Below are 144,179 nucleotides of genomic sequence, written 5' to 3'. Positions count from 1 at the left end.
AAGCGTATATAAACAACCAGTGAAACTGCCATTTTAAAGCGATACTAGAGAAAGATGCGAACATTCAAATGGTGACTTTCAGTGATTGCTGATTACCGCTAGGGCCCCAGAGTGAACCTTCATTCGTGTCAATGTCCCACCAAGGAGCGAGTCAAAGTGAAACCAAAAACAATCTTCGCCTTTAGTCTTCATATATAACAAAGTCCAACCTATTGGAAGGCGCAACTGTTCCTTTCTGTTCCTTTCGAAGCTACATCTCACCATCTTCTAAAGGAAAATACAGAAAGTAATTGTATGCATAGAAATTCCCCACGAATGGTTTTTGTATTCTTGGACTAATGATGGCTCCTTTCGCAGCAATCTTCAAAGCAATCTGCACTGAGTTTTCACGAAGGCACCTCTCATTGCTGCACAGCTTTGTTTTTTTTACTGTGCTTTATCTGGTGGTTGCTGTGCTTTACCTGGCGATGCAATTTTACATATCAAAGAACGAAGCCTCGGGCCTACGTGCACGAATAAGATAATTGTTCGTACAGATCGCCAGCCACTTGCCTGCCTTGTGTCCCAGGTTGGCTACCTACATTATTAATTCACCAGCTTCGAGGCAGGTGTGCGGAACTGAGCAAGCAGCTTTTAACAAAATGCACGAAGCAATTCACTTGTTAAATTCTGCATATACATTTTCCCCCCACAATCTCGCTTTTCTATCATTGTCTCAACAAAAAAAAGCGGGAGAAGTCCTATTGTAGATGAAAGGGAAAGAAGGGAACAAGAAACAGTTGAGATTGTGAACGTCCTGGGAACTGCGGACACCGATTTATTGCGTTAAGGAATATGACACATTACATCAGAACGAGAATGTTTACGGAGTCTTGTTCCATGTTTAACTAACAGAAAACACGACTCGATTTCCCATGTAGCTGGTCTGCATTCCATAATGCGTGTTCGCCTATTGCTAGAACAACATTCGAGAGTAGCAGGCAGACGGGTTACTCACAATTGGTGCTCTGAACATTCCTGGCATTGCAGTCAAATATTTAGTAGTTCTCGGACTTATCCCCAAATTTATTGTCTGGACTGGAGTGGATATTTATGAACGATCACAGCATCAGCGGTTTAGGAGAGAGGCCTTAAGCACATACCGATTTATTTTTGTCCCAGCCACTTTAAGTTTGCATTGTGCAGTCATTCACAGTGTTTAGAGACCTGATTATACAGTCAGCAAGGAATGCAGGAATTAGCTTTTCCTCTCAGGATTCAATTAGCTTTCACTTCCAATGGTCCTTCAGCTGCAATTGAAGACTGAATGCCATCTTTTATTGTTTCACCCAGGAACCGTTATATATATATATATATATTTATGGGCTTCCACTTGTGGCTACGAGGACGCAGCTACCTGACGACATGAGCATTGCTATAAACAGCACCCCCTGTTTCGGTTGGAACACCGCGAAATAAGCCTTTACTGGGCTTTTTTTGGGGGGTGTACAATTCCGTCTGAATTATAATTCTTCACGCATTCCAGGGTTGCAGGTTTCTGCTTGAATGGAACCCTACAAAGCACAAATCATTGGGTGATTCTTAGTCGAGTGGTGAAAAGAACGAATGAATGAAGCGAAGGCCTTGTGGGAACGTCCGCCCCAGTAACATTTTAAATGTAAAACGTGGGAAATAAATCCCATAAAAAACACAATCACGACAATATTTTTTCCTTACTGTTCGGACAAATGGGACCATGAGAAAAAAATCTCGCTATGAGGTCACTGTTGGTAAAAGCAGTATTTATTTGCCCATTCCTAGTTGCCCTGAAAATTGGTAGTGGACCTTCTTCTTGAAGGTTCTGCAGTCCCTATGGTGAAGGTGGTATTCTTTGTTAAGATTGAAGAGCTAATTAGGAAAGGGTGGTACCAGAGTCAGCTATAGAACAAGCCTGATAAGAATAGCAAGCTTTATGGTCACTTTTTTTTTATTGGTTCATGGGATGTGGGCAGCATTTATTTGCCCATCCCTAATTGCCCTTGTTCGGGGCAGCAGATTTCCTTCCCTGAAGGACATTAGTGAACCAGATGGGTTGTTATGACAATCAGCAATGATTTTGTGGTCAACATCAGAGTTTTATTGATTCAAATTTAACCATTTGCTATGGTGGGATTTGAACCTGGGTTCCCAAAGCATTGCCCTGGGTCTCAAGAATACTAGCCCAGTGACAATACCACTACATCACCACTCCCCCCATTATTAATACCAGTGTTTTTTCCCAAAATCTTGAATTTAAGTTACCAGATTGCCATGTATAATTTGAACCCCTACATTATTAGTCCAGGTCTCTGGATTACCAGTCTACTAGCATAACCACTAACTAGCAAATAACTATCATATAACTTAAGTATGTGTATAATCAATGTTTAGCCACATTTTAACTTCCAATTACAAATAGGACCAAACATTTCAGTTTTGTCAATTTGACATTTTTCTTCATTATTTATAACATTTCAGTTAAAAATTCTGAATAGAATTCAAGTATAACCTTGAATATACTTAAATAAAAGTCTACTGAGCTAACATTATGATCACAAAATAAGGTTTTCATTAATTTTAGCATAGTTTCTCATTTTAAATGATGTTACAACTACAAAGTGACTGAGTTTGAACTTTAGTGTGTCAAAATGCATTAGCCTTATGTCGGGGGTCAGTTACCCAACTATCCAGTTAAACATATGCCCAGACTCAGGGCAACTAGGGATGGGCAAATAAATACTGGTCTTACCAAAAGTGGCCTCATAGGGAGATTTTTTTTCATGGTCCCACGTGAGCATATTAGTCCGAACAGTAAGGAAAAAATATTGTCGTGATTGTGTTTTTTATGGGATTAGCCTTATGAGCATTAGCCTTATGTCAGGGGTCAGTTACCCAATATCCAGTTAAACATCTGCCCAGACTTAAGCTACAGGTTGGGAGAAAAAGATTAAAAATTTACAGTGTAAGCAAGGATTAGAAAATAATGTTTAGAAAGTCAAATCAATGACATGTCAGAGGTTTGATGGAATTGAAAAGGAATGTAGAAACAATTGGTGAAAATCAAATTCGAGGAAAGGGAAAAGATGCATCAGATTGACCATGCATGAAATTGATTAGAGGTATGGAAATCTTCCTTCTGATGCTCACCTGAATTTAGGCCTCAGTTTTAGGTTGGGCTAAGGTAGGTTTGGGTCAATGTAAGCCAAGGGACAGCACTTCATCTTCCAGTTAGGCACTTAACAGCCTTCTGGAGTCAACACTGAGTTTAACAATTTCAGGTCATGCTCTGTGCCCCATTTTGTTTCCTTTTTCTTTGTAGGTTTTGGTTTGACTCCCATTTTTCTCTTGTTTTTGCTTTTGTATGGCAACTGGTCGTCATTCTGCCATTCATACCACCTCGAGAGACTTCTTTTGTTTCTTTAGTAGTCCTATTACCATTCCCTTTGGCTCTGTACTAACTACTCTTGTCATTTAATCTCTCCTGTCTTTCACCCTATCACAGACCTTCCTTTTAGTTCTTTTTCTAGCCTCCCCTCTTTCACTTGCTTAAAATCTTCTAACCTTTAACCTGTAACTTTGAGCTGGATTTAACAGAGGTGACGGGTTCTTGGTCAGAGCCCCACATCACCTCTTTTAGGAAAAGCCCGGTGAATTGATTGCCATTCTGGCACTTAGCTGGACAGCAGTGGGCCTGTCCCGGGATCAAGGATCCCAGGGACGGAAACTGCTGGCCAATCAGAGGCTGGCAGCCAGTATGACAGTACCATCAGTGAGGTGGTGGCTACTTTTGCTATGGCACCCACCCGGGGCCTAGTATCGGCACTGGATCCTGGGCCACAGGGATGGGGAGTCAGCAGCAAGGACAGGGTGTGACTCTCAGTGGGATTCCCCCACCCCAATCGCAGTGCCGCTCCCTTGATCAAGTGCTGAGTGCCTTTGAATGAAGGACACCCTGGGAGCCCACAAGCAGCCCAGCACAGGTTTGCTTGTCGTACTCTTTGCATGGTCAGCTCCTTGCCTGCCATTGGGTTGATACTAGTGGTGGCAGGATGACACTCTCAAGTGGGCATTAATTTTCAGGCAGCGGGGCGAGAGGGCCATCCGTTGGCCTTCCCACCATGAACTTAATCAGTGTGGAGGCAGGAAGGAGACAGGGTTCCCACCTGCCACTCTCCTGCTTGATTGGATGCCCCTTGCCACCAAACCCACCAAGGGGGAGGGCATTAAATTCTGCCCTTTAACTCTATCTCTCTCTTCACAGACACTCTTGGACATGTTGAGTATTTCCAGCATTCTCTTTTTAATTCACATTTCCAGCATCCACAGTATGTAGCTTTTGTTTAGTGTTGGGTGTTGTCTTTCAGATACCAGTGTTGTTCTTATTTTACTGGGTAATTAAAGAGGGCAGGTCACCACTTTTATATCATTAATGCATTTGTGAAACAGGTTTCATGCCATTCCTTGCATCTAAATGTTATAAAAACACTATGACATCACGAAGTAACATTATATTTTAATAATTAAATTCAGGCTGATCGTTTGGTTACTTTTAATCCTGCTATAGATTCTATCAGCAGGCCACTAAATTATAAAGGTGTAATGTTAAGAAGTTTTTTCTCATTATTCTTTCATAGGATGTGCGTGTCGCTGGCAAGGCCAGCATTTGTTGCCCGTCTGTATTTGCCCTTGAACTGAATGGCTTGCTAGGCCATTTCAGAGGGCAGTTAGGAGTCAACCACACTGCTGTGGGTCTGGATTCACATGCAGGTCAGACCTGGTAAGGATGGCAGATTTCTTTCTCTAAAGGACTTTGGTGAACCAGATGAGATTTTACATCAATCGATGATAGTTGTCATGGTCACCATTACTGAGACTAGCTTTCAATTCCAGATTAATTAACTGGAATTAAGTATTAAGCATTGAAAGAACACTGGAGAGCTGTTCAGTGTGCAAGATAAATCAACAACTTTATAATGTTACATCTGCCTCAAGTCTGACTATTGGGGTAGGTAAAGTGGCATCATATGATAAAGAATTAGCAATTCCATGTCGCAACCATCAGATTTCACCACTAAACCTTTTTGATGCCATCAGAGATGTATACATAATAACAAATGAATCATGTACACCAAATACATGTATGGGCTTCCTCAAGCAAAATTTTTGTATCACTTGCGACTATATAGCTGAGTGAGAAGGGGGGGTGGGGGAGCAAACAATGTATTAGGTGCACTGTGATTGGCTAATTTAAAATCAACCCTGTTAATGAAATTCTTTTAGCAAAATTGCTCGCTGCAAACTCAATCTTACCTTTTTAATTCAGGGGATCGTTAAAATTTGTGAAAAGACCGGGAACTAGTAAAAAACTGAACTAATTCTCCTTAGAAAAAAGAAAATCTTGGAGATAGATACGTCTTTTGTGGGATCAGAGAAGGGAGAATCAGGGATCATGTTCACAAGGCAAGCAAGCCATTGATTAAACACAGTTTAGTACTTATTGTAGCTAATTAATGGAGCATTCGATGTCTTGGAATGGTAATTTGGTTGTTATTCTCAGAGAGCAAGTTGATAGATGCATTGGTGGTCATCTTCTGAGGTTCTATAGATTCTGGAACAGTTCCTACAGATTGTAAGGTAGCTAACGTAACCCCACTATTTAAAAAGGGAAGTAGAGAGAAAACAGGCAATTATAGACCAGTCAGCCTGACGTCGGTAGTGGGGAAAGTTCTAGAGTCCATTATAAAAGATTTAATAGCTGAACACTTGGAAAACAATGGCAGAATCAGACAGAGTCGGCATGGATTTTCGAAAGGGAAATCATGCTTGACAAATCTATTGGAATTTTTCGAGAACATAACCAGTAGAGTTGATGAGGGGGAGCCAGTAGATGTGGTTTATCTGGACTTTCAGAAGGTTTTCGACAAAGTCCCACATAAGAGATTAGTGTGTAAAATTAAAGCTCATGGGATTGAGGGTAGTGTATTGAGATGGATAGAAAACTGGTTTGCAGACAGGAAACAAAGAGTAGGAATAAACGGGTCTTTTTCCAAATGGCAGGCAGTGACTAGTGGGGTATCACAGGGATTGGTGCTGGGACCCCAGCTATTCACAATATATATTAATGATTTAGATGAGGAAGCTAAACGTAATATCTCCAAATTTGCAGATGACACAAAGCTGGATGGGAGGGTGAGCTGTGAGGAGGATGCAGAGATGCTTCAGTGTGATTTAGATAAGCTGAGTGAGTGGGCAAATGCATGGCAGATGCAGTATAATGTAGATAAATGTGAGGTTATCCACTTTGGTAGCAAAAAAAGGAAGGCAGATTATTATCTGAATGGCTATAAATTGAGAGAGGGGAATGTGCAATGAGACCTGGGTATCCTCGTACACCAGTCGCTGAAGGTAAGCATGCAGGTGCATCAGGCGGTAAAGAAGGCAAATGTTTTGTTGGCCTTCATAGCGAGAGGATTCGAGTACAGGAGCAGGGATGTCTTGCTGCAATTATACAGGGCTTTGGTGAGACCACACCTGGAATATTGTGTGCAGTTTTGGTCTACTTATCTGAGGAAGGATGTTCTTTCTATAGAGGGAGTGCAGCAAAGGTTTACCAGACTGATTCCTGGGATGGCGGGACTGACATATGAGGAGAGATTGAGTCGGTTAAGATTATATTTGCTGGAGTTCAGAAGAATGAGGGGAGATCTCATAGAAACCTATAAAATTCTAACAGGACTAGACAGGGTAGATGCAGGAAGGATGTTCCCGATGGTGGGAGAGTCCAGAACCGGGGTCACAGTCTGAGGATATGGGGTAGACCATTTAGCACTGAGAGGAGGAGAAATTTCTTCACCCAGAGAGTGGTGAGCCTGTGGAATTCGCTACCACAGAAAGTAGTTGAGGCCAAAACATTGTATGTTTCCAAGAAGGAGTTAGATATAGCTCTTGGGGCAAAAGGGATCAAAGGATATGGGGAGAAAGTGGGAGCAGGCTATTAAGTTGGATAATCAGCCATGATCATAATGAAAGGTGGAGCAGGCTCGAAGGGCTGAATGGCCTACTCCTGCTCCTATTTTCTATGTTTCTATGAATCCAGTTCAACAGGAAGTAGAAGATGCTGAGGCAGAAGAAAGGTAGGAACAGCTTGTGCGACTTTGAATATTGATCTCAACAATGAGTAATTTAGAGTTGATTAATGGCCCCTTCACAGCTTTTATTCTTAATGTAGGTCTGCATGAGTTTATTTATGACTGCGTATTGATGTATGATGCCTAAATATCTGAAAGAACACATGAAATAAGTATAACTGCAAGTTTGATTGATAGAACTGCACTTCAAGACAAAAATCTTTCATTGGCTGTTGAAGTGCTTTGGAATATTTTGAGGATATGAAAGGTGCTACATCTGTATAAGTCTCTATCTTTTTAAAACTTTTAAATTTGTGTACATTCTGAGATTATAGACCAACATTTGGAAGAATCAGTATGTAAATTTACCGTTGGTTCATGCATATGTTATAATCAGTCAGTGATTTTGGCTTTAATTGTTTATTTATTCATTGTCCATTTTTATTCCTATTTCCTTCCAGTCTTGATCTCTATGCTTCCATTTGGGATTTCAGGTTTCAGACATCTGCACAGACACTATCAAACAAATTCAGTACTAACTGAGAGGCAGTGGCCTAGAAATTTGGCTGCACCCATTTTCCAGAGCCATTTTTCGTGTGCCTGAGTGAGGAGGCCAGAGGTGTATGCAATATTGGACTGTGTAGTCCATTCAAGCCAATGTGTGGTAGAGGTGACTGGACAGCTCGCCAGCAAACCATAATAGAAAATTTGACCACGTCAATGCCAACAGTGATCCTCAGGTAACTAGTTAAAGAGGACTGGAAAGTGGGTAACCAAAAATAGGGATAACGAAGAAGGGGGATTGATTGGGATTTACCACCTGTTTCATGAATCGAGACTGCTTCTGTTTATTTGGCCTTTTCCAATTGACAGCACAATTCTGGCCTGAATTGAGATGTTTTGTTAACAGTTCTCAACCACCGAACCTATGGAGAGTTTGCCTCTTACGTTTCAGGGCATAGACCACATCCATGGTGGTAACAGTCTTGTGTTTAGCATGTTTGGTGTAGGTGACAAAGTCTGGGAAGATATTTTCCAAGAAGACCTTAAGAACCCTACGAGTTCCTCACAGATGAGGCTGGAGATGCATTTAACGCCTCCACGTAGAGTGAGGTGGCGAATGGCTGGTTTAGTGATTCCCTGGATATTATCTTGGAGGACTTTCCAGTGCCGTTTGGCACCACCTTTACAGAGACCTTTACTGCCTATGCCTCTACTGGATATCCCACCCAGAGACAAAGTTCTGTAATGATCTTGAATTGAGCATGCACTTTCTACCCGTCATGTTCGAGGATTATGACACCATTTAGTGCTCATAAAACAGATGATGCATGGCCAAATTACTAGACCAGTGTCTCTTTCATGCAATTCAACTCTGTGCCATGTTGTTTTTCCTAACCTCACTAAAATACAATGTTCAGTTGCATTTAGCAGCATGGCTCATAGTTGATAAAATTTGTGGAATGAATAACAAAATTGACCCTGTTTGTCTTTGGCATTCTATTATCTCATTGTTTGAACTACCAATTGACTCAGCTGACACTTTATTTTTGACAATGCACATTCCATGGCTAAATATTGTGTAATGACTCCTGAAGAAACAAGAATGTGGAATGGATCTCTTGAACAATTGGTTCCAGTGATGTACATGGGCTCTAAGGGAGTGGGAGGCCAGTGTTGGTTGAGGCATGAGAGGGTGGTGGAGGCAGTGTGTGAGAAAAACATTTGAATAGTTGCTGGAACCAAAGAAAGTAGAAGGCAATGGAGCTGGAAGCATGTTCAATGGGGAGAACATTTAAAAAGCTGGTACAGCTGTAAAATGTTTGATGGTAGGGTGGAAGGCTAGGGCCATGAGGGATAGCCCTGCTTACCAAAGCAATCTGCGGGAAAAACAATTAAACAGGACTGAGGAAAGTTTAGGACATTGGCGTGGAAGGGGAATAACTTGCATTCATATCGCGTTTTTAAAATAGAGAAACACCCCAAGATAAGTAGAAACATGTCATGACTGCCAGGGCAGTAAGTCGACAAAGATTTTCGAAGAAAACATTACATGGAGGACTGGGAGGGTTGTGTGAGAATAGGCCAGGATAGCAAAAGCAACTACAGGAAAAATTGTAAACGGTTGGTACAGTTTAAGAAAGAGGGAGGCAAGATATCAAAGGACTTGAGTCAGAGAATAAATGGTGGATTGAAAAAGAATGAGCAGCAAGACCGCCAACGTGGTACAAGTTGAATTTGGCTGGTTAAACTGGAAAATGGCAAAAGAAAGGATAAGCAATATTGACATCCTCTTTGAGGTATGGTGGTAAATAAACAGTGGGGAACACTTAAAGAAACAATTCAAAACATTCAACAAAAGTACAGTCCATACAAAAACCCAACTAGGGAGACCCAACTGTGGCTTACGAGGGAAGTTAAGGATAGTATTAGATTTAAAAGGGGGCTTAAAATACTGCAAAAAATAGTAGTAAGCCCAAGGATTGGGAGTATTTTATAAAACCAGCAACAGATGACCAAAAAGTTGATTAAAAAGGGAAAAATATATAATATGACAGTCATCTAGCCAGGAATATAAAAACAGATTGTAAAAGTTTTGCAAGTTTATAAAAAGAAGAGAAACTAAAAGAAACATTGTTCTCTTCAAGGTAGAGACAGGGGAACTTATCATGGGGAATGCAGAAATGCCAGAGACATTGAACAAATATTTTATGTCTGCCTTCACAGCAGAAGACACAAATTACATACTGAAATAGAGGGTAACCAAGGGGCTAGTAAGAGTGAGCATATTAAGGTAATTAATATTAGCAGAGAAACTGTGTTAGAGAAATTTATAGGACCATAATCCAATAAATCCCCAGAATCTAATGGCCTACATCCTAGGGTTCTAAAAAACGGTGGCTACAGAGATAATGGATGAACTGGTTACAATTTTCCAAAATTCCTTAGATTCTAGATCACACCCAATGGATTGGAAGTTTGGCAAATGTTAAACTACCATTCAAGAGAAGAGGGAGGGAAAAAAATAGAGAACTATAGAACAATTAGCCAGACATCAGTTATTGGGAAAATACTAGAATCTATTATTAAGGAAGTCTTAACAAAACACTTAGAAAATCATACTATAATCAGACAAAGTAAATATGGTTTCACAAAAGCGAAGTTGTGTTTGACAAAGTTATTTTGAAGATGTAACTAGTAAAGTAGATGAAGGAGAACCAGTAGATGTAATATACTTGGATTTCTAAGGATCAACACAAAAAGGTTAATCCAGTTCGGGTTGATCATTTAGGACTGAGGTGAAGAGAAATTTCTTCACTCAGAGGGTTATGAGTCTTTGGAATTTTCTATCCTAGAGGGTTGTTGATGTTTCATCATACGAACATATGAACATATGAACTAGGAGCAGGACTAGGCCACTCGGCCCCTCAAGCCTGCTCCGCCATTCAATAATATCATGGCTGATCTGATTTTAACCTCATCTTCCTGCCTACCCCGATAACCTTTTACCCCCTTGCTTATCAAGAATCTATCTACCTCTGCCTTAATGGAATTCAATGACTCTGCCTCAACCACCTTTTGAGGAACAGCATTCCAAAGTCTCACAACCATTTGAGAGAAAAAATTTTTCTCACCTCTGTCCTAAATGGGTGACCCCTTATTTTTAAACAGTGACCCCAAGTTGTACATTCTTCCACAAGTGGAAACATCCTCTCCACATTCAGCCTGTCAAGTTCCCTTAGGATCTTAAATGTTTCAATCAAGTCACCTCTTACTCTTCTAAACTCCAGTGGATACAAGCCTAGCCTGTCCAGCCTTTCCTCATAAGATGACCTGCCCATTCCTGGTATTACTCTAGTAAACATTCTCTGAACTGCTTCTAAAGCATTTACATCTTTCCATAAATGCGGAGAGCAATACTGTACACAGTGCTTCAGATGTGGTCTCACCAATGCCCTTCATCACTGAGCATATTTAAGACCAAGATAGACAGATTGTTGGTGTCTCTGGGAATTAGGGGATATGAATAGTGGACAGGAAAGTGGAGTTGAGGCAGAAGATCAGCCATGATCATATTGAATAGTGGAGCATGCAGAAGCAGCCACGTGGTAAACTCCTGTCCCTAAGTGACAAGAATTTAATTATAATACTAGTAGAGCTCCCATGGCATTGCTCATGGTAAGTCATTAGTTTTGCTGTTTCTTTGTTTCATTTTTATTAATGATGTGAGCATTCTGGTTACCAGATGTCAACAAGTGATAGATTTTAAAATGTAAATCATTCAATTCTAATTGAAAAAGAACAATTAAATGGGTAATAACACTGCACGTGTCTCTCTGTCTGATCACTGTTAGCGGTTATAATGTTCCACCTGTCGACATAAAGGTGATGATCAGGTGAAATAATTCAAAGTTCTTTGATTTAAACTCAATTTTTTTTTGCAAAGAGGAAAGACAGTCTCTGAACTTAAGAACTACAAAGTTTGAAGAACATAGAGAAAGCTACGGGTGTGTGAGCAATAGCTCACTTCCCAAAACACAAACGCACATCGAGACTCTCAGGTCAAAAAGAACAATATATATTCAACCCATCTTTTTATCTTCTATACTTTTTTTAAACGTTTAAAAAAAATTTTTTGAACAAGAACTGATTGAAGCAAAATATTCCACAGCTGAATGGTATGAATGCATCTTGGGACATTAAGTACACTACATGCTTAGACTATACAATTCAAATTTAATTAAAGAGTCAGAGCTGTGAAAAATATTATCAAATCCAAGTCCAGGATTTGGGAAAGGCTGAGGCCTTCAAGTAGAAACTTAAAGGCCTCAAGCCAAACACAGGACAACTTAATAGATGAATTTAATCCTATTGTTTGGAAATATACATTTTTAAGTGTTATTTAAACCTTTATTTTGGACACTAGAAATTTCAGCAACTGGGAAAAACATAGCAGTGATAATTTTCAGAAAGTGTTTTGAGTGATTTTATGTGAATTTAGTGGCTGGATTTTGCAATGACATTGGCACGTTTACATAATCAAGTACATAATCAGTATTTGAGGGAGAATGGAGTAGATAGTGACGATGGTAGATTCAGATGAGAAAGATAGGAGGAAGATCAAGTGAGCATAAACACTGGCATGGACTGGTTGGGCTGAGTGGCCTGTTTCTGTGCCATATATTCAATGTAACCCTATGATAATTAAGGGCGGACATAGAAATTTATAATGTGAAAATGTTGACTCAAAACATGTGACAAAAACATTACAACAGGAAGTTGAATCGTGCAATCAGGAAGTGCATGCAGATGTAAGATATGAATAGATAATATTTTACACTTCTAAAAGTATTAATAATACCCAGTTTATTCATATCATAGGAGTTAAATAGTTCTAGCTATTATATCTTAATGTTAGCTTTTTTAAGCGCATCCTAATAATTACATTTTTTTGTTTTATTAGCTAATGCAATATTAAATCAGAATACTGTATACCTGTACTTTTATTGCTGTTTTCATTTTAGCCAGTTAATGTACAACACAGTATTCAATGTCAAGGTGGAAAGTTGCACTGTAATCTATAGCACTACTAAAGATGGTTAAAATACTGCAGAATTGCATGAGTAAGGAATGCTTCCTATTAAAAAAGTCTTCCACTATCTTGCACCTGCAAAAGCACCTACTGTATTGATACCTTTTAGAAGAATCACAATTATCTATTGTGTTGACTATATTGGGAAATTAGAATGGACCTTTGTGACTGTTGTATTGTAGTACCATTCACATTCGATTTTAAAGCAGGATAAAACCAACATGTCCGATTAAATTAAACAATGCACAAGTGTTTCCTTTTTTAAAATTCTGAGTTAATATTTTATGGAAATTGACTAGAGCAGATATCTATTTATGTAAGAGCAGAAGAGCATCTTCTCTAATATAACTTACTGTGCTAGTTATATTTTGCAGTAATGTAGACTCCATAAAGATTCCACATGTATGCCTTTTATGCATTTGTGTTGTGCATTGTACCACTCTTTTAAGGCATTCTACTGTATGAATAAGTCTGTTGTTTAATCAAAAATATAGTGCAATAACTGATGTACTACACTGAACTGTACAGAGCACTGATTAAAAATAAACTGTTCTTCTACCTTTTTGTTTCTAAATTTGGAGTCTACACAAATTTTGTTCTGCCTTTTAGCATGATAAATGTATTGAGTTACTGAATGCTGACTCAGTGCCCTTATGCAAAAGCATTCAGTGTGAAAACAGTGGCTAAATCAGATAAGGATTTGCTATGTGTAACTGCACAACATAAGGACAAAGCAAAAATGGTGATTTGTTTTTATTAAGAATGTTCTTACCTGACACATTTTGTTCCTCCTTTAAAGACATGTCAGACAAATGATAAATGAGATGCTTCATCCTAATAGCAATTTCAGAATGCAGTAGCCATCTTTACCAATGGTGTCATTGTTTATTTAACTTTCAGTTCTACAATCATTTTAATACAGAATGAAAATTGGAGATGTGTACTATCAGTGTCAGTAGTATAGCAGGAGAGAAAGGTTTATTTGTAGTATATAAGCAATCTAAAAATCAGGGATCTTTGGGACAGTAAACGTTTGATTAAGAATCACATTCATTCACATTTCATTTCCTATCCTTATGATCATTTCATTAAACAAAATCTATGAATAGAAGAGCCACTGAAGAAAATCATAATTTACTGCAAAACCTAGATCTTACATTTTCTTGTTTATTTTCTATAAGTTGCTCACCTGTGTTTAGGAATTTTATATATAAACTGTTTCTGAAGACGTGACTTACACGGCATATTTTTATGGTTTTGGTTCACTTTTTAAAAACTGCTTGTTACCCTTCTTCTCACGCAAGCTCGTTGCCTTCACACACTTTTTCTATGGTCTGGGTGCACACATGAATCAGGCAAAAGGTGCTGGACAGTAGCTTTCCTCCATGTAATGATGTTTAATAGTTCAGTACAGAATATAGAGTATTCATTAAGTGATTTGAACTTATCTCCTGACACGATTCAAGCACCTAGCTGTTATGTTACTGAGTTAGCTTAAAGGTTCAACCCTTTTTAAATATAGTAGTTAAGCTCTAACTTAAAATATGTTTATACATGTATGCATATTTTTAAACCATAAGTCCCTTTATCCTTGCTTTCTACATTGCTTATATATTAACAAAGACAAATTGATAAAAATAATGTTACACTTTGACATTTCCTGTTGTTGTATTCTGTTAAGTGTGAGAGTTTCTTCCTGTGCAAAATACACATTATAGAAGAATTGACCTTAATCATTGAATTCTGCTTAAGTGGCTTTCTCAAGATTCAATCAAGATCAATCTTCTGTTCTGCTCCACAACTCCCCCATCACTGAATGGAAAAAATGTATATTCCACACCTGCCCACACAGGGATGTATGTTTTCCTTTTTCGCTTTTTTAAAAATTAAGCAAGGCCGTTGTTAATTTTTTATTGCTCATATTGTTACATTAATGGAAATTCGATCTATTTTTGCTGTGAGAATGTTTTATCCCGAAACCATTGGTATTTCAATATTGTGTGGCTCACTAGATCGCATCAGAAATTGTTTATTGGATGTAAAAGAGTTAACATTGTTTCAGATTCATTCTTGGGGTATTCCATTTTTACTTTTCAAGACAAGCTGTACTTAGAAAATACATTTTAGAGTCTGCCACCAATGTAACTATTTAAGTACTGAATACATGGAGGGTATCTGGTGACTGTTTTGAAAAAAATCATCTTTGATATAAAGTTGCCTGACAGCCACAGATACATCTGTCCATGACAGTATTGGTAGGAGTGACCACCGCACAGTCGTTGTGGAGACGAAGACCCGCCTTCACATTGAGGATACCCTCCATTGTGTTGTGTGGCACTACCACCGTGCTAAATGGGATAGATTTTGAACAGATCTAGCAACTCAAGACTGGGCATCCATGAGGCACTGTGGGACATCAGCAGCAGCAGAGTTGTATTCAACACAATCTGTAGCCTCATGGGCAGGCATATCCCCAACTCCACCATTACCATCAAGCCAGGGGATCAACCCTAGTTCAATGAAGAGTGTAAGGAGGCATGCCAGGACCTGCACCAGGCACACCTAAAAAGGTGTCAGCCTGGTGAAATTATAACAGGTCTACTTGCATGCAAACAGCATAAGCAGCAAGTGACAGACAGGGCTAAGCGATCCCACAACCAACGGATCAGATCTTAGCTCTGCAGTCCTTCCACATTCAGTCGTGAATGGTGGTGGGCAATTAAACAATTCACTAGAGGATGAGGGTCCACAAATATCCACATTCACAATGATGGAGGAGCCCAGCATATCAGTGCTAAAGATAAGGCTGAAACCTTTGCTACAATCTTCATCCAGTAGTGCCGAGTGGATGATCCATCTCGGCCTCCTCCAGAGGTCCCCAGCATCACAGATGCCAGTCTTCAATCAATTTGATTCACTCTACGTGATATCAAGAAATGGCTGAAGACAGTGGATACTGCAAAGACTATGGGCTCTGACAATATTCCGGCAATAATACTGAAGACTTGTGCTCCAGAACTTGCCACGCCCCTAACCAAACTGTTCCAGTACAGCTACAACACTGGCAACTACCCAGCTATGTGGAAAATTGCCCTGGTATGCCCTGTACACAAAAAGCAGGACAAATCCAACCCGGCCAATTACCACCCATCAGTCTACTCTCGATCATCAGTAAAGTAATGGAAGGGGTCATCAACAGTGCTATCAAGTGGCACTTGCTTAGCAATAACCTGCTCATTGACGCCCAGTTTGGGTTCCGCCAGGGCCACTCAGCTCCTGACCTCATTACAGCCTTGGTTCAAACATGGACTAAAGAGCTGAACTCCCGAGGTGAGGTGAGAGTGACTGCCTTTGGCATCAAGGCAGCATTTGACCAACTGTGGCATCAAGGACCTTGGCAAAACTGGAGTCAATGGGAAGCAGGGGGAAAACTCTCTGCTGATTGGAGTCATACCTAACACAAAGGAAGATGGTTGTGGTTGATGGAGGTCAGTCATCTCAGCTCCAGGACATCATGCGAGTCCCTCAGGGTAGTGTCCTCAGCCCAATTATCTTCAGCTGCTTCAGCAACGACCTTCCTTCCATCATCCAAGGTCAGAAGTGGGGATGTTCGCTGATGATTGTGTAATGTTCAGCACCATTCGCAACTCCTCAGGTAGTGAAGCAGTCCATGTTCAAATGCAGGAAGACCTGGACAATATCCAGGCTTGGGCTGACAAGTGGCAAGTAACATTCATGCCACACAAGTGCCAGGCAATGACCATCTCCAACAAGAGAGAATCCAACCATCACCCCTTGATGTTCAATGGCATTACCATTGCTGAATCCCCACTATCAACATCCTGGGGGTTATCATTGGGCAGAAAATGAACTGGACTAGCCATATAAATACTGTGGCTACAAGAGCGGGTCAGAGGCTAGAAATCGTGCGATGGAATACTCCCAACTTGCCTGGGTGAGTGCAGCTCCCACAACACTCAAGAAGCTTGACACCATCCAGGACAAAGCAGCCCGCTTGATTGGCACCACAACCACAAACATTCACTCCCTCCACCGCTGACGCACAGAAGTAGCAGTGTGTACCATCTACAAGATGCATTGCAGGAATTCATCAAGGCTCCTTTGAGAGCACCTTCCAAACCTACGACCACTACCATCTAGCAGGACAAGAGCAGCAGATAGATGGGAACACCACACCTGGAAGTTCCCCTCCAAATCACTCACCATCCTGACTTGGGTTCCTTCACTGTCGCTGGGTCAAAGTCCTGGATCTCCTTTTCTCACAGCACTGTGGGTGTACCTACACCCCATGGACTGCAGCATTTCAAGAAGGCAGCTCACCACCTCCTTCTCGAGGGCAACTATGGATGGGCAAAAAATGCTGGCCTAGCCAGCGGAACCCACATCCCATGAATGAGTAAAAAAAAGTTACTAAATTCAAAAATGATTTCTGAATCTTTAAAATAAATCGGTTACCTCATCGTGCTAAGATAAGGTCTGATAACACAATAATATTATAACCCTTTTCTTGCCCAACACTGAGCAAGATCTACTGGCTTGCTTAGGATTAAAATACAGATTGCTCACCACACATATTATACTCTTTGGATTGAAGTTCTCCTCCGTGTGTTGTACAGCTCAGCTCATGAAAAATGTGAGTATTTTCTTTGTGTGTTCTAGATGATAAAACGAAAGGTGCTGCTGGAGACAAATTTACTGAGGAAGCATATTCTCAAATTGCAGCCTGCTGGCTTTTGGAAGCAAAGAAAGGCTTGTTGAAATTGAGCTTGGTTGTTAATGGTACAGCTGCAGCAGTTCCTGTTCCTCTAGTACGTACGTGGAAGGTTAGGCTTAAATATGCTCCAATTATAATCTGATAGATGACTAAAAGCCTGGAAGCATCTTTTTAAAGTTGTACATGGGTGACTGTAACATGACCTAGGCCATCCTCAACTGGTTCACTCACATGGCCTTGAACATTGATTGTGGTGGGAACTGGATCACCACCATAACATTAAGATAAAAGCAAAATACTGCAGATGCTGGAAATCTGAAACCAAAACAAGAATTGCTGGAAAAACTCAGCAGGTCAGACAGCACCTGTGGAGAGAAAGACAGAATTAACGTTTCGAGTCCTTATGACTCTTCTTCAGAACCAAAAAGAAGTAAAAATGTGGTGAAATATATACTGTTTAAGGGGGCTGGGACAGGTGAAGCTAGATATAAGGCCAGGGATAGGTGCAGGCAAAGGAGATATTGCAAAAGATGTCATAAACATAAGGTCAAAGGGGTGTTGATGGTGGTGATACTGGCTAAAGGAGGGGCTAATGGTGACATTCAGAGTAGAAAGCAGGATGAGCAAGTGATAGATGGCCCTAGTTGGGGTGGGGTGGGAGGATAGGACGGTGTGGGAGAAAAGATCGAAATAGGCTAAAAGGTGGGGATAAAACAATGAATGCAAATAAATTTTAAAAATAATAATAATAGAAATAGGTGGGAAAAAATATGTATAAAAATTTTAAAATATTTGAAAAAAGGGGATCAAAAAGGGGTGAGGATGGAGGAGAGAGTTCATGATCTGAAGCTGTTTAACTCAATGTTAAGTCAAGAAGGCTGTAAAGTGCCTAATCGGAAGATGAGGTGCTGTTCCTCCAGTTTGTGTTGAGCTTCACTGGAACATTGCAGCAGGCCAAGGATGGACACGTGGGCATGAGAGCAGGGTGGTGTGTTGAAATGGCAAGCGACAGGAAGACCTGGGTCATGCTTGTGGACAGACCAAAGGTGTTCCGCAAAGCGGTCACCCAGTCTGCGTTTGGTCTCTCCAATGTAGGGGAGACTGCATTGGGAGCAGCGAATGTAGTAGACCAAATTGAGGGAAATGCAAGTGAAGCGCTGCTTCACCTGAGCCCTTGGGTGGTGAGGAGGGGGGAAGTAAAGGGGCAGGTGTTGCACCTTCTAAGATTGCATGGGAAGGTGCCGTGGGAAGGCGTTGAGGTGTTGGGGGTGATGGAGGAGTGGATCAGGGTGTCCCGGAGGGAACGGTCCCTATGGAATGCCAACAGTGGGGTGGTGAAGGGAAGATGTGTTTGGTGGTGGCATCATGCTGGAGTTGGCGGAAATGGTGGAGGATGGTCCTTTGAATGCAAAGGCTGGTGGGGTGAAAAGTGAGGACAAGGGGAGCCCTATCATGGTTCTGGGAGTGGAGAGGAAGGTGTGAGGGCGGATGCGTGGGAGATGGGCTGGACATGGTTGAGGGCCCTGTCAACCACCATGGATGGGTGGGAAACCTCGGTTAACATTGCCTGGCTTTGTCCCTGCTTCTGCTCATGTGCTGCTGAAAGTTTCATCCATGTGTTTGTTACCTCTAGACTTCAGTATTCCAATGCATTCCTAGCCGGCCTCCTTCTGTAAGCCTGAGGCCATCCAAAACTCTGCTGTCTGTGTCCTGATTCACACCATCCCATACACGTGTCAGCACTGTGTTCAATGGCCTATACTAGCTCCCAGTTAAGCAATGCCTATATTTTAAAACTCCCGTCCTCGTTTTCAATTCCTTCCATGGCCTTGTCCTAAATATTTCAGTAACCTCCTCAAGCCCTGTAACCTGCCAAGATGTCTGCGCTCCTTCAATTTTGACCCATTATGCATGCTCATTTTTAATCTCTCCACCACTGGTGGCCAAGCCTTCAGCTGCCCAACCCTAATCTCTGGGATTCCCTGCCTAAACCTCTCCCCCTCTCTACCTGTCTTTCCTCCTTTAAGCCCTCCTTAAAACCCATCCCTTTGACCAAACATTTGGACCCCTGCTCTGATTTCCCCTGATGTAGCTTAGTATTTGTTAACGCTCCTGTGAGATGCCTTGGAGGTTTTAATATGTTAAGAGTGCTATACAAATACAAGTTGTGTTTGTTGCTGCTATGCCCGTTTTCTGTGGTCCAAGGATGTCTGAAAGACCACCAACCTGATTTTGGTCAGGCCATTTTTCATGTGCCTGTGTTAGGTCCATTAACCGTGTAAACGAGAGGCCTAACTTCTGCTTTGGGTTGCTCTCCCGAACTGAGTTGCAAGGAGTGGAGTGGGTTGCAAGGAGTGGAGTGGGTTGCAAGGAGTGGAGTGGGTTGCTTTGATCAGGATTTTTCAGTGGCTGTTGAGATCCAAAGAGTGATCACCATCAAAGGGCAAATTTGTTTATTTTTAATACCTGCCTGCGGAACCAGTGACCCCAGCCACCTGATGATTGCAATCCTCCTGTTCTTCTCCCACCAATTAGGGTTGTTGCCAACGATGTCGGTAGACCAAAAGTCAGGTGGGCTGCCTTAATGGTGCCACAAGTCCCAGCAGCTCACCCAGGTTAAACAATGAGTTTCAGTAGGGCCACACTCTGTTATACATGTGAAAATGAAGGTTACAGCACAGAAACAGGCCCATCGTGTATCCACTGGATAAGTTCTCTACATGAATCATCTGATCATATTCCCCTCTTTAATACTGCTCTGGCACACTGGTCTGCTCCCAAAGCTGTCCAGTGTGCTTCCAACCTGGGTCGGGACAGTTGTTGAAACATTACTTCATGACAGATGATTCAGGGTCCACCTTGGGCAAGGGAGAAGTGCATGGAGAAGACAGGCCAACGGATTACCACAATGCTCAGTGAATTCCAAACCCTGTTCAATGCATATACAAATAACCCGTCAACAACCGTGTCCCGCAAGTTCATCTATGTTGATGACATCTGTTGTGCCACCCAAGCTCCATCCTTCTGCACTCTGGACCAGATCCTTAATGAAGATGTTACAATATTGATGGGCTACTGCAGCCCATCGTGACTTACATTGAATTCCGCTAAAACTATATGTAGGATCTGATCCAGAGTGCAGAAGAAAGCAGCACCCAAAATCAAAACCAGAAACAACCTACTAACCAAACTTGCTGGATCTACATTGGGCGCAGCTGCCACAACACTCTGGATCTCGGCACTTGCCCTATCATACCCCCCAGCAGAGTATTGTGCACCTGCCTGGCAAGGTCATCACACACAGATCTTGTTGAAACTCAGTTGAACGCAACAATGTGATTCATAACTGGAACTCTCCACACAACACCCCTTCCCCGGCTTCCCATCGTCGCAAACATCACTCACCCACACATTCAAACCAACTGATGAAAACGCACAAGCTGATTGAAACCATCTGTGTTGCGCCTCACTCACTACTCCATGTTGACCTGTTCAATCCATCTATCTCCTGCCTTCCATTTCGGTGCCCCATATGGAGAACCTTGCTGAGCAACATCGACCAGCAAATGTGCTTTGGATCAAACAATGGGAAACGTGGGAAGTCACCCTTGTCATAAACCCCATCTGTCGAATGGCAGGCTTTGAACTACCGCAGCGATAGTGGTCCTTGCTAAACAGGTTCAGGGCAGGCCAAGGCCTTTGTGCAGCCAACCTCCACCTCAGGGGCCTTATTGCAAACCCCTCATGCACTTGTGGAAAGACACAAACAATGCTGCACATTAGCGATGAGTGTCCCTTCTACAGACTAAGTGCTGGACTAATCACCTTAAACTCAGCAAATGCTGAGGCTAACGCTTGGCTTCGGGAATTTGCATTCACTGAATAAATAAAAATGCTCTTCTAATAAGAAAATATCTAAAGCTATTTAAAAAGAATTCATGTGCAACAACAGTTTGTATAAAATATCTTGTTCCAACTTTCCTTTTTTGTTGTCGTTCTTTAAATTTGTGTCCTCATGTAATTGTAATGGGTTTTGCTGGCAGGTTGACATAATGGCTAAAATACTCCATCACATGGCAGATATAAGCTTTTACACTACTGATGTTGCCAATGGTAACAAGGGTGGTGGTTTCTTGAATACTCCCAGTTTTTCAATCAGCTTTTCCATTCCGTTTTCATTACTTCGCTTCAGTGTGAATCAAATGCAATTATCCCCAAACAAGAAGCTGAATGTTTGTAACTGAGGAGAGCCTTAATAATTAGAAAAGGCAAAGATGGACGGGCAATGTAATAGTCAATCTTTTCAAAGGTGTTATTGCTTTGTGCTTCTCAGTGGTGAACAACAGAAGCTAATTTGGCAGGATTGCTAATTATTGTAGTTATTGACCAACATGATGAGTCTCTCTCCATTGACACATGGATTTTGCAGGATGAGTCCATCTGCTTTGTAATATATATTTGGCACTGAATTTCTTTATTTTTACCCCAGTTTAACACTATTTTTATTTGTTATTTTTGGTCATGCAATGTAAACAAACTTTCTGCTCAGCCTTTTACTTGCTAGTCTTTCACTTCACATTTAACTGTCTTCTTTAGACACTAACAGTGTATGGTCAGTATGCCAAGTTTTATTGTGTTCTGTGTTAAGGGACTAAAGAGCTGATTAATTTGTACAGGAGTCCATATCCCAGAATAAAACACAATAGAATGTTCCTTGTCACTAGAAATACAACAGAACTAGTATTTGTTTAGCATCTTTAACGTAGTAAAATAACATAATGCTCAATTTGACACTAAGCCACAAGAAAATGTAGACATCCAAAAGCTTGGCCAAGAGAGAGATTTTAAGATGCAGTTAATGGTTAATAGTTAATTTCTAAATAAAGTGAAAGATTCAACTAATTGTATACTCCATGATGACCAGTCCAGTACTTTTTCGATGTAAATGAAGCAGATTATACCCATTATACATGGGATCCCAGTTTCAATTCTTGCAATTATAAGTATTTTATAATTTGGCAGTTTAAACGTATAACAATACAATCAAGACCTTTTTCTGCAGGCTATAAATTTGACAGAAATGTGTTACAATAAATTGATTCAGAAATAAGGCATGGATGTAGAATTTGGATCTTGTCAGAATTGAGTATGGGAATTTGACACCCCCGCATCCCCACCCCCAAAGTGGGCACCTTTTTTGCCCAGGAAACAGGGACAATGAGGTTCAAATCCATCTCAAGATCTTTAAGAACTAAAAACAGATTCTTAAAATTAACAAATTTTAAATGCTTTATTTAATAATGCAACGTTAACAGTATACTAGACGATTTCAGCAAATATATTAATATTACTAAATGTTCTCTAGTTAGAATACTGTGTTTATTCCTCATGAACTGATACAAGGTCACCAAAATTGCAAGCCAATATGCTTTGTTCTTAATGCTAATAGGACCAGTAGAACTCAGTAATATATCTATTAATAGTGCAATTAGGGAATATTAAAAATGTATGAGTTGTTTTAAGACTTTAACATTTCTTAGGATTCAGATGCCATTGACACAATTTATGTTGTGATCTGAACTCCTCAATGTCTTCCTGCATTATATATGAGGCTTACATGTAAAATGTCATTGTATGAACAGCTCGCTGTAGGTTAATTTATGTAATTTTCAAACTATTATACCAGAATAGCAAGATTCTTTATAAATATTTGTGTACAGTTAAAGGTTTGTATTGGCATTGCCCATGTCCATAGTGTTCTGAAAATATTTGACATATCTTCCAGACTTGAAGCACATCGATTCAAATTTAGATTCACTACAGTGCAAGTGCTTAAAAAATGCATCACCTTTTACAAATTCACAAATAGAAATGAGAAAGAAAGAATTCGGGAGACATGGTTGACAGGCTTGAAAAGCATGAAAGAAAGAAAGGGCAGGAAAAATGGAGAGACATATAATACTGAAAGCACAGAGTTAAAACTGAATAAATTGGAGAAGAAGCCAGTTCGCTAGGGAGCCATATACAAGGTTGCTTTTCTAGCGCCTCTTTGATTAACACTCAAAACTAATTTTCATCGATAGCAAAGTGAAAAGGCCAGTATAACTTCAGTATCAGATTTCGATCTCACCTTACTTGTTCTGACACCAGATGGAAAGTAACACCAATCCACAACTATAGTTTCTGTCATAAATATCCATCTTCTTGAACATTTCTCAAGTTTTCCTCTTCCTAATAGGTTGTGCCTTTTTTTTTCCTTCTCAATGATTAAGATTCCAAGGATCACCTCAGGAAGAACTGACAATGCCTAAGTCAAGGTAACAGCAGTGTTGCTCCAGAGCAGTGACAGGACGTCAAGAGTGTGGCCATGTTAAAAATTGGAAACCACCACCAGATGCTGGATTTCTTCTGAGAAACACCCAGCGAGACCATTGAGTAAAAGCTTTGTTTTCATATTTTAACATTTGTTTTTGTCTTGTAATCATTTCCACCTGCACAGCACAGAAGTTAGACATTTCAATCAAATGGAAATGAAGCAGGTGCGCTCAGCTGGTGTCTGGCAGGAATGCAAATCCTCATAGATCAACCCTATAATCATGCATCAGTTTTTACATTGGCGAGTAATGGACATCCTGTGTGGTGTTAGCAGACAGGTTGTTTCACTTCTGCTTGATTGAGACAGCTATCTTCTGAGTTCAACTGGAAAGCTCTTCAATTAAGACTTCTTTCAAAAAGAAAAAAAATGTTGTTAAAAGCAGTGGCATGGAATGGGTAAGCGGAAGTGGGGTGAAGGAACACTGAAAGCACTTTTCCCAGTGGACCACTTCTACTTTAGCTGGCAGGCTAACAATATTCAGTTGTCTGGGTATGTAATGTACAAACTATTTGAGGAAATGTTATGCTTGCATCAGAATGATGAGTAAGCAAATCAGAAGTGACTTTGAAGATTGATATTTTACCGTGAGACTAAATAGAGTACACTCTAGTAAAATACAATGAGAAGTCATATTTTGGTATTTGCGTATGTATAACTCATCACTCTAACAATGTACTGTGAACAAGAATCTGTAAGGTGGGTATTGCTCCAAGATACCTTTTCAAATTCTGTGCACCAATTTAAAGCACAGGCACTCTTAGGGATTGTGACAAATATTCTGCCGAAGGGTCATGAAGACTCGAAACGTTGACTGATTTCTTCTCCACCGATGCTGCCAGACCTGCTGAGTTTTTCCAGGTAATTCTGTTTTTATTCTAAAACCGTGTTTATTTCTGGCTTTCAGGCTGTAGTGCGATATGTGATTGCAAAACTCACCTTTTCATTGAAAAACTAGATGCACATTTATAGCAACAGTGCTGAATAAGTGCGTATTTTCACTCTCCTGTTACACCTGAGCAGTCAAACATTTAGTGCTCTTGACATCAGAATAAAGCCCACCCATTTCTTCAATGCTTGCACCAATAGACAAATGTTAGCTATCTGCAGATTGCACTAAAATCTGTATCCTGAGTTCTTTGTTGATTTAATATTTCTGATATAAACAGCAATCTATTTTTGAACCCAACCTGGGAAAACTAAAGGAACTTGTAAATTGGTTTGCGTGTTAAAACTAAGTAAGGCAACATGATGGCATGAAAAATCAAAGACCTTTACTATTTATAAGTACATTGTAATATTGCTTAGTAAGAAAGACATTAAAATTCAATATAAAGCCCAGTTTGTATTTTGAAAAATGAATTTCTGAAATAATTAAAACATAGAAATACGAAACGGCTAGCTAAAGGAATGTCAAACCATAAAATCAGGATTAAGCAGTCAATATCATTCATCTAAATCCTCAATTAAATTACAGAATTCAGATCACTCTAAGGTATCGGTTGTTTAGAACATACAGCACTGTAGCTTTCAAGCAATGATGTTGTCCTGGTTCTGTTCAATGCGCTCTATGTGCCTCACCACAGTGACACCAGGGGATTAATAATTGAACATAGGGCAGGGAATTGGGATTAAAAAGACAGAGCCAATGTGGCTAACAAATTGACATGGCTGGTTCAATAGTTGAACGGTCTATTTATGTTCCTGTTACTGAACCATAGGCTTGGAAAAATAAGCTGCAGTCCTTCAATTAAAACTTCTATATCCAGCTTTCATTGTGCTCATTTAATCTCAATGAAATGACAGCGAGGATGGTATAGATCTGTTCGTGAAGATGTTACCTAAAAGCAAAGAACTTGTCAAAAATGTAGATCTGCAGGATTTATTATTGTGTATTTCTCCCAGTGCTCATTATCAAGGCTGCTGAAGTGGTTCTCAAAGGGATCTAGCATTATTTTAGAATATAGAAACATTTCTCAAAGGGTAGGGTAACTTCACGTTGTTCTGAGTCTAAAGCACAAGACCTTTTATTTCTTCTAAGAATTGATAACCTAGAAATTACAGTGTATATTTTTAACATATGAACACTATTGTAAAGGAGGTGTTAACCCATTTAAAAGAGAGTAAAATAATCAAGCTAACACCATCATTAAACAAACAGGCAAATTAATTTCATATAAATGTATTAAGTGTTGGTACATTAATATCACATAACATAATTGCTAGGCTACTTAGTAATTATCTAATGAACTACTTATTATAAACTCAGATTTAGTTGAGTGTGGGTTGCAAAGTAAGACATGACTGATTTGCAGTAAGCCACATTTGGTGGCAAAAACAAATGTTACAATTTTCAAAACTGCATGGGTAACCAGCAGGGATTTATTAGCCATTGAAATTTTATTTAACTAGGCCCCATGCATGATTATGGAGCTTTCTCACTGGCAGCACTGCTTGCCCTTTTGAAATAGACACAGAAGTTTGTGGTTAGCCTGGTCCATTCGAGTAGGCTCCTGACACACAGGTAGCAGTTTTCTCCTAGTTATTTTCGGTTATTGTACTGTTTGATCTAGTTTTCCTATTTGCTTATTTTGTTGCTGTGTCGGCCTGATTCTCTGCAATACAAGATCTGTATTTTCATTTGCATTTCTTAGAACTGTTGTGTTTTCAGCTGCTATTTCACTTGTAGCAACCAAAATAGGCACGATCAGAACCCTCAAAGGAATTATAATGAAAGAGAAAGAGCAATCCTTGAGGGGACAAGAAAGGCAGGTGTGCCTCAACCTCTCCTAAAACCAGGACCTGCATTTACTAGCCATGAAAATGTTTTCTGGGCATATCAAAGAAGATGTGTCTTTGATACATTACTTAAAAGAAACCATCCCATAGCTATGCCATAGTTTGCATTTTGACTAGCAACTAGTTTGCAGCAAAGGTATGGCTCTTCCCTTGGTGTTGAAGAGTACCACACAATAAACTTTGATATGACAAAATCCCTTTGTCCCACCACAGTTTAGAAAGTATTCCAATTTACTTGTGGATCCTCTTACAATTCCCCACATTGAACTCCATTCATTTTCTAAAACATGCATCAAGCAGTTGGCAAAGAAATGCAGTCCTTGCCAGAGACATATCCTTTTCTGCATTGCTCAGGTGCACCTTGTGGCAGGTTGATCAGGATATATAAAGACCAATTTTATAGGCATGTGATACTGTTCGAACTCCAGCTAAGAGTGTCCAAGAATCAACATCCAAATGCAGAGAATTAACTATTTTGCTAGGCTCCGATCTCAACCACTATCTTTCACAGGGAGGCTGTTTCATGAATTGATGGAGTGCTGGCGTGTTCCTCTGATTCTTACAAGGTGGTTTCTTATGCCATTGTGCCTGTTGCCAGTCATCCCTCCCCTTGTAAAACTGCAGGGCTGTGAGTTCTGATGGGGCATTTTGCTTGCTTGACAGGTGTTGTGCAGCCCTGTCTTCTAATAATATTTCCTTCAGGAAGAGAAGGAATCTGGCTTGCTCCCAGCTTTAGGTGTCAACCTCAGTTCAGTGGTGGCACCTTGCATGGGGCTCGAGTCCTACTCCAGAGACTTTAGCGCATAGTAAAGGATATTGCAGTAGTGAGGGGAATGCTGCATCATTGGAGATGCCATTTCTGGTTGAGATGCTAAACCAAAGCTCTGCTTGCCTTCTGATGTGGATGTAAAAAAATTCTATGGCACTATTGAGTTTGGGCGTTACCCCAATGTCCTGTTCAATGTTTACCCCTAAACCAGCATAACTAAAAACAGATTATATAGTCATGTGCGTCATTGTTCATGGGGCCTTGTTATGTGCAAATTGGCTGCCGTAGATCCTATGTTACAAGTGACTATATGTCAAAAATACTTAATTTGGTTGTAAAGTGTATTGGGACATCCTGAAACCGTGAAATGCAATACACACACACACATTTAAAAAAAAATTCTTTCCTATACATTGCTTAATAAAATCATTGGTTTACAGCTGTCTAAACATGAGTATAGATTTAAAAAACTAAAAATATTAGTTTTATAGAAGGCAGAAATTCCGCATTCCTTTCAGGGTGTCAAAAGGCCAAGAACTGTAACCTCAGTCTGTGGGCAAAACAAACATAATATGAATGGGGCCCGTCAACATTGTGTAGGTAGGTTAGTTGTGAGCATTTTTGGACAGGATCCCTATGTAAACAGGAAATATTGTGTATCAGATAGAATGAAGAATAACAATTACCTGGTAAAGATTGAAAATAAAACCAACTCAGTTGGCAAGCACAGCATGTAACTGTGCCAAACAGACCAGAAAGTCATAGATTTAATTACCAGCCTATTCCTTTAGCTAATCTTAGCAGAGTGGTTTTAGGGTTGCTACAAGTGGCTTTAGACCAACTGACAGATGCAAATTGATACATGCTGGAAATGTGTCTCTGTGTGGATGTAAGGTTAACTGAGAATCAGGCTTGGTTGTGATGCTCTTGATGATAAACTGACCTGCTGACACTCCTTATCAAGATTTGCAAATTAAGAAAGAGCACTTGGGCAAGATACCAAAGGAATCTAGCACCTATGGAACCATATCTCAGCAAGGACTCGACAACCTGCCTCTGATGTATTATTTACCCAACATGCGGGAGCTTTTGTTTCTATATCTCTCCCTCTCCATATTGTTACTGTATCAGCAACATCATCCAAAAAGACATCGGCTGGGATTTTCTATTCCGGGCCTCAGTCCTGTGGTGGATCTGGGAACCGGGAATGTTTCCCGCCGCGGAGGCCAGTGGGAATTTGTGCCGAATCACATGATGCTGGCCTAATTAATTGTGCAGTCAGAGGTTTCCTGACATATTGCGCAGCGGGGTGGGCTGGATGACGTGCCATATTTAAAAGGTGCCCTGACACCAACTTCTTTGTCACATGCCCACCACTGAAGGAGGAGATGGCCCTGAGATCCCAGGGAGCTCCGGCCCCTAGATTCAGCTACGCTTCCCTCCATGTGCTACTCAATGCAATGGAGGCCAGGAGGGGCGTCCTCTACCCCAAGGATGGAAGGAGGAGGCCGAGCCGTGTGACCAATACTGCATTGGAGGAAGTCGCCAGGGTGGTCAGTACCCACGGCCTCCACAGGAGGACTGCCCTGCGATACTGGAAATCGATGGATGACCTCATCAGCGCCGCCAGGGTAAGTAAACCCTCAACTGCTCACACTCACCTCACTGAATGGTAGAGGAGACATGGGCTTCAGTGGCAAGGACACCATCCGTGCAGCCCATACATAAGAGCTACTCAATGTGATAAGGTGATGCCTCATGGCCTCACTGCAGTCCATCTATTCTGCAGGTGTGGGCCCCTGACCTTTTCACACAGAGAGCTCAGATGCTGTGTGGGGGAGGCAGATGGGGAGGGGGAATGGCATTGAGGGCACCAACAAACACTGCTAATGACATGCCTCTGTGAGCTTTATCCTTCTATCTGCATGGGCTCATCGCTCTGGAGGGTGCTGCCCTAGAACCCTTGTGGACAACCTGCAGTGCATCAATCTCATGGCACACAACCCAACGGGTTATTTGGAAGCATGAGGAAGATACATGAAACCCACTTGCAATCAACTCCATCTTCTCTCTTTGTGCAGGAAAAGTTAAGGCACAACAGGAGAGAGAAAGTGAAGACAGGAGGGGGCGGGCCTGACCTGAAGAACCTCACTGAGCTCGAGGAGCGGGTAGCCAAGCTGGCAGGGGAGGAACGGACCGAGCCTGTGCGGTTGGAGAGGTTAGCAGGTGGCCTCCACCAATAAGGATCCACGCAGAATGCAGTCACATAGAAACCTGAGGGCCATGCGTTCCTCCATATTGGAGGCAGCTCATGCAGTCACTCGCTCTCTCTCCTCTCTCACTTACAGGTGCCAGCAGGGAACCCACAGGGAACCAAGGACATTGGGGAGGAGGAAGAATGTGCCCCTGCAGAGCTGTCACAGCATTCACCTGCACCCTCCACCAGCCTGGAGGCACAGACCTTGGTGGGCACTCGATCTAGTTCAGGCAAAGTCTCACATCCTGGTGGTCACCGCACGGACACGTGTCCGCAGCAGGAGGAGGCAGGGTCAGCCACGCACACCAGCACTTGGAGGACTGCAGGGGAAGAGGCATCTGCAAAGCCTGAGTCAGATGATGAGCCTCTGGGATGGGCCCTGCACGAGCTGTTGGAAATGCGGTGATAGGCAGGGGAGCATCAGAGCAAGGTGGTGGAGGCCCTCAACAGGGTGACATGTGAAGCGGAGGTGTCCAACAGCCTGCTGGCTGATGAAGTGGTGCTGACCTGTGCACACATGGAGGTCTCCATGGGGAGGATGGCGAACGCCATGGAGAACCTTGTCCAGCAGAATGACAAGTTTCTATCGGAAATGCGCGCAGACCTGCACCCCATTGCTGTAGCCATGGGTGAGATCTTGCTGTGGCTACGCAAGAGGGAGTGGGGGCACCTTGACCTCCCTCCAGGTGCCCCATCCCCTTGAGTCAAGCATTGGCCCCCTTTAACCCAAAGGGAGGAGGAGCAGTTGTTGGGACCTCCACTCAGGACTCTCTGAGGGTGTCAGGCCCTTCGGAATCCTCCTTGTGTGTGACCCCTTCAGCTTCGTCCTCTGTGACCGCAGAGGGAGCAGCTGCCCCACAGCAGGATAGCTAAAGTTAGCTGGGACCCTCCAGGCCTCAGGTCACCAGAGGATGCCTGCCAAGGTCATCCAAGACAATAGGGCAAGCTGGTCAGCAGGCTACTTCCACCCCTGCTGTGCATATCAAGGGAGCACCTTCAAGAAGTGATAGGGAACGCAAGATAAAGAAGTTATGATTTCACATGTGGGTGCACGGGTGCACTGTGATTGTTAATGTTCTTACACTTATGTAAATAGACTACACTTGCACTTTAATGAAGTCTGATGTGGTTTAATTATGGTTTGTGGTCCTTAAGTCTGTGCACACCCTTCCCTCCACCACCCATCTTGAGGGGGACATGCCAGGCTGAGTGTATGTTGCCCAGTATCATGTGTGTGCAGGGAGGCAAGGATCTTTGCCAGGACCCTTGTGAGCCATGTGCAAGAAGCCTTCCATGCACACTGAGCCTTTGCTCATCACTGCCCACTAGCTGAAATGCCTTAGCATTGTCAGTACTACATACCGGGGCTCTCCTTCGATTGTCCAGTTGAGCTGACCTGCCGCTCAGCCCATCCCCTAAGATCCCAACCCCCATGCAGCATCTCGAGATCTCCACCTTGAGGCTCTGGATAGTTGCAAGCGGCCATAGCGTGTGACTTTTCAAGTTGAGTCCAACGCCTTCCATCATCCCCCCGTGACCCACATCCCCCCCATAACCGTTGCCTCCCCCCACCCCCCCTCCACCCCGGTGTGACCTTTAACCTCCCCATAGTCACCCTGATCAGCCCCTGTCCTGTGCAGGTGAATGTCCACGACTCCTACCTTCCCGAGGAGCCCATCTCCATGACAATAGACATGCCGCCCCCATCCTGCCTATCCCCAGAATCCGATTTTACTTCCATGACTGCTCTAAGCATCCCTTCACCTGTCATCGCAGGACCCTCACCCTCCCACCCTACCGGTTTTCACTGCCCCATTTAACACTCACCATCCCTTCCTTTCAACAATTTCTTCAGTATGTGCCCCCCCCTAGTATTCATTCATTACAGACCCCTCCCTCTGAACCCCTTTTCCCTCTTCCCCAACCCCCCCATGCCTGTTCACACCTGCACACCCTCCCCATGCCTGTTCACACCTGCACACCCCCCATGCCCATTCACACCTGCACACCATCCCCATGCCCATTCACACCTGCACACCCTCCCCATGTCTGTTCACACCTGCACACCCTCCCCATGCCTGTTCACACCTGCACACTCTCCCTTGCCCGTTCATACATGCACACCCTCCTCATGCCCATTCACACCTGCACACCCTCCCCATGCCCGTTCATACCTGCACACCCTCCCATGCCCGTTCATACCTGCACACCCTCCCCATGCCCGTTCATACCTGCACACCCTCCCCATGCCCGTTCATACCTGCACACCCTCCCTATGCCCATTCACACCTGCACACCCTCCCCATGCCCATTCACACCTGCGCACCCTCCCCGTGCCCGTTCATACCTGCACACCCCCCTGCTGGCACTCTCTTCCCACCCTCCCACTCCACAACAGCTCATCCATTCCTTGACTGCACAGCATATCCCTGAGTCCCCTACCACACCCAACCTCCCACCCACACTCCCCCCAGGCCTCCACACCCAACCTCCCGCCCACACTCCCCCCAGGCCTCCACACCCAACCTCCCGCCCACACTCCCCCCAGGCCTCCACACCCAACCTCCCGCCCACACCCCCCCCAGGCCTCCACACCCACCTCACCTCTTCATTCCTCTCTTTCCTGTCAAATTCCACCCCCACCCCCAGCACAGACCAGTGCCGTCCAGCAGCACCTTATGGAGCTGTCCACCTGCAGCAAGAAGATCCACGCGGTTAATGCTCCACCCACCAACTGCTGCACTTGGTGTTCCAGGGTCCATGGTCACTGGAGGTCTCCATCTTCCTGCCTCAGGCCTTCTTCCAGGTGAGTCCCAACATGTCCACTCTACATTGGTCGGGACGTTTTCTGGACCAGCATGATATCCCGCTGGTGGCACAGATAATTGGACAGTGGGGGACAATTCTGGTCGGGTTCATCTGCATCCCATTAATGGGGTGCAAAACGGCTTCATGCCGACCTCTGACGGGAATGGTGACCTGCCATGACGGGTGGGAGTGCACGTTCCCGTTGTCATTTCACGCTGGCAGGAAATCATTTTTCAGCTCCTGCCACATTGTTCCCCCGCCCGCCCACCATTAACCCTGTCGCTGTTGGGAATGGAAAATCCCAGCCACTGGCTTCCACATGGTTCCCTAACTTCCCATTATAGATTTGTTGCTCATGAGAAACACTTTATATTAGTACAATATTAGAAAGATTATTCCCATCTTCAGGCCTTCAATTATTAGGCCCTTGACTTACCATCATCTGGGTCAGACTCACCAGGGCCAATTTTAAGTGCCTCGCCTGTTTTAAGCGAGAGGCATTTTGTGATATGCAAATCTGGGTACTGTTACAAACATAGGATCCCAATTACAATTTTGAGGTACAAATGGATGGAGTATGCGCTGCACACGCATTAAGTATTTAACCATTGATCCTTAAAGGAATTGCTAAAGAAATAAGCATGAGGTCCCTACTTTCTCCCAATTCACTAACAACTGCACTCCCAAAATCCCAACTGTCTAGGCTTTGGCCCTCCATTCACTGACATTTCTGTAGCTATCTGCTCAACCACACCATTACTCCCCCTAGACTCCATCAAAACCATTCATTCCTCTCACCCTGGTCATTTCTCCAATAGTCTCTCATCTTTGCTCCTTTAAGCCCAATGGACACAGACTTGAAAGTATTTGGTGGACAGCTGGTTTAGCCATTTATCACTAAATCTGGCTGGATCACTTAAAAGACTATCTTGTCCTGCTCTGTTAAAACTGTTCACTATTCCAGAATCACCCTGGAGTGCAAAAATAATCCTCCGCTTCTTTCCTCTACTACAAACCAGCTTCATAAACCCTTCTCCCTGCCTCCCCCACCCTCTCCTCCAACAAGAAGTGCAAGGCGCTTATGGATCTCCCTATTACTAAGAATGAGATCATCCAATCAGCTGCCTCTGCTGCTTTCCCGTGACCATCAGGCTAAACTTCCTCAAAGGTTGCCCTCTGCCCTATCCCTGGACACTCATCATTCTCTAGTCTCTCTCCTATTTCCCATCATGCCCTCTCTGAGTTCATCTTGTCCTCAAGACCCACTTCCTGCCCCCTGTACCCTAAACTGTTGACCACCCAACTTCCTTCCTTATTCCCACAATTGCTGATATTGTTAACAATTATCTCTCTTCTGTAGCAGTCATCATCACCCCTCTCCTCAAAAAAACTCCCTGTTCTGGCAAATTACTGTCCCATATGAATCCTCCTTTTCCTCTCCAAAGTCCTTCAATGTGCTGTTCCCTCCCAAAGCAATGGACATCTTTCCCAGAACTTCAGCTGGAATTTTCTAACCCCTCAGACCGGTGGGATCTTCCAGTCCCGCTGATGTGAACGGAGATTTCAATGTCTCGCCAGCCCCACCATGGAGAGGCTGGAAGATTCCGGCCTCCATATTTGAATCCCTCTAAATCAGGTTTCCATCCCGCCAAAGTACTAAAACAACTCTTATCATGACATTGTGTGACTGTGGCCACGGTCACCTATCCCTTCTTGTCCTTTTCGATCTGTCTGCAGCATTTTATGTAGCTGACCACACCATCTTCCTCCAATACCTCACCACTGTCAGCCAGCTGGATGGAACTGCACTCACCTGGTTCCATTTTTACCTATCTAGTAACCATTGAATCAATTGTATTGGTTTCTCTTTCCAGTCTGCAGCATTAAGTTGGATCTATCTTTGGCCCTGCTTCTATTTCTCATCTACATGCCACCCCTCAGCAACATCATCCAAAAACACATTGGCTTCCGCACACACGCTGGCAACACCCAGTTTTGCCTCACCACTAGCTCCCTCCATTGCCTTTAGGTTGTCAGACCGACATCTTCTACTGGATGAGTAGAAATCTACTCCAACAAAATAGTGGGAAAATTGAAGCCATTGTTTTGTCCCACACCACAAATAACATTTCCTAACCACTAACTCCACCCTTTTTCCCTGGCTGAACCAGGGTGTTTGCAACGTCGGTGCCATAGTTGTCCCCGAGATGAGCTTCTGACTATGTACCTGTGTCATCACGAACACTGTCTACTTCCAACTCTGTAACATCAAAAGAACCTGTATTTATTTAAGGCCTTTAATGTGATGAAATGGTGCCTCACAGGAGTGTTATAACAACAAAATTTGACACAGAGCAAGATAAGGAGATATTAGATCAAATTGCCAAAAGCTTGATCAAATTGGAAGGATTTAAAGGGAACGTGAGATGGAGAGGTAAGGGGTTTAAGGGAGGAAATCCCAGAGGTTACAGCCTTGGCAGCTAATGGCAAGGTGAAGCTTTTAAATTTGGAGATATGGAGACCAAAATTAGAATGCACATGCCTCAGAGGGTTGTATTGCTAGAGGACGTTGCAGCAGTGGGGAGGGACGAGGCCATAAAAGGGTTGATAACTAGGTAAGGAATTTTAAAAAGGAGGCATTGCTAAACTAGGAGTCTGCAACCTTCAGGGTGATTAGGTGAATGGGACTTTGCGTGTTAGGACATGAGCAACGGAGTTTTGAATGACTTCAAGCTTACAGAGGGTAGAATATGGATGGATGGCCAGGAGGACATTGGAATAGTCAAGTCTAGAGGTAACAGAGACATAGATGAAGGTTTCAGCAGCAGAAGAGCTAAAGCATAGGGCACAGTCAGGTGCTGACTCATCTGACTCCACCTGAGTTCTCATGAAAGATCATTGACTTGAAATGTTAACAGTTCCTCTCTCCACAGATGTTGCCTGACTTGCTATTTCCAGCAGTTTCTGTTATTATTTCATCCCTCCTCAATAGCAGCACTCCTCTAATTCTGGCCTCTTAGCATCCCCAATTTTAATTGCTCCACCAAGGTTGACCATATCATTGGCTGCTTTGCCCCGAAGCACTGACTTTTCTTCCCTACACCTCTCCACCCTGCTCTCCTCCTTTAAGACACTCCCTAAAACTTCTGCTGAACTGCCCTAATCTCTCCTCGTGTGGCTCAATGTCAAGTGCAATTTTTTCACCATTTTACACAATTTACATTGCTAAAATGCCCAAGCTGATGGTGTATTTTGGATAAGCTTTTTCTTTGTGTTTCCCTGGGACACCAGGCCACAGAGAATTTATATGATGTGCTTTGGTGCTGAGCTTGGAGATGATCAAATTTAGTGGGGGAAGTTGTAACTCAAGATTCACGGTGGGATAGATTACACTCCTGTGAAGTGCCTTGGGACACTTTACTACATTAAATACAAATTATTGTTCTCTTTCATTCACATAAAAAAGGGACCAAACTCCTGTTTTAGGCCCCATGTGGGAAGCTCAATGCTGCCGGCCCTGCTCTACTCTGGATTTTCCAGTGACTGTTGAAGTCACCAACAAAAGAACTTCAAAAAATGTTTAGAAAAAAAAAATAAACTAGGAGGGACAGTGGTAGTGTCCACAGTATCCCAATCACTGCACCCTCCCCTTTCGATCCAGTTAACTCCTCCAATGATTGGGCCGTTGCCGGGCGGGCATTCAGTTTAATGTACATGTTCTTCAAATGGCGGAGTTGACTGTGGAGGAACTCACCCAGTCATTTTTAATGAAGCCAGAAGCCCAATTTCACCCTGACCTTGGGCCTCCTGGTTTAGGTATCATCACCACTTTTGCACCCAAAACTAAGCGCCAACAAATTCCTACCCTATTGTGCACCTCGAGTTGAAACTACCTCCATAAATTTCAAGACAATCTCTAAGCTCAACACCTAAGCACCTCATAAAAATTATCTGTACCCTGGTGTCATGTAGCACCACAAAAATGAAACTTATTCTAAACAGCATCTTTAGCAAATGAGTTTTGGGAATTTAAGCTATGTAATGTAAATTTTGATGGAAAAATTAAATCCTTTGGTTTTTTTTTTAAGGGCAGTTATTCACCTCATGTTTGCTATTTATTCATTCTCAGCCTTGCTGCCTCATAACATGGGTTACGGGCTCAAAGTATGATAGTTTCATAAAGGAAAGGGTGAAAATTACAACTCTTGATTACTGCATCATAACAAGATTTAGAACTCAATGTTTCAGTAGAAGCTTCTGGTTCTAGAGGAAGGGGGAAGGTTTTTGGAAGCATTTGTAGCAGACAATGGCTAATGTTTCAGGTGGATTGAGTATTTTTCTCCCCATAACTTTTATTTATAATTTTATGTAAATTAAAAAATAAATGCACAAGTAAGTTGAAAACAGTTTCATTTCGTAATAATTGCTGGTTTATGAACAGAGGGCTTACTCACTCTAGAAATGCTTAGTGCCTTTTGAGAGGGCGTGCGGTTACAATCACATAAGCTGAACACATACATGGATGGGCTGCTGGATGCTGGGGCTCCAGTAAAAACTGCACCCTGCTAATTTAAGAACAGTATGGGTAACACCTGTGGAGTAAGGCAGCTCAAACAGTCCTGTTCTTTAAAGCAGTGGGAGCTGAATTGCAACTCAATGATTCCTGTAAGGTATGGCGAGGGGGAGAAAAAGTGGATTTTTCACAAGCATTATAGTCGTACAAAATAATGACTTCATTGAGGTTTGAGTTTTTTAAATTTTATTTATCAACTTTCTGCTCCTTTGAGAAAAAACTCGAGTACAAAAACAACTTCACAGTAGCACTTTGATACACATTTTAATTTTATAAAAATTAAGTTAATGCTGAACCTACTGCTGAGAGTTAGCCTAAAGGTTAAATCTACAGCTATTCAAGACCTTATTAATAATAATAATAAAAAAGTTAGTTTCTTACCCCTTATTTTTCTCCTTCCCACCCCCAACCTGTAGAGATTAATTCCTTGCTCACGTATGGTTTCAGGATCACCGAACGCCTTATCCATATGGGCATTTATCTATTAGACAGTGAGCTATTTAATTTTAAAACGACATTTCACAACTTTTAAACCACCAGCAAGGTTATTAATTAGGTTACGAACTTGGCTCATGCAGCTACAAATAATAATCAAAAAGGCTAATGGAAATGTTAGTTTTCATCCCAAGAGGATTGGAAAACAAAGGGGAGAAACTTATGCTTCAGCTGTAGAGACTTGGCCAGACCCCATCGAAAATATTGCATTCAGTTCTGGGCACATGATATTGGTGGAATGCGTGGAGAGACAATAGTGTAGAATCGCCACATTGTAGACGGACCTTTAAATAGTTAAATTATGAAGATATGTTGCATAATTTTGGGCTGTATGCCCTTGCATTTAGGTGATCTAATTGTGAGGTATTTATAATAATAATAATAATAGGGTTCCACAGAGTAAATACAGAAAAGCCATTTCCTTTGCTGGAGGAATTGAGAACAAGGGGGCACAATAGAGTGAGACCGTTCAGGAGTGAAGTCAGAAAGCATTTTTCATGGAAATGTGAAATTTTCTCCTCCAAAAGGCTGTGGATGTTGGATCAATTGAAATTTTTAAGACTGGGATTGACAGGTTAGGCAAGGGGATCAAGTGATATAGATAAACCATAATCTAACTGAATGGCAGAATAAGTAACAACTGTAACCTGTGAGGCTACGGACCCAGGTGCTGGAAAGTGGGATTAAAATGAGCGGCTAGTTTCTTTTTCTGGCCAGCACAGATATGATGGGCTGAATGGCCTCTTTCTGCGCTGTAACTTTTCTATGGTTCTAACAAGCTCAAAGGCTTGAGTACATCTGCTCAGGCGTACTCTGTATCACCAGAGTCATGGGTTCAAGCCCTGGTGGCCAAATCTCAAGCTGGTAGTTTAATCGAGGTTCCACGGTGAATCCAACACCTAGGTAATTAGCCATAGTCCACAAAGGACCACAACCATCTTTCTCCATTAGAGAGAGAATAGTTTATGTATAGCTTGAGAGGCACCACTTCGCAAGAGGAGGCAGGCTGCCACAAACTATTGCTGCCAGTATGAGGACTGAACCTGTGCCATTGGTGTGATTCTGCAGCACTCTCTAGCCATCTAGCCAGCTGCATTAATCAGGTCCCACAGGTTCTTGTGGTTTTTTAAAATGGTTCATTTGAAAGACAGCACCTGCGACAGTCCAACACTGCGAGTGTCATCCTGGCTTATGTGTTCAAGCCTCTGGAGTGAGACTTGAACCCATAAAGTTCTGTCTCAGAGGTGAGGGTGCTACCTGCTGAACAACAGCTGAATTGCCAAATCTAACAGTGTGGGATACCACCAGGCTTGAAAAGAATAAAAAAGGAAGGGGACATAAATAGGAAGTAAAGATTGGCTAGGGTTTAAAAACCTGAAGATTTCAAATAGGATTGTGAGAAATTTGAAAAGATACTTTGATTCCAGCGGGGAGGGATTAAACGCGTGCCCAAAAGATTAGAGGCTAGTATTTTATTCCATCCTATAACCTAGTTCCTAAACTATGCTGCTCAATGAAATGAGCTCAAAATTACATCTCGTCATTTCATATGCTGGTGGCCTCAAGATCATTCTGATTCTAAAACAGAATATCAGCATGGATTAAATCGTGCCTATTAACCAGTTTAATGGGCTCCATTAACCAAAAGAAAAACATACGTACCTTTTGTAGGGTTTTCCTGATCAAATTATTGAACAACACGTTTTTGCCACCTTGGAAGTGTTTCAAGGAGCTTCCATTGTACAAGGATCAGAGTAAAACTGCCCATCTATATTATCCAGTAGCATTAATTTGTTCACTTCCCATATATTGCCCCTGTGGAACATTAATTTTAATCAACTCAACTGAAGCAAACAATTAGTGATGGTGTGAATTTCTGCTTCGGTGTCAACTCTGAACTACCCTGAATTTCCACAGCTTGGTCAATATTGGGTCCTTTCTCTGCTGATAAGGGCATGTACACTTGAGTCTGGGTAGTAACTTTCTTACATTTCCTAACAAAGATAAATCAAAATCAAATTGTTTCAGCAACAAGTTATACTATACCTCCCTGGTCACGTTTCCTTCTAAACTTAGAGTTTCATGCACTGACTAAACACCTAGAATATACCACTAAAACATAACCCTTCATCATGGCTGATCTCCCCAGGCTTTTACTGCTCCTGGCATCAATTCAAATTATTTATTTGTTCATGTTTTTAATTCTTTTACTTTCATTTTATAAAAACGGACAGTCAAATACGGATATTATTTTGCAGGTACTCAGATCAGACTCAGTTTACATAATACATCCTACATACAAAAGAAAGCTTTTACGGGTTGGACTGCTGATTGGCAGAATAAATCTGACAAAAAGAGCCAAGTCAAAGGGGCTACTTTCTATTTAATGCACTCTTTGTTCGAAGTGGAAGAAACTGTAATCTGTGCATCATTGTGAATGGTGCTTATAGCTGTAAAGTACAAAATAACAAGGTCATAAAGGCTAAGATCAAAACTGATTTCCATGGAAAATTAACATTCGGTTACTAGAGTTTGTTTTTCAACTAATAACTCTAATAATGTCGGATGTTGAAAAAGCCCACACTAGTTGGGCTCTCCTTCACTGTCACTGTGACCAAGTTGGCAGTTACATCAGTGACAAACACATGTTCGATCAAACTGCGGGTGGGTTTCCAGTCTTGGTTTGTCTGAATGGAAATGGATGGGTTTGGAATCATGCTCGAAAATGAAGAGTCATGATCAGAGTCTGAACTCATCGTCTCCTCACCTGTGCTCAGTTCTGTTGGCATGTTGCTGCTCTGTTTGGATATCTCAGACGAAACATCCTTTTTGTCACTGTCTCTGGTTTGGTTGTCAGAATGATGGATTGAAGTATTTGTTGTCTCCTTATCTACTTTTATCTGATTCTCCTTCTCAACACCATCTTTTCCGCTGCTCTCACATAACGCCTGGCTATTGACAGTCTGTGAATTTAATACTTTATTAGAAACAACGTGAGAGTTCAGTTCAGTCGAATTCGGTCCTGGAGTCCCAACACTCCTGGAAATCACAAATGACAAATTATTGTTGATATTCTTTGAAGTCAAACCCGATGGACTAGTTACACTTTTTGAACTCAGTCCTATCTTGTTGGTACTCTGCAGATTTAAGGCATGTGAATTTAATCCTGAATTAGTAGTGTTCTGAGAATTTGGTGCTGGTAAATTACGGCCAAGAACACCAGGGCTTTGACTGTTCCCACTCTGGGAATTTGATCCTGAATTAGTTGAACTACAAACGCTGGAATTGGTTTTTATTGGTCCAGTAATATTCAAACCCTTTGAGTCGCAGTCCGATTTGCACAACTCTACCGAGTTTTTAGCATTTCCAGGATTCTTAATTAATCCTACCTTATTTTTCTCATTCATTCCTTGTGGATTTAGCATTGTTGTATTCCCAGGCTGCATTTCAGAGGCAGATTTATTCAGTGCCATTGGACTGGCAGGATGTAAGCTGGATGTGTGCTGGCCTGATCCTGTACGATTTGCTGTTTGCAAGGCTGACCTGGGGTTATTGGATTTTGATGAATTGAAAATGCCCGAATTTAACATCCCACCAGATACGTTCAAAGATTCCAAAGTGCTGTTTTCTGAGCCCACGTTATTCTCACTCAAAGATCCCTCTGGTTTTTCCAGCTTCTCTTTTGACGATTCATCTGTTCCAGAGTCACCACTTGTATCATTTCCAGATGTTTTTAAAGCTTTTCCTGGTTTCACTTTAATGTTCTTTCGAAGTTCGCTGCAGATTACTTTGCTGGTGCGTTTCTTTTTGCCAGTGTCTTTCAGATCTGTTTTAGTTTGGCCAATGTCAGTCTGGATCCGTTTTTGAGGGATGTGATCCGATTCTTCCCGCCGTTCATTGCTCCTGGATGTAGTCTGGGTCTGATCATCACTTTCCTCCTCCTCTTCCTCTTCGTCATCATCATCCTCATCCTCTTCAGAAGAACTGCTCGATTTTGATGAAAGAGGAGCTTCTTGTTCCTAAGCAAAACAAAGAGAACAAAAACTAAGTCTGTCCCTGGAAAATTCTACAACAAACAAAATAAAAAATAAGGAAATTATAGGTGCTGGAAATCTGAAACAAAAGTAGAAAATACTGCAAACACTCAGAACGTCGGACTGCATCTTTGGAAAGTACAGGCAAATTGGGCTTTTCATGAAAACCCAGAACATTCTGATAAAGGATTCATAACTGAAGCATCAACTGGTTTGGTCTTTTCGCTGATGGTGTCTGACCTGCTGAACATTTCCAGCTTTTTTGTTTTGCATCTTTAAAGGGGCGCTTGCTGCAAGAGCAAATGTGATCAATCTATAGAGCTGTCTTATTTGCAGAATCAGTTTATGGTGAAGACAATTCTGGACTGGCAGCCAGGGCATTGCACTGGCTCGGAGCCAGTGAGATGCCCATTTGAGGTGTGCAGCTCACCAGTAGGTTAACAAGGCCAGGTCTTTGAACAGGACTGTCCCTCTTTCCAGAGAGTGGGTAGTCAGCCCATCTACTGAGTAGTCAGCTAACCAACAGCTAAAATCCCTTTTCATGTCTATCCATTTACAATGTATTATGTCATATAGCTGTAAAAAAGAAATGGTCCATGACCACAACTTATAGCACCAGCTCATTTCGTCTGGGTTGTCAGGGAAAAAGAGGAAAAAAATATCAAGTCGCCCAAGATTGCTGTCTAGGAATACCTATATTATTAATTAGTTAGAGAGAGGAATTCGCAGAAGTGAATAAGCAGGTTTCCTGTCTAAGTTACTCAGCTGGAAGACCAGCATGGTGCTGGTAGCAGGGAGAGCAAACACTTAAAATGTAAAAAGAAACTCATTTTAAAACTCTCTTCCCCAAATCACTTTATCCTATGAGCACTTTTGGCTTTCTAATTCAACAACTGAACATTCCCAATTAAGAATCAAGGGATCATGATTACAATGAAAGTGCAACAAAGCAAAAAGTACCAAACCGAGTGAATACTTATCTGTCTCTTTTCCATCATTCTTTGGATGTCGAGGGACAGAACTTTAACATGTAGTCTTATTCACAAAAGGATTCAATTTTCCAGTAAAAACCAAGCAGCTAATGCAATCAGTCATCCAGATTATGCACTGGATGTCGCTGATTCCCTCAAGGTACCAGCTGTGTTAACTCAAGTTCTGTCATAATACAGTGCAATAGGGTTTCTGACAGAATGACCAGGCTTTAAATTCTTGCTGTCACATTCCTGAAATTCAATAATTTTGACATTTCCTTCACAGTTCCAGCTATTTTTTTTTAAACATAGAATGTTTGGAAGTAGCTAACATTACTTGGTGTTAGCAGAACCTGGATATGGCAATTTGTTACTTTTACACATGAAAAATAAATCAGAATTAGCTAGGGGTACTGCGATCATGATCCGTTTGCCATAGCTGCAATAAATAACGCCCATTGCCATCTCCTTTTCTGTATTTCTTTCTCTCAACTTTTTCTTGGAGTTCCTCTGTTCTAGACTGATTAAAGTAGTCTAATCATTTCCAATGATAAAAGCAAAATACTGCAGATGCTGGAAATCTGAAACAAAAGCAGAAAATGCTGGAAAAACTCGGAACAGGTCTAAACAGCATCTGTGGAGAGAAAAACAGTTAACGTTTCGGGTCCGTGTGGCCATGAAGAGTCATACGGACTCGAAACATTAACTTTGTTTCTCTCTCCACAGATGCTGTTAGACCTGCAGAGTTTTTCCAGCATTTTCTGTTTTTGTAATCATTTCCAACACTCATTTTAAAGAGTTTATCTTACTTTACTCTATTTTGAGTTTTCTGTATCATGCAGAGTATAGCTGGACTGGCAAATCTATCTCACAAATAGATATTTGTATAAAGGACTTCCCAATATCATATGCAACTTGTGCTATGATGCAGGTATGTCGCTGTGGGGCAATATTATCAGGATAATTGGAAGCCCAATCCACCAGCAAGAGTTCCCAAGAAACCTTGGCCTGAAATTTGTCCGCAGGTTGGTTGTGTAGAGTCATGCGAATTCCCAGCTCCACAAACCAAACTTCTAAAAACATGTGACCGAACGTCAGCTTTTTGGTCTGAGGGGACGGGCAGGCTATATTAGGAGTGGGGGCGGGTGACCCCTGGAGGTAATGAAGGGTCAGAGGTGGGCCCGGCGCGAGTTGAGGAACTTGGGCGCAGCTAAAAAGTTCCCCAACCCACATGGGGCCCGCCTCTAACTTCTCAGTACTCCCAGGGGTCGCCTGCTCCGACTCCATCATTTGAGAGGTTGGTCATCCGTGGTGAAGTCCATGTGCCTTGGAGGTGACACCATTGGCTTGTCAGTTGAGTGGGAGTTCTGTAAATGTTGCCCAACTGGTAGCTGACCCTGGGACAGAGGGCCCATCATGGGCTTTCCCTAGGAAAGAAAAATGTAATCGTTGCTGCCTATTCACATGTACTGTACTGAAGCACTTAAAGCACCTAAACCATGGAGTGGACTCACAAGACACAGCCATGGAGATGGCATCACCTTGCCATCACTACCTGGTACAGATATTCTGTAGTCATATATTTAGCTGCCAAGACTCAGTGGATGAATAATGAACAGTGCCTTGGTCATTATCCCATCCACTTGCCCTTTTGCCACCCATCAATCATGATGCACCCACACAGTTGACTGGCTCCCTCACATCTGCACACTGGTCATGGCACATCAGTGTGGCTAAGAGGGAGTAAACCAGTGGGGCTGTCAGTGGTTGCGAAAACAACATGCTACCTCGGAGTCACAGCCACAACATACATGGCCCCAAGAATCTGCGCAGAGCCATTTTCTTCACACCTTAACAGTAATCATATGGTGAAAATGGTTAGTACATGTAAGCACACAAAAACGAATGAGAGCATTGTAATCTGAATGGCTCACGATCCTTTTCATCTTACATTTTTATTGGTAGAATATCACACAATAGGACACACAGGGGAAGGGATGAGTCCAGATGCTCCACACTTTTCTGAACAGGATCTTCAAGTTTTTGTGGAAGAGGTTCCAAAGAGGAGACGAGTCCTGTACCCTGCTGGCTGGCGACAGCCAAGATGGGTTGGACTCCAATTGAAGCTGTGGTGAGTGCAGCAGGGGAGCATCAGCGCTCATGGATTCAGCGCAGGAAAAAGGTTCAATGACCTGCTATGTTCCGGCAGGGTGAGTAACTTTGTTCATCCACACAGAGCTCCAAGGGAAGGGTCATATCTGCATGCTGCAGCTAAGGTGAGAGACCTGGCACATATCTCTGCTTCAGCACTGAGGCTTTTACGTGTAAGCTGCTCATGTAAGTGTGCACAGAACACGTGTTGGATGAGCACTGTGATGCACAGACACAGTGAAGAGGAATATTATTGCATGCACTATATATCAGGCTAACAAGAAATCACGTCATTTCAGTCGAAAAGGGTGAAGGACGCTAAAGAGCTGGCCCGGACTGGGGGTGACTCAGCCTGGCTGAGAACAATTCGCTTGGTTAAACAGATGGCCATGGAGATTGCCAGGGTCCCTGGACAGCTGTCTGTTGGTGATGGTGAATTGCCAGTAGCAGGTGATATAGGCGGTGTTCAAATCACCTTGGAACAAGGTGGAGGTCATGATGTCAGCTCACGGAACCCAAGAGGATGTGGCGTAAGAGGCAGTGCGAGGATGAGGTTGCATCACACGGGCAGAGCGAACATGGATAAAGGCAATGGTGTGTTTTCACGATGAGAAGGGCAATACTTCTCCTTTTCAATAACTCCTTTTGTGTCTCAGATCATCCCTCAGGAATCAAGAGGAGGGAGAGATGTCTGAGGAGGCCGTGTCACATCTTATACACTCCGCTAACTCAGATACAAGCACATCGGAGGGATGTAGCACACGTGTAGAGTCAGTGGCAAAGGGTGAAAGTCACCGCCCCAGTGTGCAGGAGGAGTTATCCGAAGTGTACACGGTCTTACTTCATTGCCCACTGGGCAAGAATGTGGAGCCTCAGGATTCAGCTTTTGAGGCACAGTATTTGGATAATCAGCAGCAGGTGTGTGGACATCTGGCGGAGTTTCCTGAGGCAATGGGAGCTCTTGGACTATGAATGGATGAGTCCATCACAGTCATGAGCTCTACATTGTTTCCAAGACCCAGGTGCATGAGCTCTGACCATGAGAAATTGGCCAATCTCGTGGAGACACATATGCAGCAACACTCGGAGTGGATACAAAAGCAGCATCTTGGCCAGGAAAGGGTGCAAGCCTCCCTCAGTCCACTCAGAGAATGGGCAATGACATGCATGGAATACATGAGGAGCTGCCTACCGTGAACAGGTTAGTCACATTGTTGGTTCAGCAGTTGTTGCCAATCCTACCTGAAGGCCAACCCGGGTCACTGAGGAGGGTGACGATACCGAGAGCTCATCAGCCCGCTTATCTTCTTCCACCTCACCAGGCTCTCTGCCACAGCCCTTGTCTGTCCCACATGTGCCAGTGACCATGGCTGCCTATGCAGAGATGCAGAGGCAGCAGTCTGAAGGAGGTCCCCAACAGGGGCCTGCATAATAAGGCCGTCCACCACGCTCCTCATTAGGCTGAGAAGTAAGCAGCAGCCTGCCTCCACCTCCTCCGAGGCAACAAGTGGGGGAGGGGGTGCTTCACAGGAGTGTGCGTGAACACAGGGCACCAGTTTGCTTACAGCACTAATGGGTTCACTTCTCACATTTACATAAACCACATCTGAGCACTTCTTGAATATATTTACATACACTTGTAGATGTCTTGCTGTGTGTTTGTACACTACAGAACTCCAAAGGAATGGTAACATTACGAAGGGAGTTCTTATCAGTAATAATGAAGGCGGCATGCTGAGGTCCATCTTGTGGTGAAGTCATCGGGAGCAAAGGTCTGACCATATTTGTGAGGCTTTGGAAGGCTTCTTCCTTCTCTGGTTTATCTCATAAGAATCCAGAGTTCAAAGCTCAAGCACTGAGATGCTCCTTCCTTCTTGAACGTCTCTTAAAGTTAAGTTTGGATGGACAATGATCAATGAACAGATGCTGGGCAGGTGCATTTCAAGCATGCGTGTTGGGTGCAAGTCACTCATTCGTACAGCAGTGTCACGCACTGGCCTAGGTGCAGGCATCCCAACTTGACACGTCATGTATGCTCCAGGGAATATTGCTCCATTGCTGTCCCCACTACTTTGGCAGCATTTGCCTTCCAGGTGGCAGAGGATGTGCTTTGTGAGGGAAGCAGAAGCTTATGGAAGCCGGGAATGTTGCATATGGCTCCCGCCTCAGAAACTGGACCACTGGCCGGAATGGGTGATGTGCAAGTCTTTCAAAGTGCTGTTGCTGCACAGTTGTGGGCTCATCCTGCACAATACGCCTTATCTGCTCGTTTGCTGGCACATTACACCATCCACATGCTGATGGGATTGTAAGACTCTCAGCATTGTGGACATTGTTTGATTATGGATAAGGTGGTGGCTTTGGCACCTCATTTACAGGCATTGGCATATATGTGAGTGGGCCAAGTTGCAAGGGACTTCTTATCATGTGTGTTTGTAATATGTTGAGGCCCATGGTTATGATGATGAGGGTTTCAGCCATTTTATTGTAACAGAGTCAAACTCACTGATGCTGACTGCCTTCCTTGTGGGAATGGGCATTCTCTTGAGTAATTGCGGCATCAACATAAATGGTTATTTACTTGGAAGTTGCTCTCCAGGGACTGGCTGATTGCATTTGTGAGATCGGAATCTATTTTGCACAAGGACATGTCTGGCGAAGATCCCCTCCTGCACAGAGTCAGCCCTGGCTATATGGCCACGCCTCCCAGCTGATCTGCCATTGGTGGCCTCCTCATCCTCCCATGCCTGGAAATTGTCAGAATGGATAACAGGTTCCTCCTCCTCATATTCCTCATCCACCAACTCCTCAGAGGTTGGAGCTCTGCCCATGGCATTGTTGTCATCAATTTGTATGCCCCTCTGCTTCACCATGTGGTGCATCATGCAGCATGCCACTACTATCCTTGATACCCTTGCTGGGGCATATTACAGGGCTCCACCCGAGCAATTGAGGCACCTGAGGTGCATCTTTAAAATGTCAAAGGCTTACTCGAATGTACTCCTTGTGATGAGATAGCTTCTGTTGTAGCTATGCTCTGCCTCAGTTTGAGGCGTCCTAAAGGAGGTCATTAGCTAGGTTCTCAAGGGGTAGGCCTTTCCCCCTTGAAGCCACTTTGGATCCCAGCAGGAATAGCGGAGGGGGTTGGGAACTCCTTAAATGAAGGAGTCGTGGCAACTGCCAGGGAACTTTACACACACATGACCTTGTTGCGGTCACAGACCACCTCTACACTGATTGGGTGGAAGGACTTTCGGTTGGTGAAGATGACAAATTATGAGATGGAGCCTTTCTGGCAACATTGGTGCAATCACTAAAACCCTGCACCTGAGGGAAGCCTGCTAATTGGGCATAGGCCATGGATCTTCACATCTTAGGGACCAAATCTAAAGGGAAATTAAGGTGATTCCCCACACGAGCAACAGGGCATTAGTTACAGCCTTAATGCAGCTGCTGACTGAGATGTAGCAGAGGGATCTTGTGCTGAGCCCTGGAAAGTGTCTGATGCATAAAAATTGAGAAAGACGGTTACCTTTATAGCCACTGGCAGGTCGTGGGGAGTCAATAGAGTGTGGCTTGAGTTGTTTCTGGACCAGGTGACATACGACTGTCACCTCATGGCTTAACCTCAGTCATCTTGGACATTGTTTTCTCCATCATATTGAGCTGTGATGTCCTAGGTCTGGCACACCCTTCCTACCTGGCTACCCTACTCTCCTCCTCCTTCCTGGTGCACATGGTGCTGCCTCTTTCTCCTGGCCTTCTGCTTTCCCTCTGGCCTCCAGCTGCTCATGACTGGCTTCTATGTATGGCGTCTACGTGTGAAGCTGCCATGCTCATTGCGTATCTTCCTTCACATGAAGTGCAATGCACGCTTCGCAAATACAAAGTTCTTCCTGGCACCTGGGTGCACAAGTCAGTAAGGTCAAAAATAACTGCGCCGTGAGTTCAGCAGACCCGGCCCCTTGGAGTTTTAATAGAGTTGTTGCCAATTCTGAGGCAGTTAAAAAAAAGTTTGAAGCTAATTCCACAGGGGCACCTGCACCTCTCCAAAGGGATACTCCTGGCTGTGCAAAGAAATAAGCAAAGTTCAGATCTGCTCCGACCAGGTCTATTTGCGCACATTGCGTTTCAGAAATTTGTGATGCCCAAACCTGACTCGAGTGGAGGCAGCAGCTGAATTATAGGGGCAGCTGCCTCCACAAAACGCCCAAGTGCAAACCTCGACCAGGCCCCATTCCCAACACCACCCCCCCAGCCCACAAAAATAGTAGGTGCCATGTTCGAGGGTGGGACTTCCTAATACCGGGCGGGTCTGCCATTTTCGCTGCAACTGAGAGGTTCTCCATTGTAGTGAAAGTTCAGGCCCCTGTGTCTAACTTTGTCTTTCAAGTGTTTTAACCACTGAAAAGAGAACAATTTTACAGGCAATCTTCAAACTTCAGATACTCACCGTGTGCACGACCAGAACTGCATTTTCCTGAATCGTGCAGGAGGTAAAGAAACATTTGCAACACTCCCATGAAGACCTATCTATACTTTCCAAACATCCCTGCAGCAATGTAACTCTTTGCCTTTTACATCTCTTGGCTTGCTGCATTGTTCCAGTGAAGCTCAACGCCAACTGGAGGAACAGCACCTCATCTTCCAACTAGGCACTTTACAGCCTTCCGGACTGAATATTGAGTTTAACAATTTTAGATCATGAACTCTCTCCTCCATCCCCACCCCCTTTCCGATCCCCTCCCTTTTTTTTCCCAATAATTTATATAGATTTTTCTTTTCCCACCTATTTCCATTATTTTTAAATGTATTTCCATCCATTGTTTTATCTCTACCTTTTAGCCTATTTCGATCCCTTCACCCCACCCCACCCCCACTAGGGCTATCTGTACCTTGCTTGTCCTGCTTTCTACCCTTAATTAGCACATTCCTTAGATAATATCACCACCTTCAACACCTCTTTGTCCTTTTGTCTATGACATCTTTTGGTTATCTCCACCTATCACTGGCCCTCTATCCAGCTCTACCCCCCCCGCCTTAAACCAGCTTATATTTCACCTCTTTTCTATTTTTACTTAGTTCTGTTGAAGAGTCATACGGACTTGAAACGTTAACTGTGTTCCCCTCTGCAGATGCTGCCAGACCTGCTGAGTTTTTCCAGGTATTTTTATTTTTGTTTTGGATTTCCAGCATCCGCAGTTTTTTGCTTTTAACTCTTTTGCCTTTCTTCATTCAACAGTTGGGACCGTTCTAGAGTTGCTTCTTTTAGTAAAGCAACCATCAGTTTTGTAAAAAGAGAAGTCATATTTTGATCTGCATATCTTAGCATTTCTAACGAACCAACATTTGGCAGCCTCTTAAAACACCACTGTAATTAATAATTCTAACACTTTCATTTAGGCAAGCACTTTTCATATTGAAAGACTGCAAAGCGCTTTATGCAGTAAATTACTTTGCAAAGTGCAGCAGCTGTTATGTAGATAAAATCAGCAGCCATTTTAAACCAACATCCTCACAAAACAAGAGTGAGTCCAAAGTCATATTGATCCGTTGTTAAAAGGAATGTTTTTGGTTGAGGGACAGATCTTGACCAGGACCTTGGAGAACATTCTGCTTGTTTCTTTTTTAAAAAATAAAATAGTGAAACAGGATCTTTTAACTGCACCAGAACAGGGGCTTTTCAGCTGAGGGATGTCAGCTTTGCTAATGCAGCATTTCCTTGGTATTGAAATGGGCCTGCCAGTCTAGATTAGTTGACACAACACTTTCCTAAGCAGACTATTTTCACAAAGCTGATACTGGAAACAGATTGCATTTCACTTAGTAAACAAAGCAGTAACTCTTCAACTTGAAAGCAGCGAGTCAAGGTTTCAATTAGGCTTATTTTAGATGAAGGAGGCAAGAGGTCTGAGTTTTTTTGTTCATTCTTTCATTCATGGGATGTGGGCTTCGCTGGCTGGGCCAGCATTTAATGCCCACCCCTAATTGCCCTTGAGAAGGTGGTGGTGAGCTACCTTCTTGAACCACTGCAGTCCATGTGGTGTAGGTACACCCACAGTGCCGTTAGGGAGGGAGTTCCAGGATTTGTAGTGCACACTGTCTAGATTTGTAGTAAATCCAAAATTCCTACTACACCACACCTTTGGTGACAATTTGCACTCAAATAGCATCTTTGCATAGAAAATCAACCCAAGACACTTCAGAGAAGTGTTATTTGATACCAAACCATATAAACGAGATATTAGGGCAAATAACCAAAAGTTTGGTCAAAGAAGTAGATTCTAAAGAGTGCCTTAAAGGAAGGAAGAGAGACGGAGAGGTTTAGGGATGGAATTCTAGAGCTTGGCAGCTGGAGGCAGGGCCACCAACAGTAAGCGATTAAAATCAGGATTGCCCAAGAGGTCAGAAGTGCAGATATCTCTGAGGATTGTAGGGCTGAAGAATACTAAGATATGGAGAGACAAGGCCATGGAGGGATTTGAAAACAAGGCTGAGAATTTTTAAAATCAAGGCACTGCTTAATTGGGAGCCAATACAGATCAAGGAGCACAGGGGTGATGGAGTGAACTGGATGGTGAGCGTTAGGACACAGCAGCAGATTTCTGGATGATCACAGGCTTATGGAGGGTCGAAAGTGGGGAGCCAGTCAGGAGTGCTTTGGAATGATCAATTCTAGAGATAATAAAGGCTGGTATGAGCTGAACAGAAGTAGGTGTGGAGTCAGGTGATGTTACAGAGCTGGAGCCAGATTGTCTTAGTGATGACGTGGATGTGTGGCCAGAATCTCGTCTCAGGGTCAAATATGACACAAAAGTTGTGAACAGTTTGGGTCAGCATCTGACAGTTGACAGGGAGATGGATGGAGTAGGTGGCTTGGAAATGGAGTTTGTAGCAGGGACTGAAAACAAGAGCTTCAGTCGTCCCTATATTTAGTTGAAGAAATTTCTGTTGACCCAGTACTAGATATTGGACAAGCAATCTGATTTAGAGACAAGGCAGGGGTCAAGCAAGGTGGTGGTGAGATAGACTGGGTGTCGTCAGTGTACACGTGAAGCCAGATACTGTTTCTGGATGAAGTTGCTGAGGGGCAGCATGTAGATGTAAAACAGGAGAGGGCTCAAGGAAGATCCCAAGATGTGGGGAAGAGAAGCCACTGCAAGTGATGCTGTGGCTATGAAGGGATAGGTAAGAACGGAATCAGGCGACTGCAGTCGCACCCTGCTGGATGATGGAGGGAAGGTTTTACTGAGGAGGATGGTGCTGTCAACCGTATCAAAGGCTGCAGGCAGGACGAGGAGAAATTGTTTACCACAGTCACAAATGGCATTCTATGTGACTATGATAAGAGCCATTTTCAGTACTTTCACAGAGGTAGAAATTTGATTGGACAGTTTCAAAAATGGAGTTCCAGGACAGGTGGATGCAGATTTAGGAGGTGAGAGCATATTCAAGGGCTGGAGGAGAGAGGTTGGAGATGGGGCAGTAGTTTGCAAGGACGGAGGTGTTGAGGGTTGTTTTTTTTAGAAGGGTTGATAACAGCAGATTTGAAGAGGAGGAGTAAAGTAAATGAAAGATAATCATTAACAATATTTAGCTAATATGGGAGTCAGGAAGGGAAGTGGGGTGGTCAGCAGTCTATTGGGAACATGGTTGAGGAGCAGGAAGAAAGTCTCAATGACAAGACGAGAGGGAGGTGGAAGAGAAACTAGAGAGAGATGTGAATTCAAGGCTAAGGCGGAGGGAACCTTTGAGAAGTTTGGATCGATGGGCCACGGGAAGGTAGGGAAGGAGCAGGGGCAGCTGATTGGATGGCCTCAATCCTAGTGAAAAAGAAGTCCAAAAGTTGCTCATGCTTTTTAGGGGGGCAAGGTGGAGAAGACGGGGAGAGGAGTTTATGAAGATGGTTTGCAGTAAAGAACCTGGGGGTTATCTTTGCATTTCAGGGTGATTCTGGGCAGAATTTAGCCCTTGGCTGGCGGGCAGGCCCCACCGGCTCGGCGGGCAGCTGAACCCCGCTGCCGAAACAGGGCCCGCCGCCATTTTGAGTGGGCGGGCCTTTTAAGGCTATGCGTTTCCTGTTCCGGGGGGGGGGGGATGCCCAACTGTCAAAGTGTGCTCTTTCGCGCGTGCATGCGAAAGAGCACACTGCTCCCAGAGGCAAAGTCCTGTCTCAGGGAGTTTAGTGAATGGTAAGTAAAGTCAAAAAATAGAGACATTTTAAAATTATTAACATGTCCTCCTCATGTGACAATGTCACATGAGTTAGGACATGTTGATAACAAACTCATAAAATTTTTACAAAACGGTAGTGAAACTTCATCCCGCCAGTGGATGAAGTTTCATTAATAATCTACAGTCCTGGTAAATTTCTTCTGCAAATTCTCCAGGGCCTTGACATCTTTTCCAAAGTGCAGTGCCCAGAATTGGATACAGCACTCCATTTGATGCCTAACCAGTAATTTACAAAAGCTTCCTTGCTTTGGTACTCTATGCCTCTGTTTATAAAGCCAAGGGTCCCATCAGCTGCTTTTAATAAAGATTTTTAAACTTATCCTGCTACCTTGAAACATTTCTGTATGTGAAACCCCAGCTCTCCCGGTTTCTGCACCATGTTAAGAATTGAGTTATATGGTCTCTCTTTATTATTCCTCCCAAAATGCATCACTTCACACTTCTCTGCAATGTGTCTGCCCATTTCACTGCCAAAATAATGGAAATAAGTCAACATGAGTACTTCAAACACATCATGGGGTTTGTTATGGCTGATCAAGCAATCACAATGGATTTGTTCTTCAAACCTACATTATACAATAATAAAGTAATATCTGAACATCAAAGAGTTTTTAACTCGTCCACTAGAAAGGGACACAAATGGAGTTATATTGTCTGCGAAGCAAGAGAACTTGCTTTTTAGATAAATGAGTCATTGTTATTTTCCACATGAAATGATTCCATTGAAGCCCAAAGAGACGTGGCTCACTGCTATCCAAACTAACATGCAACCAACAGCAGGAGGTTCTAGTTATCCGAGAATAAAACTCTGGGGAAATTGTCATTAAATATTTATAATACTCTTTACAAATCAGGACAGGGTGTAAAATTGGTATTGGTTGCTGTTACACATTATTTACCTGACTAACTGATTAAATTAACTGTACAAATTAACTTTATTAAAACAGGTTGCTATTTGAATTTACAACACTGACACTCTGTGGTACTCCAGAAATGGTTTTCTTGTAGTACTAATTCGACTTGAACTAATTTAAGCACAGGAGCAATTGAAAAAAAAAGTACACTTTTGACCATTAGCCTGACATAAAACAACAAAAGAAAAATCAATCATACCACATGTTTTCGTGGCCTGCCCCTGGGCCTCTTGCCTCGTTTTCGATTCTGCAGTTCTCTCTCTTGTTGGCTGCAACAAACAAAAAAAAATGTTTCCATCGTCACTCCCAATAGAACCAAATATCCACGTGGCTGTTAATAACTCAAGCATGTTGCTCAAATGCACAATAAAAAAGGAAAAAGGTGCAAACAAATTCCGACCTGAGCAGCACCAATCGAGGAGCGGGGCAGACTAAGCAGAGGAAAATGGAAATAAATCAAAAATTGGAAGGGGAGTTGAGCTTTTGTGTTTCAAAGTCAACATCAGGATTGGCAGAAGGTACAGGTGACCTGTTCACCCTCTTTTCTGGGGTATAGAACAAGAAAACACAGAGTAAAGGAGGGAGAAGAAGAAAAAAAAAACCATGTGGTATTCAAATATTCTTACCTCCTTTGAAAAGCTAGCAGGAGCCGTGGGTCGAGAATATTTTCTTCTGGCTCCCAGCTATTATGTCTGTCAGAGAAACACAACATAATATCTCAGTAACAAGGTAAAGCAAAATGTAGATGTTGTACTTTATTCTATTGAGATACTGAACTAATCCTCACTAATTCTGTAAATTCAATTGCAGATTTACTGATATTTCTGCCAGTTACCTGTGTATGTATTAAGTGCAGTACACTTTTACTTCAGCCTGCACTGAAAATGTCAAAAATCTGACTGTTGTCAACCAATTAGATCAATTTAGCCAATTAAATCTCCCTGAGATGGAAACGTGAGACCACTTTCTGTGTTAATGGAAAACCTGCTGAATGCACTTTTGAACTAAATCAAACTTGACCAAACCCAAACCTATAAAGCTTTGCTAAATCCACATCACACTATTCTCCTTTTAAACATTCCTTGTTACATTTGTTATTATATTGAATTATTTTTAGGCATACATGTTTCATTTGTTTTATTATTGAATTGACACAATTTGAAGTCTAATTCTGAAACTGAAGAATTACATTGAGCAAAGTGCTACAGCTTTTACATGGCCCACTGACAACAGGTCCAACAAACTAACATTCTACTGTGAACTCAGTTTTGTTAATTAAAACTTAACCAGTACATCAAGGTCAACTAAGGCTTGTATGCACAAGAAAGTTATTATTGAAAATTAACCAAAGCATAATTTTCACACACGGCATTAACAGGTGTTAATGAATTTTTAATGGTTTGTCATTCTAAATGCGACATATTAAACATTTGTACACTAATATTAAAAACTGTAAGTTTATTGAGTTTTTAGGACATTCCTCTATCCAGTGTATCAATTAAGCAATAAGTCCATTTAAAAGTTTAACGCACTTGTTAAAACAGCAACCAGAAGAATGTTGTATCAATGTGTTTAAGCTTTTGTACCTGAATATCACAAGCAGCAATTTTGTGGTAAAAATGTGTGATGCAGTAGAATATTCCTTACATTTATGTTGCTCACCACTTGTGTCAGCCCGTAATAGTCACTAGGACTAACACAAAGTGAAAATATTAGGCAGCAATGAAAGAATCTGAATGGAAACTAATGCAATCACAATTTACAATTAAAAAAAAAATCATTCTTTGGATGTGAGCAATGTCAGTATTTATTATCCATCCCTAAAACTTCTGAAAGGTGCTGGTGAAACATCTTGAATGGCTGCAGTCCATGTGGCGAAGGCACTCCCACAGTGTTGTTGGGACTTTACCCAATGACAATGAAGAAACGGCAACACATGTCCAAGTCAAAATGGTATATGGCATGGTAGTGGTGGCATTCCCATACACTGCTGCCCTTGTTCATGTAGGTGGAGAGTGTGTCTTATGTAGTGCCTTTAGCATATGAAAACATCACCTGGCACTTCACAAAAAGGGGAAAAAAATGACTGCTCAACCAAACAGATAGAGATTATGTAGGGAAACTAAAAGATTGTTCAAAGAGCTTGGTTTTAAGTTGAGCTTTTCTGGAGAGAAGTGGAGAGGCTGAGGGCTTTAGGGAGAGAATGCCAGCGTCTAGGGCATGAGAGCTAAAGGCACAACCACCAATGGTGGGTCAAAGAGTGGGGGGGGTTAAACTCAAAGCTGAAAAATAGAGACCCCTGTGGGGGCTGTAGTACTTGAGGTTTTAGATGGGGTGGGACAGAGCCATGGAATGATTTAAGAACAAGGGTGATCATCTTAAATGTGGAATTGTAGAACTGGAAGCCAATGTATATCAGTAAGGATGGGCAATGGGTAAGCAAGACAGTGGGGGTTATATGATATGCACACCAGTTTTGGGTGATATGAAGGTCGTTTAGGAAGGCATGGAACTGTCAAGTCTGGAAGTGACAGAGGAATGAATGATGGTTTCAGCATCACCTGGATGTGAAGACAGATGATATGACAGAAGGTGCAAGGAAGCAAACTTCACAATGTAGAGATTCTGGAACCAGAGGCTTAACTTGGGATCAAGCATGATAAGGAGGTTGTGAACATCAGTAGTCAGACTTACAGGCTTAAATGAAAGTTTAATATTGGGATTTTCTGGATATTTGCTTATTTACAAATTTTGGCAAAAAAAACCCAATATAAATGTACAAATAATGCAGATTTTAACTAGACTAACTTTAAAAGAAACACACACTTCACACTGAATGACATTCAGTTCTTAGACTGGTAACCTATATACTATTTCAAACATTATAAGCGAAAACGCTTCAAAAGTACTACACTGGCAGTAAAGTGCTTTGGGACACCCTGAGGTTGTAAAGGATGCGATATAAACGCAAGACTTTCTTTCCTTCTGTTGCAAAAAGAATGCAAGATCAGAACAAAACTGGAAAATGTAGAATGCTATGAATATGAAAAATTAAAGATTAACCAACAATAACAGACACAGATGCAACAGGAAAATAAAGACGCCTCAATGTGATTTGCTATTTATATTGTAATGATAAATCTATGAATTATGAATACAGGTTTACTCAGAAAGCACTTATTTACAAATCACTTTAAAATGTCTTTAGATTAAAATAGAATGCACATCAGGCTGCTGCCAGTTCTTTCAAACTACCTGCAGGCACTAGGACCTTGGGGTCATTCTTTGCATCCATTACAATTGCCCAACTGAAACCTCAGGTTTTTCCTGCAGAGCAATACCAGCAACTATTAGAGATGCGGTAAGCCAGACAGGCCTGATGAGGTGACTGTTTAGTGTGTGGGGGAAATATTTATTTTTCTTTCCTGTTTTGCTGGAATGGAATGAAAGGTGAAGAAGGAGGCTTCAGGAGCATGCAGCAAAGTAACCTTCAGCACTGCACCAGTCTGGGTAAGAAAAAAATCAGCAGATTCAAGCTGAAACGAAGGTTCAGTGTAACAGAGTTAGGAAGCAGAAACAAGCATGCCAGAGCAATAGATTAGAAAATAAGGAAGCTAGAACAAAAAAAAAATGAAGAACAACTAGAGCAAAGAAACAAGAAAAGAAAATGGAAGGAAGAATAAAAAAGGTAAAAAATATAAAGAAAAATGATAACTTTTTAAAAAAAAATGTAGATGCACTCATATTTCTCTACTCTCACGTTTATTTTTTTTTAATATATCACACTGTGCACAGTTTACTTTCCCAGGTCTCAGTACTCAAATTATTCCCAGATAGGCACAAGAGAACAGGCTGAGGTGAGCTGCCTATCAATTTTCCTCTGATGGCACAAGCAACGTCGGAACTAGCTGTGAGGAGAATCACAAGCATACAAATGTATGGTGCCACATGGAAGTTTATCATTGTAAAGTTGTTTGTAGCACTTTTCATTTCCCAAAGCACTTCGCAGTCAATCAATTACTTCTGCAGTGTTGTCACTGTTGACAAAGACACCTCATTTTGCACACACGAGGTCTTATAAATAGCACAGTTGATTTGTTTTGAAGGTACTGGTTAAGGGATGAAATACTGGGAGAATTCTACTGTTCTTTTTCAAATAATGGTGTGGGATCTTTTTGCATGCACCTTTACAAGCAGACAGATCCTCTGTTTAATTTCTCATCCAAAAAAAAACTCCTCTGAAAATTCAGTAGTGCACTCAAACCCAAAAAAAAGTGTGTATAAGTCTGTTGTTCTGACTCTTATTCACCTAAAAGAAGTGGAATTCATGTAGGCTGTAGTACCTTTTCATGATGATGTTCAGTTGTCTCCACAAGGGGCCAATATTCTGCACTGCCCTCTATTACACTTTCCCATATCTGGGAATCCCATGCAGACTTACTGTGGTGTCCACTCATATAGAGGACAACATTGTGCACAAGTTTATGACGCTTTTTCAAACCATGGATGCAGTACTCCTTGGAGCTGGCTTGTATTGGGGTTCATAGAATAGCGCTTGGTCCTGAAAGTAGTGAAACTGGTGAACGTAGAAAGATGAAATAAAAACAAGACGCTGGAAACGCTCAGCAGATCTGGCAGCATCTATGGAGAAAGAAACAGAGGCTGGGGTTTTCAGTCCCGCCCTCCTGTCGGAAGTCAACAGACGTTTGGCTGGTCCATCGACTTTTCCATTCCGCTCGTGACAATTCCCGCCGTGGATGGGATCGTAAAATCCCGGCCAGAGTTAACGTTTTAGGTCATGACCTTTCATAACATGGTTCTGATGAATGAACACGACTGAAACATTAACTGTGTTTCTCTCCCCACAGATGCTTACGGACCTGCTGAGTATCTCCAGCATTTTCTGTTTTTATTTCAGGTTTCCAGCAGCTGCAGCATTTTGCTTTTAGAGCAGAGAAATGTGGAAGCGATCAATTGCTAGGAGATCCTACCCTCATACAGTAGAGAATTTAACTAAGGAAAGGAAAATTGTTAAATTTTACAGGAAAAGGTTAGGGCAATCAGACTCTCAGAGTTCCAAAGGTGCATTTGACCTATTGATCTCCTTCTGTGCTGCAAGTTCATTTGATTTCAGGTTACGAATAACCTCATCCTTATAAATATAACCCCATTTTGATGTGCCTTTACATATTTCAATAATAAGGGCAAAGAACACAATGGTCAACAGCCTAGTACACTTATTCCTGCTAGTTGCAAAAAGTGAATAACTTGGCTTAAGTCACAACCTCCCACAATAAGCTTGTGGATTAAAACACCCAAGTGTGAATCTCTCTCTCTCTCCTTCCATGTGGGGTCCTCGTGGTCCATGGGTTGCACAGTTTCTATTTTAAAAATTAAGAGTGCCTAACAATTCTTTCACTATTTTTCTCAAAAGTTTTAGTGCTTCTCTAGAAGATTAAGAAATTCCATATTTGTCATAATCTGAAGTGTATGGTAGACTTTCCCATGACAGGACTAATGCAGACTGGTCTGTAAACTTAAATATCTCTTGACTTATCAGGCACCAATCTGGCAGGGACTCCTCACAATCAAGTCTAAATGTGTCAATCTGCCTTCAGTTCCCTATAATTCTACAACAGCCAAACCAAACACAATAGCAACCACATGCACAGCCTGAACGAAGGAAGTTCTGAGCTGTGGTTTAACTGACATATGCAAGTGGCATAGATCTCCCAGTCACAGGGGCAGTTTTGAAGTAAAATTACAATGCTCTGTTAAAAGCATAAAAACACTTATAAATAGTATCTAAATATCAGTATGTTAATGCATTGCACCCATGCTATTAAGGGTATTGTAATTGAGGAGTGTAAGAAACTAATTTTCATCCTGCCCCTGTAACAAATATATATATATTTGGAAAGCCATGGTAGAGTGGCTCTTTTTAAAATTGCAGTGCATGTCAATGAAAGTTGTTTCAAAATTGCAGTTGTGTACCACTTTTGTGATTTGTTTCTTCAAGTTCCTTTCACAATAAAGTAGTCCTAAAATATTCTGAATTTGGTTGGGGAAGAGGAGAGGAAAGAATAGATATGTTGCATTTTTGTACAAGGCTAAACAAGTTAAAGGTCCATTAGAATCTTGTAAACCAGTTCCTACCTCAAGATGACTAAAAAGTAATAGAATGTATTGCAAATGTGACATTTAATTATAGGTTTTTTGGCTTTTAAATAGTTGTACTGTAAAATCACTCAGCTTCAAAAGAAAGAAACAGCCCCACAGCAAATACCTTAGAAAAACTTTCCACAATGTAGGGTTTTAAGTGACTTTTCATTCACAAAAAAAAATACTACTGATTTGTTAAGCAGAAGCAACTAAGCCTAACAGAAATAAAGTGCCTTTAATGGTTTAGATTTAAAATGATTATTTGAGCGGGAAAGGAATGCAAAAGGCCACAGAGGATTATGCACAGCTAGAAAAAGAGCAGAGAAATATACTACAAGGAATTGAAGATGAGGGGATAATGTTTCTTGCAGATTGTTAAGTGGCTTGTAGAAAGTAGCCCCAGGTTAGTTGGCAAGTGGAATGTTTCAGCCAGGACTCCATGTCTGTTGCATCTTAAAACTGAAAGTTTTGCCCTCTCAACACTGCAACATAAATACAATGGTTTGCACTAACAAAGCTATTATTATTCTGCTTGGGTTAGGTGGTTAAAAAGCACCCTCGTGAGCTGAGTCACAAAAAAATCTGGGCTTCTGTGCTTTCAATGCCACTTCCAACTCCATTTTTGTCTCATCTGACTTGATTTTACTTCTTTGAGTCCCCCAGCCTCACTCCCACAAACATCAAACAAAAAGGATAGCAAACCAAATCTGTTACTGTTTGCAAAAGCTCAGGCCAAATATATTGTATTCTTTCTATTACAACTCAAGAACTCAAGTCCAGTAGCTCAATAAAAACAGAATAAGGATCATATCATGAGTTCACACTTGGTTTAATATAGAAAAACCGATGCACTTTTGTAAGGGGGAGGGATGCACAGATGGAGAGCAAGTAAACTGTGGAACAGCTTGTTAGTGTGAACCCACCTGATTATATCAAAACAAAAGCAGATTAGCATACTATCTACTGTGCCTTTTTAAAAAAACCAAAAGTAATTATGACACCCAAAGGAGGTGTGCATGATCACAATGCATTTTAGAAAACTACAATATTATAACAATTACAGTAACTAAATAAAGGTAAATTTTAAGTTATTAAGATGCAACAAAACACATGATTAATTTTATATGTTAAACAAGCAAAAAAAAACCTCATTTGGACAATAATGAATATTCAGAAACAGTAAACTCACAATCCCTAAATTTTGTAATCTAACACAATTATTGACTGCATTTTGTAAAAAATCACACAATCACAAACATCTTTGTAATGACGCAAAAGCCTTTAAGTGTTTAAAGAAAACATGCTTGGAGAGGCAAACAAAAATAAGGGAAATGTTATAAAATAATAAAGCATCTATACAAATAAAGATATTACCAATTAACAAAAAGTGAAACCAAGTCAGAATTTAAGCAGAAAAACAAATTTAAAAAGTTACAAAACGAAGTTTTAAATACCTGAGCAAGATATAGCAAGAGTAGAAATTATTGGAGTAAAGTAGCTCATTTAAAAAGATTCCAGATATATTAAACAATAGATAACACAAATCAACAATTAAAGATCAAAAGGTGGAAGGAGAACAAATAGAAAGGTATAATTATAGGGTTGTAAAACAAAGTATAGGAAAACAGAACACAGCATGTTTATTTTTAAATGGAAGTGATGAGAAGAAATAAGATGCACGGGAAAAGGGGGGAAACAAAGGAGGAAGCTCTTAGGCCAGCTCGTTGCTGGAGTTGGGAGCACGCTGCTGCTGTTGTTGTATTGTTAAACCTGATGCCACTCACTTGGAAGACCATCCTCTCCACTTCACCAAGTACTCCAGCTTCCCCTGCAAAAATAAACAACAATAAATCAGTCTCCCCACATCACCACGAATGAAACCCTGTGCAATATCGCGAGCCTGATTTACAAACTGCATTTTCCCCCGACCTTTCTCAGTCTTTTCCTTAGAATGCATTCCGCTGCGAAAACTTGCTCTCCCACAGCGCTCAGCTCCTCCATCCCCGCGCCGCTTCGCTCCACTTTGTGCTCCCCCCGTCACTCCGGCCTCGGAGCAGTGACGTCACCCACATCATCAACTGACCAATTGGCTTTCGCCTAGTCTGACCGTTGCTAGGCACGGGTCAGCGGTTGCCAAGAGAATAGAGAACGTTAGGAGTCGAGTCATCGGATTAACCCTCTCGGTGCTGCAAGCTCTGCGATCAATCAAAAGCCAGCAGACAAAGGATAAAAACACTAAACACTATAGCACAACTTCCAAAACAAATAGTTAGGATCGCTTTAAAGACAGGGACAAGCCGTTCTTCAGTGCCATGGATATAAAATACAGTCAAGTGTTTTAATATGGGTGTTTTTCCATAAGTTATTTAACTTATTTAACTTAGCCAAACGAACAAAAACATCCCTTAACAATGACAGCCCGTCAAATCTCTCTCAATTTCAAAGAAGACCAACAGTTTGCTTCATTTAAAATCAAATTTATTCATTAATTTATTATGTTCTTTGAATATGTATGCAACTTGTCTCAATCGTTTTAAAATTTTGGGTTTTGAAAATAAAGTTTGAGTCAGTGTTTTTTTCCCTTAAAAATACAGTAAGCAGTTTTTGACATCTTACTAACTACGGTAAGATGTTTCTCAGTCACCAAGGTTAAATAATATCGTTGTTGCACATGCTTAGTTGCTATTGTAGAAGTTCACTCAACATAATCATGAAAAGGTTATATTGGTAGCAAGCACATTCAGAACAAAGAAATTCTGACATTGCGCTGCCACTTTGTAGCAGGTGGTCGATCCCTTTCATTGGCTATATTCATTGGTAAAGTTGGTCGTAAGTTTATTTTGTTCACACATCATAAAGGATCCAAAAAAATTTAAAGTCTTCAAAGGGAGTCTCACCGAGGTGTGCCACCTAGTCCACACCGATTTGCGGTGACAGTCATCGGACATTCGTTATGGATAGTGAATGTTGCAACCGTCTTCAACATGAATGCCACAGGTGCCTTTCAGGAATCAAAAGGGGACATTCAAGAATCAGATATTTTGTAAATTTGTTTCGCTTTTTGACAATGACTCTATTTTCTGCACAATTATATAATGATAGAAGGCAAAATAAATTCAAGTTGATTTTATTTAGTTAAGAATTGCTGGTTGTGTGTATCTGTAGTGTTTGTAACTCTTGTGCAATACTGAGGGAATGCTGCATTGTTACAGATGTTGTCTTTTGAACGATATATGAAGCAAGATTGCTTCCTTTCACTCCTCCAAGATGGCCTGCCTTCACCTCTCCTCAAACTTCCTGCTATTGAAATTCTTATATATGCCTTTGACACCTCCAAGCTTGATCACTCCAATGTTCTCCTTACTGTTCTCTCATCCTTCATTAATTTCTATTTGCCTAAATCGCTGCTGCACATATTCTCTCTCACAATAAATCACACTTGCCAATGAACCGTCTCCACCCTGGCCTTTCTTACTGATCCGACCTTTGTCATCGCATTAAATTCAAAATTTCTATCCTTCTCTATAAATGGATTGCATCTCCTCCTTAATGCCCTATTCCTCAAACTCTGGGGTTCTGTGTATCTCACCATCCTTGGTATTGGACCCTTTAGCCACCGTGCCCATACTGTATAGAAATCCCTCACTAAACATTTCCATTTCCCATCCTTTGAAAGCCTCCTCAAGCCCGTTCCTTCAACCAAGCTTTTGGTTTCCCCTTCTGGTGTCTCCCTTCCTGGGTCAGCAATTTTGGTTACAACTATTTGTGTTGTGTACTTTTTTTATGTCGACAGATACTATGGAAATTCAGATTCCTATTGTTGTAACCCTGATGGACTGGCAATGGCACCAGGTCTTTCCATTGCTTTGGTTGCTGCGGGTTATTCTTTTAGTGGCAATGGCTATTGCCATTTTTGCACAGAATTGTTGCTGATAAAAGTTGCAACTGACCTCAACTACTTTGTTTCATACTGCCATTGCTGGAGGGGATCTCCTCATGATGCTCACTAATCTGTGTTTGCATATAAATATGGGGATTCCAGGTTTGGGAATCTCTCTGTTTTGGTTATCTATTGCTGTTCCCCAAGCAAGTCGAAGAAGGCCATAATTGCATCTTGGGAATTTAGATCATAAAGATCCAGGAGCAGCAGTGAGAACGTTCATGATAATGAGAAAGGCTTCTTCTGTAGTTTGTGCAAATGAAGTCTTCAATGCAGGTGGCAGGAGTTATGCAACATGCACATTAGCAGATTGCATTGATGATAAACCAGTGTTGCATGACATGACTCATATGGGAGATTGCAAGGTATACCAGGTAGCTAGACTCCTCCCACTAACTAGACACCTTTCAATGTTAAGTACAGAGGTAAGTGCTGCTCCTGCAATAACGTGTTTGAAAATAAATGGCTGGATCTATTTCTCATAAAAACCTTGCTGTGTACCAGGTGGTCCTGAGCAACCATTATCTTTGCTAACTCTTGTTGACTATGGGTAGATGTCTCACTCAATACTTCCTTGTCCTTAATACTATGTACTTCTCCTATAGTATATGTATCTGTGCAGATGGTTGGTTTAAGTGAGGGTGGTAATGGTTGATGCTAAGGTATGTGGTGCTGATTGGGTGTGACTGACATTCCACTGCTTTCTCCTTGTTTTGTGAAGAATGTAGATGGTACATTATAAGGCTATGGATTATCAGTCATTGAACATATTCAAGACAGAGATCAATAGATTTTGGATACTAAGGGAATTAAGGGATGGGGATAATGTGGGATGGTGGAAGTGAGGTAGGGATCAGCCATGATTGTATTGATAGCAGAGCAGACTCGAAGAGCCAAATACCTTACTCTTTGTCTATTTCTTGTGTTCTTATTCTATGTGCGTTAAATTGGAATATGTAAAGTCATTTTTTTGTATCAATATGTGCTTGTGGACTAGCTCCATGGAAATGTAGATCTATCATATGTTAATATGGTAGAAGGCAGTAGTTCTACACTCTCCTCTATTCTCCAAAGTCACAATGTCTTCCAAACTCTCCCTCTTGAATAAATCAGTAATAGGAATTAAGTTTAATATAATGGGAGCTAATCCCTTCCATGCTGTGCTTCCCACTTTCATGTATGAGTTTCACCTTTAAATGTAAAAGCAGTAAGAATTTAGAGAAATTGACCCATAGAAAATCGTAACCGTAATCTTTCCCATCATGGCATCAGCTGTATCTGCATGATTCAACTCTTTTCATTTCATATAGTGCGTTAGATATTATTTTCCGGTGCATTTTTAATAACTGCTGGCTTTCTTCACTTTGATCTATGTACACATATATTTCCCCACTGTAACTTTGGTGGAAGACTGGTGGAAACTCCAGTGTAAACCGAATGTGGAATCAGGAAAACCATGTGGAAATTACTGGCAGTTGTGCTTACAGTAATGTTCACTTATTACCTTTATGTACTTTTTAAATGAGTGCAGTCCTCTGAGTGCTTGAGATCGAGTGCACTTTGTCAGTGACATATTGCCATGCTTGATGTCTCCTTGGCAAACTTGGAGGCTGTCCGCCATTGCTTTAAATATGCTTGAGTTACTCCAGTACAGAAATTAACAGCATTCGCCAGGCTTTGCTGTTAATCAGCCTCTTATCAATGGTAATTTCAGCCTAAAATGAATATGTCATAGCTGGGTTAATATACTTTTTAATATTTATACCTGTTAATTGAAACATTAGCTGCTTGAGAAACATTTTTGTATTATAGAAATGCCATGATTGGCTGTTAGATTTTCATTGCCACTAACAAAATCTCTTAGAAACTGTAGAAACTGTTCTTTCAAGTTCATTCCTACATTCCTACTTTGTTAAATATATTGACACATAAGCTTTTCTCCAATCTTTAATTAGAAGATGAATATCAGACTTTTTGTTTTTAACAATATTGGACTACTGAGCCTTGGCTTATCTGAGATCACAGGCATTTTTAAAATTCCATTTCAGATTTTTGGTTTAAATGTTATTCTGGGCTATATTTATAGGGAAGTTTTTCAGATTACCAAGAATGTTTTGATGCTATATTGTGGCAACATATATAAGTGCCAGTTATAGTAATAATGAATGTTACAACCTGTCTGATACAGAAGGTTATTGACTAATTAAAACCACAGGCAACCAGATGCTTTTTTCATTCCCGTGAAAAATATGGTGTAATAATCACTATTGCCATTAGTAGAATATGGGCATTCAAGAAATGTAGCACATGTAACACAATCATGTCTCACTGTCTCATCTAACTAGATCTGCTAACTGATAATGATAGCATTCTTTATATAAACAAACTATGATCTAAATTTTCATGTCCGGATTTACTTTGGCAGTGGGTAAAGCAGAGTTTGTTCTTATAGAGTATCATATTACAGAATTTGTTCTTATACAATATCATATTGCACAATGTGCTTCAAATTGGTCTCAGATACCCAAATACCAGACTGCATCTTACATTCGAGAACATTAAACCGTGATTTTAACTTGGACCATGACTCAGGTGAGCAGCAAGCCTCCATGATATTTTCGATATGATGCACAGGAAACTTATATTTCTGAGTCACATTTTAATATGAGTTTCCCACCCACATGATGTACACAATTTCCAATGTGAGTTCCAGGGCCTACTTAAAGTGGTGATGCATCTCTTAAAGCAAGGCTGTGTTCCTTTCTTGGATTTTTAATCGGACAATTCTTTGAATACATGTTGCTTTCAGAGATGAGTCGAAGGATTTTGTCTCTTTTCTGCTGCATGCTTGGAGGTTCTAGTGGAGGAAATGAACCAATGAATGAGTAATTATTTCCCAGAAGCCAGAAAAAAGTTCCCAAGATCACAACGAAGCTGGCATGAATATAGATGGCTGAAAGGGTCAATGCCCCAGCATCATCCCCAGGGCCTGAGTTCACTGCAGAAAGGGGTTCATTGATCTATTAAGGGCAACAAGGGTGAGTACAGCTCTTCACCTTTCCACCTTTCTCAACAGTACCTAATAATGCTCCTGTCACCCCTCTCCCCCATCACTCTTAACAATTCCATCCTTCAGCATACAATCACAATCGCACACTGTAACACCTATCTTTATCATTCCAAATGCCCCACCTTTTCCTTAGATCCCTTCAAACCACACACTATCACTGTTCTCTTTTCACATCCTACCACTTGCATATGCACCAATTACTTCCAGTGGTCCTCCCTCAAATACACTCTTCCCTCTTCCTTCTTTACCTCCCCATTCTCATTCCATCTTGCTTCTTCTCTATCTTTCAGCACATGCACCATGCCCACAGGTTTTAAACATCTCTTCTTACATTCTCAACATTTGCTCAATAGTGCTGTAGAGAGGAACACGATGGTGGAGGAGTTGCCATCTTTATTGTCCTCACCCATGCAGAGCAGGACATTGTGGAGTTTTGTGGCCTAGACTGAGCCAGCAACATCAGGAAGCCAGCGACATATCAGAGCATATTACTTGAAACCTTTTATCCACCTCAGAAAATGCACTGCAGCTTCACAGCTTCAAGCTCTATATTCAATTATCAGCTACAAATATTCCACTTGCATCTGACAACTTAGCTCTTGTCCCTTTTCTCTTCTAGGCTCCTGCACAGCAAGAGGAGGAGAATCCTCCTATGGATGCACCGTCACTTGCTTCACCCCCCACTAGTTACCAGCTCAGATACTGGCATTCCATATGGGTTAGATAGTGAGCTAGATGGGTCTGCACAAGGTGAAACGCCAGGCAGCAGTGAGCCACTGCAGTTAATGATGGCAGGGATTTTATCAAGTTCTCTCCCAGGAGAAGGACATAGAGATGAGGACTTCTTGGACCCAGCCATGAAAAGAAAACTGCTGGCCTCACACAAACAGTAATGTGACATGTTGGAAGGCCTGCCAAGGATTGTCAGGACAATGGGTGAGAATATGGAGGAATCCACTTCAAGTCTCTGGTGGCATCATCACACATGGCATCAGCACTCTGCAGTCTAACCACTGGAGATGATGCAACTGGAGTCTGACAACACTAGTCTATGTTTGCATGTTGCAGCTTTGGTGAAAGTTCAGATTATGCTATGCAGGCTCTAGACTCCAGTCCCAGCTTGAAGAGACAGATGTCTCTTGGACAAAGCGGTGGGATGAATGGTTGGGTACTTGGGAGAAGCTCTCTATCTCCTGCAGTCTGAACATCTGCCGATTAGTGGAGGTGATGAGCCGCAGGCTCACTACCACAGTGACAGTGATGTTGTATTTGAGAAAATATTTAGCACAGACTCAAAATTTGTGACATGTTCACAATCTCTCACAGTGGTTCAGTGCTTTTCTAGTGAGTAACTGAGCCATATAGATTTGGAGTGCCCCAGGTTCTCACATTAGTCTGCGCCTAGCTTACTGATCACTATAGATGGGTGCTACTATTGGCTTCAGTGTCCCTATGTTAGGGAGGATAAAATCAGCCAAATTCTCCACTCTCGATCACTTGCAGCTATAAGTGCATTAATTTGGACATTGAGTGACAATATCAGGTACTAATCTCCTCCATCCACCCTATTGCGGTCAAATTGCCTTCTGATATTCACTGTTAATGCTCACATATGCATACTAGCCATTGGGTGACTTACTGGAGGGAAATCAAAATCGACAGCATTGTGTTCTCACAGGAGAGAAGTGGGGAGTGGGATAATTGATGGAAAAAATTGCAAAGAAACAAATACTCATTCGCATGTATTCATTTTGTGTAATTGCTTCATATTAATCTCAGATTTCTACACTTTGGGATTTTCTTATTGTCTATTTATATAATCCTTCCCAAACCTGAGTTCTATTTCACTGTGATGTGTTTTTTGAATAATTGCAAACACATCAGCCTCTCTTCGTAAAGGTACAAAACAACTTACCTTAGGTCTCTGTTGATAAATAGTCTGCTTTGTTTCGTACAGAAATATAAAATGGAATGAATGGCTTTGGATCACCCACATATGGAACTAATATGAACAGGCATAAGATGTTACCATAATCGGGTTTCCTCACATCTTTTCAAGTAGGATGATATTTAGTTTCGGAATACTCCAGCAATTATACTTTTCTCAGTTCCGTGTACATTGAAATGGTGCTAATGTTACATTTCTATCAGGTTTAACCAGTAAGCTATTCCTTTATAAAAATATACAAGTAGTGACACACCATTTCCAGCAATAAATGTTGATATCTCTGATTGTGTTTGAAATCTCCACTGCAAATGGTACAAGGTTACTTATATTGAAAGGGCAGAGCAGTGTTAAACTTTAGATTCATTTACTGAATACAATTGATTGAAAATAAGAAAAACCTACCATTGAATGTCCATGCCTTGAAATATAATCTATTTAAAAATAATTGGTGTGATTAAAGATTTCAGCATGAATTATTGAAAATAAAGAATTGTTGCAAAGCGGGAGGTCACAAGTATGAGTAATCTTTTATAAAAAGAATAAAAACAGTAACAAATTAATTTATCAAAAGAACATTGCAAAATAGTAGGCCTAAAGATGGAGCTACTTCACTATAGGAAGGAATATCACTTAAGGTGAACCTTAGTCTATGAATAGTTGTTTCTATGCATTCAATTCAATAGTAAATTGCTTCAGAAGTGCCTGTGAATAAGTCGGTTGTTTTTTTCAGCTGCCATCTCAGTATTGTAAGGTGAATTTATTTTATGCCCTCACAATATGTGCGCCATTAACCTTTCATTAGTGATAAGTTTTCACATTACAAATGGTTCATTATTCTTGTGCGTGAGGTGACATTCGAATAAAGTTCAGTTAGAGACAACTAAAGGACAGGTGCCTCGGAAAGTTACAAAAGATTTGGAGCAATTGTAGAAGGAATTCAACTTCTCCTCTGGAGCTAAAGAAACTCCAATGGCTTTGTTTCAGCAAATAATTCTATCAATAAGTGGATAGAAGTTTTGTAGATTGCTTGTAGACAGTGAGAGGTAGACTCAATCCTTATTGAGGAGTGTGCTACTTTTAACAACTTTTTTAGCCATTATTACCACTTAGTTGCCCCAGCATAAATCAGATAAAGGGAAAAGAATTCCTCCGGGCATGAGGTATAGCAGAATTGTAACTGCATTTATAAAAAGATGATTTACTGCACTTGGCTCCCAGAGGAAGTCTTCCCAATGATCACCAAAGCAAGGAACTGAATATTTCTAATGTCCAATAAACATTTCAAAAAGGCATGGATTTAATTATGTCACATCAGGTCCATGAAATGCAGGATGTCACAAACTGAGCGTTTGCTGTGAAACCAATTTAGCATTTCAGATCTATTTCCATCCAAATTAATTCCAAATAACACCTTTATAGCTAACGGAAATAAACTTCCTCCCTTCAGTTTAGGCTTGATTTGAACCTTCTCAGCAACAAAAGCTCATGGTAACTCAAACCACCTCCCAATTCCATTGTGAAATTTAACTCTATCTCACATTTTACTAAGAAACTGAAATCCATCACATATCATATAATCCACACATATTTATATCTCCCCATCATGCCATTGCAACACAAACAAGTTTAGATAAAATTTGTGACTTAGATCAAATTAATCATCATGGGCAGAATTTTATGGCCCTGTTGCAAGGTGGGCAAGCGGTTCAAAAGTCCATTGAATTTGGTGGGATTGGAAAACAAGATGTATCAATGCAATTTGTGACAATGGTGGGTAAGTGCAAAAAAAAGGCTTAGCTTAGTGTAACAGATAACTGAATAATGAACTCATTTTAGTGGCATTCCTGATTTGTCATCTTAACAGATATCCTAATTTTCAAAATACCATTCCAGGCACACACTACAAGAGCTGCCATTTCCATTGCTCCCCTTCTTATAACTCTGCTGTATTAAACATTCTACCCACATGGAGATTCTCCAGGTATGTTTGAGTGTATATGTGAAACAATTACTATCTAGAAGCCTAACAATTCTCTTAATGCTAAAACATGTTGTTCTCCAAAATTTCTAAAGTGCTAATGAAATTGCAGGTATATGCAGGTTTCTAACATGCTCCTAATTGGCTAATTTAAAAAAAAATCTTCCACTTTTCAATCATTGTGATTAAATCTTTTCCATATCTATGGGTGTTGCAAGTTTTTTGGTGCAGATTTCCTTTCACCCAGTGTTACAAGTATTTTTGTGATGATTTCCTTTCACCCAGTGCTCCCCTGAAATTTGTATTGTTATGTAAGGAGTAAAGTTTTATTTTACTGCCAATGAGAAAGCAACGTATCATGATGGACCAGCAATAATGATTCTTCAATGTTTCTCCAGCAACTAACTAGCCACTTGATAGGCATAAATGTTGCTAAAGTTCAACAACTCAGCAATAGAGAGTGCAATTGTTGAAAAACATGTTTGAGTGCCAACAGTGAAGAAGGTTAGTTCGGGCACGGGGCCTGCATATGCTGGTAGGCATAATAAAGCAGCAACGTTGTGGTAGAACAATCCATTAACATTCAAAGGGCCAGACTTTGCTATAGCAGGGCATCATATGGCATGCACTGTTAGTTGTTTGCGCACATTTACATTTAAAAAGCTTTTGCCTACAAAGTTGCTGGAAATGTGAACTGATAATGGCGCAGCAAGGGTAACAGGGCATCTGGGATATTGATGAACAACAGGACAGACAGTGTATGTGCTCAACCAATGAGATTTAAGAACTGAGAATTAAGCAGAGGAAGAATGGAAAAGGAGAGTGATTTCAATGGGTAAATTCAATATCATATCTGGCAGAGGAATATATATTATACATATAAGAGAGAGAGAGAAAGAAAGATTGGAGAAAAAAGATGAAAAGCAAATGTAAGAATGATTTTTTCAATTTGACATTTTCAAAATCTCCTGAAACTCTTCACCACCTGAAATAATGAGCCTCCACACTTATTTTTGTTCACTTTCTGGGCAAGAGGGGTTGATCGTAAGTCATTAATAACTACCACATAATTAAAAATATACTTACGCTTTAAATACTTGACTTAACTCTCTCTGGCGAGTTTAGTGGATAATGAATGTGCAGATGCAGCAATTTCAAGAAAACCATCGGGATGTTAAGCACAATATGCCATTTTTGAAAAGCTAATGGAAGAGCCGAATTTGTGGTGATTCAGAATTTACGGGGTATCTGTTCCGTGCTGCAATTGGCTGGCTGATTTGCACATTAATAAGGGCACACGTTGTTCAGCCACCATTGTTTTTTCAGTAAAATCTGCCCCATTCAAAGGCTGGAAGCATGGCAGCAAATCAGCAGAAAAGGCCAAGTCTGTCTAGATCAGTTGGACAACTTGGCAGAATGTTCAGGAATTGGAAACTCAATCCTCTTGGACAGGTTTATGATTTTGTTACTTAGTCGACAGAGGAAGCAATTGTTGATTGGCAATGGGACTGTAGAAATGGGAGTGTGTAATGAACAGCTGCGGTTTACGTACAACTAAATTAGGAACTCCTTTTTTATAAATGGATTTCTGATTTTTGTAATTGCCATTTTCTCACTTTTACTAGCCATTTTAACTCCTGTTGGAATGGCAGGAACATTCTCAGCTGCTCTCAGCTGACATTCAATAACATCTTTTTCAGGTCTACATTTTTGCTAATGTTGTTTCGGCCCTACGTTGATTTTGATCAGAAAATCTAGACCAGTTCATGATGTAGGACAATCAGGGAAATTCAGGAACTATTCTGAACATTGAAAAGTGAACAAGGCAACAGTTGGGAGTTTACTTACTGATGAATATAGTCAATGAAAGAGGTCAAACACTTGCTGAATAGTGGCAGTGTACTTTTGTTTCCATGTGGATAAGCAGCATCATATGTTTTCTGATTATGCCAGCTGAACTTCCGTATTAGTGGAAGCCATGGGGCAGAACTTTGCACCCGTGGGATTTTACAGTCCCGCTGAAATCATTGTGCTTTCGAATGGCTCACTGCCTTTTACAGCCACGCCTCCACCATGACGGGGGCCATAAAATTCCACCCCCTGTGTGAGTAAATAATAAATAGCACCAATTGAGGAGCTCATAAGACACAAGTGCAAATGAATGAATAACCATCTTCTGTGCTATAATTTCACTGATTGTGATTTTAATACTCTGGTGTGATTTGTTTTATAGTAATCTAACCTGACCTGCTGAATTCATTTGAATTATTTTACCCTTTAATCTCTTTTACTATCCAGCTTTAAGTATTACTTTTCAGCTTCCATCCTGGTTTTCATTCATTTGTGCCTTTTGCTTAATCACTTAAGCTTCCAATTACATCAGCTTTTGCTGTTGATCTTATGTTTAATACATTTAACATTCATTTTCCTTTCTTTTATTGCTTATTTTAAAAATAATGTTCCCCCACTTTTCAATCATTGTGTTGAAATCTTTCCTATACTAATGGACGTTATAAGTTTTTTTTTGTGCTGATTTCTTTTCATCCAGTGCTTCCTTGAAATTTGTACTGTTATGTAAGGTACTGAATCCTTAAAATTTAGCCAGAACAGAGTCATTCTGTGGAAAATCTCATCTCCTTTAGTAGGCCCAGGAACAATAACATATTTCTTACATAGTAACCCATTGGGCAAAATAAACTAGAGTTTGAGAATGCACTACTAAAGTCAATATTTAAATATAGTTTCTTTAGGATGGTCTAACTGTTAGGGGGAATTTGGGAAGCCAAGCAGTAATCAATGCAAAGATGGAAGTGTGAAAAGCATAGGATTGCTAAATCCTAAAGCACTTACATTCATTGCTGTAGACCCACTTAGACCAGAAGTTGAAAAGGCATTAGAAAGGACCAAGGGAAGCAAACAGACCATGGATTTCACCATATTTCATTTTTATTAAATTCTGAATGGCAACACAGCTACCCCACAAATACTGACTTTTGGGTGGGATAAATGTGTTTAGGATGTTGCTTGTTAGTTTGTTTTCTTATGTATTCAACTAACGATTTATAAGATCCCTGTCTAGTTTTAAACTCAAGAAAATTTTTTTGCAATGTTACCATATTCTCTTTATGTGTTTAATGAGGGGGCCTACTACTCTAATATCAACTGTAAATGATTTCATAAGTACACAAATTTGTATTCCAATTGCTGACCTCAATGCGCTCTCTCTTCTTCCCGTCTATGTGTGCACATGTGTGTTGTTATAAATGTCTCTATTGAGGATTATATTAAGGGTTTAAAAGTGGATTATATAGAGAGATTGACTGTTCAAATGATTCTCTGTGAGGTCGTTGACTTTGTAGAATTCATTTGTGTACCACAAGTTTGTATTTGAATGTACTATGAAGAGAATATTGGTGCATAACATATATGTAAAGATAAGAATTAAAAGAGATAGCATGATAAAGTACATTATCTGGTTAGTGACTGAAAACACCTCACTTTTAGACTCATTTTCATTTTTTTTGAAGGGGTTGGGATGGAGGGGGGGCGTAATTATACCTGTCTCTATTGTGAATTATATTAAGGATTAAGAATGTACAGTTTTTGGTTTCAGTTTAAGGTGAATTGGGGGTTGTTTACTTTCATTTTGGTTTAGTATGCCTGTGTGTGTTTACAAACCATGTAAACTTTTGACATAGCTGAGAAGCTTTTAGAAGCAAGAAATCCTTGAGGTTGCTATGGATAAAATTGCTGAAGGTGGAGCTATGCTCTGCTCGAAAAGGAAAACTGGTGGGTTTTGTTTTTTTTTAGGAACAAAGCAGGTGTAAGAAAAGATGACCTGGAGGCTGCAGACATCCAATCTGTTGTTGTTAACCAAAGAACTCAGTTCTGTATGTTTACAGAGGAAAATAGGGAGTTCTAGAGAATTGGTAGGACCAAGTAGCTCTGTAATGAGAGCAGAAGTCCAGCTACGGAACAGACACCAAGGGAGTGTCTACGTGTATCTGGCTGGTTGTGGCGTGTAACCATCAGTGATGCCTATACTTGGACCAGGAGATCATATTGGTAGGAAGATACCATAGGCTTAAGCTGTGAAGTGTGCAGCCAGACCCAGAGGTAAAGGAGCTGCCTCCCAGAGTATGTTTAAAAGCCTATCAGAGTGAAAGCCACAGTAAAAAGGCTAAGCTGGGCTAAGTCTGTTGAATTGAGTTTAAGGTAGAAGCTCATATTGTTTAGAATCATTATCTTATTTGCTCCTTGTACCTATTTAGTCATTATTGCTTGTGTTTGTTTTGTTCAAGTTTGTATAGTAAAGATTCTTTTGGTGTTTCAATTTAATCTTGGAGTCTTGCTGCTTATTTCTTTACCCTTGGTTCTTTCACGCATTACATTCTTTAAAATATTATGGTCTATCAAGCCAGATCCTAACAAGTGTCAGGCTTATCCAGTGTTCTCATAGCTGGGGTCATAACAATATCCTTGGCTTTTATTGAATCAGTTTCTTCTTCAATATTTACATATATGGCACACAATAATATGCTACTCAGACCAACCCCTCCATGTTTGTGTGTGTGTGTGTGTGTGCATGTGTGTGTGCATGTGTGTGTGTGTGTGTGTGTGCAGTAAGTGTACATGATTCTGAATTATCACAATAGCCTCTCATGTGTTGGTACTTTGTATTTTGTGTATTGTTTACCTCCATGTGTCTATACTTATATACATTTTTACATGTAATACATATAAAATATATCCATGTGTTATGAAATAATCATCTGTATGCATATACTTCGTACTATTGTGATCCTTGGTCACACTTTTTGTCAACATTTAACATTAAAATGTAAATGCCAATGTAAAACATTTAGAATTAATGTAATTCTATGTTACATTAGATGTTGTAAACATTTGCCTGTAGCAATACAGTTGCAGGTCCTTGCTAGTAGGTGACTCTGTGAAATAAGTTTCTGAAGTCTTCCTCTACCCACAGGCAATTCATTAAAACAACTTGCATTCATATTGGAATATAAAGGTTTGGCATATATAGAGTTAATGTGGGACTGAGAACAGTATCACCCACACAGTGATGTAAGACAGCACATGACACACACCCAGGGTCAGTGTGGTGTTGGACAGAGCAGCGTGCAGACCAAAGTCTGGAGACATCTCCTAGCTTGTACCCTTTTCTGTATATTTGTAAATAGTTCTAGTTGTTAATAGTGATTTCCAGCTAACCTGCTAAAGACTATGAAGACTTCATCAAACCTATCAAGCTGTAACCAATACCCCACAACACACTTAACACTTTTAACATAGAAAAACATCCCAATGTGCTTCACAATGGTGTGGTCAGGAATAAATGGATGTTAAGTCTGCTCAAAAAGGTGAATTCTACAGAGGATCTTAAAGGAAGAGGTTGACAGGGAGACAGAGGGGCGTAGGCAACTAATGTCCACCAGCTGAAGAGTGTAAGAATCAGAGAAACAGAGTGTTTGGGAGTGGGGTTATGAGGTTGCAAGAGATTCCAGACATAGGGAGGGCAAAACCATGGAGGGATTTAAACATGGGGATCAGAATTTAAAATTGGAGGCTGGTCAGCAAGGGCAAAGATGATAAGTGAGCAGCACTTGGTGTGAGATACTTTGGATGACCTGAAATTTACGGAGGGTGAAGGATAGGAACCAGCCAAGAGCACATTGGAGTTTGAAGGGGACAAATGCATGGATGCGAGTTTCAGAAGCAGGTGGCTTGAAGTAAAGGAGGAGGCGAGTAATGTTACAGATGTCCATAATTTATTTGCTGCTCTAGTTGGAGGTGAGGGTGTGGAGACACTTTTTGGAAGTCAGGGATTACTTTTGCTCACCAAAATGGTCTTGAATAGTGGATAGCTTTAGCAGAGGAGAGTGAAGTAACACTCAATGTCGTCCAGCCATATCTGGGATGGTGAGGTAAAACAGTACAGCGTCAGATACACTTAAGTCTGTGACCCTTGGAGTTGCAGAGCAAAGATTGTAGCCATTCCAGGGAAAGGATTTGGATCTGAGAGAGTAAAGGCTTTGGTCAGGACAAAAGGATTAAATCTGATCTGCTTGCACAGAGTCTTTGTAAATGGAGTACATTAGGTGTAAAATTTGGGAATTTGGTGAGAGTGGGAATTCAGTATAGAAGGACAGGAACAGCCTTAGTGATTAGGAATGAAATCACTTTAATAATAAAAGAGGATATAACAAAAAGTAAGCAGCTGGTGGAGAAGCAAGTGGCTTGAATTATTGATAGAATTAAGAAATAGAAACTGATTTAAGACAGTTGTGGGAGCTGTGCATAGGTCACCCAGTAGCGGCTGGGAAGTGGTAGATTATATAAGTGCAGAGATTAGTCAAACAAGTAGTAAAGGCAGAATGATTTTAATGGAGAGTTTTAACTTTCATATTGATTGTGATAAGCAGATTAGCGCAGGTCAAAAAGACAGTGGATTTCTCAAGCGTGTTCAGGATAGTTTTCTGCAACAATATGTCCTAGGACCAACAGGGGGGCATGCCATATTTGATTCAGTAATATGTACCTGTGCTGAAGCAGGTATAGTTAAAAGTCTAGTGGTGTGTGAATATTTATCTAATAGCAATCATAACATGATTGAATTCAACATAGTGTTTGAGAGGGGGAAGCGTGAAACAGCTAGTGAGATTCTAAATTTAAGTAATGTTGACTTCGATGACATGAGACAGAAACTGTCTACAGAAAACTGGCTATTCTGTTTAATGATAAAAAGATCAGTGGGACTTAGTCAAAAATAATTTAATATGATACAGAAACAGTTCATGTCCTTAAGGCACAAGAGCTGTACTTGCCCCAAAAAATGGATGGCTGAAGAGGTAAAAGACAACATAGAACTAAAAGAAAAACATACAAAAATGCGAGAAAAAAAAAGGACCCTGTTGCATGGAAGAGCTATGAAGAATAACAAAGGGTGGCACAATCGACACTAAAACCTATCAAAAGTTTGAAAAGAACCTTGCAAGGGGTATCAAAACCAACATGTTTCTTTAAAATGATATAAGGAAAAAGAGGATGGTCAGGAACACAGAAAACTGAAAATGGTGGTATTGTCAATGAAAGTAAGGAAGTGGTGAGCATTTAAAAAATTATTTCACAGGATGTGGGTGTCGCTGGCTAGGCCAGCATTTGTCACCCATCCTTAATTGCCCTTGAGAAGGTGGTGGTGAGCTGCCCTCTTGAACCACTGCAGTCTCTGTCATGTAGGTACACCCAAAGTGCTGTTAGGGAGGGAGTTCCAGGATTTTGATGCAGCGACATTGAAGGAACGACAATGTATTTCCAAGTCAGGATGGTGAGTAGCTTGGAAGGGAATTTCCAGGTGGTGGTGTTCCTATGTATCTGCTGACTTTGCCCTTCTAGCTGATAATGCTCGTCGGTTTGGAAGGTTCTGCCTAAGGAGCCTTGGTGAGTTTCTGCAGTGCATCTTGTGGATCATACACACTGCTGCCATTGTGCGTTGGTGATGGAGGGAGTGAATGTTTGTGGATGGGCTGCTAATCAAGCGGCTGCTTTCTCCTGGATGGTGTCAAGCTTCTTGAGTGTTGTTGAAGCTGCACTCATCCAGGCAAGTGGAGAGTATTCCATTGCACTCCTGACTTGTGCCTTGTAGATGGTGGACAGGCTTTGGGGAGTCAGGAGGTGAGTTACTCGCTGCAGGATTCCTAGCCCCTGACCTGCTCCTGTAGCCACAGTATTTATGTGGCTAGTCCAGTTCAGTTTCTGGTCAATGGTAACCCCCAGGATGTTGATAGTGGGGGATTCAGTGCTGGTAATGCCATTGAATGTCAAGGGGAGATGGCTAGGTTCTGTCTTTTTGGAGATGGCCATTTCTTAGCACTGGGGTGTTGCAAATGTTACCTGCCACTTGTCAGTCCAAGCCTGGATATTGTCCAGGTCTTGTTGCATTTGAACATGGACTGCTTCAGTATCTGAGGAGTCATGAATAGTGCTGAACATTGTGCAATCATCCACACTTCTGACCTTATGATGGAAGGAAGGTGACTCATGAAGCAGCTGAAGATGGTTGGGCTGAAGACTCTACCCTGAGGAAGACGTGCAACGATGTCCTGGAACTGAGATTATTTACCTCCAACACCCACAACCATATTCCTTTGTGCTAGGTATGGCTCCAACCAGAGGAAAGTTTTCCCCCTGATTCCCATTTATTCCAGTTTTACTAGGGCTCCTTGATGCCACACTCGGTCAAATGCTGCCGTGATGTCAAGGACAATCACTCTCACCTCACCTCTGGAGTTTAGCTCTTTTGCCCATGTTTGAACCAAGGCAGTAATGAGGTTAGACGTTGAGTGACCCTGGCAGAACCCAAACTGAACGTCAGGGAGTAGGTTATTGCTAAGCAAGTGCCGCTTGACAGCACTGTTGATGACCCCTTCCACACTTTACTGATGAGCAAGAGTAGACTGATGTGGCGGTAATTGGTCGGCTTGGATTTGTCCAGCTTTTTGTGTACAGAACATACCTGGGCAATTTTCCACATTGCCGCATATATGCCAGTGTTGTAGCTGTACTGGAAGAGCTTGGCTAGGGGCGTGGCAAGTTCTGGAGCACAAGTCATCTTTACTACTGCCGGAATATTGTCAGGGCCAATAGTCTTTGCAGTATTCAGTGCCTTCAGCTGTTTCTTGATTTCATGTGGAGTGAACCGAATTGGTTGAAGACTGGCCTCTGTGATGCTGGTGACCTCTGGAGGAAGCTGAGATGGATCATCCACTTGGCACTTCTGGCTGAAGATTGTTGTGAATGCTTCAGCCTTATCTTTTGCACTGATGTGTTGGGCTCCTCCATCATTGAGGATGGGGATATTTGTGGAGCGTCCTCCTCCAGTGAGTTGTTTAATTCTCCACCACCATTCACGACTGGATGTGTCAAGGCTGCAGAGCTTAGATCTGGCCCGTTGGCTGTGGAGTTGCTTAGCTCTATCATTTGCTGCTTATGCTGTTTTGCATGCAAATATTCCAGTATTGTAGTTTCACTGACTGACACCTCATTTTTAGGTATGCTTGGTGCTGCTCCTGGCTTGCCTTCCTGCACTCTTCATTGAACCAGGGTTGATCCCCTGGCTTGGTGGTAATGGTGGAGTGGGGAATATGCCGGGCCATGAGGTTACAGATTGTGGTTGAGTACAATTCTGCTGCTCCTGATGGCCCATTGCGCCTCATGATTGCCCAGTCTTGAGTTGCTACATCTGTTTGAAATCTATCTCATTTAGCACGGTGGTAGTGCCATACAACACAATGAAGGGTATCCTCAATATGATGACGGGACTTTGTCTCCATAAGGACTTTGCGGTGGTCACTCTTACTGATACTGTCATGGCAAGATGAATCTGCGGCAGGCCAGTTGGTGAGGATGAGGTCAAGTATGTTTTTCCCTCTTGTTGATTCCCTCACCACCTGCCGCAGACCCAGTCTAGCAGCTATGTCCGTTAGGACTTGGCCAACTCGGTCTGTGATCACCATCTTTCTTGGTGATGGACGTTGAAGGGGACAGTATGAGGTAATCAGCAGGAGGTTTCCTTGCCCATGTTTGACCTGATGCCATGAGACTTCTTGGGGACCGGAGTCGATGTTGAGAACTCCCAGGACAACTCCCTCCTGACTGTATACTACTGTGCCGCCACCTCTGCTGGGTCTGTCCTGCTGGTGGGATAGGGATGGTGATGGTGGTGTCCGGGACATGATGTGTAAGGTATGGTTCTGTGAGTATGACTATGTCAGCCTATTGCTTGATTAGTCTGTGAGACAGCTGTTCCAATTTTGGCACTAGCCCCCAGATATTAGTAAGGAGGGTTTGGCAGGTTTGACAGAGGTGGGTTTACCGTTGTTGTTTCTGATGCCTAGGTCAATGCCGGGTGGTCTGTTGGGTTTCTTTCCTTTTTATTGACTTTTCAGTGATTTGATGCAACTGAGTGGCTTGCTAGGCCATTTCAGAGGGCGTTTAAGAGTTAACCACGTTACTGTGGATCAGGAGTCACATGCAGGCCAGACCAGGTGGGGACGGCAGATTTCCTTCTCTAAAGGACATTAGTGAACCAGGTGGGTTTTTACGACAATCGACAGTGGTTTCATGGTTATCATTTTAATTCCAGATTTTTATTGAATTCCAATTCGAACCAGGGTCCCCAGAGCATTACCCTGGGTCTCTGGGTTACCAGTCCAGTGACAATACCACCACGCCACTGCTTCCCCTGATAGTTGGGGATTCACCATTATTGATGCCATTGAATGTCAAGGGAAGATGGTTAGACTCTCTTTTGTTGGAAATGGTCATTTCCTAGAATTTGTGTGGCGCGAATGTTACTTGCCACTTATCAGCCCAAGCTGGAATGTTGTCAAAGTTTTGTTGCATATGAATGCGGACTGCTTCAGTATCTGAGGAGTCACGAATGGTACTGAACATTGTGCATTCATCAGTGAACATCCCCACTTGTGACTTTATGATGGAAGGAAGGTCATTGATGAAGCAGCTGAAGATGGTTCGGCCTAGGACACTACCCTGAGGAACTCCTGCAGTGATGTCCTCAGAGTGCGATGGCTGACATACTGAATAATTACTTTTTGTCAGAATTTACAGTAGAATGCCGGACATCCCTAGTAAACTAATGTTGAATAAGGGACTGATCAACATTAATGTTAGCAATATAACAGTAATGAAGATAATAAAGGCACAAAAGAATGGCAAATTTCCTGGAGCGGATGGTTTCCATCCCAGGATTTTAAAAGAACTAACAATAATCTTCGAATGTTCTTTCAATTCATGAATATTCCTTTAGATTGGAAAATTGCGCATGTCATTCTGCTAATGTGAGAGAGGGAAACCAAAGAATTATAGACTAGTTAGCCTAGCATATGTTGTCTGGAAACTATTAGAGTCTATTATAGAGTGAGTGAACACCTTGAAAATGTTTAGCTGATCAGAGAGAATCAGCATAGATTTGAAAAGGGTAGGTTATGCCTGATGAAACTGTACTTTTTGAAGAGGTGACCAAAGGAAATAGGATAGAAAATCAATATCAGTGTTATTTATATTGACTTCCAGAAGGCATTTCATAACAGACTGTTAGGTAAAGTTGAAGCTCCTGGAATTGAAGGGACCTGGTTAAGAAATAGTTTCCTGCTGTTCAGCCAGAGTGTAGGGATAATGGCTTGGGCCTCTAATCAGCAGGATGTAACTAGTGGTGTCCCACAAAGATCTGTGTTGGGCTTTCAGCTCTTCATCATAGCCATTAATAACTTAGACGATGGGCTAGAAAGTCACGTATTCAAGTTTGTTGATGACACAAAGATAGGCAATATTGTTGCAGTGTAGAAGGAAGTGTCACATTACAAAAAAGGTAGTAACAAATTAAGTGAATGGGAGAAACTGTGGCAAATGAATTTCAAGCAGGTAAGCATGAGGTCATCCACTTGCGATCTGAAAAGGATAGAACAGAGTACTTTCTAGATGGCGAAAAGCGAGAAATAGTGGAAGTCCAAAGACTTTTGTGGATCCATGTACATAAACCATTAAAATTTCATGAACAGGTACAGAAAATATTCATAATTTCTGAATATTTTGGAATGCTGGCACTTAAGGCAGTTGAAGTTATGCTAAACTATACAAAGCTCTGGTTAGACCATGCCTGCATCGAGTGCTATGAGCAGTTCTGGGCACCACAGCTAAGGGAGGATAAATTGGCCTTGAAGGGGAGCATACGTTTACTAGAATGATACCTGGACTCCAAAGGTTAAATTGCGAGGAGAGATTACACAAAATAAGGTATTTGATTGATTTGTGAAGCTTTCAAGATATTAAAGAGAACATGGGGTAGGTAGAGAATCTATTTCTGCTGGTTATGGAGTCTAGGGCCAGGGGACTTAGTCTTAGAATTAGATTCAGACCTTTCAGGAGTGAACTGAGGAAACATTTCTACGCGAGATGGTAGACGTTTTGAACCTTCTCTTGCAAATGGCAATTGACGCTCCATCAGTTGTTAATTTTAAATCTGAGATTGATAAGATTTTTTTGTTAACCAAAGGTATTAATAAATATGGGGTAAAGGTGGGCATACAGAGTTCAGTTGCGTGTCTACCATGATGTCATTGACTGGCCTGCAAGAGGGTCTAAATGGAGTGGCCTAGCCTTGTTCCAATGTTTGAATATGTATATGGTGTAGTAGTAGTTGAAACTTTAAGGAAAAAGCAGTTCAAGATGTTCAAATCCCAGTAAATTTCAGTAACACTGGCACTGGCAATAGTGGAGTTCCATTTTAAGATCAGCTTGGGCAGGTTTTACTGGTAACCTTCATTTCCACTTGTTATCTCTGCAGGCATTCGTATGCATGCGTGGCTGACGTAGGGTGGAAGCATGCATTTTCGTGCCTACATGTCGAGGGTGTGTCTGTTGTGCGCAGAAAGTTCGTGTTTCAGTGTGTGCTGTACGTGCATCAGTGTGTGTGTGTGCATATGAGCCAGTGTAGCGCCCATGTGCATGCAGCAAGCAAGCAAGCAGCTGTGTGTAACGTTTGCAGTGGCTGCAAGAGCTTGTGGTTCCCGCCCCTCCCCCCCACCTCACTCGCTGCCCAGAGCGAGGCGGATTGACGTCATCGGCGCGGCTGCCTTCCGGTGGAGGTAACAGTGACTGAGGGAACTCGTCCTGTTGCAGCCGCTTCAAGCAAGGCCCCTCCCCCACCTCCTCCTCCCTCCCTCCCTCCTCCCTCCCCTCTTGTTCCAGCCGACAGTCCCGTGTCAGCCTCGGCCGCCGCACCTGCGATCGGCGGAAGAACGCGTCGTCGCCGCCGCCCCCTCCTCCTCCCACCCCCAACCCACCCTCACCCTCACCTCCTCGGCCGAGCCGTGTATTATTTATTTTTTTTTTCCCCCGCTGTTTGTTTCTCGGGAAGGTGGGCCCGAGTGCTTCGCTCGCTGGGCGCCGAGTGAACTCGCTTGTCTTATCGTTGCTCAGGCTTTCGGAGCGTTCGCTGGGTGGTTTAAGATGGCGGCCGCGGGGAGCGGGGAAGAAGAGCGCAGCCTGCGAGAGTGTGAGCAGTATGTCCACAAACACAACATCCAGCAGGTCCTCAAGGACTGCATCGTCCAGCTCTGCATCGCCAGGCCCGAGAAACCCATCACCTACCTCAGGGAATACTTCGAGAAACTCGAGAAAGTGAGTTAGGAGGGCAGTGGGCTTCATTTTCTCCGGGAGGGAGGGGGAGGGGGGGGGGTTATTGAGTGGCCTTGTTTATGTTGGGGTTGAGGGTAAAACGACAATGTTAACCTCTGGCCTCGGGTATGTAGCATCACAGTCATGTTGTGCGGTGATTGATGGAGAACGTGGCACGCAATTTTAATGCAGACATTGGGGGGGGGGGTGGGGGGGGTGGAAAGTGCCTTGTTTACGTCGGTGCATACATTGCCGGGCCAGTTTACGGAGCAGGAACAAAGGCAAAGTAAGACAGGATGTAGGCTCTCGCCAAATCGCTATCAGTGAGCCAGCCCATCGATTGTCACACCACTGTAGGCCTGCCTCCTGCAAAAATTCGAGCAGGTATCGAGTATCTTGCACGTTCAAAAAGATGAAAACTAAAAAAAAAATCTCCCCCCCCCCCCCCCCCCCCGCTTCTATTTTTGGGAGCCAAAATCGCCTGCAATCTACCGGAGCTAAGTGCAAAAGTACGATGCATTCAGTGTGATCCATTGCCTATCAAGGGAACATTGCATTGGTGAATGAGACATTGAAGTCAAGACTGTTTAAATAACGCATGAGCTGTAGAAGTATAGTTAAACTACTTTTTGTAATCTTGTGATTTAACATTAATTGATTGAAGCTCATACCTATCCAGTCATAATCAGATTTTTTTTCCTGTGACTTCTCTTCCTGCCTTCCCACAGTGTACTTCTGGAGTTCCTCCAAGGATCTACGCATGACCCCATTTTATTTCAGATCTAGATACTTCCCCTTGTTGACATCATCCAAAGGCATGACATTCGGCTTCTCTGTATACCTATGACACACAGCTCTATCTCTTGAGCTGAAATTACCTTTGATTATACGTTGGGAAGGCCATTTTTACCGGCCACACCACAAACCCATGCCATCAATTCCACTCTTCCAGACCATTGTCTCAGGCTGCACCAGGTTGTTTGTAACCCTGGCTTCCTACTTGTCCCTTAGCTGAGCTGCTTGTAGCTACATAACCATTGTGGCTATGAGAGCAGATCATAGACTGGGTATTGTATGGCGAGTGCACATGAATAGGTTCTTGGGAACTCCAGTGGTAAGTTGTGGGGTAGGAAACAAAGGTATAGAAGGAAATTCTGACTACGACTGAATAAAGATTACATGAATAACTGCAATTTATTATACACTAAGATAAAAGCAAAAAACTGCGGATGCTGGAAATCCAAAACAAAAATACCTGGAAAAACTCAGCAGGTCTGGCAGCATCTGTGGAGAGGAACACAGTTAACATTTCGAGTCCGAATGACCCTTCAACAGAACTAAGTAAAAATAGAAGAGAGGTGAAATATAAGCTGGTTTAAAGGGGGGTGGGACAAGTAGAGCTGGATAGAGGGCCAGTGATAGGTGGAGATAACCAAAAGATGTCACAGACAAAAGACTCCCACAGCTACCTTGACTACAGCTCCTCACACCCCGCTTCCTGTAAGGACTCCATCCCATTCCCTCAGTACCTTCGCCTCCGTCGCATCTGTTCTGATGATGCCACTTTCAAAAACAGTTCCGAGGTTTTCCACCCATGGTGGTTGACAGGGCCCTCAACTGTGTCCGGCCCATCTCCCGCGCATCCGCCCTCACACCTTCCTCTCCCTCCCAGAAACATGATAGGGTCCCCCTTGTCCTCACTTATCACCCCACCAGCCTCCGCATTCAAAGGATCATCCTTCGCCATTTCTGCCAACTCCAGCATGACGTCATCACCAAACACATCTTCCCTTCACCCCCCCGGCGGCATTCCACAGGGATCGTTCCCTCCGGGACACCCTGGTCCACTCTTCCATCACCCCCTACACCTCAACCCCTTCTCACAGCACCTTTCCATGCAACCGCAGAAGGTGCAATGCCTGCCCCTTTACTTCCCCTCTCACTGTCCAAGGGCCCAAACACTCCTTTCAAGTGAAGCAGCATTTCACTTGCACTTCACTCAATTTAGTCTACTGCATGCGTTGCTCCCAATGCAGTTTCCTCTACATTGGAGAGACCAAACGCAGACTGGGTGACCACCTTGCAGAACATCTTCGGTCTGTCCGCAAGCATTACCCAGACCTCCCTGTTGCTTGCCGTTTCAACACTCCACCCTGCTCTCATGCCCACATGTCCGTCCTTGGCCTGCTGCTTTGTTCCAGTGAAGCTCAACCCCACCCCCTTTCCGATCCCCCCCCTTTTTTCCCAATAATTTATATAGATCTTTCTTTTCCCACCTATTTCCATTATTTTTAAATGTATTTCCATCCATTGTTTTATCTCTACCTTTTAGCCTTTTTCGATTCCTTCACCCCACCCTCATTAGGGCTATCTGTACCTTGCTTGTCCTGCTTTCTACCCTTAATTAGTACATTCCTTAGATAATATCACCACCTTCAACACCTCTTTGTCCTTTTGTCTGTGACAGCTTTTGGTTATCTCCACCTATCACTGGCCCTCTATCCAGCTCTACTTGTCCCACCCCCCTTAAACCAGCTTATATTTCACCTCTCTACTATTTTTACTAAGTTCTGTTGAAGAGTCATTTGGACTCGAAGCGTTAACTGTGTTCCTCTCCGCAGATGCTGCCAGAGCTGCTGAGTTTTTCCAGATATTTTTGTTTTTGTTTTGCAATTTGTTATACTTCAAACCCTGTTAAATCACGACAGTGATTTGACTATACTTCTACAATTCATAAGCTATATAAACAGCCCTGACATTCAATACCTCGTTGATCAAAGGCCCTTGAGTGCAATATTTCATTGATTCTCTGGAATCTTTCCACTGTCTACAGGGCACAAATCAGGAGTGTTATCGAATACCCTCCACTTCACTAGGTGAGCGCACCTCCAAAAACACTCAGCTCAACACTATTTAGAACAAAACAGTCCATCCCCACCTTAAACATTCACCCCCCTGCCACCAGTGTAGTGTGTACGATCTGCAAGATACCAAGGTTTCTTCGACAGCACCTACCAAACCTGTGACCTCTACCATCTAGAAGAAGGACAAGGACAGCAGGCGCATGAGAACACCACCACCTGCAAGTTCCGCTCTAAGTCACGCACCATATTGACTTGGAAATATGTCACTGTTCTTTCATCATGGCTGGGTCAAACTCCTGAAACTCGTTACCTAACAGCACTGTGGAAGTATCTTCATCATATGGAATGCAGTTGTACACTTTTTCTTAAAGATGGCATACACCAGTTGTCCAGTATTGTGTTTGTTGAATGTCTGTAGTTGGCAAAAGCTTAGTACAGTTGGTAAAACAAAAAATGTTTTTACTTACTTAAAGCTAGGAAAGGGAGAATTGATCAAAGTAGGCGGGCTCCTTTGTCTTCAGAATTTGCTTGGTCAGTAATAATCCGTACTGTACATGTTTCTGCAAGAATGAAATCTTAGACAACCAAGTGACTGAACCTCTGAAGCCTGTTAGGATTTGCCGATACAGTGACCAGTATAATTTCAGATATATTTAGAAAAGTGGCAGTAAATAATACTTGCAAACACAATTTGACTGGTCAGCATTTAAGATACCATTATTTCAGTTCGTAGGGAAATATTTCAGCAATACTTTTTTGTTTTAGATTTGTCATTTCTTTTACTTTTGGTTTTAATCTAGACAGTCACTATCAAAATTCAACATGATGACAAAATTGATGTGATTTGTAATCTGTATGATCGTGTTATTAATTTGCAGTGCAATATATTGCCTGAAGAGATGCTCTTAGAAGTTACATTTGCAGATTTACCACTGCTTAATCATTACCCTTTTTAAATTTGTACCAGATGCCACTTGGTGGAAAAATGGGGGTTGACTGTATTGATGGCAATGTTTTGTTTATTGATACACTTAACAGAATTGGTGCCAATTCTAACTGGTCATTGTATATTTGCTGTTACGTCAGAGCATTTTGTCTGCAAACAAGCTGACTATTTAAGCAGTAAGTCAAATTTACTAAAGAATTGGCTAGCACTGGAATGCATTTACAGAAAGTTTACAAAATAATTTTGAAATTATTTAAAATCAAGTATAATTTTGGGGTATTCTCAAGGAATAAACACTTTGTTCAATTATTCAACAAAATCATTGGGAAAGCTACAGAAGTTCCCATTTGAGTATGTCACCAGCAGCATCAGTAAGAAGGCAGTGAAGTGGTATGGGCACAGTAACATATTACTGAAATTGCTTTAGAATATTTTGACCAACTTTGTTCATTGTAGCTCTAAAGGGCGTGTAACTGTAGGAAAAGCAATAAAGTTAATTTCTCAAAATTTGAATTGAGTCATGAGGGGAAGCTTTTATAGATTGTTTGCTTATACCAGCAAAGAAATATTGATTTTTGGAATTTAAATTTAAAAAAAAAACATCAGTTCCTGTCACAATTTTTTTGAAGGACCAGGGGAAAAAAGTTGTAGATGATTAAGAAACTCAGTTACTGCAGTATTTCTTTACATTGGGTTGGAAACTTAGAAGAAACTGTCACGGAGGAGTGACTGCTGAACCTGAGGCCGAAGGGTTATACTGGTTATATCCATTCTGTCACTTGCTCGCGCAGACACACAACTTCTTATTGCGGATCATCTTCTGTCAAGAGAACGGCTAAGTTTTAGACTTGTTATTTTGGAGCAGAATGTAAATGAAATGCTGTATAATTTATCTACATCCATCCTTTGTCCTTATGTTGAATCTTAAGTATGAAGTTTTGATTTTAGCCTGAACCAAAGGTATGACGTGTGTTGTTTACTGACAGTCAGCAATCAGAAGTTTATGGTGATGTCCTGTGCTACTTCCTGCTATTTGTCATGTTAGCAAAGGATTTATTGTTCACCCAGAGATCCTATTGTCCTGGATACTTTGAACACATGGTCAAGTTTTCATTCATTAGGAAGAGCATGCTTGCCTTTTGAGAGCTGACTTTTGGCTTGTACACAAATTAAAAGTATGTTGAGAGAGCCTGAGCTGCAGCAAAACACACTAAATCAAAGTATGGTTTGGCTGCACTGTAAGAGAACTTTATGCTAAATTTAAATTGTTGCCCAAGTAAATTGATGTAAAAATTCTTGCATAAAACTTCATGAATGAGTGAGCAGTGTTGATTTAGATCAGGGTGAGGCAAAGATGATGATGCAAGTTGGAAAACCAATCCTAAGTGTCAGCGTTCACTTGGACTGAACCACCCTTTGCTCTTTGCTAGTTGTTCATGTCCTTTTAAATGTCGTTAGACCCGCAGGCTTCTCCTGTAGAATGTTGGAGTAGAAACTTTGTCCCAGTTGTTTACTATTACTTAAAAGTGGATGGCCGTAAATGTAGCTAAAGTGCTACCTGTAGCAATATTCCATAAATTTTAAGGAACACTATTGCCAGGCGCAGATGAGTTGTATCCCAGACTGTTAAGCAAGGGAGGAAATAGCAGAGACCCTAGCCATCATTTTCCAGTCCCCTCTGGTTATAGACATGGTGCTGGAGAACTCCTAACATTGTGCAGTTTAAAAGGGGCGAAAGGGATAGATCGCGTAAGTACAGGCCAGTCAACCAAACCTCAGTAATAAGAAAAGTATTGGAAAAATTTGAGGGGCAGCATAAATCATCACCTAAACAGGCATAGTTTGATCAAGGACAGTCAACATGAATTTGTTAAAGGAAAGTTGTGTCTGACTAACTTTTTGAGGAGGTAACAAGAAGGATCAATGAGGGTGGTGCAATTGATGTAGTCTACATGGATTTTAGTAAGGCTTTTAACAAAGCCTTGGCAAGCTGGTCAGAAAATTAAAAGTCAAGGAATCCAAGGGGAAGTGGCAAGTTGGATCCAAAATCGTTGCAGTGGCAGGACGCAGTGACTGGACTGGAAGGCCATTTACAGTGGGGTTCTGCAGAGCTCAGCATTGGGTTCTTTGTTTTTTGTGGTACATATCAATAACTTAGATTTAAATGCAGGGGAATGATTAAGAAGTTTGCAGATAATATAAAAATTGACTGTATAATTGATAGTGGGGAAGAAAGATTGCAGGAAGATATCAATGAAATGAATATGGGCTCAGTGGCAAGGCCGGCATTTATTACCCATCCCTATTTGTCCTTGGCAGAAAAGTGTTGAATGTAATGCCTTCAAGTGAAGTTAGTGTTAATGAATTTGGGGAAGGCAAACAATGCAAGAGAATTCACATTAAATGATAGGATATTGAAAAGTGCAGAGGAAGATAGGGTCCTTAGAGTGCATACTCACAGATTCCTGAGGACAAGTAGATTAGCTGGCTATTTTCCTTTATTAGCTGAGTCATAGAATATAAGCATGTTATGCTAGAACTGTATAAAATACTAGGCCACAGCTAGAGCCCTGTGCGCAGCCTGATCATTATATTATAGAATGGATGTGATTACTGTAGTGAGGATACAGAGAAGGTTTATGAGGATGTTCCCAGACTGGAGAATTTTAGTTATGAGGAAAGATTGTGAGGCTGGGTTGTTTTCTTTGGAATGGAAAGGATGAGGGGATATTTAATTGAGGCATATAAAAGTTTAAGGGGGTCCAAATAGAGTGGATAGGAAGGACCTATTTCCCTTTTCAGAGAGGTCAATAACAATTTAAAGTAATTGATAGAAAGGTTGGAGAGGAGTTGAGAGAACTTCTGCCTAAAAGGTGATGGGGCCTGAACTCACTGCTTGAAAGGCTAGTAGAAGCAGAAACCTTCATCGCATTTAAAAAGTATTTGCACTTGATGTGCTGTAACTGAAGCTATGAGCTGGAAATTGGGATTAAGCTTGAATCTCCCTCTTGGCTGTCACAGCTGTGAAGACTCCTGCTGTAAATTTCTATGATCTGACTTCTTTTGATGGAACCATAATTGAGTAACAATATTCTTGGTGGGAAGAATTTGGTGAAACCCATTAACTTCAACCTTGTCTTTATTAGTCTTTCCTAAACTCTGTAGGCTTAAGCTTTTCCTACATAAGAAAAGAAAACATTATAGGAAGGATGTGATTGCAATGGAAGGGGTGCAGAGGAGATTCACCAGGATGTAGCCTGGGATGAAACATTTAAGTTATGAAGAGAGGTTGGATAGACTTGGGTTGTTTTCTTTGGAGCAGAGAAGACTGAGGAGTGAGCTAATCAAGGTGTAAAAGATTGAGGGGCATGGACAGGGTGGATAGGGAGCAGCTGTTCCCCTTAGTTGAAGGGTCAGTCACAAGGGGATGTAAGTTCAAGGTGAGGGGCAGGAGGTTTAGGGGGGATGTGAGGAAAAGTTTTTTTACCCAGAGGGTGGTGATGGTCTGGAATGCACTGCCTAGGAGGGTGGTGGAGGCAGGTTGCCTCACATCCTTTAAAAAGTACCTGGATGAGCACTTGGCACGTCATAACATTCAAGGCTATGGGCCAAGTGCTGGTAAATGGGGTTAGGTAGGTAGGCCAGGTGTTTCTCACGTGTCGGTGCAGACTCGATGGGCCAAAGGGCCTCTTCTGTACTGTGATTCTGTGATGTTCCAGATTCTTAATAGATGCGGTCCTGCCTCCTGTTTTTTTATTTAATCATTCATGGAATATGGGCTCAGTGGCAAGGCCAGCATTTATTACCCATCCCTATTTGTCCTTGAGAAACCACCACCTTAAATTGTTGCAGTCTGTTTGGTGATGATACTCCCATGATGCGCTTAGGAAGGGAATTCCAGGAGTTTGATCCAGCGACAATGAATAAAAAAAGGTATGTTTCCAAATTGTTGGTCTTTGACTGGGGTGTTCCCACCTGCCTGCTGTCATTGTCCTTCAACGTGGTAGAGGTCGCATGTATAGGAGGTGATGTCGAAGAGCTCTTGGCAAGTTGCTGCAGCCATGTTTTACCAGTGATGGAAGGCGGTGTAAATGTAAGTTGTTGCTGCAGATGGACCATAGTGCCTAATGGATACCCAGTTTTGTGCTGCAAGATCTGTTCTAAATCTATCCCATTTAGTGGTAGTGCCACACAACACGATGGAGGGTACCATCACAGTGAAGAAATGACTGTTTCCACAAAGACTGTGTGGTGGTCACTCCTGTGAATACTGTAATGGACAGATGCATCTGTGATGAGCAGGTTGGTGAGGATGAACTCAAGTCAATCTTTCCATCATTGGTACTCTGTCCACCTGCTGCAAACCTGCCCGGTCTGGCAGCTGTATTCTTCAGAGCTTGGTCAGTAGGTAGTGCTGCCAAGTCAATGTTGGTAATAGACACTTAGGTCCTTCGTCCAGAGTGTGTTCTGAGCCCTTGCTACCCTCAGTGCTACTTCCAAGAGGTGTTCAACATGGAGGACTATTGATTCATCAGCTGAGCAAGGGTAGTAGGTGGTAATCAGTACGAGGTTTTCTTGCTCATGTTTGACCTGATGTTATGGAACCTCAGGAGGTCTGGAGCCAATGGTTACTCCTAGGGCCACTTCCTTTTGACTTTATACCATTGTGCTGCCACTTTTGTTGGGTGTATGGAGCTGATGGTTCAGGACATACCCAGGGATAGTGGCATAATGTGGGAAAATGCGTTGGAAGCAGTTCAGAGAAGGTTTACCAGACTAATACCTGGAACGGGTGGGTTGTCTAATGAGGAAAAGTTCGACAGGGTAGCTTGTATCCGCTGAAGTTTAGAAGAGTAACAGACGACTTGACTGAAACATAATATCCTGAGGGGATTTGACAAGGTGGATGTTGAGAGGATGTTTCCTCTTGTGGGAGAATCTAGAACTAGGGGGTCACTGTTTAAAAATAAGAGGTTGCCCATTTAAAACAGGTGTGGTGAAATTTTTTGTCTCAGAGGATTGTGAATCTTTAGGACTCTCTTCTTGAAAAGGCGGTGGAAACAGATTCTTTGAATATTTTTAAGACAGACGTGGATGGATTCTTTGTAAGCAAGGGGGGATTGGGGAATCTGCAATGCTGGCCTAAAGATATAATTCTAAGTATGATTGTCAGACTGTTGTTTGACTAGTCTGTGTTACAGCTCTCCCAATTTTGGCACAAGTACCCAGCTGTCGGTGAGGAGAACATTGCAGGGTCAACTGAGTGCGCCTTCATTTTGACAGATTCCGGTGCCTGGGTTAATGCTGGTTGGCCTGTCTGATTTTTATTCTTGTATTTTGTTCTGGTGGTTTAGTACCACTGAGTAGCTTGCTAGTCCATTACAAGAATCAACCACATTGCTGTCAGTCTGGAGTCACAGGCCAGATTGGATAAGAAATGGCAGATTTCTTCCCTAAAGGGCATTAGTGAACTGGTTGTGTTTTTTTTTGTGACTGCCTGCCAGTTACATGGTCACCCTTACTGATACTAGTCTCTTATTCCAGCTTGATTTAATTAACTGAATTTAAATTCCCCAGCTGCCGTGTTGGATTTGAACCTGTGCCTCTGGATCATTTGTCAGTCTTTGGATTATGAGTCCAGTATCTTAACCATTATGTTACCATACCTGTAGTTCATACTGTACATATGAACAACGAGCAGGAGTATGCCATTTGGCCCTTTGAACCTGCTCTGCCATTTAATAAGATCATGGCTGATCTGGTAGTAACCTCAGATCTGCATCCTGCCTACCCCCGATAACCAATCCCCCCTTGCTTACAAAGAATCCATCCACGTCTGTCTTAAAAATATTCAAAGAATCTGTTTCCACCGCCTTTTCAAGAAGAGAGTCCTAAAGATTCACAATCCTCTGAGACAAAAAATTTCACCACACCTGTTTTAAATGGGCAACCTCTTATTTTTAAACAGTGACCCCCTAGTTCTAGATTCTCCCACAAGAGGAAACATCCTCTCAACATCCACCTTGTCAAATCCCCTCAGGATATTATGTTTCAGTCAAGTCGTCTGTTACTCTTCTAAACTTCAGCGGATACAAGCTACCCTGTCGAACTTTTCCTCATTAGACAACCCACCCGTTCCAGGTATTAGTCTGATAAACCTTCTCTGAACTGCTTCCAACGCATTTTCCCACATTATGCTTCATTTTCCAGACCTTTGTCCACTCACTTCACCTATCTATATCTTTTCATAGCCTCCTTATGTGCTCTCCACAAATTACTTTCCGACTTATCTTTGTGTCATCAGCAAATTTGGCAACCATCCCATCCATCCCTTCATCCAAGTCATTTATATAAATTGTAACGGTTGAGGTCCTAGCACTGATCACTGTGGCATACTACTTGTTACATCTTGTCAACCTGAAAAAGACCCATTTATGCCTACTCTGCTTCCTGTTAGCCAGCCAATCTTCTATCCCTGTCAATATGTAATCCCCAAACCACGAGCTTTTATTTTCTGCAATAACCTTTGATATGGCACTTTATCAAATGCCTTCTGGAAATCTAAGTACAGTACATCCACCAGTTAGTTCCCCTTTATCCACACATGCGTTATTACCTCAAAGAACTCCAATAAGTTGATCTAAACATGATTTCCCTTTCACAAAACCGTGTTGACTTTGCCTGATTATCTTGAGCGTATCCAAGTACCCTGGTATAGCTTCTTTAATAACAGCTTCTAACATTTTCCTTTTAACAGATGTTAAGCTAACTGGCCTGCAGTTTCCTTATTTCATCTCTCTCCCTTTTTGAATAATGGAGTTACATTTTGCTATCTTCTAATCTAATGGAACCTTTCCTGAGTCTAGGGAGTTTCGGAGAATTAAAACCAATGCATCAACTATCTCACTAACCACTTCTTTTAAGACCCTAGGATGAAGTCCATCAGGACCTAGGCACTTGTCAGCCTGCAGCTTCAACAATTTACTCAGTACCACTTCTCTGGTGATTTTAATTTCCTTGAGTTCCTCCATCCCTTTCATTTCCTGCTTTGTAACTGTTTCTGGGATGTTACTTGTATGCTGTATAGTGAAAACTGCCATTTCCTTGTTTTCCATTATCAATTCTCTAAACCCACTTGCTATAGGACAAACGCTAACTTTGTTAACTCATTTTAAAAAATATTTATAAAAACTCTTGCTATCTGCTTTCATATTTTTCCCTCCTTATTAATCTTTTAGCCTCCCTTTGTTCCTTATATTCTGCCCAACCTTCTGGCCTTCCACCTATCTTTGCATAATGATATACTTTTTTAATTTTGATACTATCTTTAACCTTTATTGCAGAGAACGGTGTCAATCCCTCTAACTAAACTGTCCCCTACTACCACTTCATTCCTTGTAACTCCGCTCGCTTGAATGATTTCCTGTATCACCGTCATGGCCAGTTAGCTCATCCAAACAAGCTGAAAAAACCTCAAACTTGTTGGACAGTTTCAAGGGCCGAGTCTTCTGCACTCCTGCCCTCTGGGTCCCCTTGCCTGCTTCACGCAGGCACACCCTCCTGTCCCTGACCACTGACCAAATCAAAAGGCTCCATCCTAAGGGGTGTGACCGCCTCCTGGAATAAACCATCCAGGTAACTTTCCCCCTCCCTGATATGCCGCAATGCCTGCTGCTCAGCCTCCAGGTTCAAATCCAACACGGCAGCTGGGGAATAATAAATCTGAGCCGAAGTTCTTGCAGCCGCAAATGCTGCTGATGTGTTTGCCCTGGATCATATTGGTATCCAGAAGCTTCTGCATCCTGCAATCACAGCACATCACCTGCACTGCCATCTCCAATATGTGTTACTTAATTGCTAATTAATTAATTATAATTAATAAAGCTTACACTTCCCAATAGGTTTTGGCACTGCCAGTAAACTTTACAATACTGATAAAACAATAGATTACTTACAATACTGATAAAACTAATAATACCAGTTACTGGTTCACCTGCACCAAAGTGGAAATCAAATACTGGAGGCTGAAAAAGAGTAGAAGAGAAAAAAAGCATCCCCTCCCCACCCTTCACCGAACTCCCCACTCAGCACACTTTAGATAAGGTTTACTGCAAGAAGTAAAGTACCTCTTTCCCCTTATGCACCAAATTCCCACTTTGAACCAAATTCCCAAATATACTCACTCTGTCTCACTCAAGCCAAAGTTTCCCCTCTGTGACAGCTCGCCTGGTGTAAATTGCAGAAAGCCTGCTTATAACCTGCATATTGGGTTACTAAACTGATACACATCATGCTAGTCTGATGTTGAATAAGGATGAGCTATCAAATAGTCTGTCCATACGTAAAAGATCCCATGATGCTATTTGAAGAAAGCAGAGTTCATCAAATTGAGTGTTGGTTCATCTCATGACTGAGAGCCAGTACAGGAACAGGGGCTCTGTGTAACACTCCTTGCCATTAAAAGTAAATTATTTTGTACTGTGATTTGTAAAGTGCTTTATAAATGTATGTATTAACTACAAATTCAGTTGCAGCATTGTGATCAGGACTAGCATTCTTCCTGACCAGTACAGTTAGAGGCAGTCAAAGATGATCTGTTCTGCATGTCACAAAGTGATGGCTAGCAATGGGGAAAAATGATAGGGCAATCCCCCAACTGACTTCGTTCTTATTACAAAGATTTAACATTTCTGCTCTTGGGTACAAGAGTTTTTTTTTAAAAAGTGTTGCTTTTCATAGTTCAGAGAAATATTTTAAATTTGAAAAAATGTTGCATATTTTGAAGCTAAAATATGCGCTAAATTAATAACTTGTAGCTTGGCTGTAAATTGCTTTCCAAAAATTTGTTACCTCTATAACATGCATGTATTACTTTCCTGTTCCTCTATTTTTAACATGCAATTTACGTGAGCTAATTCAGTTTGTATGACAGCACTGAATCAATAGATAATCCTCTGGAATTATTATTGCATTCTTGACATTAAATGTCTCAATTTTTAGAAGGTAAAACTGAGTGCTTGATAAATTAAGAGGAGAGATTACACAATACCAGGGAATGCAAATTTATAAAACTGGAATTGTAGGGTGATTTATCAAAGCTTTCAAGACATCAAGGGCAACAGAGGGTAGATAGAGGAAAATCATTTCTGCTGGTTGGGGAGTCTGGGACTAGGGGGCATTGTCTAAAAAATTAGAGCCAGACCTTTCAGGAGTGAAATTAGGAAACCCTTTGCTACACAAAGGTGGGGAACTCTGTTCTGCAAATGGCAATTGATGCCAGATCAATTAATTTTAAATCTGAGACTGATTTTTGTTACTGAAAGGGACTAAGGGATAAGGGACAAAGGGAGACCACAGACCAGCCATGATCTCATTGAATGTGGAATAGCTCAAGGGGTTAAAAGGACTCCTGCTGTTCCTATGTTCCTACTGCTTATAATAATGCACTATACATTTTGTTGGCTTAGAATATGAAAACTTATTTCACAGGGTTCACTTTCTGAATGTTTGGATATATCACTGGTTTGGAGCCTGAAATGTTGTTGTTATAGTATTGGTGGTGGGAGAACAGCCTAAAAGAGATTAGATGGGGTGACCAAAAGCTTGGTTGAAGAGTTGGGTATTTAGAATAGAGTGGAAAAATTACTTTGCATTTCTGACAACAGAGTTCCAGCAATTCAGTGTTACAAATAGTTGGTGGCTTTTAACTGTGCTACCAGAACTGGTGAGCTTCCAAACTTCTTGGAAGACTTTACTTTGGGGTTTTTGCGACATTTTGAAGAAACTATACAGTTGTTTCATTTTTTTTTTTGGAATTTCCCATCTGGCAATAGACAGAATCGTAAGTAGTATTGATTTCATAAAGCATTATGAATGTTTGCTTTGTACTAACCCATGATGTTGAGCCTACTTGGGAAATCAGCCTTTTATCTAATGGAGAAACAAGTCTCAGAATATCCTGTAACCTGAAGTTTGTGTTCTTGTGTGCTTGGCTTGTACAAAGGTGGTATGTCACGATATGTCTGTTTCAACAATAGAGAAGCCTGCATCAAAGTTTGAGAGCTTTTTTTGCTCTTTCCTATATGGGTAATGCTGGGCTTCTCAATGGGTTAACGTCATGAAATTTTGGGGTCGTGAGCTCGAGGCATCAATGGTTGCCGCGGAGCTCTGACTAAGCTGCCAGGGTCCTTTTAAATCCTTGCATTATTTTAATAGTGGAGGTGGCCTATTTGACTGATCTTTGAGACCTGATTTCTGTTCCAAAAATCCAGTGAAAAGGTAGCTGCTTGTTATTTAAAAACCCCATAGTTCAAACTGTCTCCAATTCTCAGCCTCCCACTCACAGCGAGCCACCCCCTTGCTCTCTCACGGCTAATCTCACCTACTGTCGTATCAACTTCACCTCTCTTCTCCCCCATCACCAGCACCCTGCTGTGATGGCTGCATTCTGTACCGCCCCCCCCACCTCACCCACCACCACCCCTCAAAGCCACTCTGGGGTCACAGCAATTTTCAAGCCTCAGAATGGTGTCACAGTTGGGGGGGAAAGTTTGGGAAGCACTGGTGCAATGTAACAATCTCAAATCTGGGGAAAATACCATCCAAATCTTAATTAAAATGATTGACATTCATTTTCACAGAAGTCCAATTTGTCATATGATAGGGAATTCCAAACCATTTAATGTTTGTTTGATATCTGTAATTGAAGGGAATGTTGACCTGGAATTTCCTGAAAATTTGCACTGAAAAAATGTGTTAACTTTTGGAGTAAAGATTGTTACACCAGAATTCCCTCAATCTTTTACCTTGATTCTGTACAATCTCTGCTGAAACCATCTGCCACTCATTAGCATAGCACTCAGCCCCATTCAAAAGTCCCAGATCTCAAGAATTTCCTGAATTTATACACCAGTTCTGAGCAGGCTATGAATTTGTGTCTAAAATTTTAGGTGCAGCAGGATCCAGTCATTTTTTTAAGCAATTTGATTTGAAAGGGAGAATTTTGCAGGGATATTGGCAAAGAGTTGGGGAGTGGAACTAATGGATTTTCCAAAAAAGGATACACAGACACAATGGGCCAATTGGCTGCCCCCCCCCCCCCCCCCCGTGCTCTTAGGTTTCTGTGAATATTAATTTTTCTCCAAAAATTCTCCGTATCCTTGTTTTCATTTTCTAACTGTGAGCAAATGTTTATCTTTTAAATGAGGAAAGGTTTCACCTTTCTATTAGCTTCAGAAACCATATAGTTATTATTTCAAGCTATGAATGAGATCAGTAGATTATTTTCCTCATTCTTATATCCCTTTCTCACTTGCACGATTGTTTCTCTCTTAATGCCCATTAATTTTATCTACTTGAAGTATTTGAAATTTGTTCTCTAGCTTTTCTTTAATTAACTAGACCAACCTTCTTAGATATGGGAGTGCTGCTAGAGGACATGAGGATTGCAAATGTTACGTTCCTGTGTTTATTAGGAAGAAGGATAAGCCTGGTAACTGCAGCCTGTCAGTGGTGGGAAAGCTACTACACTGTCAAGGAAAATATTAATTCTCGCTTGGAGAAGTCTGGGTTAATAACAGACCATCACTTTGGATTTGTTAAATGCAAATCGAGTCTGACCAACCTGATTGTGATCTTTGATAAAGTGAGAATGTCAAAGAAGGTAGTACAGTAGATGTATATATGAACATTCAGAAGGAATTTCATTCAGAGCTACATAGCCTGCTTCGGGAAACAGAAGCATATGGTATTAAAAGGACAGTGGTAACTTGGGTACATAGTGGGCTGAGGGATAGGAGCCAGAGGGTAGCAGTAAATGTATGTTCTTCTGAATAGAGAGAAGTATGAAGTGGATTATCCCAGGTGTTGTTATTAGAATCATAACTTTTCTTAATATAAATAACGCAAGAGTACAATTTCAAAGTTCATGGATGATGCAAAATTGGGCAACATGGTAAATAGTGAACAGCATAGTAGCAGACTTCAGGAGGATACAGGGGAAATGGGAAGACACATGGCAGTTGCAATTTAATGTGGATAAGTGTGAAGTGATGCACTTTGGGAGTGACAACATGGAGGGTCAGTATAATTTAAATAGTACTACTTTGAAGGTTACAAGAGCGGAGGGACCTGACTGTGTACAATTAAAAATCTTTGAAGATGATAGGATACTTGGGCTTTGTAAATAGGGGCATTGAATACAAAAACAAATAAGTCATGCTAAACCAGTAAAAATCGCTGGCTAGGCTTCAGTTGGATTTTTGTGTTCAATTTTGGGCACTACACTTTAGGAAGGATGTCAGAACTTGAAAAGGATATAGAAGACATTTGCTAAGGATGAGAGACTTCAGTTATGTGGAGAGATTGGAGAAATTGAGATTATTCTCCTTCAAGCAGACGAAGTTAATTGGAGATCTAATAGAGGTATTCAAAAGTGAAAGGTTTTGGTATAGAAAGGAGGGAGAAATTGTTCCCTCTGTCAAGTGGGCCTGTAACCAGAGATCTCAGAATTAAAATAATCTGCAAAAGAACCAGATGGAAAGTGAGAATCTTTTTCAGATGCTTGTTAAGATCTGGAATGCACTACAGTACTTCTGTTGTTTGAAGCAGGTTCCATAGGATATTTCAAAAACAATTGGAGATGAACTTGAAGAACTTTAATTTGCAGGGTTATGGGGAAAAAGCTGAAGTGTTGGATTAAATTAGACAACTCTTTGAAAGAGCCAGTACATGCATGACAGACTGAGTGGCCTACTTCTGTGTTGTAAAATCCAATAATTCTAAAGATCAGCTCATGGAGTCGTCATATTCAAGCCCAAGGTTTCTGAAGAAGCTGTAGCCTTCAGGTGAAAACTTAGTGTAGATATGAAATTCAAAAAAGACCATTCAATGGGTGAATTTAATTTTTTTTTATTTATTAAAAACCTTATTTTGAATATTGCAGTTTTCAGTTAGTGAGGTGAGGGGTGAGTGAACAAATTTGTTTTGCTGCGTTTTCAGTGTTTTGATTGGTTTCACCTATCTAGTTGAGATATAATGACCCAGAATTTGCAGTGAAACAGTCGGTGCTCACCCTCATTACTGTGTAAAACTGACAGCAACTTCTGGCGTCTGCTTATGTGGAAATCCAGAAGTTGCTCTTCCACATGGTCTACTGATGTAGTCATCGTGATGCAGTCAGCACAGAGGCAGTTATTTGACTGTTTGCACTTCAACATTTTAAGCTCTACTGTAGCTGTAAAAACCATTGAACATGTTAAAACCTTGTTGAGTAAGGTATAACTTTTTAACATTGTACTAAGCTATAATTACTACAGAACAATTTCTGTAGCCCTGGAAAAAATAATTTTATCATTCCCTCCAGTACATGATTAAAGTTTTCATGATTTATAAAATCATTTTGTCTTAAAAGTTTTATATTTCAGTTTCTATCTTAATCCCATGTGTGTGTCCCAGTCTTTATTTTATTTTCTGTAAAATGATTAATAAATGAATTATACAGGTCAAATATCCTTTATCTGTAAATCCAAAAACTAAACACATCCAAAAACCACACTTTTTTTGAAACTCATTGACCTTTAATGTGGGAAGTCTAGTTGTTTGCCTGCACTGTTTACCATGCAAATTTTGTGGTGAACATGTCAAAAAGAAACTCCTTACAGGCACCCTGTATTTATTATTCAGTGATACATCTTTTCTAGCCATTTTATTTACTTTCGACTATAGCTGGTCTAGGCTTAGGCTATTGTAATGTAATTTTATATGCGGTATCTGAAAACCGAAATTAGCTGAAATACGAAATGGGTTTCATAAAAAGGATACTCAACCTGTAACTTGCGCTTTTAATTTACTCATTTGCGCTCTGAGAGAATTCTTCAATCTGGCTGCTTGGTCTGTTTGATGACGTGGCTGTTGCTGGAAGTCACAGATCCCCTATTGATAGCACCAGGTTGAAAGTTACATTGGAATAAGGCAGTGCTTCCTAAACCTTGTCCCACTGTGACCCCATTTTAATGCTTTTAAATTTGGGTGGGTGGTGGTGGGGAGTTGCAATGCTGTTTTGAAGGCTCTGAACTTTGCCTGGTTTGATTCCCAGTAACCAAGAGAGAATTCCCCTGCCCTCTCCGTGATATCAAAGTTTGCCACCTCTCTCCTGCTTGCTGACTTTTCCAATCGTCGTCTCCCTGCTGCTTGTTGCCTCCCTTTCGCTCCTCAAATCTGCTGCTCACCGCATTCCTCTTGCCAACCCTGTAACTCACTACCTCCCTTCTGCTCTTTGACCCTGTCGCTCGCTGCTTCTGTCCTGCTCGTCAAGCATCCCTCTCAACTTGCTGCTCCCCTCCCCCAAACCCTCGCTGTGAGCAAGGGCTCAGGAGAGGGGTGCTGGATGAGAGGAAGCGAGCAAGGTGGTGGGATGGAGGCGGTGAGCGGGCTGCAGGAAAGGCAGCACTGGCCCAATGTAGTGAATACTGCTGGATCAAAGTCAAGGCACAAATTGGGGGCTGGCTTCAGCAGATCTCACGATAATCAGCCAGACTCTTGCCATGTGACATGCTGGGAAGTCGTGGTTCTATTGGGGCTTAGACTTGTCTCCACATTAATCATTATTGTCTCGCAGGAGTGGGAGCTTGCGACTCTACTTTCTCGTCCACTGGAGTCATGACCCACAGTTTGGGGACACGTGGAATAGGGGAAACCTATGCTCTAAAGCCTACTAAATCTTCGTGGGCAATTTTCTTTGAGATCAGCAGTAAGCACTGTTCCTTTGCCACTGATTGTAAAAACTGAGACATTACTTAAGAAGATGTATGAATGCATAATTTTGAATTATGGATTAACAAACACAAATGTTAACTTCTTGTAACTGGTTGTAAAATTTTGATTTAGGGAATAAGATTAACCTGCACAGGAGTTTTCTGCCACATGCAGGAAATACATGTGATATTAAATCAGATAAAGAGGTTCTGTAGATGAAAGCAAAATACTGCGGATGCTGGAAATCTGAAATAAAAACAGAAAATGCAGAAACAGAGTTAATGTTTCGAGTCTGTATGACCCTCTTCAGAGCTCTTTCTCTATCCACAGATGCTGTCAGACCTGCTGAGTTTTTGCAGCACGTTCTGTTTTAAATAATAATAATGAGGTTCTGTAATTGTATACTGGATCTGGCACATCTTTTATCAACATTAGTATTTCATGTCAGTGAAACAGGCACTAGGTGTCACTACTCATTGATTTGTATTGTGCATTGTGTCTTTGTTCTGATTTTAAATGACAGCTCTGTAATCAGGAATTACCTAAACTTGGGCAGCAATGCCTGCCAATGCTTTAGTCGCGTGGCTTAGCAAGCTCCACTGCACAAGCATAAGCTTGAATTCCATATTACTACTTACTGAGCCTAATTTATAGTCTTTAACTCAAGTTATGTAGTTTGTGTGTTGTTTACTATCGGTTGAGAGATCAAAGGGTCTGGTCAGGGTGATGTGCTATCCAAGTACTTTTGCATATAGCGCCCAGTCTTAATTTGCAGGAAACATTGGTCTGCCTATTGAATTGAACTTTTTTGCACAGTACATAAGTCAAAATATTGGGAAGAATCCTGAATTGCACATCCTGAAAACATTGCAGTATTTTCATATGCACAACTGCCATAGTTCACAGTTCCTTTGAATAACTGAGGGTGTACATGTTATTATTCATATTTGACTTCATACCTTGTAAGTGATTTTTTTTCATTGAGTTTATGATTGTCATGCTGTATTAGATAAAGAATTGGCCAAGAATTTAGTACAATCCATGGTTTTGTTAAGAATACTTTTGCTTATCGAATCATAGATTAGTACAGCACAGGGAGAGGCCATACAACTTATTATGCTTGAGCCGAAAGTGAGAGTAACGTTTGTTTCTTTTATTTTTTTTCAATAAAGGAGGAGGCCAAACAGATGCACAATCAGCAGAAATCAGGTTCTCGATCTGACTCGCGTGAGGATGAAATCTCTCCACCTCCACCCATGAATCCGGTAGTGAAGGGGCGACGACGACGTGGGGCAATCAGTGCTGAGGTTTACACTGAGGAGGATGCTGCATCGTACGTGAGAAAGGTAGAAACATATCCTATAAAGACTACAGAATGTTCAGAATAATTAATTCTTTGACAGATAATTCAATGGTATTGTGTAGACACCTCTTCAGTACGTAGTTACTTAAGGTTGTATACCAGCTAATTATCAGTTCAACACTGGTCATGCAGTGAAGCTACTTCTGAACTGTAACATTTGATTGTATGACGAAGGGAAGAGTGTCAGCTAGTAATATCACAGCCAATCGGCGTAAAAGATTGGAGGACGTTAATGGTAAGCGAATTGTGCCTAAAAAAACTTGTGTTTCCTGTAAATTTTTACACTGGTTTAAAATGTAACTTGCCTGATCAGGCACACCAAAACTGCCCGTGCACTCTGTCAAAATTGTGAGATTTCTTCCACTGACTGGAGAAGACTTTTCAAATTACGATCATTTTCTTTAGGTATGCAGGCACTAGTATGTATATTTTAAGATAATTGTATCAAAAAGTGTTTAATTGCTAAGAAACAAACTAGTGTATACCAATGACGCTATTGAATGGTTCATTATAGTTTTCTGATGTCATTTTCAGTGCTTTTTAAATTGGGTCACTCAAATAGGAGATTAGTGCTTATTTAAAATGCTTAACACTCTTAAGTACAACAAGAGCACTTTTTAATGGAAAGAGATAAGCAAACAATTGTTCTCTTTTGTTGTCCGATTGCACGAGGTTGGTTGAAGATTTTATATTTATGATTATGCCAATGCATTTTATTGGAAACTTGAACTGTCACCTAACCAGCACAATTTTGAGCACAATTTCCCCGAAGTGTCCAAAGCAGAAACAACCTAATAGTGCTATCACCTTTCGTTATCAGTTACCTGTTAAAAGCAGCATGTATTTATTTTATTACTACATAGGTAATTCCTAAGGATTACAAGACTATGGCTGCCTTGGCTAAGGCCATTGAAAAGAACGTGCTGTTCTCACATTTGGATGACAATGAAAGAAGGTAAGGCATTTCTGATTTAAGAGGTTCTGAAGGATTGCAAAGATGATTGAATCTGTTTTCTTTGCTAGAGAATTCATTTTTGTCCATGTCAGCTTCACTTGATTGGTGAAACTTACTTCTGAATCAGAAATTTGTGGGCTCAAGTTCCATATTTAGTTCTCAATGCATAATTGTCCCTTCAGTGTAGTACAGACTGTCGTAATGTCTGAGGTGTTAAACTGAACACCCTTTTTTCTGTTCGGATGGATGTACAAGATCTCACAACCCTGTTTGTAGAGGGATGGGCAGTCTGGCCAACATTCTTCTTTCAACCAAATCACAACACAGATTAGCTGGCCATTCATCTAATTGATGTTTTATAGGAATTTTCTGCACATAAAATCATTTCCACGTCCACCTACATAAAACTTCAGAAGCAATCTTGAATTTGAGATGTTCATGGGACGATGACGGAAGGTTCTATTAAATGCAGGGTAGTCTTTGGGTGGTGAGAGAATTTTGAATTTAACAATGAGAGAAACAGTTTGAGACACAGAATGTTTGTTCAGTCTTTTGATACCCTAGCCTACACCAAACATATCAGGGAAAAGTTGATTCTTCTTGAGGCTACTCCAGCAATTTGTGTTTATCTTTACCTTTGAAGAGCCACAATATTGAGTTATTTTGCACATGGAATATTTGGCGAGGTTTCTCATTTTCTGCATTTTTTTTGTTGGCAAGAATTTCAGATTTGAAATTCACAAATTTTCTTCTCCCTCTCCCATCCCATTAATTAGTTTCTAGGACAAAAGTTGTGTGAGGGTACTGATATTTGGTTTCTCTGGATACTCCTAAGCGTTGTTCCATTTTTTCCTGTTTTGCGCAGACTGTTCTTTTAAGTGCATGCTCCCTTTAAATATTTTTCCGTGGCTGCACAAACACAGTCTCTTAAAGGGGATGGCTATTGAGCGATCTGCACACTAATTTCTGGGCTGCTGCTAGCCATGCAGCTGTGCAGGTTAGAGTGAACATTGCTCCAAAGCTTAGTATGCTGTATTCTGCTGCATATTCTGATGGGAATGGATACCATTGGGATGAAAGCATGGTGAGTTTTATATTGACAGAGAGCTTAATCTTCAATTCATATAAGGATCTTTGCTTGCTATCTACTTCTACCTTAGTTATGTTTATTAAAATAATTCTGTTGAGAAGCAATTTTTGACATTATTCAATTTTTATTTCTTTTAGTGATATTTTTGATGCTATGTTTCCAGTCACTTACATTGCTGGTGAAAGAGTCATTCAGCAAGGTAAAAAACCTATCTCTTTACAACTTGAAAGTAGATTATATCTAGATTTAAGATTGGTTGTTAATAGTAGAGTTCCTCTTTTACGTCTGTGCCTCTACTTCATGTAGTTCTAAATGTAAATATGGAGAGAGTCAAAATGAAGACAGTTATGATTTTTAGATTTCTGTCCAAGCCATCCATTGTGTTCAAGGTGATTCTATTTATCGAGCTTTACCCCAAGCTTTTGTCTCTCCCAAGTTATGTAGAATGATACAATAGCTCAGTTTTGCTCCCAGTTCTGTGCCTAACTGGGTTCCGTCATAATTATGTTTGCTCTGTTTATCTTGGAATGTTTGCTCAAAATAACATTCAGGTATAGCTAGGAAAGTAGGATGGAAATAGTATTAAATTGGGAAAGAGGAAAGATACAGGGATGCGTTTGAAGGAAAATTATATTGATACACTTGATAGTCATAGCTAGGAAGGATGAACTAGATGTAAACGTGGGAATTTACAGGATGTAAGTGAGGCATTTGGCCTTTTGTGTCCACGCTGGCTGACGAGTAGCCATCTAGCCTAATCCCACTTTCCAGCTCTTGGTCCACAGCCTTAAAGGTTATGGCACTTCAAGTGCATATCCAACCACTAAACTTTCATGAGAGCTTCTACCCTTTCAGGTAGAAAGTTCCAGATCCTCACCACCCTCTGGGTGAAAGAATTTTCCCCTCAAATCGCCCCAAAACCTCCTTTTTGTTAACCAGGGGATATAGATTTAGGGTATGGACCCCAAGGATTATGGGGCCTTCCTGTCTACTCTTTTCTATACCCCTTTTAATTTTATGCACTTCAATTAGACCCCCCTCCTCAGTCTTGTGCTCCAAAGATGATAACCCTAGCTTGTACAAGCTTTCCTCATAACTCAAATTCACCAATTCAGGCAGCATCCGTGTAAATCTCCTCTGTACGCTCTCTAATGCAATCACATCTTTCCTGTTATGTGGTAACCAGAAGTGCACGCAATATTCTAGCTGTGGCCTAACTAGTGTTTTATACAGTTCCAGCATAACCTCCCAGCTCTTTTACATTCTGTGCCTCGGCTAATGAAGGCAAATATCCTGTATGTATTCTTGACCATCTTATCTACCTGTCCAGCCACCTTCAGAAATCTGTGCCCGTGCACTCCAAGGTCCTTCTGTTCCTCTACACTTCTCAGTATCCAGCAATTTATTGTATATTCCCTCGTCTTGAGTCTTCCCCAAAAGCGTCATCTCTCACTTCTCCAGATTGAACACCATTTGCTACTGTTCCACCCACCAGACCAATCCATTGATATTTTCCTGCAATCCACAGCTTTCTTCTTCTTTATCAACCATATGGCCAGTTTTTGTATCATCTATAAACTTCATAATTAAGTCAAAATTATTGATAAATGCCACAAACAGAAAAGGGCCTAGTAATGGGCCATGTGGAATACCATTGGAAGCAGCCATCCAGCCACTAAGCATCCATCGTCCATTACCCTTTACTCCCTCCTCTGAGCCAATTTTGGATCCAACTTGCCAATTTGCCTTGGATCCCCAGGGAGTAGGGGGAATTGAGGTGTGCAGCAGCCAGCCATGGGGAGGAGAATTGAAATCACTTGGGGAGGAGTTTGGTTACTGTAATGAGCTGAGTTAAGGTAGCTTGTGAGGGGCAACTATAGCCAGAAGTGATGCAAAGGCTTAAAAAGGGTGTAGAAGATATTAGAATGGTACCAGGGGTGAAAGACTTCAGTTAAGTGTAGAGACTGGAGAAACTGGGGTTGTCGAGCAGGGAAGGAAAAAGGGAAGTTTGATAGAGGTGTTCAAAATCTTGAAGAGTCTTGGTAAAGTAAATAAGAAACTGTTTCTAGTGACAGGAGAATCAGTAATCAGTGGATGCAGATATAAGGTAATTGCCAAAAAAAAAAATTACACAGTGAGGAGTTAAACTCTGGAATACATTGCCTGAAAGGGTGGAGGAAGTAGATGCAATAATAACTTTCGAAAGGAAATCAGGTAAGTACTTGCAGAGGGAAAATTTTCAAGCTGAGGTGGGGTGTAGCTCTACTAGATAATTTCTTTCAAAGAGCTGGCACGGGCATGATGGGCTGAATAGTCTCCTGTATTGTATCTCACTGATACTGTTGGAAGCCAGTGGGTGCCTTGAAAGGGAAAATGTATGCGTGGAGGAGAGAAAGAAGAGATCTAATTTCTTGTTCAGTGGATGAAGTGGATTGAGAGCCAGAAGTCTACTTGAGCTGTTGGGGGGGGGCTCTGGAGTCTGCAACACAAACTTTTATTGCATGAGGGGAATAGTTAGAGTACTTTAAACTTGATTAGTTGTTGGGGGGAGAGTGAGTGAGATGGGGGCAACGTTGAGGATAGATAACTTGCTTTGGGAGAGGGAAGGAAGTATTTTTTAAAAAATACTTGAATAGCTCTGAATTGCCATTTGGGATGTTGTATTGTGCAGTGGTTTTGACGGTATATTTTTGTCCCTATAGGTGATGAAGGGGACAACTTCTATGTCATTGATCAAGGAGAGATGGATGTAAGTTTGCAGGCTACCCAGTGACTAGCATAATACATTAGGGCTTTTTTAAAAATCTGGCATTGTACTGTTTCAAAATGGGCATACAGAGGTACATCCATTGCATTTCTTTATTGGGTCATTTTGCTTTCTGCTTATTTATGAAACTTGGTGCAAGGTGGATTTCTTCATTTTGGAGATGGACTTTATAGTGATAAACAAGGAAAATGAATGTTCTTATAGCAGTAAATCTGGTGTCAAATTTCTCACCAGCTGTAAATCCATATCAGACTGGTGGTGCATAAGTGCAGAAATCTGTAAACTGTTTGCTTACATTGTGTCAAAACTCCACTGCATTTGTGAGCTGGTGCTCTCCATGTACAAATCCTGTACAATCCCAGCACCAATGCACTGCTGAAAAAGCATCAACCGTTATTCTGTCAGATAAACATGAAAGATTGAACACGCATTTTCCCTTCCCTAAAGACCGGTGCGTAAACTCCTGTTGGTAAATAGAATTTGTGTTTCTGGCTGAGTAAAATGTGTGAGAAGAATGAAGCATGATATGTGCACAGTGACTCCCCCAAGTTAAAGAAGAAGTGAGGACTCCATTCTCTGGGAAGTTGCTAGAAGTACTAAGCAATCTTGTCAGTTGATTGCAAGTATGATATAAGTGTGTAAGGCTGTGTATGTTGCCATTATGGAAATTTTTTTAACTACACGTAGCATCTTCATTGCTTCGGTAACTGTTTTGCTTCTGAGGTGCAAGTGTTAGTCATAGACTTGGTACCATGCTGATATCTAAGAGAGTCCAGTTCCAACTTCTTCAAAAAAAAAGCTAGTTGTATGTTCAGATTTAAACAAAATGATAATTTCTCTCACTAGTGGTAGAATTTATGAAATGAACTGAATTATTAATAATGGTGGTATTGCCAGATAGTGCTTTGAAATGTTTCTGTATGCCCGATAGAATTTAACAGGCCAACTTTCATTTGTTTTTTTGCTGTTTGCACCATACTTCATAACTTATGTGGATAGTGACATTTGAAGCTAGTTTTGATTCGGATTATTTTTTTGCTGAATCCTTTTGTTTTAGGTTTACGTTAACAATGAATGGGTGACCAGCATTGGGGAGGGTGGCAGCTTTGGAGAACTTGCACTGATTTATGGAACCCCAAGAGCAGCAACTGTCCGAGCGAAGACCAATGTGAAATTGTGGGGTATTGACCGAGACAGCTATAGGAGAATCTTAATGGTAAGACTGATTAGTACATAAAATTATACTACCTGGCTTACTGTAAATTAACATTTTAAAATTTAATTGCTTTTACCTTTTCATTGTCTTTTCTAGTCAACATATGCTTGGAGTTTGATTGCAACAAAACTGAAACAAATACTGCATTTGTAGATATTTCTGCAGTCTCTTTGCATGCATTCATCCCAAAAGAAAAATCATCGACGTTTACAGCACAGAAAGACCATTTGATCCAGCATGGTGTCTTGGCTACAGCAATCCAAAATTAATCATATGATTTGCTGTCTCTCCATGGTCCTGTATCTTCCTCTGCTTCAAATGCTAACCTACCTTCCCCTTTAAAGATGCAATGGTTTTTGATTAACTTGTTCCCTGTGGCAGACAGTGTAAATATGTCTTCTAACCCTTCGCACTCTTTACTTTCTTGACACCTTATTTTATGACACTCCAATTGGAGGAAATAGTAATTTCCTATTCACATTATCAAAAATCTTCATTATTCTAAAACTCTGAACAATCATTATGAAATAGTTATAATTTTCAGGTTTCAAATGGTTGCTTCTGTCAAGTGGTAATGTCTGCTGTCTGTCTCTCGTGCTCTCTCGCTTCTCTTGACCACCCCCTCTTCACCCACCATCGCATTTCCTCGCAAGTATTTCTTGTATGTATCTTCCCTTTAAAAGATTTTAAGTTCACACCAATTTTCAGATGACTATTTATTTAACTGATATCAAATCACTATTGATTGTGCCCATTAGATCTCCCAGCAGGCCAGTTGCTCCTCAGATAGGTGTTGTTTGTTATCCATTGGATTTCATGCAAGAGAAGGGAGATAAATTCTTGTCTGCCACGAAATAGGGTAGGCAGAGCTGTATTAAGCTAGGTTGGTCAATAAGAACAGATAGGCTTCCTTTTGGCTGAGTTGGAGGGAAAATCAAACCACTGACATTCGGGATAACACTCACTTCAAGATTTAAAAAATAACTTTTTATTGTGATGAACATTGAAGGAGAGGATTAACTATAATAGCTCATTATTTTACAAACTAATCAGAGGATTGGGAGGGTTTGGAACTCTGCCTGAAAGATGGTGGAGGCAGAAACACTCATCACATTTTAAAAAGTACCTGGATATGCACTTGAAACAGTATAACCTATAAGGCTATGGACTAAGAGCTAGAAAATGGGACTAGGCTGGATATCTGTTTTTCAGCTTGCACAGACACAAGGGGGCCGAATGGATTCCTGTACCATAAATTTCCATGATTATACAATTGTTAGTATTTACTAATTAATTTCTTTGAAGCTATTTCAGATCTAAAAGATTTTAAATAACTGTCCTAACAAACTGAAATTATTGCTTTTATTTCAAGGAAATTAAGGATTTATAAAGTGTAATACAAAATAATCAATCAAAATTGGCTAGATAATGCATTTTGGTAGCAAGAATATGACAGCCACATAGTTCTTGGATATTTAATGGATGGGATAGATGAGCAAAAGAATCTAGGGATTCAGATGCACAAATCATTAAAAGTGACAATGAGGGTTAATATGGCCATTGAAAAAAGTTTTTAAAAAAACAAGCCTTGAGTTTTATTTTAGGGGGATAGATTTGAAAAGCAGAAAAGTTTGTTGAACTTGTGTTGAACCTTGGCTAAGCCACACTTGGAGCAGTGTGCGCAGTTCTAGTATCCATATTATAAAAAGAAAAGAGGCATTGGTGCAAAAGTGATTCACAGTGGTAATACTAGAACTGAGAGGATATGCTTAACAGGAAAGACTAAATAAACTGGGGCTCTTTTCACTAGAAAAGTGAAAGCTGAGGAATGACCTTTTAAGGTAATGAAAGGTTTTAATGGGGTGGATGTAGAGAAAATATTTTTACTTGTGAGGTAGCCCAAAACTAGAGGTCATAACTATAAGATAGTCACTAAAAAAAAAAATCCAATAGCGTGTTCAAAAGAAGCTTCTTTACCCAGAAAGGTAAGATTATGGAATGTGCTACCACATGAAGTAGTTGAGGAAAATAACATAGAGGCATTTAAGGGGAAGTTGGATGAATACATGAGGGGCAAAGGAATAAAAAGATATGTTGGTAGGCTTGGAGGAGGCTTGTGTGGAACGTAGATGCTAACATACACCATTTGGGCCGAGTAGCCAGTTTCTGTGCTGTACACTTCTTGCAAATTATCTGTCTTCTCACTTTTAGTGGAGAGAGCACTTGTTCATAACTGTAGTTTCCACTTGCACTCCCTGCAAAGCAGGATGTGACTCCTTTTATCTTTTTAATCTGTTTGCTACTTCTCTTTGTTCTCAATGCTGAAGACCGAATTGTATACTTGCACATGTTTGCATTTACTGTCTAAAAACCTTGACATATTTCACACTTATGTCAACTTATACATTAAACTCTTGTGGCCACATTTATAATGAAACATGCCAATGTAAACTTGTTATAATAGGATTTTACCTTTCCACCATTGGTGGCATCGCACTGCCCCCATTTTGCATCTCTCAGCTGCTTAGCCTGGACTGCAGAGAAGTTTGTTGTTCCAACTAACTCTCTTTCTCAGCTTTCTAAATTGCTGCAACTTATTATTTTGAATGAAATAGCATAAAAATGTGGTGAAATTATCACTCTTCCCTCTGCGCCACCCCCAACCCTGGCCCCACCTCCCAACCTGCCATGTCAACTTGCTTCAGCTGAAAACTATCTTTGATCTTGGCTACATGTATACACCACAACGGAAGATTGCCTAGTACATGTAAAATGCACGTGTCTGCCTTTTAAACTGCAGATACTCTAAGTATCTTTCCCATATACCAGTTCTGTTAAAGAATTGCAATTTTAAATATTCTCACTGAAAAGTTTAGAGTCCTGTTAAAATGTTGGATTATTAAAATGTTTACTTTTATTAGGGGAGTACATTGAGAAAGAGAAAGATGTATGAAGAGTTCCTCAGTAAGGTCTCCATTTTAGGTAAGCAGAAAATGTATTCTTTGGTCATCTTTTCCTCTTATGCACAAAAACTTGACCATCACACAGAATTTTAAAGCAGATTGAAGAAAGATGGTGCATTTACACAGTGCCTTTGAAATAGTCAAGAAGTCCCAAAGTGCTTCACAGCTAATAAATTGCCTTTTAAAGTGTAGCCACTTTTGCATTCTGGGAAAATATGGCATCCAATTTGTACACAGCAGTGTCATACAAACAGGACTGAGATGTATGATTAGTTAATCTGTTTCGATTGAATTCTTGGCTTGCACACCCTTGAGTATTCCTGTTTGAAAAAAGTGCCAAGATATTTTCCAACCACCTTAACAGACAACCAGGGACTCGGTTTAATATCTCATCTTGCTAGATTACTTGTCCTTCTACTTCTTTCATGACACTCAACTGAATTTTATTTTATCCACACTGTAGACCATTCTGTCTCTAAATGGCACATACTGCATTACTACATACAACCCTGACAGAGAACTAGTAAACATTACCGGGGTGTATAGCCACATTCTAATAATCAGGCAGAGCAATAACTTGAGCAAGACTGGGATTTATGCTGTATTGTGGAGATTGTAATATCAGCCCAATAGTTTTGTATGCAAATTTTATAAAAAGTTTATCTTTTTTATTCATTTATGGGATGTGGGCATCGCTGGCTAGGCCAGCATTTATAGCCCATCCCTAATTTCCCTTGAGAAGGTGGTGGTGAGCTGCCATCTTGAACCACTGAGCCCCTGTGGTGTAAGTAGACCAACAGTGCTGTTAGGGAGGGAGTTTCAGGTTTTTGACCGAGTGACAGTGAGGAATTGGCGATACATTTCCAAGTCAAGGCGGTGAGTGCCTTGGAGGGGAACCTCCAGGTGGTGTTCTCATCTATCTGCTGTCCTTGTAGATGGTAGTGGTTGTGGGTTTGGAAGCTGCTGTCTAAGGAGCCTTGGTGAGTTTCTGCAGTGCATCTTGTAGATGGCCCACATTGCTGCCACTGTTTGTCAGTGGTGGAGGAGTGAATATTTGTGCAAGGCGTGTCAATTAAGTTGGCTGCTTTGTCCTGGATGATGTCAAGCTTCTTGAGTGTTGTTGGAGCTGCACATATCCAGGCAAGCGGAGAGTATTCCATCACACTCTTGATGTGTGCCTTGTAGATGGTGGACAGGCTTTGGGGAGTCAGGATGTGAGTTATTTGCTGAAAGATTCCTAGTCTCTGACCTGCTCTTGTAGGCACCGTATTTATATGGCTAGTCCAGTTCAGTTTCTGGTAACCCCCAGGATGTTGTTAGTGCGGGATTCAGTGATGATGATGCCATTGAATGTCAAGGGGAGATGGTTAGATTCTCTCTTGTTGGAGATAGTCATTGTCTGGCACTTGTGTGGCCCGAATATTACTTGCCACTTGTCAGACCAAGCCTGGATAATGTCCAGGTCTTGCTGCATTTGGATATGGACTGTTTCAGCATCTGAGGAGTCGCAAATGGTGCTGAACATTGTGCAATGATCAGCGAACGCCCCCACTTCTGACCTTATGACCTTCCCTCCATCATTAATGGAACAGCTGTAGATGATTGGGCCTAGGACCCTACCCTGAAGAGCTACTGCAGTGATGCCCTGGAACTGAGATGATTGACCTATATATTATATATATTAAATGTAAAATATGTGTGTTTATTATGAGGAAAAGAGCTTTTAAATTCATGCTGTTCAAAATGTAAAGGAAAGTTCTTCCTTTTAGAATCTCTGGATAAATGGGAGCGTTTGACTGTGGCTGATGCATTGGAGCCAGTACAATTTGAAGATGGACAGAAGATTGTGGTGCAAGGGGAACCAGGCGATGAATTTTTCATTATCTTAGAGGTAAGTATATTTAAGATATAGAAAATAACCCATTTGAGGATGGAATATTGAATGAACAAGCTATTTATTGTGCTAGATTATTTCTGTACATCGTAAATGTCTACACAGTTATAAGTTTTTATATTCATTAATGGAATGTGGGCATCAATGGCAAGGCCAGCGTTGTGCATCCCTAATTACTTCTGAGAAGGGTGAGCTACCGCCTTGAATTACTGAAGTCTGTGTGGTGTAGGTATACCACAGTGCCAAAAGGTAAGAACTTCCAGGATTTTGACCCGGTGATAATGAAGGAACAGTGATGTATTTCCAAGTCAGTATGATGTGAGACTTGGAATGGTGTAGCTGCATAACAACCATGGGGTGTAGTTTATGTAGCTATTTGCATTTTTAACAAGGCAGGAAGTAATTCTTCAGTAAAATAATTGATTAAAAATCTAGAAGAAACCTGTCCCTTTAAGAATTCAGCAGAAATATACAAGTTTTTCAGAGCTCTTTTTCTCTTGATCATCTATGACTGTCTAATTTTGATATTGAACATGTGAATTCTCAGCTTCAATATAATAAGTTTTGCTCATCTCAATTTCTGCTTCCTTTTACAAAGACTGAGCTTTAAAAAAATTTTCCTCCCTGCCGCTGATTTTGTTTTTGGTGCAGATTGTCTAAATTTTGTCAGTAAATCTAGAGGAAGTTGAAATAATTAAAATTTCATGATTCCAAAGAATTGGAGGAACATAGATACCTGACGGTTGCAATACTAGAGGAGGTTACAGAGACGGGGAAGGTTGTGGGCATGGATGCATTTGAAAACGCTGATAATTTTATAATGGAACTGCATGGTGATGGGCAAACAGGATTTAGTGCAAATTGGGACATGGGCAGTTTGGATGACCTCCAGTTTACATAGGATAGAACATGGGAGCAGGCCAGGAAGGCAGTGAAATAGTTAAGTCTAGAGGTAATAAGTTGTGAATGAGGATTTCAGAAAGCGATGAGGCTACCTCAGGTAATGTTAGAGGTCGGCGTTAATGATTGTGCAGATATGCGTTCAGAAGCTCATTTCAGGGTCAAATATGCCACCAAGGTTGGTTCAGCTTCAGACAGCTGACAAGGAGAGGAATGGAGTCGATGGCTAGGAACGGAGTTTGTGGTGTGGACTGAAGACCCAAGGGTTGCTTCTTCCTAATATTTAGAGGAAGTTTCTCTGGATGTCGGGACATGTCACCTGGCAATTTAAAGATGGGGTCAGATCGAGAGAGATGGTGGTGAGGTAGAGCTGGGTGTAGTAAGCCTACGAAGGAAAATTGGCATTGTGTTTTGAGATGATGTCACTGAGGGGCAGTGTGTACATGAGAAAAAGGAGGGGGGAAAGGATGGATCTTTGGAGGATACCAAAGTTAACAGTGCAGGAGCATGAAGAGAAGCCATTGTAGGTGAATAGATAAAAATGGAACCAGGTTAGTTGCAGGTTCACCCAGCTAGATGATGGTGGAGAGGCATTGGAGGCGAATAGTGCAGTCACCTGTGCCAACAACTACAGACAGGTCAAAAATGATGAATAGTTTACCTTTGTCACAGTCAGAGGGGTTGTCATTTCTTATTTTGATGAGAGCCATTTCGACACTGGCAGGGCAGAAACCTGGTTGGAGAGATTTAAACATGGAGCTCCAGAAAAAGAAATTGGCACAGATTTGGGAGACAACAACATGCCCAAGGACTTCGCAGAGGAAAGGGAGGTTGGAGATGGGGTGGTAGTTCACAAGGATGGAGCTTTCAAGGGTTGTTTTTTTGAGTAGGGCACTGATGATTGCAGATTTGGTGGAGGGAGGCAGTACCCAAGACAAGATCTGAACTTCTAATTTAAAACACTCAAGTTTCCAATTTTAGATTCTGTAGTTACCAAATTCCTTCTGCCAGTGTTTTTTTGATAAAAAGTAGATTACACTGCATAGAAATCTTTACTGCTCTTGGTATTATTAAGAACTAAATATCCATGAATCTGATTATTTTCACTTGTCATAAGGAACTCCCATTACCAAACAGTATATTGCTAGAGATATTTTGAACAATATTTCTAGTGGTTGTTGCCTTCCAGTTCACAAAATCAAAGCTCAGAGTATTTGGGAATATAGGAATATGCAAGACCATTAGTAACAATGCTTCAAATGTACTTTATATTGAAATTTGTGTTATAGGGTACAGCAGCTGTGTTACAGCGCAGGTCAGAAAATGAAGAGTTTGTAGAAGTTGGAAGATTGGGGCCATCAGATTATTTTGGTGAGTTTCTCATACTTTAGAAATCTTAGGGTTTAATACTGTGAATGTTTAATGTATCACGTTGTTAAAAATAAAGGTTCCTAGGAAGTAACTTGATGGATTTTTTTAGCAAAAAAGCCCCTCAATTGCGTTGACTTTAGAAGAGAGAATATTGGCTGCTAAATATGATTACTGTCATTAACAGTAGGGTGCAGAAGTGATGTAATTTCACTACAGTTTAAGATTGGCTGATGACTAACAATCTGAATCAAACTTGGTAATTAAGCTTACTGTCATACTAAAACATGGTAAATGCACCTACTAGGTCATTGAGCACAGGGACCTGGTTTTGTATTTCATAGGTTTTAATTTTTCAGTACTATAGATGGATTTGAAATATTAATTTTTTTTCTTCTCTCAGGTGAAATTGCTCTTCTGATGAACCGTCCACGTGCTGCGACTGTGGTGGCACGTGGTCCGTTGAAGTGTGTGAAACTGGACAGACCTCGGTTTGAACGTGTCTTGGGTCCCTGTTCTGACATACTTAAACGAAATATCCAGCAGTACAACAGCTTTGTATCGCTGTCTGTCTGAAATCCTCTCCTCCGCTGCAGCATCTGCCAGAGCGAACTGCCTCATTTCTGTCTAAAATGCCGCTTCCTGTGGCAAGACCACCACCAGTCCCACAGCTTCCTATCCATCAGAGAAAGCATTCCCTTTGTAGCATTCAATGCCACATTTGCTTTGCGTCTTTCTCACACTGCACCAGCTTTCTACACAGTCAATGCAGCTTCAGTTAAGATTTTTTTCTTTTTGCTTTGATGCTTGTGTGTAGAACTTATCCCATTGGTTCTTGTTTATAAAGATTAAAACTTTGCTGTTTTAAATAAATAGTGTGATTAATACCCAGATAATTAAGCTTTAATTTGGTTATATGAGCAGAGGATTTTTGAACCCTTTAGCTTGCTCTGTTTCAAGCTATGTTGTAGTGCATTTGTGAGTCATGAATCCCATGGATGTGTACTAATGGAAAATCTTGGGTTTTAGTCTGGACAGCTTAATTATTTTTGGGACTCCTCAAACCCACATGTGGATTACTACAGAATATGTTTATTTTAATGTGGCTAGGACAGAAAATGCTTAAATACAAACACGCTCTAAAAACATCATTTCTGTAGAGATTGAGGGGAAAGCATCCAAATTGAGATGTTGGACTTTTCATCACATACATTTTAGTTTTGAGATAAATGTTACATTTTAACTTTTTTTGGAAGCAATTTGAAAAGTATTTAAAGTTGAGTTTTCTTGTATGTAGTTTTAGGTATTGCTTAATGAGGATCCTATTGGCCTGTGTGGTTTTGCCAAATTTATTCATATCACTTCATTTGCACATGAAGTTAACATTCAGACCTATTTTTAAAAAATCCATAAAATAAAATCCCATTTTAATTTTTGTCAGCAATTTCTGACTTGTATTTAGTCTCCCAGTTATCAAAGCGTACCTGCTTATAATTGTAGTGCTTGTGGCAGCCAAATCTTTGCTTGAGAAAGGTTAGTGTACACTTTGATTTATGTACAATACAAATTGGTTTGTTTGGATACAAATAAAACAAAAAAATTACAGCATCATTATGACTCAGTCAGTGATGCTTTGGTTAATGGGGTTTAGCTTAAAGGTCAGCTTGTTATTTTGGCAACCGGAAATGCTTTTGATGTTCAGACCTTAATTTGATGGGCACAGGCTTTGGTAATGGTAGAGATTTTGTACATTTGCCTGTTATTGCAAGATTTCTGCAATATCAGGTTCTAAGCCTGTATCAGAGCATGCTTTTGTGAACTGCGAATTAGTGAAGTCCTTTTTCGTTAGCCTCTCTTCCTAATATAACAGAAGCTAAACGCCAAAAGCCTTGGGTGTATTTGACTTGTAGCCAGAAGGTCACCACTCTCAATCTCTGAGCTGTGTGTCGCTTGAGTTTGATTTTCTTGGGTGTGTTTTGTCAGTTGTGATGGAGCACTGCACGACGGTGTAGTGTGTCATTCCATCTGCAGCAACAGGGAAATTAAAATAATCTTGCTACACTTGAACTGTGCTTCCTGCTGGACAGTGGTGGAGTTATATTGGAATAAGCTGTAGAAACTTCTGCAACCTAAAATGAGATGGATATACAGTGTTGAATTCTGTAAGGGCAGATTAACAGAGCTAGATATATTGATCTGCTCTGTGCCAGGCAAGAAATATAACACATTCATTTGAAAGGCTTATTTTAACTTTGCTGACATAAAGTAAAGTATAGATTTTACAGATCAGACCTTATTTGTGATATTATGAAAGTTATTGTCCTTTCTTGAAGTAGGACAGCAAACACTGTTCATGTCAATTGTTGCTATTTGCTAGGCAGATGTAATTTGAATTATTAACTTCAGTCAGTCGCAATCACATCATGAAAAAGTTAGAAATATGAACATTCTTTTCTAGATTTGGGTAATATATTGCCACCGCTACCTGATTTTAACAAATGACTTTTATACAGCTGTTGTGGCAAAGTAACCCTGCTAGTGACCATGAGAACTAGTTAGTACAGACTAGATAATCTGTGGATTTCCTCCCTAATTTATACCATTGGCTTTCAATTTGTTGCTGAGACAGAGCCAGTGAAAGGGTTGCAAAATGAAACTTTATGTATTAACCAGATGTAATTTCATTCCAAGGGCAAAGAATGTAAACATTCCTTTTAGCAACAAACCAGTACCATCCTCACAGGTACTGGTACAGGTACTGTGTGCACTTGTACTTGACCAGCACTGGCAGCACAAGGTTGGGCGATGGCATCCCTAATTCCTCTCCAGTCCTGACCCAGTTTATAAACTATCCACTGCTTCCTGGTTCTTTTATTAATAGCATTGGACATGTTTAGGTATTTCATAAGTCCTGTGCTAGACTGGGGTGGTGCAATGTGGTATCTATTTAAATGAAGATTAATGGCTGACATTTAAGTTGCTGCAGTGCTTTAGTACCCATGTTATTTTGTGTTTAATCATAGTTGCATTTCCTTGCAGCTCACAGTAGCTGGCGCTGTTGTTCCATTATTGGCATACACCAGAGCTCAGCTGATATTGCACAAATGTACACCCAGACACTCTAGTAAAAGGCAGAAACCAAAAACTGGATGTTTGATCCCGAAGTAGCCGATGCATCGGCATTCTGAAATGTACCACAGCAGCTTTTTAGTAAGGCATGACATTCAATTTTATTTTGAGGCTTTCAAGAAAGCGAGAAACTCATTGCTGAGTCTTAATGACATTTCAGTATTTCACAGCTTTGTATTACATGTGCACTCATTTCACACACATTTTACAAATTCCACACAGCTGTAATTAGATGAAATTATATCCATTATTCTATATAGAATGACTTAGACTAGAATAATTGCTTGGATTGTACAGCAAGCTAAAACTAAATTGCTTGAAGAGTTGGGTTGGCCATGGGCTATTTGTAGATTTTGTCCTGCCAGCATTGTATTTCCATAGAGAATTAAACCAGGTTTATTCTGTGCTAATATTGCTATAAGTGAGATACCTGATGGAAAGTTGCAAAATCACTTCAGCTATCTCTGTATGATGTGCACATGTGCGAATGATTAGATGTAACTAGCATGTTACTATCAGTTTTTCAGTGCACTTCCCTTAAGATGCTGTGTAGGGTGAAGAAAATGCTTTCACAAAAATCTATGGAGAAAGACCAGTTGTGTGTTGAGGGCATGACGACTTTCACTTGAGTAGAAGTTGACATTGGCCAATATTCCATTTTATTGAGCAGCTGGGGCATTACTAAAAGTTTGATTTCTGTTTGAGACCTGAGTAATGCCTCGAGTAATCATGGTATGGCAATCATAGAATGTCATGCCCAACTCTTCTGGTGTGGCAATGAATTGCATCTGTTGAGCTTTTTCTTAACAGAAGTCTGTAAATTAGACTTGAGTAGCTTTTAATGCCTGATGTTTAATTGGAATTTACTCCCTACGAGAGCTTATTCCTGTTTCATCAATTTAAACTCCCTTGGAAATTAAGAGTTGAGAGTGAGGTTGAGATGTATTGGCCTAATTTATTTGATATTCCTGGCATGGACACAATTAAGTCAGCAGCTGCTTATGGGAGGTGTCCTCTCTAGATATGCCAGTATTTTGCACAGGTGAAAGCTGGTTCTTTATATTTAATTTTTCTGTTATCTTGATAATCTGTCAAATTAGGTGAAGGTCATTCCAGAATAGAGTTTACCAATGCCGTAGATTACCAGTAAGGGTGAAATTAATGCAGTATTCCAGTAATTTTGAAACCTTTCTCAAATTAAAATAAACCTCCCAACTGTGACAGCCCTGGCACCTAGCAGATTGGTTTTTGGCTTGCTGCACATTCTTAAGGTTTTTATTTACCTAAATGATTTTATTATAAAGCAGCTGATAATAAGTTTATTGAATAATCTGATGCAGTTGAAGCTTTAACTATTGTGTGCAATCAGAACTGTACGTACAAACGACCACGGTTTGATGTAGTTTGCCTTAGCTATCTTATATGGGGATTAGACATCCTCAGCTAGCTTACCTACAAAAAAATTTGCAAAGTGAGAATACAGCGTGATAATATGTAGATTATCCAAGGACCATTTTTTGTATTGTTCCCAATGACTGTATAAGATCGGATTTACTGTATGTGCTAAAATAATCCTTTTGTTATAGAGTGTCCTAATGACAGGTCAAGCAATAAAAGTTAATTCTTAAAAAGAAAACTGTTTTCTTATTTATTCATTTTGAACTGATGAAGCAGGTGCACAACTAAATCACTAATCATGCTAGTTATAAAATTTTTTACAGTAAGATCTCTTTACATTTTACTTGGATAAGCTAATGCTAAAATGTCATCATAAAACTTGCCCTACCCAAGGTAAATGTTGAGTATTGTATGAACTTACTATAATAGAACAAGAAACCTATCTAGTTTTGCCAAATATAAAGCTCCCCTCCTGGATGGCATTGTTGCTTGTTCCTGTTAGCTAACTTGACTTTGTGTTAACTTGTGGGTTGTTTTTGTTTGTAACTATCCTGTGACCTGGTTTCAACCATTGTTTTAACTTGGCTCTTAATGTGCATTTCTTATGTATTTTGCCAAAACCTGTTATGGAGCCATGCCCAATCTATTGTATTTTTTTCTTGAGTGCTGCATACACTGAGTTGATCCTACATGGTCACAACACTAGATAGTTTAACTTCAGAAAATCAGGAAGTTTGGAGTAATCCTTAGTCCTGTCTCACAAGGCTACAACAGGATTTCTTTGGAGTTGATGTACTGTAAGTTGAAACTAATGGGTGGAGTTAATTTGTCTGCTGTTTGGTGAGCATTATCCCTGCACAGGGATAATCCATGTTTCAGAATTTCTGGACAAAATTGGATAGTTGATATCTAATATTCCTTATATGCACATTGCTGTCGACATTACGCTTTCGGGATCGATCTATGCTACCCATTTTTGGCACAGCCCTATTTAGCTAGACGTTTTTTGTATTATTGCTGTGAGCTTCCTGGATAGCTATAAAACCTTGATAGTAACAGTGCGAAAGGGCATTCTGTGGTACTGAGAATAAAATCAGGTGAGATTTGTTCCCTTAAACAGTTTTGCTGCCTTTGACTTGCAGACTCATCACTCCATTCTTGGGTTTAATATCAAAGTTGGCAAATGACCAGCAATCATGCTCTTCAAGGAAGTCATGCCTGACATTTTCACAGCAATGGACATCCCGAGAAAAGAACGGTTTCTCAGCCAGTACCCCAATACGTTCACATAGTGCGCACACACCAAGATGACCCAGCCTGGATTTTTGCAAATTTCATTCTTTGGGTTAGCTAGATTGTAGAAAATTGAGCACAGTCAAAAACACCAATGTATTTGATCTGTCTACATTCATTATGTACTTATGTTGTTTTTGTCCCACTTTTGTCTTTATTTCCATTATATTTTTCTTTAACTTAATAGTGAAAACCTGTAAAACCTGTTGCGTTATAATTGTAATGGCAACCCTCCCACTAATGCTGGTGCTGTAAATCCCCTAATTAATTGTGTACTGTGAAGCTCTTTTGCTCCAACCAACTCAATATTGTCATATTTTCTACTTAGCTACAATATAAATTCAAAGAAATATATAGAAATGCAGTGTGTTAAAATAGGTACTGAATTATTTCTTCAGAACCTGGTCCAAGTTATCTGCTGTCCTCTGACACCACTTCACCTGAAGACTATAAATGACTATGACTTTTCGGAGTGTGACAGAGTGGAACATTGGTTATGTTTCATTATAGTGATAGTGTTTGTGACAGAGCAACTAAGTCATTTTTAAAACTTCATACAGTATAGGTTGGCCATTTTACATTTATTTACTGCTTGGTGACACAAGTTGAGTTCCTAAGAGCATTTGGCTTGAAATCTGAAATAAAAGCATTAATAAAGGTTTACATAATGTTCTTGCTTTTGTATTATGCACCTCTATTTGTTAAAGCCAAGAATCCCGAATCCTTTTGTTTAAAACAGCCTTAAGAAGATTGATCACCAGGTCACTATTTTCCTGCATCCCCACTAAATATATGTACCATAATCATAAGCTCTTTATTCTACAATAGGTAAAATATAAAGTAATGCAAGTTTTAAAAATTATTTCATGGGATGCGAGTATTGCTGGCAAAGCCAGCGTTTGTTGCTGATCACTAATTGTTCTTGAGAAGATGGTGGTGAACTGCCACCTTGGGCCACTGCAGCCCACCTGGTGTAGGTATGCTTACTGTGTTAAGAATGAGTTCCAGGATTTTGACCCATGTCAGTGAAGGGACGATGATATAGTTCCAAGTCAGGAATGTGTGTGGTTTGGGGAGCCTAGCGGTTGGCGGGCAGGCGAAAAGACCATGCGGCCTTTGCACTTTTTAGGAAACCTCATCCATGGGTGGGATGAGGTTTCCTAAAGCAAATAAAACCGGTAAAAATGTTAAAACTTAATTAATAACACGTCCCTGCTCACATGATACCGTTCGTGCTCGCCCTCCTCCCCCCACCCGCACAGGTGGCGCCGAGCGCTGCCGCTCGCGTTTCATGCTGGGCGGTCCTTAATTGGCCTGCCAGCGTGAAATCGCCTTCCGGCCCTGATCGCAGGCGGCATTTGGCTTCCCGACTGCCCCTGCCAAGCCTGCCCGACATGGGGTGAAACTCTGCCCCATGTGTCTGCTGCCCTTGTCCTAGGTGGTGATGTCACAGGTTTGGAGGGTGATATCAAAGGGTCTTGGCGTGTTGTTGCAGTGTAAATTGTATATGGTACACACTGCATCAGTAGTGGAGGGAATGAACGTTTAACATGGTGGATGAGGTGCCAAACAAGTGGGCTGCTTTGTCCTGGATGGTGTCGACCTTGTGTGTTGTTGCATTCGTACAGGCAGGTGGAGAGTATTCCATCACACTCCTGACTTGTGCCTTGTGGATGGTGGACAGGCTTTGGCCAATCATGAGGGGAGTTACTTGTTGCAGAATTCTCAGCCTCTGACCTGCTATTGTAGCCACAGTATTTATATGGCTGGTCCAATTAAGTTTCTGGTCAATGGTAACCCCCCAGGATGTTGATGGTGGGAGAATTCTGTGATGGTAATGCCATAGAATGCCAAATGGAGATGGTTAGATTTTCTTGGAGATGGCACTTGTGTGGTACAAATGTTACTTGCCACTTATAAACCTAAGACTGAATGTTGTCCAGGTCTTGCTGCATGTGGGAATGGACCGCTTCAGTAACTGAGTGCAAATGGTGCTCAGCACTGAAATCATCAGTGAATATCCCCACTTCTGACCTTATGGAGGAAAAGTTGTTGATCAAGCAGCTAAAGATGGTTGGGCCTCGGCCACTACCCTGAGGAACTCCCAACCGGTGTCCTGAGGCTGAGATGATTGACTTCCAATAACTACAACCATCTTCCTTTGTGCTAGTGTTCCCCCAAGTGGCTTCTGCTCTCAAGCCTTCATGCACCAAGGATTATGTCAGAGGTCGCAAAACTTTGCCATTGCGACTAGAAGAATTTCCAATTTCTTTTCAAATCTGCCTTCATCTCCATAGGACCATGTACTGGAATATTCAAAGCCATACCTACTTAGCCAGTGGCCAATGTCTGTACAAAGTTGTAGACTGAAGTTTTACTTATTCTCTGCTGTTTCTTATAGCTATCAAAATCCACTCAATGGCAAGCCTACGGCCACATTGCACAAAGGCGCTTCTCCAAACAGCTTGGTATGGCTCCAACCAGTGGAGAGATTCACCCAATTTCCATTGACTTCAATTTTGCCAGGGCTCCATGTTGCCACATTTGGTGAAATGCTACCTTGATGTCAAGGGCAGTCACTTGCCTCATCTCTGAAATTCAGATCTTTTGTCCATGTTTGGACCAAGGCTGTTATGAGGTCAGGAACTGTGTCACTCTGGAGGTGCCCAAACTCTCAGTGAGCAGGTTATTGCTGTGTAAGTGCCAGTTAATAGCACGGTTGATGACATCTCCCATCACTTTGCTGATGATCAAGAATAGATTGATGGGGTGATAATTGGCTGGATTGGATTTGACCTGCTTTTTGTGGATGACATACTTGGACAATTTTCCACGTTGTCAGCAGGTTCTCATGTTGTAGCTGTATTGGAACATTTTGGTTGGGGCATGGCTAGTTCTGTAGCATAAGTCTTCAGTACTACTGGGGTGTTTTCAGGACCCATAATGTGTATAGCCTTCGCTGTATCCAGTTCCTTCAGCTATTTCTTGATGTCACATGGAGTGCATCATGTCGGCTGAAGCCTGGCATTTATGATGTTGGGGACCTCAGGAGGAGGCTGAGATGGATCATCTACTTGGCACTTCTTGATTGAAGATGGCTGTAAATGCTTCAGCCTTGCATTTTGCACTGATGTGCGAGGCACCTTCGTCATTGAGGATGGAGATGTTTGTTGAGCCTCCGCTGGTTAGCTGTTTAATTGTCCATCACCAGTTATGACTGGGTGTGGCAGGACTGTAGAGCTTTGATCTGTTCGAATGGTTGTGGATTGCTTCGCTCTGTCTATTGCATGATGTTTATGCTGTTTGGCATGCATATAATCCTGTGTTGTAGCTTCACCAGATTGGCACCTCACCCTTAGGTATGTCTGTTGCTGTTCCTGGTATGCTTTCCTGAACTACTCATTGAACCATGGTTAATCCACCACCTTGAAGGTAATGGTAGAGTGGGGGATATGCCAGGCCATGAGGTTACAGATTGAGTACAATTCTGCTGTTGTTGATAGCCCTCAGCACCTCATGGATGCCCAGTTTTGAGTTGCTCGATCTGTTCTCATCTATCCCATTTAGCACGGTGGTAATGCCACACATCATGATGGATGGTATGCTCAATGTGAAGATGGGACTTTGTCTCCACAAGGACTGTGTGTGGACACTCCTACCGATAATGCCATGGACAGATGCTTCTGCAACAGGTCAAGTACAAGTAAGCCTTTCACTCTTGTTGGTTCCCCCACCACCTGCCACAGTCTGCCTTTCAGGACTTGGCCAGCTTGGTCATTAGTGGTGCTACCGAGTCACTCTTGGTGATGGGCATTTAAGACCTCACTCAAGCAAGAGTTGTTCCATAGAGTTGGAACAGTTTTTATTTACATTTTGCTACAAAAATGGTGTGCTGTCTAAAGTCAATTTAAAAGCATAATCTCTCTGTCCTATTCCCTGTGACAGCAGTTTACTCCATACGCATCCCTTTGTCTCAGACCCACGGAGATTTGAAAATACTCCTCCAACACCAAGTTGCAAAGTATTTTTCTGAATAATCAGCCTTAACAAACAAATCATCCATGAGGCCTCTGAATCAACTTCCATCTCACATTATTATCTTTTGTTTGCTTACAGATTTACAACTCAATGTAAGATGCTTTGGGCAAACTGGGTCCTTTTAGACAAGTCTTGCTGAAAAAAATCACACCTACAATGTAACTCATTTCCAAGTTCTTTCTGTGAAAAAGTGTCCACAGAATCCTGAATCGTGATGGTGTGTAGTTGCTGTCTGGGTGGACTGTCTGAGCGTTAATTGCTAAGTCCATAAAGATAGCAGGAGCATATTAATTGTGATATAGCTGTGTGGAGATAGCTGATTATTTGGATCACCAGCCCATAAGGGTGGAAAAATTCAACCTCGCTCTCGACGGTAGCTTGTTTTCATGGGTTTAAACATTGTACCAGGAAACCTGGTGAGGCTGATTGTTGTCGTCAAGCCTTTTGTTGATCAACAGCTTTGAAAGCATTTCTGATCATTGTTTCACAATTTGGCTTTCAAAGCCATAAAAGGGTCTAATTGGAAATCTCATATCAAGGCTCTTTCAGTGATTATCTGACTGTTTCAGCGGAGCTGATTGAAACGCCTATCTGATTTCATGTACAATTTTATTCCTCATTTGTGTGTCCCAAATGAGAATTATGTGAGTTTGAAGATGTTTTATTTTGAACTCGAATTTGTAAGGTAAGAAGTAACTTGTTTTTGGGTGTTCGCAACACTTGCAAGGCCACGATTACTGCCCAACCTTCCCTGCACCAAGGAGGTGATATTTGAGCATTGATGTGAACCTTCACACTGCTTGTGAAAGGCGTTGCTCCCACATTACTGTTAGGTTGGAAATTTCGGAACCTTGTCCAGTGATGATGGAATGGCAAACCTTGTTGAAATCAGAATGGTACCTAATTTGGAAGCAGAATTCCTCTTGCGATTCACCTTTGTTGTTTCACTTTTGCTTCAGCTAATTATTTTACTTTATAAATAATATATTTGGTGTGTCAGTTATTAGTCCATGCTTTAGAGTGTCCCGGACTATACAAAGCTCATTGCAATGTTTCCAGTTAGCTTATCAGCTGAATAAGGAGCTTATCATTAACCACGGTTACACACTAACAAGTACATCATTGTGCATAATGTCTTATGGGAGAAAACAATATATATATTAAACAATACATCAAATATATATACAACAGGTCCTGTTACAATTCAGGCTCTTAACATAGTCTTTTTTTCACATAGGGCACATCTATTTAATATATATTTTTATATATATATGTATAATATATATAATTACACATATAAAATACACCTACATAATACATATATTTATAAAAACTAGAATTTTGTGTGGGCATATTTCAAATTGTCCCTCAGGCTTGACTTCCTTTTGGCCCTGTAGATGTTTATGCATTCCACGTCTTTATTTCTCACCATCAAGGGAAAATGAATTTGGCTTCTAACAACTCTAACTGTGGGGGCCATGATTTATCTTTCATTGAATCAGTAAACTCAAAGGGAGGCATTGCTATGACAACAAAAAAAAATCCCTTGCAAGCAAACTGTTCAAAAAATGTTTTTTTTCTCTAGCAAGGTGTTGTTCAAGAGTTCTGCCTCACTGTGGAATAGTAAATCAAGTTGGCACCTATGATTGGCTTGAAGCTGTTGAGATGAATGTTCTCACCCATATTTTTCCTCGGTGTTTCCTGACATCACGAGTGAACGATTGAGATTTATTCCGTATGTCTGTTTTGAGGTCAGTTAACCTTTTGGTTAGAGCATTGCAGGTATATTTGACCCACTTTGCTATTTGTGTTGGTGTTACCACCCTTCTAAATAGATTGCTTATTAGATGATGAGGATGGAGAGAAACAACAAATTGCAACAACAGCTTGAAGACAAATATGTGGATTCTAGCTGCAGGATATCTACACAAGCCATTCAGGCATCTGTTTCAGTGGTGCAGAGTCACCTTCAGTCAGCTATAACCTTGTCTGCCTTTTCAGTGCAGGTCTTCTGCATCATTGATATCTTCCTCCTGTGATGGTTGGAAACACTGATCCAGTTGTTGCTACTTATGACTTTTGCAATTTTTGCTTCAAAGTACAGTTGTAAAGTATATAGCACCTTGAATGTAGGAAAACATCCCAAGCTGTTTTGCAAGCGTTATTGATCAAGATTTGACACCAAAGCCACATTAGGATAAGTAACCAAAGGTTTTAAGGAGCATTTTAAAGGAGTAGAGAAGTGTAGAGGCTTAGGGAGAGAATTCCAGAGCCTCGGGCCAAGACAACGGCCAGTGGTAAAAATCCAGGATGCTCAAAGAGGCCATAATTGTGTTGCACCAAGGCACGGAGTAAATGGATGACGCTGGTTTTACAGTCATGTAGACTTTTACATAGCAATGTATTTAGGACACAAAGTTGTGTACGTTATTGAATTGGCACTGGAGATGTGGAAAAAGTCTGCCACAATTTGGCAGTGCATTCGTGTATATTTTTTTTTAAAAAGCTGCATAACTGCTCAAACTTCCTTACGGGGGGCGGTGAAGGGGGGGAGAAAAAACATGGATTATTTAAAGGCATATATATTACTTCAAGTAAGTATGGAACAGGGTGCATCACTATTTGAAAAATAAATTGTAAAGACATAGCTTTCATAGATTTATAAAGTTTCCGGTACTTGATGGGCATTCAACTGAGTTTTCTTAATGACTGCTCTTGCAGCCCTGCTTACATAACTACATTTAAAAGACTGCAATGTTCCAACAGCTGGGAACTCTTACTCATAAACACATGAAAGATCTGTTGAATTATGCATCCTATCTTCCCAGTTTATTTTTGTACCGAACTTGAAGGTTGCAAAAGAAGTTCAATATGGATAATTCAAGTTATGCCCATTGAAAAGGAAAAAATAGGCACAAGTAATCAATGTTGGGAGAGGGGTGGGTAGAACAAGCCATTGGGGAATGCCGAAAGAAATTATATTGCTTGACACAGCACTCGACTGTCGGAGGCCCAATAGATAAAACACATAGAATACTGGAGTTAATTGCCAAATCTGTTGTGTCAGAATCCTTAGAAGTTGTTCTTAAACTGCACAATGCTCTGATCAGGCCACATCTGGATATTGCGCACGGCTTTGGTTGTTGTGGCCTAAAAGTGTCTTAGGCCCTCGAGGCAGTTCAGAGTCCAAGGCTGGTTCCCAATATTAATGGGGTTAGCCCTGATAAATTTTGGATGGGCTGGAGCTTTTAAAGCCTCAAAGAGCAATTTCGCAGAGGGAACTTGGTGGATAGATGCAAGAAAGGCACGTAATGGAAAACGGAGGGGAAACCCATAACGTACTTACAGACATGCAAAGCCAGTGAAGACTGAAGGTGAAAGTTCCAGACTCTGAAAGATAAATTTAGGACAAATTGGTCTACAGTCGATAAGGGCTGCCAGCAAGAGTGAGTAAAATCCAGACACTGGGCTTTTTAAATTACCATTTCTCCGTTACAGCATCTATTTGTTAAGGTTGGCATTCTTGGTGGATGAGGTCTAATTGGTCCACAGGCCTTCTCATGACTTGTGTATTTAAACCATCCTGGATTTATCAAATGAATTGATTGCATCATGTACTGACATTGAATCCAGATGAGGAGGATCTTGAAGATTTTTCTTAGAGGCATTTAGCAAGTCCTTTATTCGTTGTCACATTTAGTGGAATCAAATAATGTAAATTAAACATAGGTCCCGCCACTTAAAACAGAAGTCAATCGTTGTCTTTGTCCCACTTTGCTCTTTGCTTGAAACCCAAACTCTAGCAATGTGCAAACATAAACTTTAATGGCCAAAAACATAGGCCCTCATAACTTGTTCATATTCTTATCCAATTGATCACTTTTGTATAACTAAGAAAAGAACGAATCGACAACAATGGTGACAGAAATTATTACCCCTGTGTTTGCTATCTCTGAGCATTAAGAATATTTAAACTATCTTAAAGCCTACACTACCTCAGCTACTGCAGTCAATCCATAAAAATGCTGATTCTATTCATCGCCATTTGAGATGGTATTGCTAGTTACATTAAAGATCAACATCTTATGAAAGATCTCTAATATGTTTAATTTTGTCATCCATATTTTCACTAAACTGCGTATGATTTCATTACTCTTATTCTTTTTGATTTAAGCAGGAATAAAGGAAGAGAAGAACATGAATCAGAAGGTATTTTGTATCAGTATATATTTTTTAACCTCTTCTGTGGGTAATCTCGCTTCCTTCTGAACCTGTCCCTGGAATAAATTTTTCCCCAGGTTCAAATAACATTTACAAATTCTCAACTGTCTACCCAATGGCCTTCATTTGCTGCAATATATATCTGCTGCAAGCTGCTTAACCATTCCTTCACCCACCTTTGATGCCTTTATCACCAGCAAAAACTCTTACTCTCTCCCTCCCTGGTTTACTCCCTCAAGTCGAAGGATGCAAACTTGACCATATTGGGCTCACAACTTGGCCGGGATTTTCCGGCCCCGTTGTGGACAGGACCTGCCGTGGGCGAGGCGACACCCCAGCCAGAAGCCCATTAACTTGTGGTGGGTGGGTGGGTGCGGGAAATCCCGCCCCTGGTTGCACACTACCTAACGAGACCACATAGAATCCGACCCCACATAGAATCCGAGAATGGTTACAGCACAGAAGGAAGCCATTCAGCCCATCATGCCAATGCTGGCCCACTGCAGGAACAATTCATCGATTCCCCCCCATCGTTATATACGTTTTTCCTTTTCAGATAATGAACCAATTCCCTTTTGAATCTCTTTATGGAATCTGCTTCCGTCACACTCGAGCAGTGCATTCCGGATCCTAACCTTTCGCTGTGTAACTTTTTTTCCTCATGTTGCCATTGATTCTTATGCCAACTACCTCAAATCTGTGATCTGTGGTTCTTGATCCTTCCACCAATAGGAACAGTTTCTTCCTATTTACTCTGTCCAGACTCCTCATGATTTTGAATTGCTGTATCAAATCTCCTCTCAACCTTCTCTAAGGAGATCAGTCCCAGCTTCTCCAATCTAACCAACATAACTGAAGTTCTTCATCCCTGGAACCATTCACCTGAATTTATTCCCCCTCCAATGCTTACTTCCTAAAGCGTGCTGCCCAGAACTGGATGCAATACTCCAGTTGAGGCCAGACCAGTGTTTTATACAGGCTTAATGAGGCCACAGCTGGAGTACTGTGTGCAGTTCTGGTCACCACATTATAGGAAGGATGTGATTGCACTGGAGGGGGTGCAGAGGAGATTCACCAGGATGTTGCCTGGGATGAAACATTTAAGTTATGAAGAGAGGTTGGATAGACTTGGGTTGTTTTCGTTGGAGCAGAGAAGACTGAGGGGCGACCTGATCGAGGTGTACAAGATTATGAAGGGTATGGACAGGGTGGATAGGGAGCAGTTGAAGGGGTCAGTCACAAGGGGACATAAGTTCAAGGTGAGGGGCAGGAGGTTTAGGGGGGATGTGAGGAAAAACATTTTTACCCAGAGGGTGGTGATGGTCTGGAATGCGCTGCCTGGGAGGGTGATGGAGGCGGGCTGCCTCACATCCTTTAAAAAGTACCTGGATGAGCACTTGGCACTTCATAACATTCAAGGCTATGGGCCAAGTGCTGGTAAATGGGATTAGGTAGGTAGGTCAGGTGTTTCTCACGTGTCAGTGCAGACTCAATGGGCTGAAGGGCCTCTTCTGTACTGTGATTCTGAGATTAACATAACTCCCTTGCTTTTACACTCTTTGCCCCTATTTATAAAGCTCACGATGCCATATGCTTTATTAATTGCTCTATCAACCTGTCCTACCACCGTCAGCAATTTATGCACATGAAGCACTGTAGGGATTTCCTCTCCATTCTCTCCTCCAGGAAGATTCTGGAGAATATCAATAATGCCAAGCCTCTTTTTTTTTTCCACCACCAAATATCTCCTTAATGCCCCTCTCCCCTGCCGGAACCCACAAGTGCAGAAATTTCATGTACTATTTGGTCACTAATATTGAGGCCATTTGTCCTGCTGTTTCTGTTACACTGTATCTTCACCTGGTGCATCTAACAAACATTCCCCAATGTTTCCTCCTATCCCATCCCCAAACCTACGTCTTTCTCAGCTTCTCATCTTCCCTCATGCCCCCTTTGAGCTCATCTTGTCAATAAAGCCCATCTCTTGTACTATTCCAACGAAAACAACCCAAGTCTATCCAACCTCTATTCATAACTTAAATGTTTCATCCCAGGCAACATCCTGGTGAATCTCCTCTGCACCCCCTCCAGTGCAATCACATCCTTCCTATAATGTGGTGACCAGAACTGCACACAGTACTCCATCAAAGTGCCAACCACTCAGCTTCCCTTTCTGGCATCCATACTAGTTGATATTGTAAGTGGCTCCCTTTCTTCAGGTACGATTTCCTACCCTTTCAAAAGCACCATCTTCATCCCTTTCTCAAAGGAACCCACACTCGAAAACCCCATCTTTGCAAGCTACCACTCCTTCTCCAATTTCATTTTGCTCTTGAAGTCCTTGAATCTGTCATTGCCTCCCAAATCCATGCCCAACTTTTCCCAACTCCATATTTGAACCTCCCTAATCAAGTTTCCAATACACATCAGCATTAAAATGGTCCTAATTAAAGTCACAAATGACATGTTCTGTGACTGTGACCATGGTGCACTATCCTTTCTCATCATGCTTAAACTCTTGCAGCCTTGACATTGTCGACCACACCATCCTCACCCAACACCTCACTTCTTTTGCTCAGCTCAGTGAGACTGGCCTTGTTTAGTTCAACCTTTGTGTATGCAACTATAACCAGCACATCCACAGTAATCCTTTATCTTCCTATCTCTGCACCATTAACCTGGGATCCACCAAAGATTTATTTGTGATCCCCTCCTGTTCCTTGTCTACATGCTGCCCCCTTGGCAAAATCATCAGAAGACATTGGGTTAAGTTCCACATTTATGCTGATGACACCCATATTTGCCCCATCACGCCTCTCTCAAATCCCCTTTACTGTTTATGTTGTCAGACTCCAGTGGTGGATGAGCTGCAATTTCCTCCATTTAAAGATTAAGAACATACAAACATTGGACAGTTGCTATTAACTTTGGGCCCCACAGCAAACTTGCTGTCCTGGTCACCAATTCTATGCCTCTCCCCAGACAAAGTCTCAAATTGACCAGATTATTTGTAACCTCAGCATCCTATTGGACCCTGAGCTGAACACCTGACTCCATATCCTCCACTCTACTTCCACTTTGCAATATCGCCCTTTTCCACCTTGCCTCGTCACATCCACTCTTGAGATCCTCTTTCACGCTTTCTGCCACATCCAGATTCTATTATATCAATGCTCCTCTGGTTGACCTTTCATCCCCCAACCTCTGTAAACTTCAGCTCATCCAAAACTCGGCTGCTGATCTGTCGTCCTTGTGCTTGCTGACTTGTATTGGCTCCTGTTTCATCAATAGCTCAAATTTAACATTCTCGTATTCATATTCAAATCCTTTCATGGCCTCTCCTCTTCCTTTCTCTGTAATATCCTCCCACCCTACAACCCTCCAAGAATTCTGTCAATCCTCATGCAGCTCCCACTCTTTTCACCCTTTGACTAATTTACTCTGGAGGTCATTCCAATCGAGCCTGATTGCTTCCTTGCCAGGTGTATATTCAGTTCCATGTTTACCATGACGGAGGGAGGAAATCTCTTATCACAAGTTGCCAAGAAATTTCAATATGTTCAGGAATGTTTTCACCAGTAAGTGTGTTTAGCAGTCATGAGTATAATTAAGTAAATAACATAAATTGCCAATAAATGCAACTGTTTAGCTAGGCAGGTTGTAATATTAGGTGTATTAGAATTGTGGCTTCATTATCTTTGCCACATACAAAAAGTTTGCAAATCTATGGTATTGGAAGTTTTACTGTTTTGGCTATTAACCTTTTCAAGAAATGCAATAAGACTATAATTAAGCAAACTGAACAGTATCAATTGGAAAGGGAAGACTTTGGGCAGACTCGTCCCAAATTTGTACTGAGTGCAGTAGCGGGCGGGAAATAGGATGTTTTATCTGCTGGCCGCAATGGTGGCTTTTCACACCATATCATCCTATTCCCACCTCATTAATCATGCATTCCCAGGAAACATGCCGCTTCGATGGTGGCAGGCTCTCATTCGCCCACCATGCCGTTACCTCGCCGCTTCCTCACGCTGTGCGCACACCTCTCAGTGCTTCCAGCCCAGGACTGCTAAACAGAAGACATGGCTCTGAAAGGCAAGAAGGCTGCAGCCCCTCAATTTGTGATGCATCCCTGGAACGCCTTTTGGACACTGTGGAGGCCCACCATGGTGCTCTCTACCCTTGCTCTGGCCACAGGAGGGGCAGCAACATCACCACCCTGGCTTGGGAGGGGGTGGCAGAAGTGGTTAGTGCCAATGCTGCACAGAAGAGGTTGGCCACCTAGTACAGAAAGAGGGTGAATGATCTCACCTGTGCTGTGAGAGTAAGGCAACCGTCTCATCACTCTAAACACTCTCACTCACAAGGCCATCACATATTCTTCTCACTCACTGCCAGCTCAAGGGACATCACCGCTCATTCTCTCACACACACCCTCACATCTCCATCTGGCCTCATCTCCTCTAAAGACTGCCTCCTTAGCCCTCACTCTCTTGAGGCCACTTGCACAGATCAACATGTGTCCCCACACAAACCCTGGGATATCCCTCTTCGCCAATACAGCCCTCGCCCTGCAGCCTCTTCCCTTGCGTGAGGTCACTTCTCCCCCTTTCACAAGCAAGCTCTAGCCCTGCAGCCATTGAAAAGCCAGCCTCTCCTTACAGCTGGTCTCACAAGTAGAGACCTGCCCGTGAGCTCCCCCTAAAGGTGATGCGGTGCTGCCTGTGAAGCCTGGAGCTGATGACCGCGAATGCTGCCCGAAGCAAGGTAGGCAAACGAGCCTCAAAGTCCCGAGCGAAGTGCAGCTCAACAAGTCCACGTCGCTTATGTACAGTTGTGAAACAAGTCGGTATGCAATTGCACCGACGTGCTCGAATGATCAGCGTGGGGGGGACATGATTCCAGCGAGCTGGGCTTATAATGATATGCAGATGTATTACAATGAAGTTCCCGACATCTGGCAGTGGGAAACGAGGCCCGCCATTGACATGCGGAGCGGACAATCGCAAATTGGTTTCACGACATCGCGAAACCGATTCTTGGCCTTGCTGCCATATTGTCTGCTCAGGCCAGCCATGATACCCAATGCCAGTGGGCATGGAAAACTCCACCCTTTGTTTCATTTTCTGTTCATGTGCTTCTGTATCACATGATTAATGTTAATATGAATTTGTACATTACACTGTTTAGAATGCTCTTGTTTATTAGCACCTTATTTTATTAATGATTGAAACTTTTGTGGCTGGAACAGTGGAACAATTTTGTATGCTACGTCCATGTTCCTTCTCTCTTTCTTATGTTCATCCTGCCCACTACCCCCATCACTGCCCTAGGAAGGGAGATGATATTAGTAAAATGTGTCTAGGTGCAGCAGGCTCCAAGATTGAGGCCAATGATTTAGATTGGAAGCAGTGGAGGGTTACTTTGATCCCTTTCACAACCCGGGGAGACTCTTTGTAGGAATGGCCAGGAGGGTACAAAACTACTCCATTCAGCTTTTAATTGGGAATCTACTCGCATGTCCCACATACAATTGGATCTTTAAGAAAGTTTGATAATTGGGCCTATTGAAGGAGTTATTTTGGTGAGCCTGCCCATTCTTGTTTTGTACCCGAGGTGAAGAATGCTGGGGAAAAAAGTACCTTTGTCCTCATGGTAAATAAATCCAATCCATCTGAGTAGTGTTAATGTGCTGATTTAGCTGAATTGGTTTCAGATTTGCTAAAGGAAACGGCCAAGTGCATAATATGCTAAAATAATGAAGAATTTATCTTTATAGAGATTGCCTATTTCCAATTTATGTAGACTCAGGAATGACCTCCATAGCAAGTTTGATCAAATATATTCTGTATGTCATTCAACTAATCTGGTTGTGGTGATACAGTTGATGATAATGTTGCTGCTGACAAACTTTTACAATTGTGGTTAAGGGAAGCTTCCTGGAAAGTACCTCAAAAAACTATTTAACTGAAGTTTACCTTTAGTCTTCTGCCATTTTTCACAAAATAAAAGATCATCAATGCTTTGATTAATAAGCCAATCCATCCATCCATCTTTGGGAATTCGTATAATTGAAATGATTGTTTTATAAGTATTTAGTATTGTTACAGACAGAATGTATTTGCTCTCTTACTGCTCGTTATCAGTATGTTTTGTGTAAAGAGGTGTGTATTTTCTTACCCATGGAGCGTGTATTCCAATTAAAAAAATTCAGCAGCAAGCTTTTGAGTATAAAATAAAGGTTATTTATCCTCACATCTACCCCGAATTGATGCAATGTCACACACCCAGTTTCACACACACACACACACATTGGATACAGATAAAGATAGTGCACCTTTACAGAATTCAGTTAATTCAGTCTCTGATTTATGATTTCTGGTTTCTTGAATGGATTTGATGATTTGAAGTTGAAGTGAGGGTCTTGTAATGCAAAGGGTTCACTGCAGGGTGCAAGATTTATTGTAGTCGAATATCTAGGAGGTTGGTTCTCAGGTAAACTTTGAAACTGGAAAAGGTTAAGTACTTTGGCTGCTTGATGACTTGCAGCTAGTTTCAGAATCTGGTTCTCAGACTGGCTGGTGACTGATGGTTCTGATGGACCTGCTGGATCATGGGTAATAAAGATGCAGCCCCTGAAACCAGCTTCGATCACATGACCACTGGGTTAAGATTTCTGAAGCCCACCTTGTGTAGTTTGGATGGGGGAGGCCGTTGTGGTTAAAGGGAAAGTTGATAGTGACCATTGAGTTTTGATCTTCCTTTTTGTCCAGTATGAAACATGGAGAGAGATACAGCCTGGAAACTAGACACATCTCATTGTTTAAGGGTGGATCAACTGCTAAAGATTATAAATTCCACAAATGACTTTGAGGTACCCTCACTTATGTCCATATTTAATTTGGTATTACTGGAAACTTGATACTGTTTGTAGTCCAAACGCCAAAAGTCACAATTTGCAGCAGCCATCAAGCAGATTCCTTGTGCCCAAATTTAAAAAGTATTGACTGAAAGTTCATAATATGACATCCCTGTACTGGGCATGACAGTATACAGCATTGATAGGAATGTCATTGTTGGGATTGTGCTTTAACTATCAGGGTACAATCATGCTATTGGCCTCAAGGATGAATAACTCATTGTGTGATATTGCTTCCTGGTTGGATGCTCTGAAACATATCAAACGTCATCCTATTAATGTATGTGACCTTTCAGCTTTGGCTCTTGATCTATTGAGAAAATAATCCCATATGTTTGTTTTCAGTTTTCTTAATGTGACCATTGCCCACAAAATGGATGATGAGTTCCAGGAGGCAAAGAGAAATGATTAAGTAAAAATTTGAACATGTAAGTAGGAAGTTGTAGAAAATAGGGCACATTTGCTGTAAATAAAAAAATAAAATAATAGAAGTGTAAGACGATGAGCAAGATGGAGGAACAAAATAAAAATGGCGGAATCATCCAAGATTTGAACTAAATGTGGTAGTGGGTGGGTAAAACAATGTTTTATGCAATGGCAGCTCCTGACACTGTATCGTTTCAAACCCGTCATTTTAATTATGCATTCCCGGGCAACATGCTGTTTTGATGGCTGGCGGGCTCTGATTGGTCCCCCATGCCGTTACCTCGCCGCTTCATCACACCGGGCACTGCATAAGTACAGCCGCACTCACACCTCTCAGTGCTTCCAGCCAGGACTGCTGCAAATAAGACATGGCCCCAAAAAGCAAGAAGACTGCAGCCCTCAGGTTTAGTGACATGTCCCTCGAGCGCCTTTTGGACTCTGTGGAGGCCTGTCATGATGTCCTCTACCCTCACCCTGGCCGCAGGAGGGGCAGCAACTTTACCACTCCGGCTTGGTGGGCAGTGGCAGTGGTGATCAGTGCCAATGTTGCACAGAAGATGTTGGCCATCCAATGCAGGTAGAGGATGAATGACCTCATCCATGCCAGGATAAGATAAGCATCTCATCACTCTAAACACACAATTAAGCCCATCGCACATTCACTGGCATATCACTCACTGTCAGCTCAAGGGACATCACCACCCACTCTTTCACACACACTCTCACATGACCATCTGGCCTCATTTGCTCTGGAGACTGTGTCCTCAGCCTTCACCATCTTGAGGCAACTTGCACAAATCAACTTGTGCCCCCACACAAACACTGGGCTACCCCCCTTCCCCAATAAAGCCCTCAACCGGCAGCCTCTTCCCTTGTCTGAGGCCACTTCTCCCCTTCCCCAAGCAAGCCCCTGCCTTGCAGCCATACAAAGCCACCCCTACCTTATGACTGGTCTGGTAGGTAGAGACCTGCCCGTGAGCCCCCCTAAAAGTGATGCGGTGCTGTCTGTGAAGCCTGGCACTGATGACTGCAAGTGATGCCCGAAGCAAGGTAGGCAAACGAACCTCGAAGTCCTGAGTGAAGTGCAGCTCACCGGGTGCACGTCGCTTATGTGCAATTGTGAAACACATCGGTGGATGATCCAGTGTGGGGCGGATGAGTCCGGTGGGCTGGCCTTATAATGATATGCAGCTGCACTACAATGAGGTTCCTGACATCCGATGGCGGGAAACGTGGCCCACCATCAACGGGCAGAGTGGACGATCGCAAACTGGTTTCATGATGTCATGAAACTGATTTTTGGCCTTCTCGCCATATTGTCCGCTCACACCGCCAAACACGCCCGACACCAGCAGGCATGGAAATTTACGCCCATAGTCTAATGTTGTTTAAATTGTTGAGCTTTATGTTTGCACAGGGTTATTGTTACTTTAATGCGGTCTTCAAATGTGCTTTATTACTGTAATTTTACAGCTTGTCATAACGTGTGAGTTGAAGACTCAAAATGCAGCACAATTAGATAAAATGCGTCTTTAAATAAGGTACAGCGGAGCTCTCTTTCTCTCTGAGAAAATCAATTCTTTGAGACTTTTGCTGAATTTTGCTGCCCTTGCACACAACCCATTTAGTATTTCAGCTTGCTTTTATAAAAAAAACTCTCAGAGCATGTTCTGTAGAGATTTCACTGAAAGTACTTTAAAAGGTTTTGAGGCAAGACAGACACATGGAGATTAAAAACCTTTTGCACTTCAATTAAAAAGTTTTGGCAAATCTGAAATCAATTTGTTTTTATACCATTATAATTGTGTTTTAAATCCACAGCATATTTTTGTAAAAGTCACATGTAAGCCAGATCATATGTGCTGTTCAATAACATATATGATGAAATTCTTCGTGTTTTAATTCTGTACATAGACATTATCTTGATAGATTTCCGTATTAAATCTAAATTTAAAAAGCTTTCCATTTTGAAGCTGTGTGGATCAACAGCACTTTTGACAACCCTTCTAATTTTTTTTAGGAAGCTTTAGGCAGTGGAATCGATGTGAATGCTGTTGATTAAGTTATGAAGGTGCTTTTGCTTTTGCTAAAATCAAAGACACTAATTCATTGCAGTGAAGTTTCCAATACTCCCAGCTGTGATTAAAGCTTTACTAAAACTCTATGGAGCGATTAACTCATAACCAGCAGTGTAGCAAATGTGATGTTCTGGACTTTGTTAGGATGTTTTCTTTTAACTTCCAGATTATTAAATTGCCTGCTTTGCTTCCAAATTGGTGGTTAGAACATTTATTCTGCCGACTCATGTTGAGCTGTTTATTGATGCTTGCTTCACTAAAGTAAGTAAGACAATGTAGTGTAGACGCCTTCCCCTCTGGGATCTGGGGGGAATGTCCCTGCATTGCATAGGATTACGTAAGATATGTCGCACACAGAAACAGGCCAGCTGCCCCAACCAGTCCATTCCAGTGTTTATGCCGCACTCGAGACTCCTCCTATCTTTCCTCATCCAAATTTACCATTTCCGTTCTCCCTCATACGCTTGTGTAGCTTCCCTTAAAATGCATCTACACGATTTGCTTCAACCACCCCGTCTGGTAGTGAATTCCACATTCTCGCCACTCTTTGGTTTCTTCTGAATTTTTGATGATAACTTACATTGATACCCCGGGCTCAATTTTGCATGAACCAATGCCTTAAATATTAGCAAGCAGCTGAAGACCATTGCAGTACGTCTGAGAAACTTAGGAGAGATTCACTAAGGGGTATTATAATTTGACGGTTTGTGTTACAGGCGATGATTTATGGAATCGATGGACTTGAGTAATTTAAAAAAAAGGAACCAGCTTAGAGGAATTAACCAAAGTTACCAAATATTGTTTCTTTAATAAAATAATGGAACACACTGCAATGCTAAATAGATCATTTTGTGAATGTTTCCTGAAAGTTAAATAGAAAAAAGGCAGGCAAATCAGAGAATTGAAAGGGGATGCTTCCAAATAAGCTCTACTCAGTGAAAGAAGGAAAAAGTGAACATTCAGAGACTTTTTGTCAGAAATGTAGCTGATGATGATGGTAAATGATACCACCAACGTTTAATACATTTAAAGTGACCAAGTCGAATCGAAGCAGAAACTCCTACTGTCTGTCAAGAATAATGAAATGAGATATTTAAATCAGTGCACCTAATACAGGTATCATTCATCTAGGAAATAAATAAGGTATAAAGAGTTGTTACAAAGTGTGTCTTAATGAATTGGGATACGTAAAATATTATTGAGTGCAGTGTCAATAGGAAGACAGAGATGGGGGAGGGACCACCAATTGATCTTGTACTGTTAGCAGATCACAGCGGTAGATTGTCTGCCTGTTGGGGGCATTAGGAGCCAAATTTAACCAAGATAATTGATTAATGTATAAGATTCCTTTGTGTAACATTTTAAGATTCTTTATCCTGTTTAAAATTAGTAGGTTACCAAATGTGTAAAAATAAGGCATATTGTCTCAAAAGAAAAAGAATTTGCATCCCACATAGTGAGGCCTATTGAAACCGTTGGATAGACACTCCAGGACAGAATCATAACTTAAATTATGATAGAGAAATAGCTTCACTAATTGTCTTTTGCTCCAAATTCTCTACTCGCATAGTAATCATTAAAAAAAAAAATTGCATTTTTGTTGTGCCTCACATGGTCTCAGGACTTTGCATCCAAGGAACTACTTTTGACCCATCAATACTGTTGTCTGTAGGGAACTGCAGCAGCCACCTTTCACACAGCAAAGTCCCACAAGCAACTATAAAATGACCAATTAATTGGTTTTACTGACATTGCTTGAGGGATATATGATGACCTAGATAGCAGAGGAATTGCCTTGCTCTTTTCAAATAGTTCTTTTCTGTCAACCTGAGAGTAGGCAAGCCTCAGTTTAATGTCGCATCTGGAAGACAGCACCTCTGACCACCTAGCATTCCCTCAGTACTGCCCTGAAGCAGCAACTGAGGATATATGATCAAATGCCGGAGTGGGGCTAGAACCCACAGCTTTCTGCATGCTACCATTAAACCAAAACTTGTAATAATAAAGAAGCTAAATCCTCTGTTTCTTGTAACTTTTTCCAGTAACTAGGCTTCTCTTTATCACTTTAAGGAAATGTGTCACAGTGTGCCCTTATGTCACTTAAAAAAAATATACTTTTGAGAATGTGGGAACAAGAATCAGCCACACAGTGTGAGACCCGAACACCAGATTTATTCAATTTCACTAGTTCTGAGTGAAATTGTGAATTCTCAACTTTCTGGATTACTAGCCTAGTATCATAATGACTAGATTACTGTTCCCTTTTGACATCTTTTATCCTCAGAGGTCGGTGTTTCTCCATTTATGAAAGGGGTGTGAATGAAGTCTTAGAATCTTACACTATAGAAGGAACTCATTTGGTCTATTGTGCCCATTTAGTTCCATCCCTCCACTCTTTCCCCATACCCCTTAAAATGTTTCCTTTTAAGTAAGATCCCTTTTTGAAAGTTAGTATTGAATTTGTTTATACAATCCCTTCAGGCAGAGCATTCCAGATCCCATTATTTAAGAAAAGAGGGAGAGAAAACATAGGTAACTACAGAACTGTTAGCCTGACATCAGTGGTAGGGAAAATGCTAGATGCTAAGCCAGCATTTATTGTCCATCTCTAACTGACCTTGAGAAGATGGTGGTGAGCTGGTGGTACACCCACAGTGCTGTTAGGAAGGGAGTTCCAGGATTTTTACCTAGCGACTGAAGGAACGGCGATATATTTCCAAGTCAGGATGGTGAGTGGCTTGGAGGGGAATTTCTAGGTGGTGGCGTTCCTTTTAGATGGTAGTGGTTGTGGGTTTGGACGGTGCTGTCTAAGGAGCTCTGATGAGATCCTGCAGTGCGTCTTGTAGATGGTTCACACTGCTGCCACTGTGCCATATCCTGGACGGTGTCAAGCTTCTTGAGTGTTGTGGGAGCTGCATTCATCCATGGAAGTGAAGAATATTCCATCACATTCCTGGCTTGTGCCTTGTAGATGTTGGACAGGCTTTGAGAAATCAGGAGGTGAGTTACTCACCCCAGGATTCCTGGCCATTGACCTGCTCTTGTAGCCACAGTTTTTATATGGCTAGTCCATTTCAGTTTCTGGTCAATGGTAACCCCTAGGATGTTGATAGTGGGGGATTCAGTGATTGTAATGCCATTGAACATCAAGGGGCGATGATTAGATTCTCTCTTGTTGGAGATGGTCATTGCCTGGCACTTGTGTGGCAATTATAAAGGATGTGATAACTGGACACTTAGAAAATAATGGTATGATTGGACAGATTTATAAAAGGGAAATCCTGTTTTATAAACCTGTTAGAGTTTTTTGAGGATGTAACTAGCAGAATAGATAAGGGGAAATCAGTGGACATGGTCTATTTGGATTTTCAGATGGCTTTCATTAAGGTCCCACAAAGAAGGTTAATAATTAAAATTACAGCTCATGGGATA

At 41.3% G+C, this 144,179-nt stretch overlaps 2 protein-coding genes across 4 annotated transcripts; one reads left to right on the top strand and one right to left on the bottom strand.

Moving 5' to 3' along the window:
- Positions 1 to 37,227: 37,227 nt before the first annotated feature.
- cbx2 (chromobox homolog 2 (Drosophila Pc class)) lies at positions 37,228 to 62,049 on the bottom strand. Of its 2 annotated transcripts, XM_078571033.1 has the most exons (5): positions 61,944 to 62,049; positions 61,799 to 61,842; positions 54,479 to 54,544; positions 54,052 to 54,121; positions 37,228 to 41,566 (listed from the first exon to the last, which is right to left on the bottom strand). In XM_078571033.1, exons 1-5 carry the CDS (start codon positions 62,013 to 62,015, stop codon positions 40,100 to 40,102), a joined length of 1,719 nt encoding a protein of 572 aa, XP_078427159.1. In that variant the 5' UTR covers positions 62,016 to 62,049; the 3' UTR covers positions 37,228 to 40,099. The 2 variants fall into 2 exon arrangements, with proteins under 2 accessions (XP_078427159.1, XP_078427160.1); XM_078571034.1 differs by lacking the exon at positions 54,479 to 54,544.
- An 8,822-nt stretch (positions 62,050 to 70,871) lies between these two features.
- Positions 70,872 to 122,010, top strand: LOC144699798 (cAMP-dependent protein kinase type I-alpha regulatory subunit). Of its 2 annotated transcripts, none has more exons than XM_078571045.1 (10): positions 70,872 to 70,953; positions 103,902 to 104,075; positions 104,956 to 105,047; positions 106,275 to 106,336; positions 108,840 to 108,886; positions 109,962 to 110,120; positions 113,042 to 113,102; positions 114,853 to 114,974; positions 117,167 to 117,248; positions 117,649 to 122,010. In XM_078571045.1, exons 1-10 carry the CDS (start codon positions 70,939 to 70,941, stop codon positions 117,819 to 117,821), a joined length of 987 nt encoding a protein of 328 aa, XP_078427171.1. In that variant the 5' UTR covers positions 70,872 to 70,938; the 3' UTR covers positions 117,822 to 122,010. The 2 variants fall into 2 exon arrangements, with proteins under 2 accessions (XP_078427171.1, XP_078427169.1); XM_078571043.1 differs by lacking the exon at positions 70,872 to 70,953 and adding an exon at positions 83,992 to 84,168.
- Positions 122,011 to 144,179: the final 22,169 nt, after the last annotated feature.

This window comes from Cetorhinus maximus, chromosome 24 (genome assembly GCF_964194155.1).
Source record: "Cetorhinus maximus chromosome 24, sCetMax3.hap1.1, whole genome shotgun sequence".
NCBI classification, from domain to species: domain Eukaryota; kingdom Metazoa; phylum Chordata; class Chondrichthyes; order Lamniformes; family Cetorhinidae; genus Cetorhinus; species Cetorhinus maximus.
Note: the sequence above shows the minus strand (reverse complement) of the source record. Positions and strands in the feature narration are given on the sequence as shown.

Coding starts and splice junctions, on each gene's coding strand:
- cbx2 (XM_078571033.1), bottom strand. CDS start 62,015: ATGGAGGAGCTGAGCGCTGTGGGAGAGCAAGTTTTCGCAGCGGAATGC. Junction 61,843..61,943: donor TAAGGAAAAGACTGAGAAAG/GTCGGGGGAAAA, acceptor TTATTTTTGCAG/GGGAAGCTGGAGTACTTGGT. Junction 41,567..54,051: donor GCAGGCCACGAAAACATGTG/GTATGATTGATT, acceptor TGTTTTGCTTAG/GAACAAGAAGCTCCTCTTTC.
- LOC144699798 (XM_078571043.1), top strand. CDS start 83,998: ATGGCGGCCGCGGGGAGCGGGGAAGAAGAGCGCAGCCTGCGAGAGTGT. Junction 84,169..103,901: donor ACTTCGAGAAACTCGAGAAA/GTGAGTTAGGAG, acceptor TTTTCAATAAAG/GAGGAGGCCAAACAGATGCA. Junction 106,337..108,839: donor TGAAAGAGTCATTCAGCAAG/GTAAAAAACCTA, acceptor TTGTCCCTATAG/GTGATGAAGGGGACAACTTC.